The 116075-nt window shown below is 46.2% G+C and overlaps 3 protein-coding genes across 23 annotated transcripts in view; 1 reads left to right on the top strand and 2 right to left on the bottom strand.

Annotated features, from left to right (window-relative positions):
• The window catches only part of ADAM23 (ADAM metallopeptidase domain 23), a 78873-nt gene extending 76163 nt beyond the window's left edge, over positions 1–2710 (bottom strand). For 3 of the 10 annotated variants that reach the window (XM_028702333.2, XM_028702325.2, XM_077918350.1), the window contains exons 1-2: positions 2213–2709; positions 613–839 (exon numbers count right to left, since the gene is read on the bottom strand). In XM_028702333.2, the coding sequence (XP_028558166.2) occupies positions 613–839; positions 2213–2426 (441 nt within the window). In that variant the 5' untranslated portion in view covers positions 2427–2709. Of the gene's footprint in view, positions 1–612; positions 840–2212 lie in introns of all 10 variants that reach the window. The other 7 variants (XM_028702316.2, XM_028702363.2, XM_077918351.1 and 4 more) reach the window with 4 other exon arrangements.
• A 32600-nt stretch (positions 2711–35310) lies between these two features.
• Positions 35311–62032, bottom strand: ZDBF2 (zinc finger DBF-type containing 2). Of its 2 annotated transcripts, none has more exons than XM_028702269.2 (7): positions 61740–62032; positions 54171–54277; positions 53456–53507; positions 53239–53290; positions 49985–50084; positions 48256–48383; positions 35311–43007 (listed from the first exon to the last, which is right to left on the bottom strand). In XM_028702269.2, the coding sequence occupies exons 3-7, from the start codon at positions 53505–53507 to the stop codon at positions 40268–40270; spliced, it is 3072 nt and encodes a 1023-aa protein (XP_028558102.2). In that variant the 5' UTR covers positions 54171–54277; positions 61740–62032; the 3' UTR covers positions 35311–40267. The 2 variants fall into 2 exon arrangements, with proteins under 2 accessions (XP_028558102.2, XP_028558111.2); XM_028702278.2 differs by lacking the exon at positions 61740–62032 and adding an exon at positions 54367–54829.
• CMKLR2 (chemerin chemokine-like receptor 2) lies at positions 48793–114940 on the top strand. 11 transcript variants are annotated; one of them, XM_028702204.2, is made up of 6 exons: positions 48793–48876; positions 82789–82851; positions 83586–83669; positions 95573–95674; positions 110119–110206; positions 111826–114940. In XM_028702204.2, exon 6 carries the CDS (start codon positions 111857–111859, stop codon positions 112919–112921), a length of 1065 nt encoding a protein of 354 aa, XP_028558037.2. In that variant the 5' UTR covers positions 48793–48876; positions 82789–82851; positions 83586–83669; positions 95573–95674; positions 110119–110206; positions 111826–111856; the 3' UTR covers positions 112922–114940. The 11 variants fall into 11 exon arrangements, with proteins under 11 accessions (XP_028558037.2, XP_077774472.1, XP_028558086.2 ...); XM_077918346.1 differs by having other exon boundaries at positions 111823–114940; XM_028702253.2 differs by lacking the exon at positions 95573–95674.
• Positions 114941–116075: the final 1135 nt, after the last annotated feature.

Here is a 116075-nt window from a genome sequence, read left to right as displayed (position 1 = left end):
TTTCCTCATCTCCCCCTGCAGACCCCCATGCCTCCAAATCTGCTCCAGAAGGTTAAATGGAACTCCAGAGCAGACTGGGGGGCAGGCGCAGGGGGCTGCAGCGGAGAGGATAGGAAGTCCTGTCACAACCATTGGCATGACATTTGAATCTTGCCCTCTGTACTTTGCTTTAAAAATGGCTTCCTGATTAAGATAAAGAAATTAGATTTGTAATTCTCTGGGGTCCCCTGTGTCTGTGACACAGAAAGATTACATAGTCATTCTACCAACGTGATTCTATTTTTCTCAATCAGGTAAGCTGGATGGAGGGGAAAATATTTTAGGCCTCTAAAGAAACAAGTAAACCGTGGTTTGAACTTCAAGTTTTGTTCTGTGGTAGCAGTAATAATCCTAAATTTGACAAGGGTATTGTTACCTGCAAGGTCTCTTGGTATTTGAACCCTATTTTTGGACTGACGCATCTTTCAGACCCAAGAACTGTGCAGTGAATTCTGAAGCATTACAGTAATGCTGAATAAACATTCTTAAAGTAAGACAATCCCTCAAGAGACATGACTATTTTGAGTCGCAGTACTGTATTGCTTTTATTTATTTTTTTAAAAAACACCTTACCTTATTGTGTTTTTGCTGGTGCCTTGTCCTTGTATCCAAGACATGATAAGGACTTTCAGAGTCTCTATTGAGATAATATACAAGTCTTGAAGGCAATGTGATTTCTTTCTGGAATGCACTGCTTCGACTGTTATTTTTGTAGCTACTGCTGTTAGTCTGTTGAAATGCAGTATCTTCGTCTGCCTGGCTTTTTTCTAGTTCTTCTGCAGTTTCATTCCAATGCAGAGCTGGGGAAGACAGACAAACCTACCATGAATTCACAGAGGAACAGAACACTTTTTGTAATATGTTTTGTATCTTGCTAATTTGCTACAAAAAATATACAGTAACCCTAATGAAACCAATTTATTTGATTAGATTTTATACTTATTTGTACATATAATTCCTTATTTGATTTTATATAGTTTTGCATCATGAAATTCAAAATGCAGGGATCTGAACCCTTGAAACAAGTTCTTTTAAGGACAATCCAGCCATTCATGACCCTATTTCTGCCACTTTTCCACATAAATTTGGCTATGTACAAATCAGTGATTCTACTGCAAGCAACTCAAGCCATGAACCCATGTGTACTGAATGTTAATCAATTCCCTTTACATAAGGGCAACTTTTCACTATTCCTTTAACTTTAGCGATGGACTCCTAAGCACACTTACCAGAGAGAAAGTCTCAATAAGCTCCCGTATAAACATGCTTCATGGGATAAGTAACAACCACATATCTCTTTGCAGACAAAACCCCAGGGTTCTTGAAGAACACCGCAACCCCCCTTCTGTTTGCAAAAGGTAGGTTCCCTCGGATGAGCAGTGCAAGAACGGGCAGTATCCAAAACCCTCATTATCCTGCTTGTCTTGTTCTATTTTGCGTTAAGACCCTGCACAAAAACAGCACCCTTGAAAGCCTGCCAGCAGCGTTTTGCTGCATCAGAGGCTCCCGAAACCATTTCATGCCCATCCTTATAAACCAGTAAGCACCAGTCGCCCTAACACAGTAAATATGCAGGTCTGCCATGTAAATACAATTTCATATTCGCAAAGACAGACAGACACACACACATATATGTGATCTAGACGTGGGGGGGGGGGGGGGGGAGCTACCCGAGGAGGAATCCGGCTGCAGTCACGATCAATTATTCCTACCGAAGACCAGGCAGGATGCCATGGATGGAGGTAAGGAACTGCGTCAAGACCGAAACAAATCTGTGCGGACGGTGCCGAACAAGAACTTCTGGCCGGTTGTCACGAAGACTCAAGCGGGCTCCGCACGGCAAAAATGTGATTTTTCTCCCCCCCCCCCTTTTTTTTCTGGTTCCCCTCCCCAGGTCTGTTATTAACCAGCATTAAAAAGCCAGGGCGGTGGGAGATGCAGACTAAAACAGGCTCCGAGGTTCATTGGCACCACATGCCCACCCCCACCCCCAAAAAGAGAGCCCCCCACCCTCGTTTATTTCTTAGCGCATTGGCACCACACACGAGCGCGCAAAGGAGAGAGCAAACGAAGGGCTGCGCGTGTAACGGAGATCCAGGATCTGCCCAAGCTCCCGCGCACAATACAGGATCCCTCCAGGATCTCCCCCCCCCCCCTTAAAGCGGGCACTCACCGGCGTCCGCAGCGACCCCGCAGATCCTCGGGGACCCTGAGCAGAAAAGCAGGAGCGCCAGAAAGAGGAGGGGGATGGAGCTGGGCAGCCCAGCCGGGCAAAGCAAGGCGGCGGCGGCGGAGCTCGAGAGGCGGCGGCGGCGGCGGCCGGAGAAGGGCGGCTGCTGCTGCTGCTGCTTCTGCCGCCGGAGGGAAGTTCTGCCAGGCGGCTTCATGGCTCATAGCTTCCCCCGGGGTAGGACGGGCGGCGGCGGCGAGGGGGACGCCTCGTCTGGAGGACGGTGTGAGGAAGCGGCCGAGCAGCTCACGGCGGCGACGGCGGCGCCTCTTCCCTCATGGTGCAGGGAGCGAGGAAGAAGAGGAGGGCGGCGGCAGGAAGGCGCGCCAGGGCGCAGCGGCGGCTCTCCCCTCAGGTGGACGCGGCTGCCGCTGCCACTGCCACCGCCGGCACCTGCCACACGCAGGCGCGTCCACACGCAGGCGCGCTCCCTCTCGCCGGCGCGGCAGCCCGCCCGCTCGCCCGCCCGCCCTCAGGCCCCGCGCGCGCCGCCGCGCCGCGTGACGTCGAGAGCCGCCCACCCAGGCCACGTTCTCCTCAGCCCCGCGCGCGAGGCACCTGAGGCGAGGGAGAGAGAGGGCGCGCGCTCGCGCTCGAGGGAAATGGCGGGGCGGGGTTTTTTTGTGAGGGGTGGCGGTGGTGCTTCGGGATCCTTTTCCGTGCCTTGCTTCTGAGCGGCCGCCCAGTTGAGGGAGAGCACCTGAGGTGAACCTCAAAATGGGCCCGCCCTCCCTGTCAGGGAGGAAGGGGTGAATTACGTCAGTGACGAGGAAGGGGGGTCCTCCTGCTGCTGCTGTTCCTGTGGATCCTGCCGCCTGAGGCAGCAGCTTCAGATTGCCTCATGGGTGGGCTGGCGCTAAATAAAGAGCCACATCATTGGGGTCTGCTGCCCCAGTGGATCTTCCTGTCTGAGTGGGCTGCCTCACGAGGAGGGGGGTCCTCCTGCTGCTGCTGTTCCTGTGGATCCTGCCGCCTGAGGCAGCAGCTTCATATTGCCTCATGGGTGGGCAGGCACTAAAGAAAGAGGGCATCATCAGGGCCTGCTGCCCCAGTGGATCTTCCTGTCTGAGTGGGCTGCCTCACGAGGAGGGGGGTCCTCCTACTGCTGCTGTTCCTGTGGATCCTGCCGCCTGAGGCAGCAGCTTCATATTGCCTCATGGGTGGGCTGGCACTAAAGAAAGAGGGCATCATCAGGGCCTGCTGCCCCAGTGGATCTTCCTGTCTGAGTGGGCTGCCTCACGAGGAGGGGGGTCCTCCTGCTGCTGTTGTTCCTGTGGATCCTGCTGCCTGAGGCAGCAGCTTCAGATTGCCTCATGGGTGGGCCGGCCCTAAATAAAGAGCCGCATCATCAGGGTCTGCTGCCCTTGTGGATCCTGCCGCCTGAGTGGGCTGCCTCACCTTGCCTCATGGCTGGGCCGGCCCCAAATAAAGAGCCACATCATCGGGGTCTGCTGCCCCTGTGGATCCTGCTGCCTGAGTGGGCTGCCTCGCTTTGCCTCATGGCTGGGCTGGCCCCAAATAAAGAGCTACATCATCGGGGTCTGCTGCTCCTGTGGATGCTGGTACCCAAGGTGGTGGCCTCGCTTTGCCTCATGGATGGGCCAGCCCTGAATAAAGAGCTTCATCATGGGGACCTGCTGCTTCTGTGGATCCTGCTGCCCATGTGGGCTGCCTCACCTTGCCTCATGGGTGGGCCGGCCCCAAATAAAGAGCCACATCATTGGGGTCTGCTGCCCCTGTGGATCCTGCTGCCTGAGTGGGCTGCCTCACCTTGCCTCATGGCTGGGCTGGCCCCAAATAAAGAGCTACATCATCGGGGTCTGCTGCTCCTGTGGATGCTGGTACCCAAGGTGGTGGCCTCATTTTGCCTCATGGACGGGCCAGCCCTGAATAAAGAGCTACATCGGGATCTGCTGCCCCTGTGGATCCTGCCACCCGAGGCAGCCGCCTCACCTTGCCTCATGGGTGGGCCTCCCTGTGAGAGAGGGAGGAGGGGAAGAGAGAGAGAGATGCTGGTATGTACTGAACTCCAAAGCTACAGCAGCGCCCTGCAAAATACAGGCAAGCAGGGCGCATGAGCTTCCTCCCTTCCCAATAATGGAACAGAGGTAGCCAGCAGGTGCCGTGATGCAGCATCTAGGCCTCAGAGAGAGGCGGGGGAGCGCGAGAGCAATTGCAGAGGGGGGGGGGTTGTTAGGCACCAAAATCCTGCATGCGGGATTTCCCCCGCTCTCTCGTGCCTATGCAATTCCTGCCCTTCTCCCTTCCCCCTTGAGATTTGCTGCAGAGACAAGCAAATGAAGAAGAAAGGGAAGAGTATTAGCTGACATGTCCCCGGATCCCATGGAAAACACCACAGATTTCTTTGCTTACCAGCTCTTTTTATTTAAAGTTGGCTTCAAACCTCTAATTGTGTAGGTGTATGTATGTATACATATACACACAAAAATATTCGTATCTCTTTCCTCTCACCTTCCTTTCACCCAGTTTCTCTGGCACTGGTTTATAAATGCTGCTATGTAGAAATGATGAGAAAGTTGCACCAGCAGGAGGAATGGATATGTGCTGTTAGTAAAAAGAGAGGGAGTTGAACTGCAGGGAGGGACAGACACTTTCCTATGTATTAATTTGTATAATGCCCTCTATGCACATGGTGCTTTGCAAAAAACAGATATGAGAGGTACTATACCCCTCTTTGCTATCTGAAATAGACCCAGGGAAAAGAGAGAGAATGGGGGAAGGGGAAGAATGTGTGGCTATTTCAATTTGGCTTAGAGTAAATTATAGGGACTAGAGGGATTACCCAAAAGCTTTCCAGAAAAAGAATGACGCTGGTAAGACTGTAAAATATTGTGTAGGGAGTAGAAACAATTTATTCTAGAGTACTGGTCAACATACTGGTTCCACTCCCAGTGTAAAAGGTGCAGAAAAGTTCCCTGGGTGAAGCTGTAAGCCATGGGATCTTTTGGAGGACGAATGAGATACAAATCAATGAAAAATAAGAGTTAAGTTAGATGGAAAGGACTCTTGAACATCTTTTCTCATATTGCTGTTGCTGTAGGAGAAGCGGCATCTGCTGAAATTCTATGCAATTAGAAAAGATGAGGGAGCAAAGTGCTTTATAATACTTAGATCACTTCTAGACAACCTACTTATTAAGCATTCCATTCTGTTTTGTTTGCACAAAGTTTACAGGGACATTAGACCAAATCAGCTGTGTTCACACTCCTGCTTGCTGGTCACTTGCTTTGTTTCCAGTGCTGGGTTTTTAATCTGTGTTGACATGACATTAGGCAAAATGCATATGTATCCTGTACTTGGGAAAATCCCAGCTTGGAAGAAAGGCAGGATATAAATACAATAAATAAATAAATAACAATACTTTGTTTAGAAGATGCTACCATTTGATGTGTTGTTTCTCAAACCAGCTTCACACCAAATGGAGTCCTTATGCCATTCCTAATTTGGCTCTAGCCAAGGTATGAACACCTTGCATGGGGTAAAACTATCCCTTACCAGACAGTGCCCCCTGGTTGTGTACAAAGCTAGTGGAAAGAGCTATGAAATGTGGGGGGAACTCCTTTACTTCACTCTAATGTAGTAATCTCCTTCATGGATGGCAGAAAGTGAGGAGGAATTAAAGAACCTCTTAATGAGGGTGAAAGAGGAGAGCACAAAATATGGTCTCAACATCAAAAAAACTAAGATCATGGTGACCGGTCCCATCACCTCCTGGCAAATAGAAGGGGAAGAAATGGAGGCAGTGAGAGATTTTGCTTTCTTGGGCTTCATGATCACTGCAGATGGTGACAGCAGCCACGAAATTAAAAGACGCCTGCTTCTTGGGAGAAAAGCAATGACAAACCTAGACAACATCTTAAAAAGCAGAGACATCACCTTGCCGACAAAGGTCTGTATAGTTAAAGCTATGGTTTTCCCAGTAGTGATGAATGGAAGTGAGAGCTGGACCATAAAGAAGGCCGATCGCCAAAGAATTGATGCTTTTGAATTATGGTGCTGGAGAAGACTCTTGAGAGTCCCATGGATTGCAAGAAGATCAAACCAATCCATTCATAAGGAATTCATCTCTGAGTGCTCACTGGAAGGGCAGATCCTGAAGCTGAGGCTGCAATACTTTGGCCACCTCATGAGAAGAGAAGACTCCCTGGAAAAGACCCTAATGTTGGGAAAGATTGAGGACAGAAAGAGAAGGGGACGACAGAGGACAAGATGGTTGGACAGTGTTATCGAAGCTACCAGCATGAGTTTGACCAAACTGCGGGAGGCAGTGGAAGACAGAAGTGCCTGGCGTGCTCTAGTCCATGGGGTCACAAAGAGGCGGACACGACTAAACGACTAAACAACAACAAAGGTGGTAATGCGAACATAAGCTATGTATTGAGCCAGGGCCGTCTTAAGCATATCCGGCACCATGGTGCAAAGCTCCCTCTGGTGCCCCCCCCATTTTCCCAGAGTTTTTTAGGGAGGACAGTGCTGCCAGTGGGGCTGAAGGAGGCGGGCAGCAGCTGGAGGATGGCTCCCCCGGCGGGGAAGAGGCGGAGGCTGGACGCGGCGCCTCCCGGCTCAGCTGGTGGCTTCGTGCAGATGGGAGATGAAGGCTCCGGGTGCGACGCTGCTTTGGCATGGCAGAGGCGGGCAAGAGTGGCGAGCTGATGCCGGGAGGTCCAGCCTCCGCCTCTTCCCTAGCGCCCTCCAGAACTTGGTGCCCCACACCACTAGCCTCTATGGGTAAGATGCCCCTGTATTGAGCATTTGTTTGCAGGGAGGTTAGACAATATTACATCAAGCAAATGTTTCCTTGTCACAAAATGTCCAATGGGGGATTGTTGTGGAGCAACTCCAGATCACCCTGCATTTGCTGGTATGTGATTGAATCCCACCCCAAAATAGTAACAGCCTGGAAGTGCCCTTAGTGTTCATTCTTCCTACAAACTGCACAGGTAGGCGAGGATGCTCCCTGTTTACAGACAGGGAAACTGAAGAGCAGAATGTATACCTTGCCCAGCATTGCACAACGAATCTATGACAGGTGGATCTTGAACCCAAAGAGATCCAGGTTTCCCTCTTTCTGAAGACTGAACCACAGAACAGATGAAAGCTGTGGAATTCTTGTGCCTTTCATTCCCACACTAAACACCAGCCTTTACTGACACAATTAATGACTAGCACATTTCCAAAATTCCACACAGCTTGGTAATCTTGCATGAAATTAGTTTAAAGATTATATTAATCAGTATGTAACAGGAGGGGGTGGGAAAAAGAGAGAAGGTCATATGCAGGCATACAAAACCATGTGTCCCATCTTCACCCCTCACCCCACCTTTGTGTTAGACTTCCAATATACTCAATTGCAATTTCTTTCCACTTCTATTACTTTCTTTCGCACACCTTTAACCTAATTTCATGCTTCTTTTTCTATTACACATTGTTATTCATCTTATTTAGTATTTCAGTATTTAAAACTGAACTTGTTTATTCTAATAGTTCTGATTTTTCAATATGGTTTTGCAAGTATCCTTTAAACACCTTCCAGTCCCTGTCTATCTTCTCTTTTGAGATCCTTCCAATTTCTCCCATTGTTTTGGATATATTGTAATACTCCAATAATTTGGCAAGCCACTCTGTTTTTGTCGGTTTAATACCACTTTTCCAATTTTTCGCAATCAATAGCCTTGCGGCTACTGTTGCGTATAAATATAATGTCTTCTTTCTTTAGACTTCCTGGTACTATTCCCAATAAAAAAAACCTTCTGGTGTTTTCCTAAATAAATATCTGAACATTTTTTTCATTTCGTTATATATTGTTTCCCAAAATTGTTTGATGTTTAAACAATTCCACCATATATGCATCATATATGCATTCCAGTGTTGCATCGCCAGCAGACATCACTACAATTTTTATTCATTTTTGCTATTCTTTCAGGTGTTAAATACCATCTATGTTGTATTTTGAGGTAATTTTCTTTCAATATATAACACATAGAGAATTTCATATCTTCTTTCCACAATTTTTCCCATTGTTCAAACATAATATTCTTCCCAATATCTTGCACCCATTTAATCATGGATGCTTTAACCAGTTCATCCTTTGTTTCCCACTCTAAGATCGGATTATACAGTTTAAATATATTTTTTGATTTTTCTTGTATTAAGTATTTATCAAATTTTGATATTTCTTTTTCAAATCCTAACTTTTTGTCTTTCGCTAATCTATACTTAATTTGAATATATTGGAACCAGTCACTAATATGAGCTTTGATTTCTGTATAATCCTTTAATTCCAATTCTCCGTTTTCTTCCTTTAATACAATTTTATAAGTAGCCCAATTTTCTTTCATATTACATTTTTTCACTGCGACAATTTCTGCCGGCGATGGGAAAAGGAATTATCTGTGGGATTGAGTGTAGGTATATTTGAACATTTTTCAGGATTGTACGGAATGTATGTTTGTATGCTTGTATATTCGCAATATGTGTGTATTAATGCTGAATTATTTTAATAATAAAAACTTTTCAAAACAAAAAAACAAAGCCATGTGTCTACTGGTATATGTTACAGTATTCTACCTTTGGAGTTCCCTTCATACTTACTGGCATGAATTGCATCCAACTGCATTTCCAAGTGATACCTCCTTGTACAGTTTGCTCATGCTCGAGATCTGGGCTAATCACCTTGTTTTAAGTCAAGAATGACCAGTGGCCCTGGAGGCAAGGAGCCACGTGTCCTTGTAGCGTATGGCTTGGTTTGATTAGTGGAGTAACCATTAGCTGTGTGATCAGCTAGGTCCTACTTCCTGTACACACATAACATCCACATTTTACAGATGGAGCTGAAGGTGATCCTGCCTTTTGGGCAAAGAGTTGGACTAGATATCCCTTTGTTCTGCTTCTTCTTTGTGCTAGGAGGCCTTTGGGAGAATATTGCTGGACCGTGCTGGATTCAAGCTGTATGCAGCTATTCCAGTCGTCATTGCTATGCAGAAAATCTTCAAAGCATGTGGCACAAATATCTCCTAAAGGCTCACGAGCCAGAAATAAAAGCACCCCAAAACTTTGGTTATGGAAACAAGTATTTCATTAGTGTGTGTTTACATGTGAGATGAGTTATATGCCACAAATATGAATCTGCTCAGCAGACCTCAACAGGTATGGCTCCATCAAAGGAGCTAACTGAGCGCAGGAATGTTAACTGTCAGTTCCATATAGTTCCTTTGAAGTATTCCTCAGTCTTCGTACAGCAGCCCAGCTCATTCTCAGAAACAGCTACCAATGTAATGAATATTTTAAAAGATAAATTTAGCTTCAAAGAAACACTGCAAGCAACCTCTTTTTGTGCTCATTCTATTGCTACAGATATCAGGAAACATGTAGGTACCGCCTCCTTTGGAGAGAAAAAATAGAGTAAACACTTCTATAGCATCTGAAAATAGATATTCCTGGCTCGGGGTGGATTTCATTATATGGGTGGCATAATAATTCTCTACTATCCTCACAGGGCCATCCAGCAAAACTTTTTATAAGTAGTACATCGGCTTTCCCGGTTTGGCCAACAAGATAATACTGTAAGCCCCTTGAACGCCCAATATGGTTTGCTTGTAAAACATTTCAAGGATATATAGGGAAAAAATGCTTGCATCCATTATGATTTGGAGTCTGCTTTGTTGGTACATTTTAGTGACTGCATCCTGAGCATTGTCTAGTCCTGTGTTTGGGATGTTTGTTTATAATGAGGAATGTGGACAAGACGTTTAGACAAGTGTAGCCTACCACATGCCTGCTTGATCCCTGCCCCTCCTGGCTCATAAAATCAAACATCAAAGATATAATTGGCTGAGCCTGGGAAGTGATAATATCTCTCTGCAAAAAGGGATGGTGCCTGCCAACCATCTTAAAGGTAAAGGTACCCCTGCCCGTACGGGCCAGTCGTGTCCGACTCTAGGGTTGTGCGCTCATCTCACTTAAGAGGCCGGGGGCCAGCGCTGTCCGCAGACACTTCCGGGTCACGTGGCCAGCGTGACGAAGCTGCTCTGGCGAGCCAGCACCAGCGCAGCACACAGAAACGCCATTTACCTTCCCGCTATAAAGCGGTACCTATTTATCTACTTGCACTTAGGGGTGCTTTCGAACTGCTAGGTGGGCAGGAGCTGGGACTGAAAGACGGGAGCTCACCCTGCCGCGGGGATTCGAACCACTGACCATACGATCGGCAAGTCCTAGGCACTGAGGTTTTACCCACAGCACCACCCGCGTCCCTTAACCATCTTAAAAGAAGCAGTCAAAAAGCCATTCCCAGAGATTATGCCCTTTATAGATAACCATGCTTAAGCAGCTGGTTACTGGATAATTCCTGATTCTCTTGTATGCTCATTTTCTGAATTTATTCTGGTTTGGGGTCAGGATTTGGCAGTAAAACAGCTTTGGTTCCCCTGGCGGATGACTTACAATGGGAGAATGACGTTCTAGATAAGAGATAATGAGTTCTCAAGGTGCCAGACTGCTTTATTATGCCCACCATGTTTCAGAATGAAGAAATTCCTTCAACAAGGCCAACACTTCTCACCAGTAACTGGAAATATAAAATTCTGTAGCTTTGTCGTTTGCTGGATTCACTGGTAAGAAGTGTTGCCCCCGATGAGGGAACTTCTTAATTCTGAAATGCTTCAAGCACATTAATTTTGGGGGCACTTTGCAAACTTGTTCTCTGTTTGGCTTTTTCTGCATCCAGTGCAATCCCCCCTTTTTTGGTGGTGAGTAGGCTTTCAATACCATGTGACGCAGCTATCTGGGATGGGGATTAAGTGCATTTTATTCCTTTCCTGTCTCAGTGGCTTTTCCCAGAAGGTAGTGCTATCCAACTTCTACTGTGCCCTGACCGGTTAGCTATATGATATTCTGCATCTTTGTTTCTGTCCTCCATGCTGTTTAAAATCTATATGGCATTTTAGGTGTGATGACATTTGTTATGTACTGAGCTGAATAGGATCCAAAATGCAGCAGTCTGATTGGTCCTAGAACAATAGGATTCAGAATGCAGCTGTGCTGGTCCCGAGGGCTAACCGAGAGGCGAGGTCCGAGTCCAGTCCGAGGTCGAAGGTGCAGTATGGAGGCAGTCCATAAAAGTTGAAGCTGGATGCAGGGTGGGTATTCGGGTGGGGTCAGAAGCTCTGGCAGAAGAGCAGGACAGGGTGCAGGCAGGAACAGGCTAGCAACAACATTGCTCCCGCAACCTGGGACTGGGGCTGGCTGGCTTTTATCTGCCCCGAGGCACAGGGCGGCCCCAGTCCACAGGTGACTCGCCTCTCCTGGCCTGGAGGCGAGCACTCCTCCTGCGGGAACTTAGTTCCCTCCGCCTCTCTGCCCTGAGCCTCTGCAGCTCAGGAGAAGCTGGAGGGTTACTGGACCCAGAGGCAACCTCAGCTTCCCCTGACGGGGTTGAGAGTGGAGCACCTGCAGGCAATGGGTCCTCCACCCCCTCAGGAGCCAGAGCAGACTCAGCTGGTGTCTGCACCTGATGATCCAGAACAGGTGAGGACCCTTCAGGCTCATGCCCCAGCCCCGGCTCAGCTGGTTCTGGAGGCGGGGAATCCTGTGCAGGCTGGGATTCCTCAGGTTCAGCATCCGAATCCGAATCCCAGGCCATCACAGCAGCAGTCTGATTGGTCCTAGAACAATAGGATTCAGATTGCAGCAGTCTGATTGGTCCTAGAAAAATAGGATCCAGAATGCAGCAGTCTGATTGGTCCACAGGAGCCGCCCAATCCAGCTCCAGGTGGAAGTGAATCCGCAACCTGATTGGCCTACAGGAGAATCCCAGAATTAGCCAATCACGTGGGGCCCATTGTGTAAATAATGTATATAAAGCAGACATTCTGGGGGAACTTCCATTTCCCCCTCACCGCTATGAGCTGAATAAAGAGCATGAAATCCACTCTCGACTCCGAGTATATTTCATTAACACCCAAGACTACTGCTCTTTTTGTGTGTACTATGATTGGAATTGAACTAGATGGTTGACAGTGAGCTACAGCTCAATCCTGAGAAGGCAGAGATGCTGATGGCAGGTGCTTGGACTTTGTCTGTTTTGGTTGGAGCTGCAATCTCCCTGAGGGAGCAGCTTTACACTCTGGGGCTGCTATTCAATCCAGGCCTATATTTGGAAGCCCAAGTGACTTTGGTAGCACGTCACATCTCCCAGCTGCTAAAGCTGGTACACCAGCTGCATCCTCTCTTAGACAAAGATTGTTTGGCCAGAGTTAGGCATGCTGTAGTAATGTTTCCTTCCAGAAACATTACTGTGTGAGGGTGCCCTTCAAGAGCCCTTGTTTTGGAAACTTAGGTTAGTACAAAATCCAGCAGCAAAACTGCTTACTGGAACTGTAAGGCATCTTGTAAATCGTAAAAAACAACTTTACTGTCTTCTGGTCTGTTTCCAGATCTAGGTCAAGGTTCCACTTTTAATCTTTGAAGCCCCAAATAGCTTGGGACTAAAGTATCGCAAAGATAGTCACAAAGATAAAGTATCACGAAGATACATATTCTCCCACTTTAAGGTTGCCACGTGTCCTATTTTACACTGGATGGTGCAGTATTTGAAGCGTTGTCTGGGATGGTGACCAGCTTCTCTGTCCAGTTAAATCAGCCAGGATTACTTCCTTTGATGAAGATCCCAAAAAACATAACAAAAAACACTCCAGCTCTACCTAAGGCACATCTTTTGCATCTCCAGATAAGCAACAGTCAACCCATCTGTATCAGAGGACCAAGAAGAACTAATGGACAAGGTGTTTGGGATATCAAGGAGGCAATGGAACGGGAGATGGGGAATAAACCAAGCCTTCACAAAACAAATTGTTTGCTTGATCATCTCCAGGCTAACCCATCAATTCATGGTTTGTTAAACAAACCATGGGTTAGCAAGCATCGGAAATTCTTCTGGCAGAAGCATTTTGCATGAACTGTAGTTTCCAAACATCTTTAAAGTGCAGCCCCACATGCTCTGAATGTGAGCATATTATCGGTACTATATAATCTAACTTGGTATGACTAAGGCTGGTGTGACTGACCAGTTCCAGGAAAGGATGCAGCTGGCACACAGATGTAGCCTCAACAGCCCCCCGTTGAGTAAAGACAGATCCTGGAGCACTTCCAAATTGAAAACGTAGTCTTGAAAACTGAGTGCAGCCCCATCCAAAACAGGTTGTACTTCCAATCTCAGGTGAGCATTTCCACTAACCAATAGTTCTTCTGCCTTGTCTAGATTAAGCCACAGTTTGTTATCCTACATCCCAAATTCCTAAGGCAGGAGAGGTGTTGCAGTCTAGAAAGCAGGCCTTAAAAACTGGCATTGCATTAATCTGGGGAGTTTGCAGCTACTGTGGCAGTATCTGACAAAACCTCAGACATGTCACCGCCAGCACTTATCATATATAAACATTTGGAAGGCCACCAAGCGACATGCTTTATCCATTACTCAGAGGTTGTCCCCTAACATAAGTTTTTTGTGTGTTTTTGTAAACATATTTAGGAAGAATTTTCCTGGAAATGAGGCATATTGTGTTTATTTACCAATATATCTGATTTACCGACAAGTAAATTTATCCAGGCGAAGAAACTACTCTTAGCTGAACATGTACTGATTAGCCCAACGTGGACAGATCCAGACCTCAAGTTTAATTAGTGAAAGGTCAGATGGGATGTTTATCCGGATGTCCTCCCAAAGACAGGCACGAGGGGTTATATAACTTGTTTACCAGTGTCTAGGAAGATAACCAGAAAACCCATTCTCCAGAAATGTTGTTTATTAGAGAAGTGGACATAAACAAATACAGATGACTAGGCCTACGCTGGGTGAGCAAACCCTACCACACAACCAAGGACCCTTCTTCTTCTGCCCACTCACTGATCTTCTGGAGCAGCAGAGATTTAGTCTGCTCCATCTTTTCCATGACAGCCCTTCAGATGTTTGAAGACCACTGTCACATCTCCCAGTCTTTGTGAAGAGGGTTTCCGTCAAGACCGCTTTATATATTGGCTTTTAAAACCAGGAATAATTAAACAAAATTCCTTGGAGAAGCTCTTGGCATACAACAGACACACAGTGAGGGGTTTCTGCTTTTGGCAGTACAACACAAGTTACCATCCATGCACTGGCTGCTCTCCAGAGTATTCAAACCATGACCAGTATGAACATACTGGTCAGCTAGGCTACCTGGAATGCTCAGCACCATAATTCCCAGAGTAGAATGGGGACAGGAACTGGTGCAGTTTCTTCCTTAGCGACCATTGGTTGAATGGCTCTGAAGTCATACAGAAGCTGGGAAGGCTATAGCTGTTGAGGGTAGCTTTGGGTCAAAGAAAGAAGAGGCAAAGAGAGCAGAGGGCCTAGTGAAGGGAAAGAGACACAAAGTTGAAGGAAGTGGCCGCTAGAGTCTGTGGCCCAAGAACTTCCTGGAGCCTCTGGCCTAATTACATGCAGCTGGCAAGAAGAGAGAGCATGTGGAGGGGTGCCAGAGAGGGAAGGGGTACATGACCCACTTTGAGCTCTGCTTCCACCTACCACTTGACTGCAGTCCCACCCACCAGCAGCAGCCGGTAGCCCTTAACAGATTATTCCCAAGGGAATACAGCCCATGGTCACCCTGCCTGAATTCCTTTATCTACTTACCTGGGAGTAAGTCCCATTGAACTCAGTGGACTTACTTCCAAGTACACAGGTATTGGATTGCATTGTGAGTGACTTATCAGTACAGAGGTTTCACATCTCTGAACCTAACATTCTAGTTATCGCACCATATGGCCAGTATGTAGATAGTAAAACTCTGAATATGCTGCTTCAGTAATCTACAGATTCCACATAATCTTTCGCATAGGATCTCCCAAGAAATCTTATCTATATAAAAAAAACTTCCTGCCAATAGGTTGGAGTTTCTTTAAAGATCATATCCAAATTCTGACAGGCTGATTCATCGGTTCCAGTCAGGTGGGAAGAAAGAGGAATGCCCATTAAATATTTACACTCAACTGGGGCGAAATGGAAGTTCTCCATTTAATGGTAATGAGCTTTTGCGTCCTGCAGGAATTGGGATCAATAAGCTTTCCTGTTGCTTTAGAAGACAGAGGTCAAAATAAGCAGATAAAAGACCTGCTCTTTAAAAATTAAACAAAAAAACCCCCCTCCCATTTGTGACTATTCTGATCAAGAACCCCCTGTCACTTTTCTTGTTTTAAAGGTTTAATGCTTAACTTGTATCCTAAACGTAAAAGTTTGGGAAAGTGGGCAGCCTTAAAATTGTAGCCGCCACCTGCTGGTGGGAAACTGCCAGGAGAATGGACCGTATAGGATGGACTGAATCTGCAATGCTGGGTAGGGTTTGTTTTTATTTGCACGTTTAGAAGCAGAGCTGATGTTGTTAAATACGGGAAAAATACAAGAAATTGGATTGCAAGAATGATGCTTGTAATAGCTGCAGTTGTGCCTCAAATCTCAGTGGAAGATGCTGTATGTCCTTGCAGGCACTGCCTGTCTTAACCTTGAAGGGAATGTTCAAGGTGTCAAAGGCGGTTTATTTATTTAAAGAATTCAGACCCTCCATGTCTCAAAGTGGCTTATGGGGAATGCGACATCCATATGTGAGAGCTACAGAGGAATTGTGATCTGGGCAATGTCACACCAAAGACATGTTTTGGCCTACTATCTTGATTCAAAATGGCGGCCATCAATGTACTCCTCTCCCCCCCCCCCCCCCACTTCAGGAACCCTCATGCCAATTTGACAGTGGTATCTTAAGAGGCAGGTAGACCTATACCCCACCCCCAAAAAAAACAGACAAAGTCACACCAACGTGATATTTTGGCCTACTATCTTGATTCAAATGCTGGTGGTGGCACAATGACAATGAAAACTGCCATGCCACATTGGAAGCCCTCACACGAAGTCTGTTGATGATCTCTCAGGAGGCATCCAAACATATAACAGAACAAGCAAACAAACAGACAGACAAACCAATTCCCAAAATATATAGTAGATCTTGTTCTTATGTCTCAGTGTGTTACATCACATATACTGCCAATGTATTCATTGAGGTTCGAGGTTCCCAGAGCGAGGGGTCTTAAACCAGGAGATTTAGCACAGGCATAGGCAAACTTGGCCCTCCAGATGTTTTGGGACCAAAACTCCCATGATCCCTAGCTAACATGACCAGTGGCCAGGGATGATGGGAGTTGTAGTCCCAAAACATCTGGAGGGCCGAGTTTGCCTATGCCTGGTTTAGCAGAATAAATTGTAACCCATAGACCTAGGAACCTGATCAATGGTTCTAATATAATTGGTGTTATATAAATAGCCTCAGAAACGCTATCCTTACCTGCACTTGTCCATCGACCTTGTTTTGTGCTGCATAGTGCTTTCTTTTTTGCTTCCTTCCTGTGATAAATATACCCCATGGAAGTGGAAGAAGTTTCTGAGCTGCCGCTCCGTGCTCTATTAGTCTGACGACTTCAGCTGCAGCGGCAGCAATTTTCTTGTGCTACCTAAGACTTGCTCAGCTAGACGAGGAGAAGAGGCAATTTCTACTAACCTATAACTAAAGGAAGGATAATCTCTCTAAAGATGTAAGAATGTCACTGCGCAGCCCTCGCTGGGGGATTTGCAGCGCTTTATCACAATCCTGGATTTGCATGAAGTCAGGGTGGGGAGAGGGGAGCAAACTTGAAGGAGGCTTGTGCAACAGCAGTAGCCATGGAACAGAAACGGGAAGGGAGACACACAGAGAGGGGAAAAGGGGTGGTTTAAACTTTAAAGCAGTGGCAGAGGTTTGAGCAAAGTGGGGGTGGAGGTATGCTGAGTGGCAAAAAGTAGTGATTTAAAACAGTGGGTGGCGCTGTGGGTTAAACCACAGAGCCTAGGACTTGCCAATCAGAAGGTCTTGAATCCCCGCGACGGGGTGAGCTCCCATTGCTCGGTCCCTGCTCCTGCCAACCTAGCAGTTTGAAAGCACATCAAAGTGCAAGTAGATAAATAGGTACCGCTCTGGCGGGAAGGTAAACGGTGTTTCCGTGCGCTGCTCTGGTTCGCCAGAAGCGGCTTAGTCATGCTGGCCACATGACCCGGAAGCTGTACACCGGCTCCCTCGGCCAATAAAGCGAGATGAGCGCCGCAACCCCAGAGTCGGCCACAACTGGACCTAATGGTCAGGGATCCCTTTACCTTTACCTAAAACAGTGGCAGAAGTTTGCGTGCCAGTGGGGATTGCACAATAGAAGGGGGAGGCATGGACATTGGGGTGAAGTTGAAATGGGGGTGCAAAGCAGGGCTGCTGAATAGAAGAGAGGTGGCTTCAGAAATGGGTTTGGAACATGGGGTGGGAACAGAAAGCTCAGTCTATGGGGTTAATGTGCAGAAAATGGCGGGAGGCTGGAGAATGGAGTGAGCAGGAGTACAGACCCTAGTAATATTACATAAACCTGGTTTTTTTGGGGGGGGGGCTGTGGAATCTAGCTGTGGACACTTGCTCTTACACTGCTTCAGAAAAAGCTTAAAGTTTTCTGGCTACAGTCTGTAAACGGGCTCTAACAAAACCCTATGGGTGAGAAAGCAAAGCTAATTTCCCACCTCTCCTTTTCAACCCTGGCGTTGCAGAACAGTTACATGATCCTTGGCCACTTACACAGTTGTCTGAGATGTTCTGCTTTCGCTTTCGCTGAGAACAACACGCTCCCCTAGCATTTCTTGTTCAGCAGATCGCAAATTACTAACTCATCAGAAGATAAGATATGTGCGTGGCATTCGGTCAGATGCAGCCTGTCCCCTGCTGTTAACCATATCCTGTTGTCAAACTGGGCAGCTCCTAGCCTCATTTGTGTAGACCAGCCTTTGCCAACCTGGTGCCCTCCAGATGTTTGGGACTATCACTCCCATCAGATCCAGCCCAGCCCTTTTGGCTTCCCATTCTCCTTTCACCCACCTTGAAGAAAGGAACAGAGTCGTCTTCTCTTGTTCTTCTCCCTTGCTGAACGGGAGAAACTGTGAGTATAAGAACAGGGCACATGCTGTGCACAGGAGAGCAAGTAGTGTGCCAGAGTGAGCATCCATGTGTTCCCCGTGCACATATGTGTATGCGCATGGCCTATCTTGTTTGTTTATTTATTAAATTTATCTCCCATCCTTCCTCCCAATGAATTTGGTCTCCCAGTCAAACATCCCTCTCTGTGTTAGTGTATTCAGAATCTCAGGAGGAGACAAGGGCTAAACCTACACACATGAAAAAAACCCAAGCCATTAGATTGTTATAACAAAAGAAAAAAACCCTACGTAAAATTGCATAAAGTTTTTTTGCTCTACAGCACCATTAGGTGTCACATTTTTACAACGGAGTTACAAGGATATAACTGACTGAGTCCAAAAATTCCATAATTAAAAGATGACCAGAGTTATCAAAAGCTATTGTTTATCTGCATTCACTATGTTTCCAGATATGTGGTTTCCACTGCCCCATTTGGACAGATGCACTGAAAAAGGATCAGTGGCCACACTTGCCAACCTGCCCTTTTCCAACACACACACACACACACACACACACACACACACACCCTGACAATGATTTCTGCACAAAAGATACCATGTTTGCATAAGAGCCTACACATGTAGATCCTAACCCATACAGACCCCACATGAATTTTGGGGTGCCCATTCATTTAGTTCTGCACATGGAGGTGACACCTTGGCAACAGAGGCAGATTTAGTGGAACGTGACCAGCTCATAGCTGTCAACTTACAGATTTGAAAATAAGGGACCAGCAGCCTCGAAAATAAGGGATCAGCAGCCAAAATAAGGGATTTTAGTCAACCAGCAGCCAAATGAAGTCTCAAGCGGTGGTTCCCACAGCGCAGCAACCCGGCAAAGGGGATGCAGCAAGGAAAACCACCGTCATCTCTCCGCTGGGAAGCGCTGAGCAAAGGCGAGTCCCCAGGCAATGCAGCGGATTTGATCAGCACAGGGCATGCAAGCTCCACCCCCACCAGTCGTTCTTAGACTCCTTATTGGGTGAGCAACGCAGCCAAGCAACACAGTTGGAGCCTCCCTCCTCCCTGGCCGGCAGGGAGGGAGGGAGAGGAGCTGCTTCCTTTGAAACCTGGGAAATTTAAGGGACATCATCAATAAGGGACAGGAGCGGGACACGGCGCTGGGATAAGGAACTGTCCCGCCAAATAAGGGACGCTTGACAGCTATGGGCCAGTTTGCCTGCACTGGGCACCAAATCAAGGGGACACCGCAACAATGACTTAGAAGAGAAGGCAAGGGGCTGGAGCGCGCACCGATTTTCAGCATCACTGAAATTTGAAAGCCCAAAGCCCACCACTTTCACAACCATTACATCCAGCGCACAGGGCGAACCCACTGGAGTGTGCTGGAGAAGTGGGTTTACTCCCCAACGCCCCCGGCACAAAGATGACTTGGGACTTGGGAGCAGAACGAATGCCTTTCCAGCGTGCAGATATAACTCCTCTTTACCCAGATCCCTGCTTATGTGATTGCTTGGAGCAGTGCCATGTGAATTAATGCGTGACCTTATCCATTGGATAACTTCATCCTCCGTGTGTGCGAGGATGGATTTGCAAAAAGAGAAACCATGTGGTTTCAGAGCAGGGGTAGGGAGCCGGATGCCACCCGCGGACAGATTCATCTGGCTCTGTGCACCCTGCTCCCGTGCACCAGCTGTTTAGCGAGGAGCAGCTGGGTGAAGAAAGGGCTTTGCTCTTGTACAGGGTGTTCCAATTGCAGCACCTTCCTCTGCAAGAAGATCAAAGCCAAGGGAGATGTGTCAAAGCAGGCTTGTGTTCCACTCCTGGGCAATTCCAACCCCAAACTGCAAAAATATGGCCCTTTGTTGAATTCTCCAAACTCTTCATTGGGCACGATGTTACCCGGAGCAAGGGGTATAGTGGAGCAAAAGGAAAAGGAGAAACGCTCATCTGGATGTTGTAGATCCAGTGTGCACACTCAGTTCAAATATAGAGAGCTAGCTGAGTAAGCTCCTCCCAGGTGCTACAAAACCTGCAGGTTTTATTTGCTCAAACAATGGGGTAAGTCGCCACTGCTTCTTTATCTCAGAATCCTAAGCATGTAACCCAGTCTCTCTGGTACTGGGGAGAGGTTGACTCAACCTGCAATCCCCATTTAAGAACTTAGGTTTGCAAGCCGACCTCACTAGGATGTGGCCCCCTCCACTTGCAAACCTTCCTCGCCCCTCTTGCAGAGTATACTTGAAATATACTCAGAGTCGAGAGTGGATTTCATGCTCTTTATTCAGCTCATAGCGGTGAGGAGGAATGAAGTCCCCTCAAAGTATCTGCTTTATATACATTATTTACACAATGGGCTGCACGTGATTGGCTAATTCCGGAATTCTCCTGTAGGCCAATCAGGTTGTGGATTCACTTCCATCTGGCGGCGGATTGGGTGGCTCCTGCCAACCAATCATACTGCTGCATTGTTCTAGGACCAATCAGACTGCTGCATTTTGGATCCTATTGTTCTAGAACCAATCAGACTGCTGCATTTTGGATCCTATTGTTCTAGGACCAATCAGACTGCTGCATTTTGGATCCTATTCAACTCAGTACATAACAATACTTTACAGGCTCTTGCCCAGGTCTCATGCTCTGCTTTTCGTTGTTTGCCCTGCCCCTCAAATGGCATTGCCAGAGAGGCCCAAACAGGACCAATCAATAGATGACATTGAATATGCAGTTTGGAGCTATATATGCGGTTGTGGTTTTTTTAAAGGCTACATAGCAGCCACCTCAGGCCCCAGTCAGGATCAGGCCTTTTGCACTGCTATCCCTAAGGAAACCCCTTTCCCTCGGGCGAAAATAGTTTTAAGAAGTGAATCCGACAAAGTTGTCCTGCCTGCATAATGACTTCCAGTTCCACGGCAGACCTTCCCCTCCTCCCCAGATGCCGCTCAGATCTGCTCTCAGGGTTTCCTCAACCCTCCACAGTGGTTTGGGGGAGATGAGAGGGAAAGGAAGTTCCCCTGCACAAGCAGAAGTCCTTGCACAGGCATAACAACTTCGTTAGATACAATGCAGATTTATTAAAACAAACAAGCAAACAAACAGGTAAAACACAAGTATAAAAATAAGTGCAACGACCCCAACCAAAACAGAACGGTATACAGTGGTGCCCCGCAAGACGAATGCCTCGCAAGACGAAAAACACGCTAGACGAAAGGGGTTTCCGTTTTTGAGTTGCTTTGCAAGACGATTTTCCCTATGGGCTTGCTTCGCAAGACGAAAACGTCTTGCGAGTCTTGCGATTTTTTTCCGCTCCCCCCCCTTTTTCTAAGCCGCTAAGCCGCTAATAGCCTTTTAGCCGCTAAGCCGCTAAGCCTTTAATAGCCGCTAAGCCGCTAAACCACTAATAGCGCTAAGCCGCTAATAGGGTTGCTTCGCAAGACGAAAAAACCGCTAGACGAAGAGACTCGCGGAACGGATTATTTTCGTCTTGCGAGGCACCACTGTAAACTCAACAAAAGAGATGGGTTGCACAAAAGAAAGTACCTTAACTGCCGAAAGGTCCCGGAGGAATAGCACATAGGAAGTACTCACGTTGAAAACTACATTAAATAATTTTCTGCCTTCTCATGAAAAGAGTATGAGACTGGCTGAACATCCCACATAATGGACAGGGTATGAACAATAGCCAAGAGGAGTTCATTTATTAATCAGATCAGGGCAAACTGTTTAAAACTTCAGGTACATGGATTTGACTTCCAACCATGAAGCTACCAAGAATTAGTAGAACTTTTCCGGCTATGCCATTTGAGTTGACGAGAGACATCATTCTTGCATAATTTCCTGCGCGCTAATGTCTGCTGCCTCACTTGTGATTTTGGTTGGGGGAAGTCCATTGCCTCAGTGATCCCTTGTCTTCTTAGGTGGACACGGAGCACTTCTGCCTGCAATTGGGATGCGGGGAGCAGGCGAGGAATAGTTCTGCTTTTACAGCTTGTGTAACACGTGGGTTACCTTCTCCATTGAAATGAATAGGCATTTATCAGCAAAAAGTTATTGGCATGTTTCCTCTAACTTGGAACCACAACTTGAGCTGTGGCCAAAGTGAATACTGCTCAGTGTCAAAGCTTGGGTGCACAAGCTGTGTAGTTTTATTGCGACATCTTGCTTTTCCTTTGCAATTAGGCAAGCTCCTCCCATCAGACCACATTCATGGACAGCTTGAAACCTCGGTGCAGATTAAACCATAACGCAGCGGTCAGAAGCTCTGCGGTAATTAGGGAACCCTCATTTTAGTGGAAGCAATTTAAAAAGAGACAAACAAAATGATAGAGGCAGTAATTATAATACCATGACCTTGCGTATCATGAAAGTCTATTAAAAGCAACAAATTGGGTTGTTTGGAGATTTATGGACAGCCGTCACAGAGATCTGAATGAGGTGTCAAAGCACGCAAGGCATAGGTTTTTCAGGAAAATGCAGCTTTGCCCATTTGCCAAACAAAAGGTAACAGGAACTCGAAATATGCACTTATCTGAAATTTGCAATGCAGTTTCCCAGCCAAGTAATGTGTACAAAAATGCATATAGTGGGGTAAATTGTGCATACAACTGTGAAAATAAACCACAAAGATGCATACGCACTTTGCAAAAATGCATATATTGAGAATACTGCATGCAATTCTGCTTCCCTCCCCCTCTTTCTTTTTTCCTTTCTCCTCCTGTGATGAGGCTGCATTTTAATGTTTCAATGTTTTCATGTTGTATTTTAATCTTGTTTTTAAGTTGTATTCATTCAACTTGTTTTTATTATTGCTTGTTAGCCGCCCTGAGCCTGGCCTTGGCTGGGGAGGGCGGGGTATAAATAAATTATTATTATTATTATTATTATTATTATTATTATTATTATTATTATTATGAGTGAGAGTCTCCCTAAAATGTTGGTGAATTCTTATGAGGACCTGTTTTAAAAAAGGAATTGCAAACCGGAAATGTGGAGTACTGAATTTAAGCTAGGAGGGTCGGGGAGGAAACTAAGAGAAACCCAAATTGACATACTGGACCATTCCACACTGCTGGCTTCTGGCCTCAACTCTCACCTTTCCTCTTGGTCCGTTGTTATGACGTGAGAATCCTAGAGCTTGCAAGCAAGGGTACCAGAACGGTTGCAACTCCCCCTTCCCTGTTGTTTGATCAAGCACAAGGCCTCTGTAAGGCGCATTCCCTTTCACCACTGCCATTGTTTAAATACCATATTTTTCGCTCTATAAGACGCACCAGACCATAAGACACACCTAGTTTTTAGAGGAGGAAAACAAGAAAAAAAATATTCTGAATCTCAGAAGCCAGAACAACAAGAGGGATCGCTGTGCAGCGAAAGCAGCAATCCCTCTTGCTGTTCTGGCTTCTGGGATAGCTGCGCAGCCTGCATTCGCTCCATAAGACGCACACACATTTCCCCTTACTTTTTAGGGGGAAAGTGAGTCTTATAGAGCAAAAAATATGGTACTTACCGGTATATAGCAGCCAAAATGGTCATAGTGCTGTACAGGTGTAAAAAGAAAGAAAAAAGCAATCCCTGCATTGCGTGCAATCTAACCAATAACAATAGCAGAAGGAATGGCTTGCTCTGTTGTCCTTAACCACTGCATTAGTTTGATGGCGTATTCTAGTATATATTGTTGATTGTTTTGTGGTTTGGTGGGCTGAGCTTATTTTATGGATGGTTCCCTGCCCTGGTGTCTGTATTGATGAAGGGCAAGTTATAAATATTTTTCAATGACCTGATCAAAGCAGGAGAGAAGAGGTAAGCCAACCTTGGGGCAGTTGCACCTTCCCTGGCCCCAACAGAAGGGGATAGGCTTTCCGCGGTGTTCTTCCAGAGAGGCAGGCAAAGGGGGTCATTTTTAGAAGCTGGCATGTGCCTTCCACCATCACTGCCCAATCCCATCCCTGAATCAGCACTCCATCTCCATTGGTTGTGGACCGACCTCTTAAGAGATCCATTTCCGCACACCTTGGTGTTCTTTTGCCTGCGGAATCAATAGGATTTATTGTTAAGCAAAGGTCTTTAGGGGTTGACAGTCCTGGAAGGAGGCAGTTTGCATCAGGACTTCCTGCATAAGTAATGACAGCGAGATGGAACCTTAATCGATTATCTAAATGTCCCCTTCGTGATGTGCTCAAATTGGAGAAGACGCAGAGAGGGACTCCAGAAGGAGAGCATGCTCTGGCTTCTGTCATTGGCCGGTGGGGTGTGGAGTGGTCCTTAGGCAGCTGCCCTCCTTGTCTCACAGGACTGCAGAGCAGAAAGGGAACACACAATCTTCCTGGGGACACAGGGGAAAAACAAAGGATATGATTCCAACCTCTGTAGGGTAGGCTGCACTGAAGCCACACGAAAGCCAGAAATTTTCACACATTCCTCTGTAGGCAAGGGCAGGGCCAACCTGACACAGATCTGGGCCCTCGTCCCGGTTGGGCGGGAGAAGCATGCCACCTGAGGTGGGTTGCCTCAAATCGCCTCATTGGTATGGCAGCCATCTTAGGGCAGCAAGCTAGCTTAAGGGCTGCAGGGCAGAGCACATGGCACATCTTTCTAGTCACTTTCCACCCCTCAGAATTTGCCACCTGAGGCAGCTGCCTCACTTTGCCTCACTTCAGAGCTGGCCCTGGGCTCAAGCCAGGCATGGGGGGCGGGGAGAGAGAGAGAGAGCTGGGGAACATCCTGGGCAGAATGTGGAGGTTCAGAGAAAAAATAACCACCGTATTTTTTGCTCTATAAGACTCACTTTTTCCCTCCTAAAAAGTAAGGGGAAATGTGTGGAGCGAATGCAGGCTGCGCAGCTATCCCAGAAGCCAGAACAGCAAGAGGGATTGCTGCTTTCACTGCGCAGCGATCCTTCTTGCTGTTCTGGCTTCTGAGATTCAGAATATTTTCTTTCTTGTTTTCCTGCTCCAAAAACTAGGTGCGTCTTGTGGTCTGGTGGGTCTTATAGAGCGAATAATACGGTAGTTTTTCTTCTTTTGCCCTCACCCCAGGCAAATGCTCATTCAACGTGAAGAAAATGAAGATTTATCCCTATCCAGGAAATCCATTGCTCACCCACTGCTGCCATTCTTTGCTCTCCATTTCCCCCCACTTTCTGCCTGGGTTTCTAGGCTTCACGGATCAGGGTTCCTTTCCTCCACGTCATGAGAATCTTTTCTTATTACAAGAGAGTTCCAAGTCGGTCCAGCCCTGTGACGGATTTCAAAGATGTCTACCCAGGCGGTGATCTGAGACACACACTGGTAACAAGGAGGAACGCACAACACTGAGCGACGGCGTACAGAGGCGGTGACTGGAGTGCGGTTTCTTTTTAATTCCCACTTCTCATTTCCGAGACTCCGTTAAAAATCCAGAGTGCCGCTAGTTGCTCCGCCAGCCTTTGGTAGCCCTGTCAGGGGCAGAAATCCTTCAAACTGATACGTTTTATAAATAACCAGTGAATAAGAGATCCCGTTCCCTTTTCTATAAAAATTCGCCTGCAGATGATAAAAAGAGCGATAAATAATTGAACAAAGTGATCTGACAGTACTAAATGCAGTACAGTGGCATTTATTTTTAAAGAGCCTGCTTATTTATAGGGCGGATTAGTCTACCAGTCTGGGCTGTGTTTAATGAAGAAAACAGTTAAATTGCTGGCGTAGCCTATAGGCTCTCTAGAAAAGGAACTTGATTTACTTCATAGGTAAGGGGGGATTTGGGATTTGCACAACGGCAAAATAGGGGGCACATCTCTGTTTCTCTCCTTTTGTATACAGACCCAGCGGATCATTTCTGTTGAAAAAGAAATTAAAAGCCACAGGGACATCTTGCCTTTCACAATTGCCAGTGGTATACTGCTCAGAACAATATCAAAGGGGGAAGGGTAGCCACGGCAAGGAGAACAAAAGCTCGTGTGGCACCTTAAAGACAAACAAACACATTTGCTTGATGTAAGCTTTTGTGCGCTACAGTCTGCTATAGTCCACTTCATCAGATGAGCTTGGGTATAGAGTTGGCAGATGTGGGGGAAGTACCGTATTTTTCGCTCCATAAGGCACACCTGACAATAAGACGCACCTAGATTTTAGAGGAGGAAAACAAGAAAAAAAATATTCTGAACGAAACAGTGGGTGTATGATTTTTGTGGTTCATGCTGTGGCCAAAGACATGATATGTGATTTGACGGTGAGTTTTGGGTAGCCCAATGCAAAAATCCTGAGGATCCATGTGGATCCATGCTTTGTAACCACGTTTTTGCGCCATTGCGTCCCCATGAAACAGTGGGTGCGGTTTTTTCTGTGTGCAGGCTGTAGCCATGGACATGCTATGTGATCTGATGGTGAATTTGGGGTGACCCAATGCAAAAATCCCAAGGATCCATGTGCTTTTACCTCCACCCTCCCAACCGCTTGCCGATCAGCTGCTCAGTGGCTTCATTTCAACACCCCCTTTCCTCTTTATATATAAAAAAAGAGCACAATCTGCTTTTCGCCCCTGGGCAATTCGGCTCCAGGGACCACGCATTCGCTCCATAAGACGCACAGACTTTCCCCCTTACTTTTTAGGAGGAAAAAAGTGTGTCTTATGGAGCAAAAAATACATTAATTGTGACATTGGTAGGAAGGGAAATGCAGAAAATGGCAGATAATGATACAGTGGTGCCCCGCAAGACGAATGCCTCGCAAGACGGAAAACCCGCTAGACGAAAGGGTTTTCAGTTTTGGAGGTGCTTCGCAAAATGAATTTCCTATAGGCTTGCTTCGCAAGACGAAAATGTCTTGCGAGTTCCTGTAGGGTTTTTTTCCTCCCCCCCCCCTTTTCCCAAGCCGCTAAGCCGCTTATCAGCTGATCCGCTAAGCCGCTAAGCCGCTTAACAGCTGATCCGCTAAGCCGCTTAACAGCTGATCCGCTAAGCCGCTTAACAGCTGATCGCTAAGCCGCTTATCAGCTGATCCGCTAAGCCGCTTATCAGCTGCTCCGCTAAGCCGCTAATAGCGCTAATCCGCTAATGGGCTTGCTTCGCAAGACGAAAAAAACGCAAGACGAAGAGACTCGCGGAACGGATTCTTTTCGTCTTGCGAGGCACCACTGTAATTGCATTCAGTGGCTCTTCACAAAAACAGTTGTGTTGACCTTCCACCCTGCCAGCCTCAACCAGACACCACTGTGGGAAATCCACGGCCACTCAGTGGTGGGAAAAGAGGTCTCCCTACAACTCTCAATGCCCTTAACAAACAACAGTTCCCTGGATTCTTTGAGAAAGGCCATGACTGTTTAAAATGGGATGATCCAGCCCTATTATAAGGTGCGTCATTTTAGGGAGTGAAACTTAATTTTTCCATCTTTCTTTAAAAAAAGCTTTTCGGCACCCCTGATTTTTGGAATCTGGCCCCGGACTAGGTTCAGCTGCCGCCTGAGGCAAAGGATCTGGTGCGGACTGAGCCTCCTCTGGCTCTGAGTCCGAGCCCGAGTCCCAGGCCATCACACCTTCCCACTATCACACTCTTTAATTCTGATATGCATCCGAAGAAATCCTGGAGGCTTCTGGACTAACTGGGTAAATGGAAGACTGCTGGCGATCCTGCCACTATAATATCACAATATATTAACTAGCAAACTCTTCTGGGAGAATTATGAATCCTAGCAGGCCTAGCCAGCACTGCTGGCTATGGAAGATGAGCTCAGGTCATTCTGTTGCTAGCCAATGGCGCTCACAGTATTCATTCACTTGATGGCAGCCAACTGTGATGGCAGCTACAGAAGTTCGACGCCGTTGCAAATTCCTGTGCCAAGGTAGCATCTGATCTTTTAAAAAAATTGAACTAGTCAGCAGAGTAAGGAATGGAAAGCCTTCACTGCCATGGTGAGAAAGCAGCCAGATGAGATGATGGAGATGGAGGGGGAGACAGGAGGAGACAGGCCTACCCAACTCAAGAGGCAGCATGTCTTGGGGTGGCCTGGGAAGAGATGTAGGAGTCATCAAAACTCACATCTGTGTGCTTTTTTTTGGAAAGTTACAGTGGTGCCTCACAAGACGAAATTAATTCGTTCCGCAAGTTTTTTCTTCTTGCGAGTTTTTCGTCTTGCGAAGCACGGTTTCCCATAGGAATGCATTGAAAATCAATTAATGCGTTCCTAGGGAAACCGCCTTCAGACCAGGTCCGGGGACAGTCTTCTCAGACCTCTTCTGAAGGCTGGGGGGGGGGGGGAACAAGGGCTTCTGAAGGCTGGGGGGGGCTGGGGGGGGAACAAGGGCTTCGCTGCCGACCCCCAGCATTTTAAAATCTCACCGGGACACGGGGAGATTTTAAAATGCTGGGGGTCAGCAGCGAACGCTTCGCTGATCCCGGGACGGCAGGCAGATCTGCACCGCCATCCAGAGCGGGGCGGGACTTAGCCCCGCTCGGGATGGCAGTCCCGGGACGGCAGACAGCTCTGCGCCGGCATCCAGAGCGGGGCGGGACTTAGCGCCCCGCTCGGGATGGCGGCACACATCTGCCTGCAGTCCCGGGATGGCAGACAGCTCTGCGCCGGCATCCAGAGCGGGGCGGGACTTAGCGCCCCGCTCGGGATGGTGGCGCAGATCTGCCTGCAGTCCCGGGACTGCAGGCAGCTTTGCGCGGCCATCTGTAGCAGGGCGGGCTTCGCCCCCGGCTCCCGATGGCCGCGCAGAGCTGCGCTGATCCCGGGACGGCAGACAGCTCTGCGCCGCCATCCCGAGCGGGGCGGGACTTAGCGCCCCGCTCGGGATGGTGGCGCAGATCTGCCTGCAGTCCCGGGACGGCAGACAGCTCTGCGCTGGCATCCAGAGCGGGGCGGGACTTAGCGCCCCGCTCGGGATGGTGGCGCAGATCTGCCTGCAGTCCCGGGACTGCAGGCAGCTTTGCGCGGCCATCTGTAGCGGGGCGGGCTTCGCCCCCGGCTCCCGATGGCCGCGCAGAGCTGCGCTGATCCCGGCACGGCAGACAGCTCTGCGCCGCCATCCCGAGCGGGGCGGGACTTCTCTGCTGTCCCGGGGAGATTTTAAAATGCTGGGGGTCGGCAGCGAACGCTTCGCTCCCGCCCGCCAGCATTTTAAGATCGCCCGGGGCAGCGGAGAAGTCTCCGCTGTCCCGGGAAGGCAGGCAGGGGGGAGCAAAGACTTTTGCCCCCCGCCGGCCTTCAGAAGAGGTCCAGGACCTCTTCTGAAGGCCGGCTGTGGGCGAAAGTCTTTGCTCCCGACCGCCAGCAATTTAAAACAGGTCCCCGGAGATTTCCCTATGGGCTTTCGTCTTGCGAAGCAAGCCCATAGGGAAATTCGTCTTGCGAAGCGCCTCCGAAACAGAAAACCCTTTCGTCTTGCGGGTTTTCCGTCTTGCGAGGCATTCGTCTTGCGGGGTACCACTGTATTCCTAAAAACCCAAAGGCAACAATGATTTATTTCAAATATCTTTATTGTGGTCCATAGACCCACGAAACAGTTTCAAAACAAATAATAATAATAATAATAATAATAATAATAATAATAATAATAATAATAATAATTTATTATTTATACCCCGCCCATCTGGCTGGGTTTCCCCAGCCACTCTGGGTGGCTTCCAACAAAACACTCAAATATAATAACCTATTAAACATTAAAAGCTTCCCTGAACAGGGTTGCCTTCAGATGTCTTCTAAAGGTTTGGTAGTTATTTTTCTCTTTGACATCTGATGGGAGGGCGTTCCACAGGGTGGGTGCTGCTACCGAGAAGGCCCTCTGCCTGGTTCCCTGTAACTTGGCTTCTTATAGTGAGGGAACCACCAGAAGGCCCTCGGCGCTGGACCACAGTGTCCGGGCAGATACAGTTAAAACAACCAAATAACAGGCAAAAGAGACTGGGCATTCGTTTTGTTATGTCTAGAGCATGATGGTCTTTGTTTCTTCCGACCTCCGAAAGAAACTTTGCCACGGTCAGTGTAATCTCATTTGACCTATCCTCCAGAAGGTATTTAATATGGGAGGCTTCAGATGTTCCCGGCAGATTTGCTGGTAAGGGATTGATCAGTTGATCCCTTGCTTTCTTGTACTTCCCACAATGCAGTAGGATATGCTTCGTGCAATCGACGTCCTGGGAACATAAACAAAGCCTGTTATGATAGGGGATGCCTCTCAGTCTACCATTTAGAACTTCCAATGGAAAGACATTTAATCTAGCTTTGGTAAATAAACGCCCGTAGGTGGGTACGGACAAATTCCTAAGATATGAGGCTAACTGAAATTCGTGCCCGTATTGGATTAAAGTAAAGGTAAAGGTACCCCTGCCCATATGGGCCAGTCTTGCCAGACTCTAGGGTTGTGCGCTCATCTCACTCTAGAGGCTGGGAGCCAGCGCTGTCCGCAGACACTTCTGGGTCACGTGGCCAGCGTGACAAAGCTGCATCTGGCGAGCCAGCGCAGCACACGGAAACGCCGTTTACCTTCCCGCTGGTAAGCGGTCCCTATTTATCTACTTGCACCCGGAGGTGCTTTCGAACTGCTAGGTTGGCAGGCGCTGAGACCGAATGACGGGAGCGCACCCCGCCACGGGGATTCGAACCGCCGACCATGCGATCAGCAAGTCCTAGGCACTGAAGTTTTACCCACAGCGCCACCCGCGTCCCTCCATATTTGATTACATTATTTATTATTATTATTATTATTATTATTATTATTATTATTATTATTTTATATCCCGCCTTTTCCCCTGACAGGGTCTCAAGGCAGCTTACAGATAAAATAAGAACGGCGATGCTTTTGTCCTGCATTCCCTGTGGGATTTCTTGCCTTTTCTCTTTCGCAACAGTCTCTCCTTCACAGCTGCCTGTCTCTTTAAATTCCTCTGCTCACAGACTGGTCTCCCATTAGTCAGGGAGAAGACTCCTTAATGTCATCGCCCTCAGAAGAGCATTAGGCAGGGGCAGTTACTGTTTAGAAGAAGAAAATAAGGAGAGTACTGTTTTAAAGGTGGGGTGGGGGGCAGTAGCATTCAACGCACTCTATCAAAACTAGCAGGGAAGCCTTCTAAAAATAGCATGCTTCACTCCAGAGCTAGGCAGGATGTCAGAAATCACCTTCTGTGTCATCATTTATGTGCACAATACTAATAATATTGTGGTTTTAATTCTGGGGGTGATAAAGCAAACGAAGCGCGGAGGCGGTTTGAGAATCCCAACACTTCTCACTACTTAAAAAGTCCTTTATGTCCTCAAGGCGGCTGTGAACATTAACTAATTACAGCGGGGAGAGGGGTAAAATATGCTGACTTTGGCTGCAATGTTATCTGGACTGCAGACTTCATAAAACAAAACAAAAAAGCACTCGGTTCTGGCAGGAGCTCAGAAACAGCCGTGTTCTGGAATGAGATGATATGCAGCCTGCAGTTAACGAGACACACGTTGAAAAGGGGCAAGTTATACAAAAAGTGACTTTTTTATTAAAGAAAGAAGCTACGGAAAAGACACACAGTCTGATTATGGGGCTGCTTGAAACCCACTTACTCCCTGCTCGAAATATGCTCTGCCAAGTCTGACCATGGCTGGTGGGCGAATGCCTTCAGCTCAGACAGTTCCTTCCCTAATAACATATGGTGTAGCCTTATGAGGCTTTGCCCTCGGGTGGGAAAAATATTGCGCCTGGGAAAGGGAAGTGGGAGTCAACAGACACTCAAGGAATAGTTTCGGAGAAAAAGCTTTTATTTCTACCATCCATGAACTGGTAGAAGGAGCAACTCACAAAAGCATGCACGAGTTCACAGTCATGTGCACAGAGTATATATTCCCCTTCTAGTTCCCTCCCCTTTCTCCTCCCTCAGGAGTCCTGCCCCATGAGTTCCTGAGCATGTACAGAAAGCTCCTGTCTTGGGACTCTTCCCAGGAAAGGGGGGGGGGTGAGAAACCAAGGGGGTCGAGGAGTTTCGCGATTTAGCATGTCCAAAGATGTTGCAACTAGAATGAGATAAAAGTCAGTTCTCAGGCCTGCTCTGACAGAGTCTATTCATTAGCTTTTTGAAGCCTTCTCGTGCTGATAAAAGCAACGGCTTGTCCTTGCACAGCATCTTGTGAGAAAACAGAGGAAAGCTGTGGATTTTTAGAAGACAAAAGGAATTTTGGACAGTTTGAGGCCTGGTGGGGGGGGTGACTTCAGGCCTAGGTGGGGCACCTGTCCTCACCTGCCTTCAATGGGAGCCCCCAAAGTGCTCTAAGGTGCAAAAGAAGGAATGGTGCCTAAATCTTCCATCCTGCCATTTGAACTAATTGCCTTAACCTGCCAAGAGCTACAAAACTTGACCACACGAAGCATCGCTGCTCCCTCTACCATTTCTCTTTAGTGATGTGTTGTACCCATCCCTCATCCTTCAGTGCAAAAACCCAGTCTCTCCAAGACAAGTCCCTTCTGTTACTCATGTGGCCACCCCACATAGCTGTCAACTTTTCCCTTTTCTTGCGAGGAATCCTATTCGGAATAAGGGAATTTCCCTTAAAAAAAAGGAAAACGTTGACAGCTATGACCCCACAGCAGCAAGAATATTATTTGCCCAAAAATGGAAGCAAGAAGAATTACCAACATTAGAAGAATGGAGGATGAAGTTGATGGACTACGCAGAACTAGATAAGCTAACAGGAAGGATCTGAGACCGGCGAGACCAGAGGTTTACCAAAGACTGGACTAAATTTACTGAGTATCTGAAAAGTATTTGCAATGATCAAATTACGTTTGTAGGACTACAAAAAGTTGTGTGAGGAGTAATTTAAGAAATATTGTAAAAATGGAAAGGAAGAAATGATTTGTTAGAAAATGTAAAGGCAATATTAAGTTAAGAATTGCAGGAGAAATAATTAAGACGGAAGGCTATCAGAGTTGCTGAAGGAAGTTCAAATGATATATGTATAATAATTTGTGTGGTATGTCTTAAAATTTTTGTATGCTATAATTAATAAAAAAGATTACACACACACACACACACACACACACAAAAGGGAAACGTTGACAGCTATGACCCCACCCTTTCAGGATCTCACCAGGAGCTAGTCATCTCAGCTGAAGTGAGCATGAACAACAACTCAATCGTTTTTATGTTTTTTAGAATGAAAATCAGCTATGGGAAGCTGCAAGTTTAAGCAAAGGGTGGTGAAGGGGGCGGCTTAGCACCCTCCTCACAGCCTTGTTCTGCTCAAATAACCTTCCCCTGCTGATCTCTACAGGGTGGTGGGATGCATGTAGCCGTATTTGCCCCCGGTTGATGGAAAAGCAACCTGGCTACGATTTTTGGCTGGAAGAGAAAGGGTGAAGCAGTCCCCTCCCCATTCCATTTCTGCACTCAGACTGGGAGCTTCTTGCAGCTCGTTTTCATGGGAAAACACCATCATAACACAGTTAAAGGCATTTGGGCTTTATACGTCCCACGAATGCCTGAGGGCAAGGAAGAAACCAAAATGGTACCAAACCTTATCTCAGGTAATGCTCTCCTCACCCTTTAGAAGCCCATCAGATGCACTAGAAGAGGGCCACCTGCAACCATTTTGGAAGATTTACGCCAACCTGCTCATGATAACGACCCACATTTTCCCTGTTCCAAACAGCGTATTCTACCTTGATAAAGGTAAAGGGACCCTTGACCATTAGGTCCAGTGGCGGAGGACTCTGGGGTTGCGGCGCTCATCTCGCTTTATTGAGCCGAGGGAGCCGGCGTACAGCTTCTGCGTCATGTGGCCAGCAGGACTAAGCCGCTTCTGGCGAACCAGAGCAGCGCATGGAAACGCCGTTTACCTTCCCGCCAGAGCGGTACCTATTTATCTACTTGCACTGGCATGCTTTCAAACTGCTAGGTTGGCAGGAGCAGGGACTGAGCAACGGGAATGCACCCCGTCGTGGGGATTCAAACCGCCGACCTTCTGATCGGCAACCCTAGGCTCTGTGGTTTAACCCACAGCGCCACCCGTGTCCCTATTCTACCTTGAAACACAAGGCAATTGTTCTGTGGCAGGAAATTACTAGAGAGGTCTCTCATAGGGACATGTTTCTAGTTATAACAAAGCTGAGGGGAGGATGCGCAAATCAAGAAAGGCCTTGCAGTTCAGCTTGCAGAAATTTGTTAGTTGTTCAGTTCTATTTGACAGAACACAAGTCAAATAACGGGGTATCCAAGCATTTTGAAACTTCCCAGTTCATAATGTCAATCCTGCCCAAAGATTTATTATTTTTTTTGTTTACATTAGTAGCAGTCCCCTCCAAAGTGGTCCCTGATAGCTTAAGGCCTATTGTGAGTACTTACAGAAGTACTCACAATAGTACTTCCTAGCATCTAGCCCAATTGGGTGGGTGGGGATCATTTGAAAGAGCTAGAAATTTGTCTGTATTTCCCCATATTAAAGGTAAAGGTACCCCTGCCCGTACAGGCCAGTCTTGACAGACTCTAGGGTTGTGCGCCCATCTCACTCAAGAGGCCGGGGGCCAGCGCTGTCCGGAGACACTTTCCGGGTCACGTGGCCAGCGTGACATCGCTGCTCTGGCGAGCCAGAGCCACACACGGAAACACCGCTTACCTTCCCGCTAGTAAGCGGTCCCTATTTATCTACTTGCACCTGGGGGGTGCTTTCGAACTGCTAGGCTGGCAGGCGCTGGGACCGAGCAACGGGAGCGCACCCCGCCGCGGGGATTCGAACCGCCGACCTTTCGATCGGCAAGCCCTAAGCGCTGAGGCTTTTACCCACAGCGCCACCCGCGTCCCTGACGTATTTCCCCATATTAGCTTCTTACAATAACTGCTACCATTCCAAGGGTATTATGCAGTTGTAATGGGAGGGGAATTGACCTAATTATAGCAGTATGCTTCCCCGTGGAACAACTTGTTCTAAGGTAGGCACTGTTCTAAACAAAGCTTAAATAAATGGCATGGATTTCTGCCAAGCAGGTAGCAACGACAGCAAACATACAACACATTTCTGGGGTTTTAAAAATAAAACATAAAACCAACTACACAATACCAACTTTGATCTTTATTTTATTCAAAGAAAAATGATTTTTCTTCCAGATTTTGTGAAAGAAATGAACAAGAACAGTAAACTATTACAAGTAAAGGAGAAATAATAACCTTTGATTCTGCATATGCTTGCTTGCTTATCAGTGAGACAAATGTATGACTTGAAGCAAACCAACTTTTCATATAAAATGTGAAGTTCAGCTTACCCTACGAATCAGGTACTTTTAAATATCCAGCCTATCTTTTATCAATTAGCGTTCAAAAGTTAGCAATCATATTACAGTCTGGAACAATTAGTTGTTTAGACGGTCCTGTTTATTGGAGCAGTGGAATAAAAGGACTCCTAATGATCCCATAAAGTTGCTTTTAATTAAGTGTGAAATTGAAGATCCTGAAAGTAAGGTTTTATCCTTCTTCTCTGTCTCATTGTTATAGGTGATTGCAGTCAAAGACTGAATTCGGCAACCCCAATAATCTCTAGGAAGTACCCCATTGAGCACATGTTGAAATATGGGAAACTAAACAAGTTTCACAGCCCGGGACCCTCAACCCAAAATATATTTCGCTATCTTCATTTAAAAGTTTGGTACCAAAGTACCTGAGTTGGAAATGCTAAACATCTACATATATGTGCACAGGTGGGTTCTCTTGCAATAAACAGAAATCCCAAGCAGGAAAGAATTGAGCTCCAACTCCTGTGCTCAGTACAGTGAAATTTAGCTACAACTGGCAATACTGCGAATGTACTTTGTTCAAGAAATCTTCTGCACCAAAATTCAGAATAAAGGTTTAACCTACCCACACACACACAAAAAAAGTCTTAACACTTTTAATGGTGAACACGAGAAGCAAATTTGGACAAAAGAAATGAAAGGGGGGTAATAAAACAAGGAAGGTTAGTAGTACATTAAAACATCACTGGAGAGGAAGAGGGAACCTTTATTGTAAATGTTGGAGGAAGCAGGGATTTCTCAACTCTCATAAAGAACATTTGTTTTTCAACATGATTGTGGGTGCTGGGGTGGGGAGCTGGTTGTATCCAGAGATCTGCAGTAATTGCATATTAAATCTGCCCGAAAGATCTCTTGCTGCAACTCTGATAGCACAGCATGAGAATCATGACATTACTGCCACAAATATGGACTTTTACCTCTCTGGATCCGCCATCTACTGCACTTATTTTGGAAGTGTACCAGTATTTCTATTATCCCTGAAGGTTTTATTTTGCTCCCACATTTGTCTTGGTGGCAAGTGACCTGAAACATTCAAGGTTCTCTCTGCAGACTTGAGTACAAAGAGATCACCTGACAAGATTTTGCTACCGTAGCCTCTTCCCAACTAAATGACACATAGCATAGGGGAACGTTTACTGTCAAGACAGCGAAATCTGGAAAGCCATTACGGCCAGGGTGGGTCTTGGATCTAGTGGCAGTGCTTCGGGGAAGCGGGTTTTTCACGCATAATAATTCTGCCCAAACTTCCTAGGGATTCCTCTTAAAACCTTGATTCTGACATTTAACACAATTTCTCAGGAAGCGGTGATAAAATATTCATCACACACACGTTTCCTTAGCAGCTTCCCTCCCCGTTTCAAAAACGTTGCTCATTTAATTTTTATGGCCAATATACAAAGGGAAGCTTTTGCATGCCCACTAGGACTCCTGAGCCAGCTGTCCTCCATTTTCATCTCACAGCACTCGCTCCAAGGTCTCCAAAAGCTGCTGCCAGCGGAAAGACCTGCAGTCTCATGATACATTGCCTGATCTTCTGTGACTCAGGTCCAGAGATGTAGGGTCTGGCAGAATTGGCATTGGGTTGGGTTGGGAAAGGGAACGGCACCTGGGAAGGGAAGGGAAGTGTCTGGTGGACGAGCCAGGTGGACCTGTGACAGGTGTGGGATGGGGAGAGCGATGTCATAAGCCAAGAAGAAAACAGCTTGCGTTTTTTATCCAGAGCTTTCAACCTGAGATTTTTCTCCTGGCAAACCTAAGGAGCTGCGTAAAACTTTCACATCTCGAAACCTGAAACCTGGCAGTCCTCATCAGAACTTGAACTGAAAACTGGGCTCACCTTTAGAACTGAAAATAGGTATATCCAAGAGAAAATGCTTAGCCAGCATGTCTTTGGATTCTGAGCGATCTATTCAAATTGTTGAGTTTGCTCTACTCCATGTGCCTAGGCTGGAGAATAATAAGTTAAACACATACACATAAAATCCACTTAATGGATAAAATGAATCCATAACCAAAATGTCATGGTCACCCCAACTTTCATGTACATCAAGCATACATAGAGATATTTTAACAGACATGGGGGAGGCATATACACATGTAAGAACCATAGATGTTTTTAAACATTGAACAGCTTTCCCGAGACTTACACTCTAAGCCCTTTACCTTACAAAAAATAAGATGTTAATCTTCATTCTGTTTTTAAAGAAAAAATATATCGTTACTGGAAAAAATTCCTTAAATATAGCCATTTTCTTTTTTAAAAAAATTGCTCTGGTTGAAGACCCTATTTACAAAGGAAAGTCATGCAAATATTCAAAAGTTTTAGAAGTTAGATAAACTCTGCCCAGTGCATCTTGCTTGAGGTTGTGAGGAAAAATGAGTGTCGTAGAAGAGCACAACTTACGAATATGTGGAACTCTTCAGTGATAGTCAAAATCAACCCAATGCACTAAAAACAAAAAGTTAATAAAATGTTATGAACAAACAGAACTATGTATACCTGTATTCATACATCATTTTGTTTTTTTTAAAAAACCAAATTGGCACATTAGGTAGAAAGGACACTCTTATCAATAAAACTAGGCTAACTTGAAATTTGTAAGTGATAACCGTAAAACTTGGTTTAACACATAAACTTGACTTTGAAAAAGAAACCTTTGCATTATAAGCTTTTTTTATTTATAAAGTAACTTTGTTATAAAAATTATCAGTGAAAGAACTTCTGTTTTAAAAATTACTTTTCTGTTAGTCAGAATTATCAAATGACTGAGGCACTAATACTGAACAGGGTGCTGTACTTCACATGGAAACAATGTCCTAACAGCCAGGGGTGTCAAAGACAGCGTCAACATTCAGTCTCATGTCAATTCCCGCTTGGAAAGTCTCTTCCCAGAAAACAGACTTATCGACTAAAACAAATCCAGGTGGGTCATATGTAGAGAAGTGAAGCTAATCTAAAAAAATGTTTTGCATAACCACAATAGCCTAAGAGCAGCATTCAATGCCATGTGAGGCTTTGACTTCCTCTCCACCTCCCAAGCAACACACACACAAACACAACCCTGCTCTGGAATATCCACCAACCTTCTGGGACAAATTTCTGCAGCACACCTGAGCAGATCTGGGGGGAATCTGTTTCATCAATTCTGTCTGTCCCACAGGTGGAAGGACACTACTGGATTTAACTCTCTATCTCCAGGGATATGCACTTAAAAAAAAAAAAAAGAAAGATTTTAAATGAAATAAAAGCCAAACAGAAATCCCTGTCTATTATTTTCTTAGGCAAACCTACGTTTCTTCCTCAACCGATATCTGTAGATCTGTTTGGACTTAAAATGCGAAGTAGCATCTTTCAGAACTTTTGTCTGCGGCAGCTTTATTTTAATTCATTCCCAATATTTTCACAACTATGCTGTGGGGTGACAGAGAAACCAGGCATAAGGGATCTATTCCATGCTAAAATCCCTGTGTAGTTTTAATTTCAATGAGGGGACAGAAATATTGCTGGTGTGCAGCATTCTGGATGAACGGTTCTGTGTGGCCCTGGGAAGCCGTAGATTAATCTGCTTTCAAAGGGGTAGAGTTGGGGAGGGGGTGGGAACAGCACGAATGAGTGCACATCAGCAGAGATAAAACCAACACAATGGGGTGGGTGGGTTAGAGAGTAATTTCGCAAACCTTCTACTTAGTCTTATACTTCTTCCCATAATTTACAGTGTAATCCCATGCATGCTTACTCAGAAACAAGTCCCGTTGTGTTCAGTGGGAATTACCCCGAGGAAAGTGCGCTTAGTCCAGGACAGCAAATCCTATATGCATACTTACCTGAGAAGAAGCCCCACTGAAAACAACGGGAATTTACTTTGGAGTATGCAGGTCCTACTGTGACAGTCTCACTGATTTTTCCCCCTGTGTTATATGGCTTGTCACAGATTACACTGAAATACAATTCCGTTTAATTTTTTGATCATAGCTCTTGGGCTTGGATCCAAAGACCATGCATTACAAGCTGAAGGCACTTCTGCTAACGTCGTGAGGGTGTCCAATTTCCCAACTGCAGTTCCCCCCCCCCCCAAACTGACTCCAGATGTTTGGGGATCCTCCAGAGCAGCAGGATGCCTGTGTAGAGCTGTAGACAAGGAAGGGGGGAGGACCGGTGATCCTCGCGCACACATGCAAGGGATGTCTTCTGCTCAAGGGACGCAAGCCATTGTGGAGTAAAGTTTTGGTGGGTTTCTCGTCAGCTAGGCATGAAAAGCTGAGTCTTATGTACAAGGCAAATGTATTCACTTCCGAAACTTAGTGCACTACATTCCCTTCAGGTAGAATAATGTACAACTCAAGTTCAATATTTCTCTGCTGTGGCAAAGATGCAAGGGAGCCTATTAAACAGGGCCTTTTAGTGCTTTCAAACAAACAAATACACATTATTATTATTTTTTGTAACTTTTACATAATAGAACAGTGCAATGTGCAGCATGCCACCAGAGTAGCAACGTGAACAGTTTGTAGGTATGTTGGCTTGTTGTCGGACCTTGAACTTGTTCAGTTTCTAGCTCTGGCGCAGCAAAAGGTTTCTGAAAAGCCCTCCCACTTTCCACCTCTTCGGCCTGTTCTTGAGTGCCTCTTAGTAGGGAAAATCAACATCCATGTCGGTGTGGTTTGGGGAACACTTCACAGTGCAAAGCAGATTCTTGCCTCCAGTAACTTCCTTTATTTTTTACTTTGGAAGAAGCCCTTGAGTGGTTCCCTGCCTCTCTTCAGAAATGTCCACGCCCACAATGGCTGCGTCATTCAAAAGTGTCCCCTTGGGTTTGCTTGTCACCTTTAACTTTTTAGCATCAAGCTTTTCTTTCTTAAGGTGCTTTGCTACAGTAGCTTTCTTTGTTTGATGCCTGGAAATGGACAAGCCAGAGGATTTTGCAGCACAATAAATCTTTCTCATCCTCCCCTCCCTTGCCTGAGTTGTAGTCCTGGGTGGCTGCTTCCTGATCCCTCTCCGAATGAGGCAACGCCTTACAATGGCTAGTCCTGCAGCTTTTTTGGAAAACCCTGGCTCTCGACTACTGTCCTTCCTCCTCTGCCTATTGAAGGGAGTTAACCTAAAGTCACCGTCCCGCTGGGATCGGTGGGAGTTCAGTGGTGAAAGAACTAGGTGCTTATAGGATTTCTCTGAACTGCTACATACCAGACACTCAGACTTCTCCGGGGAAACAGAAGAGTCATCCGTCTTATGACTTGAATTCTTATCTTTCTCCTTAACTGGATCCAACGCGAGAGGTGTTGACGAACCATTGAAATCTGGCGAATTGAAGGACTTTGGTGCTATGCATTCATACTGCGCATCGGCTCGCTTCTTCCCGTTTGCATCAAGGCTGAGACTCCTGAATAGCTGCCGGACATGTGAAGCCTTCTTTGCCTTTCCCCCAGCGACACTTCTGGGAGGAGTTTTTAAAACTCGGTTCGTCAGTGGGTCATAATACTTAATAGAAGTCTGTTTGTATTTGTACCTTATGGAGTCCTTACTATCTGTGGAGTTGTAGCATCTTCTCCTTTTGGGAATGTCTTCAGCGTTGCTCCAAGACAATTTCATCTCTGGACAGGAAAGAACATAGACTGTGGTTTGGGGCTGTAAAGGGTTCAGAATTTTGGTGTAAGACTCAGGAAGCTTGAGGGCACAGAGTCTAGTTTTCATGGTGGGTGTCTTCTCATTTTCTGACCATACAAAGTAACCTTTCGGATCTGGCTGCTCATGGTCCCTTCTAATGGTTTTGTGTTTCACTATGGGATAGTTCAGCAAGCTAGTTTGTGTGCCACGGCTAACCTTGACTACTTGGCATCTTGAGGCAAGGCGCCAAGTCCTTTTTTGAGGCTTCTTTACTGTTTCTGGAATGTGTTGTGTTTCTGAGGCAGCAGGAGAGTTGTTGAAGTCAGAGTCAAATTCCGGAAGGCCTTTATCCGACACAGCCTCCAATTCCTCCGCTGCAATTGCACTGATTTTCCTTTCTTCTTCTTCCTTCTTCTTCCTTGTTGTTGCACCATTAGCCAAGGACTTGGAATTAAAGTGGCAGCGGAAGCGACCTTCCCTGAAATCCCGCACAAGGGCTTCAATTTTCATATCATCTTCGTACATGATCTGGGACCACGTCTTTCCTACAAAGGAAGGAGGCACATGGGGCAAAGCTGGGAGAACTGGTTCTTGATGATGAATGGACACATCTGGTTCTGCTTCTGGTTCTGTTGTCTGCTGCACAGAGTTATTTTGAAGAATGGAACTGAGCTGGGAGCCATACTTCTCATCTTGTAAATTTACTTGAACCTCTTTGAGCAATTCTAGATTTTTAACAGCTGCCTTAGGCAGGTGTCCTCCTGACTGAGCATTTGCATCACAATCAAAGCTTACATCGGATCCATGAACACTGTTGTGGTCCAGAAGCGACAGGATATTTACGCATGGGTCCGTCTCTTCGTCTATGAGAGGCGACTCTTTGGGAGAAGTTTCACAGCAGTGTCTCAGAATGACTTTGTCAATGATTTCATCTACAGAAGTTTCCGCGCTTCCGCTCAGCTGGTTTTCTTCCCCCCCTGAAAACTGGGGAACTGCTTGAAAACTCAGCGAGTTACCGGTACCCACAGGGTTGCTGGTGTCCCTGAGACAGAAGTCAGCGATCTGAGTTTCATCCTGAGCCTGTAAGCCACCTTGTTTTAAAAAAACCTGACCTGAGATTAAAGAGTTGCCTTGATTACACACAGGACTCTCTTGTGAATGGGAAACAGTTCTTGGGGGAGACTGCAAAACGGGGCTCAAATTTGGAATCGGTAATCCATCTTGTGAATGTGAAACAGTTCTTTGGGGAAACTGCAAAACGGGGCTCAAATTTGGAATCGATAATCCATCTTGTGAATGTGAAACAGTTCTTGGGGGAGACTGCAAAACGGGGCTCAAATTTGGAATCAGTAATCCATCTTGATCGCATATGCTCTGCTTGGTTTGCTCGCACCTGTTCTGTGAAGCCAAATCTGGTATTGCTGAATGCCTCACATTTTTTGCAAGTGTTGGAGGGGGTGGTGAGTGGCTAATGGATGATGGGCAGGGTAAGGGGTTCACTGCTGCAAGTGGGGTTTTATGGCTACTACTTTCAGTCGGAATTCCATCTGCTGCAACATGATTTCTTGTACTGCTAGAGATGTCTATAGTTTGCTGCGAAGTTCCTTGGCTGTGCACTTTCCCCCTTTCTTCTAGCGTATGGAGAAGTGTGACTGGCCCAGGAGCCTCCTTCAGTTCCTCGTGTGACCTCTGGGAAGTGAAGCAGCCTGACTCTGCAGTCAATGCACTGTTGGTGCTCGGTTCTTCTCCCTTGATAATGGCACTTTCCTTCTCCAGCACTTCCACCGGCAAAAGAGCCTCATTCCTGGGAAGAGGTTGGGAGCTGACGATAGGTATGTCGTCGTGAGTCGGTCTGGGGAAGGGAGAAGAAAACTCACGTAAACGTTGTAAATACACTTAACACAAAACTGGGGTTTGCAGCTATGGGATTAAGAGCCCCAAGAGTTAATAAAACAGGAACTACTCTTATAGTAGTCACCTCCAGGCTTGACTACTGTAATTCGCTCTACACGGGGCTGCCCTTGAAACTCCAGCGGGCGCAGAATGCAGCAGCGAGGCTCCTCACAGGGTCTCTGCCATGGGAGCATATTCACCCAGTGCTTTTCAAGCTGCACTGGCTCCCGGTGGAGTACAGGGTCAGATTTAAGGTGCTGGCTTTGACCTTTAAAGCCCTTCACGGCCTAGGACCCTCGTACCTACGGGACCGCCTCTCCTGGTATGCCCCACGGAGAGCCTCAAGGTCCATAAATAGCAACACCCTAGAGGTCCTGGGCCCTAAGGAAGTTAGATTAGCTTCAACCAGAGCCAGGGCCTTTTCAACTCTGGCTCCGGCGTTGTGGAATGCTCTGCCTCATGAGACCAGGGCCCTGCAGGATCTGATTTCTTTCCGCAGGGCCTGTAAGACAGAGTTGTTCCGCCTGGCCTTTGGCTTGGAGCCGATTTGATTCCCTCCCGCTCTTTCTTTTTTCTTTTCCTTTCTCCTCTTGCGATGAGGCTACATTTTAATATTTTAATGTTTCAATATTTTAATGTTGTATTTTAATTTTGTTTTTAAGTTGTATTCATTCAACTTGATTTTATTATTGCTTGTTAGCCACCCTGAGCCCGGCCTTGACTGGGGAGGGCGGGGGTATAAATAAAAACTATTATTAAAATTATTATTATTATTATCAGTACAATCAGAACTTCAGCTGCAAGTCAAATTGGGCCACCAACAAAAACACTCCTTAATAACTGCCCCATAACTTACAGGTTTGAACTCTGAATTTCATGGACGGTAATGTTTTATTTAAAGCCCATTAATGTTACTGTACTGTTAATGGTCAGGGGTACCTCTACCTTTTAATGTAACTGTATAATGGTGAGGGAAGGGAGGAAAGCGCTGAGATTCTGCTGCATAGGAAAAACTGCAGCACTGTTCCCAGAACTACTACTAGCGCCAAGACTCTCTGCCACAATGATTAACACTCTTCTGAGCTACTGGAGCGCTGGGGAAGGATTTGTTAGGACAATAAAAATAAAAGAAAGAATATGAGCCTTTGTTATAGCAGACACTCTTTGAGGCAGGAAAACTTAATGTAATAATGCAGCTAATGGCTGCCTATGAGGACCAGAGCACAGAAGCAATGCATACACATCTTTACATTGTAGAATTAGAAATGCTACTTTGATAGGTTTCAATTTAAAGAAAGACAGATTTTTTAAAGTGTATCAACAAGAATATAAATAAGCTATACCCAGTATCAGTTTATACACAGACATGAACTGCATTAGACACCTAAGACAGCACGAATTTCTATTCTGAATAATCTTCCTGTCACAAAAACATGAATATTCCTGTATTGTGTGTATCTTATTGTACAGCCACTGGTTAGGATCCTAATTCTCTTATTCCATGAACAAAAGGAGCTTCTGTTTACAGAATGAAAAATTAGGATCCAAGCCACTGTGTCTGTAAAACCCGCATAAACTTAATCCACAGCTGTGTAGGTGAATTCTTCTCACCCCTTGTCCTTGCCCTTTCTGTAAACTAACCCGGAGTGTTCTTGTCATTGCAGCCAATATTCGCAATGATATGGGCTAATTTTTTAAGGAGATTCTCAACTGATTACTAACCGTACCCCCATTCAGTGACTAGGTACACAGGTCCATGGTTGCATTCAAATGTCAAAAGATCTGAGAGGGGAAATCCTACTTAAACAAAGGGTTGATATTTTCCTTCATACCGAACAGTTTACCTGAATAAAGGCCAGATGTTTCTGACCACGGACGCAGGCAGTTAACCATCAGTGTTACTTTGCACTAATGGTTGAGCAAAGGTTCGTCTTTGCACTAATTATGCTCTCGTGTGCATTTTATATGTCTAAGTTTATATTCAGATTGCCCTGAAAGAAGCTTTTACAGCAGCTTCCTTGTCCCCATACTGTTCTAATACAGTGGTGCCCCGCAAGACGAATGCCTCGCAAGACGGAAAACCCGCTAGACGAAAGGGTTTTCCGTTTTTGAGTTGCTTCGCAAGACGATTTTCCCTATGGGCTTGCTTCGCAAGACGAAACGTCTTGCTAGTCTTGCAATTTTTTTCTCGCTCCCCCCCCCCTTTTTCTAACCCGCTAATAGCCTTTTAGCAGCTAAGCTGCTAAGCCTTTAATAGCACTAATCCGCTAAGCCGCTAATAGGGTTGCTTCGCAAGATGACAAAACCGCTAGACGAAGAGAATCGCGGAACGGATTCGTTTCGTCTTGCGAGGCACCACTGTACTAGCTAGAATCAAAATAGCTTTGCAAGATGCTGAAATTCCATTAAAATCAACACAGCAAAGGGGAGATGTGTTAACAATTCAAACGCCTCTCAAGCAGAAAAATGAACAAAGGCAAAACAAAACGCATTCCTACGAGTGTGTGGGAGCACTCATAGCAGCCACTAACCATCTAAGTGGAATGAAAGGTTTCGATGCATGGCAGCTGCTCAGAATTGCGTTCTGGCAGAAAAGCTGGTTTTGTCCTGGACTTTTTGACGCTTTGTATCTTTTAATTTCAAGTCTTTGATAAACCATATCAGTGAATGAAATACTAGCTTCTCAACAGACACCAAAGAACACTCCTTATGTTCTGGTAGCATCCTGCAGTCTAAGAACTGATGCGCTGTCTTTTCAGAAAGGAAACAGCAGCAGCATGAAACAGCAGTCTTCAGAAATATCCTCCCTGCCATCAACACGGCACATAACATAAAAGTATGATGGATGAAACACCAAGGAATAGAACCTTCTACGCTAACTTTTATAAATAATATATCAGGTACCAGAGCAAAATACTATTTTGGTCTGCACTCATTAGAACGACCTATTCCCTGGCTCGTGGCTGCCACATGTGAGTGATGTGATTATAGCTAACCCAGAATAGTCAGGTGTTTATTTCACTCCAGGAGTTTATTATTAAGAAGTTCCAATGGTGACCTCACAGCTGATGCCCAGATGGGATTTTGCTCTTGACATACTTTGAAAATCAAACGGAAAGAAGGAAAACGAAAGCACCAGATCCCAGGGCTGGGTCCATTACTGTAGCTCTGCTGGGGCAAGAGACTTCACTGTGCACAACAGAAATTCCTCTTCCTTTCCTGCACCCTACATGCTGCCCCCCCCTTCCTGCCCCCTTCCTGCTGCATCCTGCCCCATCAGAACCAGCTCTGATGGGGTTGGAAGACCCTCACTGGATATAGCCCGCTGTTTTCAATACAGCATCCCTCAAAAAGATGGGATAGCTTTGTTTGGGCTCATAGCTGTCAACTTACAGATTTGAAAATAAGGGACCAGCAGCTTCTAAAATAAGGGTTCAGCAGCCAAAATAAGGGATTTTGCTATTGTAAAGTCACATACATTGGTAGGATTGACAGATGCTGTCAATCCGGCATGAGGCGGTTGCAGCGCCGCTGCGGCCGCTGAAGCGCCGCCCTTCTGCATCCCTCCCCATCCCCTCTTCTTCCTCCTCCCTCAGGCCAGCTCCTCAGCTGCCACCACTGCTGCCGCCTCCGGGCTCGCGGGCGAGAGTCTCTCTCCCTCCCCCCCCTCAGGCGGGGAAGGGCCGATGGAACTCCTCGCGCCAGGACGACGGCGCCAGCGCGCGGTCTCTCTTGTGGCGGACCCCGAGCCGCTGCTTCCCTCCCGAGACGGGCGAGCATGAAACGCGGGAAATTTAAGGGACATCATCAATAAGGGACAGCAGCGGGACACAGCGCTGGGATAAGGGAGTTTCCCGCCAAATAAGGGACGGTTGACAGCTATGTTTGGGCTCCGCTTCAGGGCCTGCACAGCTGGTTCCCTACTGTGCTAAACGCTGCCCACGAGGCACATTTTGTGCCAGCTGCTTGACGGGGAATCCTGATAGGACTCAGCAGAGAACCTGGGTTTGGGGCTCAGGATCCCCACTCAGGCCCCAGGCAGAAAAGACAGATACAAATAAGACAGAGAGACCTATGCATTTCCTTCACTTTTCTGGATGTCTGTTGCAGCTCCATTTATACTGGTGAAATTACACGAACAAACGGGGACGAGCTGCAGTGAGCCTCAGGTTTGTGCAGTTCCCCCACCCAGTTAAGTAAATGCCTTCGTAATTATGGTTCCAAGCCAGTTTGTTTCAAACAAATCACAGGTAACATGAAAAAAAATGTGGTTAATCAAAAGCAGGTGCCAATGCTTCCAGACTTCTTCTCCTTAACCACACAGGAGGAGGAGATGGGAGACCAAGGCTCACCGCAGCTTGTTCCAGCTTGTATTACACTCAACTATGGTTTAGTGTGATGCCAAACTGCAGCCATTGTGCACTTCCCTCACACACCCATAATTCATTTTTGCATTCTCATCAATTCATCAAAAATGGCAGAGCCTAGTCCACAGCAGACAGAATAAATTTTCACAATTCAGTTTTCCAAAACAGAATCAGGATTAATATTCGGTCCCTCGTCACTTCTCACAGCAAAATTCCTACATTATACCTTTGCTGGCCTTGATCTGGACATTCAGCTCTCTCTGCCAAGATATTCCTTCCAGGTATCATTTGAAATAACACCATCCAGAGAAACTGAAAGACCCCAGAAAATATATGCGGGGATCTGGAGCCAAATTTGCACAAAACATCTCTTTGAGTAGAATTCAATCTCATGCTATTACAACCATTCTGTCTGTGCAAACATTGCACCCTACCAGACAGAATGTTCCCCCTGCCCTGTGCTGTTCTGAAGGGTTCTTCTGACTCCCCCTAAGTCAAATTGGGGGGTAGGGTGGAGGGAGGAGAGGGGAAAGCCCTTTTGCACAAATGCTTCCGTGGATGTGGTTTGTTGCATGACTGTATCATGCGACGATTGCAAAACCATAGAATCGTGCTGATTTATTCTACCAATTAAATTTAAAAGCTCTGTAATTAGTGCAGATATATGAAACAACCCATTAAGCCAAATACATGTTTTGTATGAAGCGAGGGTCTCCAGGTAAAGTTCCCTCTCCAGAGGGCCAAACCTGCTGCAAATTCCATAATTTAAGAAGTTTAACACACTACCTTGCATATATATTATAAAAGTTAGACAAGCCAACAAAAACCTGGGTATTTTACCTGTTATCATGGTATCTATAGGGATGGTGCCGCAAAACATCTTGCAGGAAACGCTCCATCAGGCTAGTTGTGCCCGTACGATTCCTGCAGTAAGTGGCAAAGTGCCTGTGCTGGGTACTGTACACGTGCTGAACGAGGGAAGAAGACGACGCTTTATATTAATCGGCTATCAAAACTTAACAACTGTTTTCATTACAATACACAAGATCAAGGGTAACTCCCAAAAAGATGGACAGAAAAAGAATGCCAGTTGAACACGTGTGATAAAGATGCCAGAGAGATACCCACCTCTCCTTTCCTCCTCCCAACCAAATACTAGAACATGGGTTGGCAAACTAAGGCCCACAGGCCAGATCAGACCCAATTGCCTTCTGGATCCGGCCCATGGACAGTCCGGGAATCGCCGTGTGGATCCCCCTCTCTCTCACACGGCAGTGGCGCCGCCTCCTGGCTTCTCCCTGCCCTGCCTAGAGGAGGAAGGGGGTTGGGCTTTGTTGGTGCCACAGCAGCAGCAGCGCTCGAGCGGCCGCCATTTTAAGCAGCCCCTCTCCAGAGCCCTTTCGTAGGCCGCTCATCGTCCTTCCACCGCCGCCACCAGCCCCTGCCGCTCGCAAGACACAGGTAAGCAGCCACCGGGGCTCGTGATGCTCTTGTATAATCCCCCCCCCCAATATAGTCCGCCCCCCCCACAAGGTCTGAGGGACAGTGGACCGGCCCCCTGCTGAAAAAGTTTGCTGACCCCTGCACTAGAAGCAAAGAACCTGGGTGGGAAAGGCAGCTGCAGCAGAGGATGGGGGACAAAAGAAAGAGACTGCACATAACTGGGGGAAACAAGGGTGAGGTGTGGGAGTGGTCAAAATTAAGGAGTAAGAAATGGTAATAGAAAGACAGTTGAATGGGCAGTGGAGAAGCAGCAGGAGGGGGTTCTGCATCTCTGCCCTTTAGGCCAATGGAATTTCCCTCCTAAGGTTTAAGGAAGTTAAGACATTGTATTTAACCTCTCTACCCCCAGCTTCCAAGGCACAGGTTTTCCTTGCCTAAATGTTCTACTAGCCACATGAGCATCTTCTTCCATGGTATCCTGTACAGTGGAATGCAACTTCTCTCAACAGCTCAAGCCCAGCCCAAGAATTGTAATGATAGCAGTGAGAAATACAGTGGTACCTCGGGTTACATATGCTTCAGGTTACAGACTCTGCTAACCCTGAAATAGTACCTCAGGTTAAGAACTTTGCTTCAGGATGAGAACAGAAATCATGTGGCGGCGGCGTGGCGGCAGCCCCCATTAGCTAAATTGATGCTTCAGGTTAAGAACAGTTTCAGGTTAAGAACGGACCTCCGGAACGAATTAAGTACGTAACCAGAGGTACCATTGTAGGCGATAGCGCTAAGGAAGATGAAGAAAAGTGAGACTTGATGGACAGAGGGGCTGTTCTCTACACCTAATGCACATATTGAACTCTACTCTTATTCACAAACACGCTTTTCTTAAGTTGCAGTGAATGTGGGAGTGAGCCACCGTTTACAGATCTATTACCTAAAAAAATATTTTAGTGCAAACCCCTTCAAGCTGAAGATTAAAAATGAAACTGGCTGTGTCAAACAATGTTCCCATCCTTTATTTTTAAACTTTTAGATCCAATCGAGTAAAACTAACAGCTGATCAAGCCCTTTGACAGATAATGGAAAACTAAGGTTCCCATAATGGCAATTGGAGTTAAGTCCTTACCTGTTCAAGATTACTGTAGTGTACATGGCAACAGTTGCAATAGCCTTGCCTGTTCTGTACGACAGGTACTCCAGGCCCAGCCAGCTCTGGTGCTTGCGAGCTTAAAATGAGAAATAGAAATTTTCATATAACCAGCTGTTTTCAGAGGGAGAGAGAAGTTATCGACTCCTACCCTGATGAGGGCTGCTATTAAAACAACGTTCATGTTACTTTTTCCACACTCAGTCAAAATGAACCACACATAAGTAAAATTCAGTATGGCCTCACCTCTACGTATATAAAATTTTCTGACCCAAGAAATATTCATCCCTATATTAAAGGTAAAGGTACCCCTGCCCGTACGGGCCAGTCTTGCCAGACTCTGGGGTTGTGCGCCCATCTCACTCAAGAGGCCGGGGGCCAGCGCTGTCCGGAGACACTTCCGGGTCACGTGGCCAGCGTGACATCGCTGCTCTGGCGAGCCAGAGCCGCACACGGAAACGCCGTTTACCTTCCCGCTAGTAAGCGGTCCCTATTTATCTACTTGCACTTAAGGGTGCTTTCGAACTGCTAGGTTGGCAGGCGCTGGGACCGAGCAACGGGAGCGCACCCCGCCGCGGGGATTCGAACCGCCAACCTTTCGATCGGCAAGCCCTAGGCACTGAGGCTTTTACCCACAGCGCCACCCGCGTCCCATATCCCTATATTAGATGAGTGAAAAAGTAATGGTTCAGAATCATTACACTTTTGAAATGGTTAAAAGATGTTATTGGATTGAACAAGCATTCCTAAACCTCATTTCGACCACGGGGGGAGGTAGAAAGCACTTAGCATTTTTTACCAACGACTCTGTAGAACGTACACATTTTTCAGATTGTTATGAACCGGTAACATATCGAGATGCATTACAGCTACGCTACATTATTCATATACAGCACTTGTCAAGGATTTCAGAGACCCAAAGAGATGGGCTCTTAAAATTAATTCACAAAAATCATTTATCAATGCTGATCAACATCACAGGCCATTAAGACGCTTCCAGCTAAGAAGATTGTTAATGAAAGTAGCTTAAGCTAATCCTGCATTATTTCCTAGGATAGAAGTGTCAAGAAAGTAGATTTGAATCAGAACTGTAACAAATGCAGAACAGCGAAATTTCAGTCAGGGAGCGGGGAAGCTTCCAAGCACTGCGAGCAAGTCAACCGGAATGGGAGAAAGGCTTCAAGAACAATTCACTGTTGACTGCATACATCATCCATTTTTTTGCGGGCTGCAAAAGCAGTCATGGAATATGCAAAAGCAGTCATGGAATATGCAAAAGCAGTCATGGAATATGCATGCAAACAAAAATAATTCTATCAAATACAGTATTTTTCGCTCTATAAGACGCACATTTTCCCCTCCAAAAATTAAGGGGAAATGTGTGTGCGTCTTATGGAACGAATGCAGGCTCCTTGGCTTCAGCGATAGCAACGCGAAGCCTCCGAAGCGCAGTAGGAGCGCTCCCGCCACGCTCCGGAGGCTTTGGGTTGCCTTCAGTGAAGCCTGGAGAGCGAGAGGGGTCAGTGCGCACCAACCCCTCTCGCTCTCCAGGCTTCAAAGATAGCCGCCTGAAGCCTCTGGAGCGTGGCAGGAGTTCCAGTTGCGCTCCGGAGGCTTCGGGTTCCTTTGGCTGAAGGGTAGTTGCCCCTTCAGCTAAGCGGGAGGAGAAATGGAAGGGGCTCCGTTTCTCCTGCCGCTTCGCTGAAGGGGCGCTGCGCAGAGAGGGGGAGATTTTTTTTTCTTGTTCTCCCCCTCTAAAACAAGGTGCGTCCTATGGTTGGGTGCGTCCTATAGAGCGAAAAATACGGTAATTTTTTTCCATTCTGCTCCCTATTTCCACTGCTATATTTTAAACAGTGCTGTCTCCCTCAGTCTCCCCATACTCCAAATGCATTACTATAAAATACAGACAGAACCTGCAACAAAATATTGCAGTGTGGAGTGCTCCTGTACAGTATTCCAGCGAGGCAGCCAGACATACCTTCTTCCATGACACTCCATCCCATTCCCCTCTCCCACCCAGTTTTCTGCTTTTATTTCTCCCCCCCCCCATAACAGTCAGTCACCATTCCATGGCCTCTGAGCATCCAAGTCAAATGGGGCTGTTTCAAGGATTACCGTATTTTTCGCTCTATGAGACGCACCAGACCACAAGACACACCTAGTTTTTGGAGGAGGAAAACAAGGGGAAAAAATATTCTGAATCTCAGAAGCCAGAACAGCAAGAGGGATCGCTGTGCAGTGAAAGCAGCAATCCCTCTCGCTGTTCTGGCTTCTGGGATAGCTGCGCAGCCTGCATTCGCTTCATAAGACGCACACACATTTCCCCTTACTTTTTAGGAGGGGGAAAAGTGAGTCTTATAGAGCAAAAAATACGGTAATTACAGTGGTACCTCTGGATACGAACGGGATCCGTTCCAGAGCTCCGTTCACATCCTGAAGTAAGCGTAAGATGAGTCTCCGCATGTTGCGTTTCACCGCTTCCACGCATGCACGTGATATCATTTTGAGCGTCTGCACATGCGGCAAACCCCGGAAGTAACACACTCCATTACTTCTGGGTCGCCGTGGAGCGCAACCCAAAAATATTCGTCCCGAAGCTACTTCAACCCGAGGTATGACTGTTCAGTCATACCTCAGGTTAAATATGCTTCAGGTTGAGCGTTTTCAGGTTACGCTCTACGGCGACCCGGAAGTAACGGAACGCATTACTTTTGGATTTTGCTGCTCGCGCACACGCTCAAAATGACGTCATGCGCATGTGCAGCGAATCGCGACCCATGCACACGCAGACCCAGGTTGTGTTCGCTTCAGGATGCGAAAGGGGCTCCGGAATGGATCCCGTTCGCATCCAGAGGTACCACTGTCTTTTTTCTTATCAGATCCTGGATAAGAAATCTGAGCATTAACTCAATAGAACAGAGTGTAAGAAGAGTGCTGGATCAGGCCAGTGACCCACCTAGTCCAGCATCCTCAGAGTGGTCAACCATATGTCGGTGGGTGACACTGACCACAAATGGGAAGTTCTAGTTAATGTATATAGCAGGCATAGGCAAACTCAGCCCCCCAGATGTTTTGGGACTACAACTCCCACCATCCCTAGCTAACGGGACTAGTGGTCAGGGATGATGGGAGTTGTAGTCCCAAAACATCTGGAGGGCCAAGTTTGCCTATGCCTGGTATAAAGTATAAAGAATACAGCTTCAATGTAATTCCACGTTCATCTTACTCACCTGCTACCTCTCTCCGGTTGCAAGGAGCCTTCATTACCTCTTCTTTCTATATCTGTAAGAAGGAGGGTGGGGAAAAGATAATCTATAGAAAGGGAAATCGGCCAACAAATATCCCTCCTCCCCAAGTTTCATTAACTGTCAATGCAGTAAAGATACATTTCAAGCAGATGCTAATGATTTGATTATGTGGGTTTCCCCCATTAAATAAGAGTCTTACCTTGTGCTGAAGCAGCAGAGGCTTCATCGGCTTGTTTATTTCGATCAAACATCTGTAAAATAAAATCGATGCAGAGAAAAGCTGAGCACGCACAAAGGCACTTCCAAGATGTTTGCTCAGTAAAACATTGCCATATCAAGAACACTGCTGCAGATTAACTTTAAAATTGCCTCCAACGTTATTTTAAAAAATTAAAATGAATTGCATTTTTAAGTTAGAAAATGAGCTTACTCTCTTCCTCACTCTATTTTTGTTAAGACTCTTAAGACCTTTGCTGCCATGACATATTACTGCTTTCATAAGGATTAGATCTTGGAAGGCAAGGAAACCAAACAGTAAACCGATAGGCCATGCACACATCTAAATAAGGTATTTATAGGCTTAACTAAATTACAAACTGAGACATGAGTTGAGATTATAGCCTGTCAAAGATGGTTATGGGATCACTATAGGACTGAATCTATCATTGGTTCTTATTTTAAAATGGCAGCAAACCCTATTAAAAGGCACTAAGATTGTCTCTAGTGGGAATGGCCAAAAATCCATTCTTGATCGCCTTTGCAGGCACTACCCCCAAATCAGTACTGGGCCTAGACTATCCTAGAGTCTAGATGGAAGGTAATACCAAATTTCAGTTATACAAGGATGACCTGAAGTATTCCAATCTTTCTGTGATAAACGTAACTAAAATCACCATGCACTTGTGAATATTTACCCTTCTTGCTGTCCTTCACATCCACTTGAAGAGCAGGATTCAAACACTATCTCTCACGTAAAAAGTTGTTTGCTGAGTAGGATTCGTCTTTCATTGTCATTGACAGCCTGTAAAAAAAAAACAACAACATTTTTTTTAAAAAAAAATGAAGCTGAAGATAGTTCATAAAGTTATAAAGCTGTTGAGAAATCGCTACCTTCCCTGTTGTCGTCAGAGGGTAAAGAGCATCAAGATTAAGTTGCAACAAGGAGCATCAAAACAAAACATTTGGATACAATGCAACTTTTATAATGTAAAAACTGCAATGACTTTGCTAGAACAGTTTTAACAGGAAAAATCCCAGTGGAAGAGACTGTTGGGTGGGAGTTAGGAAGTGAGGAATGTAAACATAAACTCGTTTTTGTCTGGTTGAATGAGAAATGCAAAATGGAATCTGACCCGGAAGGACTGTGGCTGGACTTACGGATCTGATCTACCAAAATTAAGAGAAAGCCAAGCAGTTTTATAGAGAAGAATGTTGGGGATGACTGGAATGTAAGGACTTGCTGTGGATTCGGGTGGAATGTCGGGGGCAGTGATGCTAAGTTAGAAAGTAATAAGGAAGATTCCCAACATGCTAACAACCGTTGAGAGGGAGGTTCCAAAGGGGATGCAATAACTTGCAACTAGATCTTTGCACCCGGAACGAAGGGGGAGGAAAAAGAGTTTTGATTAAAGATGGCTTTTAAAAGTAAAATTATATGAAAACAGTAAAGTAAAAGATTGAGACGAACTTTTTTAAGAGTGCAGCTCTTTTTTTGAGGTTTAATCAACGGAAGAAAGATTATAATAATGATTATCAGGTTGTGTAATAGAGAAGATCTCTTTGTAGGAAAGGGCGGGCATTAAAAACACCATGGAACGACCGGTGGGAATTCAACCTCTAAGGATATATTAAATTGGAAATTAATCTGTATTTTTTAAAATTGTTAATCTGAGATTTGTTAAATTTGTTGATATGTTTTTTTTTAAGACTTAATAAAAATTTATTGACAAAAAAATGAAGGAGCACATGTATTCTGTAAGGGAAATCACAACTTTAAAACTAAATGAATTTGAAAGCATCAACTTTTAACTTCTCAAAACATATCAAAGACTGGATTTATTGATATATATTCTGTATCCCAGAATTAATGTAACAGTTTATCATCTTGCCACTTGAACCACTGAAGTTTTTTTTAATGGGTCAAAGTCAAAGCAGTTTAAGTGCTAACAGTATCTCAGAAAAGTAAGATAAATACCATCATTTCTACTGTACAGCAAACAGAGGTTACAGAGTAATGAGCCCAACTGGAAAGGAAGGTTTTGATCTATAAAGCCTTAAATGGCTCACGACCGCAACACCTCAACAACCACCTCTCCTCATATGAACCAAATTGAACCCTGTGATCATCATCTGAGGGCCTTCTTTGTGTGCCTCCTCCATGAGAGGTCTGGAGGGAGGCAACATGAGAACGGGCCTTCTCTGCAGTGGCTCCATGTTTGTGGAATGCTCTCCCCAAGGAGACTCGCCTGGCACCACCATCATTATATATCTTTGGGCGCCAGGCAAAAACTTTCCTCTAGAACCAGGTATTTGACCTTTAAGTATCTGTGGCCTTTTAGAAGCGGGTGGAATGCTTTTAATGTATTTATTTTCCCTCTTGGTTTTCATGTATCACTGTGGGGGGTGTCTGGCTGGCTGTTTGGGTTGCCCTTGGCAATATAACGCAACTAACAAATTAATTAATTAATTGAATCCGGGTCCCTTTTGACAACCATCAGATTATAAGACTTTTCTTTTAGTTGTCTAAAGCATATTCAATGCTCAGCGTTGCTATGGATGTAGTCAGATTCCACAATTCTAAGGTCTTCATCCCTCTCACCCTGTTTATTTTTTTTGCTTACGCTGTGAAGAAACATAAACATAGACTGCATGGTGTCTACCATCTGGACGCTACCTATCAATCCTGTGCTTCAATCCTATGCACACTCCCTTGGAAAGTAATCCCCACTGAATTCAGCAAGGCCCACTTCCAAGTAAATATTAATAGGCTTGGGCTGCAAATGAGACAAGTATCGTTAATTGCATGGTCTCATGTGGTCAATAAAAAACAAACCCAAAAAACCTGATGATGCTAGAGCACGAGGCACCCTTCCAGCTAAATTCCAGCTCATATTGAATGTGAGATAAATCACACCACAGGTATTATGGGGTACAAAATATTGGCAGACAAGAAACACACTCACCAAAACATGGCAAAATTATTCATGTTTATATCAAATTGTAATTAATTGGATGAGGTTCAGTTTACACTCCCACAAAAAAGGGGAAAAGTCACCAGTTAAGCTACAGAAAAAAGAATGACTCAATTAGACTATCATTTGCTTTCTTTATTAGTCTCACTGTATCATTCTTTGTACGAGCAAAACAAAAACTCGGGGGCAACTTTCCAGACAGTTACTCCTTCAACAATAAACTGACCTGTGAACTTAATTCTAAAAGCTATAAACTGTTGCTCAAACGGTCAAACCAATTACTTCTGCTCTCAGCCAGCGTTAGAAACTCAGATATACAAGCTAAGCACCAAAATGCTCCTTAAACCAGGGTTACAGTCACCAAAACAATGCCTAGTTGCCATTTTTGGAGCAGATGCTTCAAAAGTGGTATTTTTCAAGACGTTTTAGTTCTTGAAATTCATTCTCCTTGTGCAGATAAAATACAGTCAAACCTCTTCTTATGTCCACCTCGGCTCGCATCCATTTCGCCTCACGTCTGCGGCAAACCCGGAAGTAACCGGCGGGTTTGCATGCGCAGGAGCGGCGATTGCCATTGCGCATGTGCAGAAGCGGGTGATAGCCGCTCGCGCACAACGGCGCCTCTCCCAGCGACCCGTTTCGACTTCCAGACAGGCCTCCGGAACTGATTGTGGTCGTGAGTAGAGTATCCACTGTATAATGGATAGAATTCTACAGGATGTGTTGCTAGTGCGTGCACACAATCAAGATCCAAGGATTCCCAGGCATGCACCTCCAGATGGTGGAGATGTCAGGTGCCACCCTGGCATCTTCATTTGGTTGCAAGTGGCTGAAAGCCAGGTGCAAAATGTGCCTGGTGAATTTCAAACACAGCTCTCAGCATGTATAAAATTGGAAAGCGGGGGCTGAACATTACAAGCAAAAGGGACCTACCTCCCCAAGCTAATACCTGAACTCCCACCTCCAGATTCTGAAACCCAGTTCACCGGAAAGAAATATGCCTAGAAGGGGAGAATAGTGGGGGCAAGTCACAGGAGCACAGACAGTTCAGCTCCTCTTACCCATATCCCCCTTTTGCTTTCAAAAACAATCCACACTCTTTCTGTATACATTATTGGGGCAGCCTTGAATTTAAGCAAACAGGCCTGCTACAGTCACTCATTGTTCCTTACCCACTGCCAGCAACATAATCTGGTTTCACAGTATGAAGATGATAGCTGCCAGAAAGCATATTGGTGATATTCCTATATCACTCAAATCAGCCAAGTGCTTCTGCAACACCAGTCCAACCATGAGGTTTGATAACAGTTGAAAACACATACATCTTAATAGAGTAGGTCAGAGTGTTGCTTTCACAAAATACATATTGGATGCCTACATCCATTGCAGCAGCTGGGCATTTTTTTCCAGGGAACAAGAGGTTTCAGACAGGAGTAATAATAATAATAATAATAATAATAATAATAATAATAATAATAATAATATTTTATTTATATCCCGCCCTCCCCAGCCGAAGCCAGGCTCAGAGTGGCTAACAACAGTAAAAATAACAGTTTACATAAAATCATAATCAATTAACTGGAATACATTCTAAAATCAATTCATTCTAAAATCAGTTCAGAGTCAAATTAATGGCAACTATTGGGCTAGAGTTTTATGAGGATTACTGAAGGAGGGGGTCAGACTGTGCCCTGGCCAAAGGCCTGCTGGAACAGCTCTGTCTTGCAGGCCCTGCGGAAAGATGTCAAGTCCCGCAGGGCTCTAGTCTCTTGTGACAGAACGTTCCACCAGATCGGGGCCACAGCCGAAAAAGCCCTGGCTCTGGTTGAGGCCAGCCTAGCCTCCCTTTGGCCAGGGATCTCCAAGATGTTTTTATTAGAAGACCGTAAGGTCCTCCCCGGGACATACTGTACCAGGAGAGGTGGTCCCGTAGGTACGAGGGTCTTAGGCCGTATAAGGCTTTAAAGGTCAAAACCAGCACCTTAAACCTGACCCTGTACTCCACCGGGAGCCAGTGCAGCTGGTAAAGCACTGGATGAATGTGATCCTGCGGCAAGGACCCCGTAAGGAGCCTTGCCGCGGCATTCTGCACCCACTGGAGTTTCTGGATCAGTCTCAAGGGCAGCTCCACGTAGATTTGAGTTACAATAATCAAGTCAGGAGGTGACCGTCACATGGATCACAGTGGCTAGGTCAGGGCAAGAGAGGTAAGGAGCCAACTGCTTGATTTGGCGGAGATGAAAAAATGCCGCCTTTGTTATAGCTGCAATCTGTGCCTCCATGGAAAGGGAGGCGTTGAAGATTACACCCAAACTCTTAACAGACGGTGCTGGCACTAATTGCGCCCCCGCAAGAGATGGGAGTTGCCCTCCCAATCGCATATCGTCCCGACCCAGCCAAAGGACCTCTGTCTTTGAAGGATTTAATTTCAACTGGCTCCCACATAACCATCCCTCCACAGCTTCCAGACATCTGATCTGTGTGTCTGGGGCCAAGTCAGGATGGCCGTCCATCAACAGATAGAGTTGGGTGTCATCAGCATATTGATGGCAGCCCAAACCAAAACTCCGGACAAGCTGGGTGAGGGGGCGCATAAAGATGTTGAAAAGCATTGGGGAGAGTATCGCACCCTGCGGCACTCCACACACCAAGGAGTGGCGCAACGACAGTTCCCCCCCAAGCGCCACCCTCTGTCCCTGACCAGAACAGACCCATACAACTTGTTGACTCACTACGCCAAATGCATCTCAGTCGTATCCGTATTGTAATCATTCCTTCCAACTCTTCCCTCCAATATCAATCTCGGATGGTCAAGTGCCTGACAGCTAGAAAGTCAAAATGGGACACCTGACATAAAGGATGGTTCCTACAGATCCAGGGCGCTCCTCAGATGTGTGTTAGTATATTATTTAAACCCCACAAAAAGGACCAGAGAAGGACCTTACAAAATACAGTATTGAGGGCTTCAGTTTGTCTGCTTTTTTTAATAAGGAAAATGGTGGAGAAAAAGGATCAGCTTCTGTGTTCTCAAAGGTGGGATTAAGATGGGGAAGATTTAATGCCATGAGGTTAAAAAACTCCCTTCGCCAGGTTTCATGAAAAAATACTTCCCATTGTGCTTTTACCAGAAACTGCCCCTCCCCATGTAGCAGTATAGCTTTCTGCTCATATGGCTTGGGGCTCACAGCCAGTAGCTAAGCCTGGAATCTGCAACATGGCATACAGTGGTCATGCCTATCCCAATTTAAAGGGGGGGGGGGAATCAGGGGGTCCTTTTTTACTTCAGGTGGTGCCCTTGACTGTTTCTCAATTTTCCTTATGTCTGAAAAGAATGGGAGCCCCTGACTTAACTGTATACTCTTAAGACAGGCAGGGAAGTAAAAAAGTTACTCAAAGATCACGTCTAAAAACTGGAGACACATTGAAGAATTTTGTTGCAGAATCCCCACTTGTATATGTAATACAGTATATTTTTGAGTTGCCTTCCTTTTCTGCACTAGAATATGCCACACAGAGACTCTTTGCTACTGAGCAAAACCTGTGAAATATATTTCATAAAAACAAAAAATATATTTTTCTAGCACCAGGCTGAGATGCATCTTTCTTCACTGTCCTCCTGCCCATATTAGTCTCTTATGCTAAAAGCTGTATCAACTTCTACACAAACTTCACAACTGAACAATGAAAAAGAACAGCTAGTTTGGGCAAACTATGGTGACAGCTAGAGATAGTGTCTGGGTGCTTCACGCAAGCTGTTTCTCCACACAAAACACACAGTCCCACAGGCTTCCTTCCCTTTGGAGGGTTGTGCATAACATTTGCAACACACTAATGCACAAGGGAGAATGTGGTATTGTTTTCTTTAGGCCTCCCAGGGCACTCAGCCTGTGTGTCCCACTTCACCCTGAAGGCTGGAGCTCAGTAACAGAATGACCCTACCATGGAAAGACAGACAGACAAAATGATCCTCCAGTGGAAGGAAGGAATGATCCTCCAGTGCAGTGGTTCCAAACTGTCAACTGTCCGGGACATTCCATTTTGCACCTCGTGCTCTCACACAGAAGCGCAGCCATGCATCATGGTTTTGTGCTGTGACATGGAGGGTATGGTGGCATCTTTCACATAACAAAAACTACCACAGATATCACAACATTTTCAAAATACCCATAGCTTGGCTTTTGAAAAACAGAGGGTCTGCAGTACTTAGCTAACTGGGAACCACTGTTCCAGTGGAAGGATAGAATGATCTTCTAGTGAAAGGAAGAAAGGAAAAGAATGATCCTCCAGTGAAAGGATAGAAGGAACTCCAGCCTTCAGTTGAGGGAAGGATAGAATGAGCTGCAGAAGGAAAGGAGCAACTTCCATTGTAAGGAAGGAAGGAAGGAAATAACCGACGATTTTCCAGTGGAAAGAAAGAAATACAGCGGTACCTCTGGTTACGTACTTAATTCGTTCTGGAGGTCCGTTCTTAACCTGAAACTGTTCTTAACCTGAAGCCCCACTTTAGCTAATGGGGCCTCCTGCTGCCGCCGCGCCGCCAGACCATGATTTCTGTTCTCATCCTGAAGCAAAGTTCTTAACCCGAGGTACTATTTCTGGGTTAGCGGAGTCTGTAACCTGAAGCATATGTAACCTGAAGCGTATGTAACCTGAGGTACCACTGTACTCCAGTGGAAGTTAAGAATGATCCTCCAGTAGAATTAAGGCTAGGGAAGGAAGACCATATTTCCTACAACATGGGACACTAGCCAGTCAGGGCCAAGGCTGGTTAGCCCGATTGCTTTATGTGCTTTATATATATATAGAAATCATTTTATTTTGAGCTGGGTGGCGGGGAGCACATGGCCACGTGAGCCTCCCCCTCCACTCGCGGCATGAAGCAGGGCAGCCTCGCCACTTCTGGGCCGGATCCAGGCCCGTCGCGCAAAAGCCTCGCGCGGCTTCTCCTCCTCCGCAGCAGCGGGACCCCTCCTCAGAGGGGAGGCGCACCCAAGCGGGGTGCCGCGACTCCCGCGCAGCTGTTAAGAGGACGCCCGGCGGGTTTCCCCCCCACCCCACCCCCGGTTGGTCTCTTGAAAGAACCATGAAGGGGGGAATTTTTGAAGAATAAAAGTTAAAAAAGAGCAAACGGGGGTTCGGTTGAAGGCGCGCTCCGGAAGCAGCCAGGAGGCCCCGCCTCCCCCTGCGCGCGCGCGCGCGGGGATTAAAACCGCGGCCTGCGCGTAATCTGCGCGCCCTTCCTTCCACGCCGCCTTCGGCTCCCTCCCCTTCCCCGCCGCCTCATCTGCCCACCTTCTTTCCGGGGTTCCTTCCTCGCCTCCGTCGCGACTTTCCTTTTTTCCCCTCCCCCTCCCCCACTCCGCTAAGAACTGGGTCAAAGGGCGCGGCCGCCGCTTCCTCTTCCGGGTTACCACAGAAAGTGAGGGAGGGGAGGCCCTGGCTTAGGGTGTTTCCTAGAGAGGCCTGGCGGAGGCTGAGGGAAGCGTGAAGGGAGGGAAACGCGTTCCACGTCCCCGGCTGGTGATGGGGCGGCCGGGAGCGCGCATTGCAGAGTCGGCCGGGGCCGGCGCAAACGGTAGGGCGGGAGTGCGCGTGCGCGCCAGTTCCCTCCGTCAGACCAGGATGACGACGTCGGTGACGTCCACGACGCACGACCACGCCTCCTGAGCCTTTGGCGCGATTGGTCGTCCGGCCAGAAAGGCGGGAATTAGCGGCCAGAGGCGTCGCGCGAGGTCTTCGCTGAGGGAGGGGCAAAGGACCGTTTTTACCTCAGGCCTCGGAGAAGCCGTTAATGGCGGGCGCCTGGGGAGCAGTTGCTCTACCCCTGTGTGAACCATAAACCTCAGATCCCCACCTTTCATTAAAAAAACACAAGTTTTTCACATTTGTAGACCCTGAAGGGCAAAAAGGTTTCAGCATTTGTCAAACATGAGAGAGGGAGTTTTTAGCCTTTGCAGAACATGAGAGGAAATCTAACAAGGACTATATTACTGGGTGTTTCGTGAGCGTGAGGAATTAGTCCCGCTCCCGCCTTTTTTCTTTGCCTCTCCTACCATCATCAATAAACTCGTTTTATTTGTGTGCTAGCTTTCCTTGGTGGCTTAACAACGTGAGGTTTACTGTAGTAGCCTGTAAGGAAAGGGTTATCTCTGGCCTCTTGACCATGCATTATTCCCTGTTCTTAAGGAAGGAGTTGGTCAGCACATTTCTGCAATCCCAAATAGCCACCGCAAATTATATACCCCTGTCGCCATAATACTCTCCTTTTAAGATGCCAAATCCTGGACTAAAGTGGAGTGGGTTTTTTCTTTTGCACAAGGCTGTCTCAGGCATGATTTCCCTCATTGCCAGTGTCTGTGAATGAGGTGCTAGCAAAGTTTGTGACCCCTGTCATCCCAAAGAGCTGTAAAATTCAGCTATAAATCAGAATTGAAACATAAGGCAACCACCATGATTCGTGTTTCCGCTCTTACAAGTCCTAATTATCGAATGGAATTTTGACCAAGTGAGGTTTATCTTATTTGTGTAGGCAAACAGCAGATTCAAAACCTGCTTTTTCTATAACACCCCCCGACATATCTTAACATTCCTTTAAGAAACCTTCAAATGCTTTAAAAATAACATTCCATGTTCTTGAGAACACAAGCAGATAGTGGCGACAAGAGATTTAAGTTCTAGGCCTAATAGACAAAATAAAAACTGACAAATTGCAAGGTCTGGACTGCATCCGCCCAAGAGTCCTTGAATAACTCAAATGTGAAGTTGCTAATCTAACAAAAATATGTAACTTGCCCCTCAAATCAACCTCCATACCCGAGGAACTGGAATGTAAGCAATTTAACAACAGTTTTTAAAAGGGAATCCAGGAAACTGCAGACTGGTTAGCTTAACATCTGTCCTGGGGAAACTGGTGGAGAGTATTGTTAAAAATAAAATAATCAAGCATATAAAAGAACAAGCCTTACTGAAGCAGAGCCAGCATGGCTGCTGTCTTCTTATATTATATTATATTATATTATATTATATTATAATTACTATTAGAGGTCTTTGAGAGTGTCAACAAGCATGTACGGTTGATGAAGTATATTTGGATTTACAGAAAGCTTTCAAGCACCTCACCAAAGACTCCTGAGTAAGCTTAGCACTTGAGGAATAAAAGGAGAGATCATGAATTGGTTAAGTTGCTGGAAGCAAAGAGTAGGAATAAATGGATCGTTCTCTGAATGGAGCTATCTGGAAAGTGGAGTCCCCCAAGGATTGGTATTGGGATCTGTGCTTCCTAACTTGTTCATAAATGATCTAGTGAGCAGGTCTGCTGATGATACTAAATTGTGTTAAAACAAAAGGAGATTGTGAAGAGCTCTAAAAGGACCTCTCCAAACTGAGTGAATGGGCAGTAAAATGGAATGTGCAATTAAGTGTAAGCAATTGTAAAGTGATGCATGTCGGGGCAAAAAAGGACTTAATTTCACATATACACTCATGGGGTCTGAACTGGCTCCGAACTGAACTAGGAACGAGACCTTGGGGTCATAGCAGATAGCTCCATGAAGATGGTGACCCACTGGGCGGCAGCTGTGGAATAGGAAAATTTCATGCTAGGATCATTAGGAAAGGAACTGAAAATAAAACTGCTGATATCATAATGCTGTTATATGCCTCTATGGCGCAACTGCATTTGGAATACTGTGTGCAGTTCCGGTTGCCTCACCTAAAGGATTCTGCAGCATTGGAAAGGTTTCAGGGAAAGGCCATAAAAATGATCACGGGATGGCGTGACTCCTATGAATAAAGTATTCTGGCCTAACATCCTGATTCTAGCCATTTGTGCAAGCATATTTGCCTTGCAACAACTGAGACATTTTTCTGTGATGTCAGCATTAGGTTGCTGGCCCAGCGTGTCTGATTCCTCAACTAAATCAAGGGTGCGTGCAATTTGCATCCACCAGGGGGCCACGAGCTGTAATTGAGAGAGACAAGCCCTGTATTTGAAGGGCTGCCCAGCCCTAGTCTGATTTAAAGAGTTAGAACCATTATTTTATTTTATTTTATTCCATTTATGGATTGCTTCCCATAACTTGCCTCAAAACAATTTTGCAAAATATATATATATATATATATATATATATATATATATATATATATATGCAGGTTTTGGTGTCCTCGGGTATCTTCCCGTGTAAAAGTTGGGGTGTCTAGGCGACGTTTCGACGAGGTCTCACTCGTCATCTTCAGGCTGGTGCTTTCGGCTTCTTGTTACTGGAACAGAGCAGGATCTCAGTGTTTGAGTTCCTATAAATACTGTTGAGGAGGTGTGGCCTCCAATGTTCTGGGCAGAGAGGAGGTTCCCAGGCTAGTGTGCCTTTTCTTCTTTTGTTCCTTAATTGCTTGAGGGATATCTTGAGTGATTTCTTGAGTGATATCCTGAGTACCACTTAGGTGGGTCATTAGGTGTGGATTAGTTGCTAGAGCCTTTGTGTCTTGACCTCTTGAACTTTGTGAAGAGTTTTTCTGAGAAGATGGGTGTACTACATTTAGTTGTGCTCTGGCTTGGCTTCGTGTATAGGGGCGAGCTGTGGTTTTGTGGCCTGTGCCAGCCAGATCTGTGTAGGGATTGCAGGGGGGTGCAGCATCCGGAGGTGCCACCATGGTTTGGCTACTGGATGGTGTCTGTAATTTATCTGTGGAGAGGGTCTGGGTTTGGGTCTGGTGTGGTTGATTGGTGATGGCGTTCTGTGTGCCTCTGGATCTGGTGTCAGTTTTTGTGGGGAGGGCTAATTTCCAGATGTCTGGCAAGCGGGATGTGTCGTCACGCTTGTTCATGTTGTGAGGGTGTTTCTCTATCTCGATGGCTTCCATGATTATTCTCTTGTGGTGATGTTCCATGTTAGAGAGCAATTTGGAATCTGCAAAATTAATTTCGTGTCCTGTTTCTTTCATGTACATGAAAGAAACAGGACACGAAATTAATTTTGCAGATTCCAAATTGCTCTCTAACATGGAACATCACCACAAGAGAATAATCATGGAAGCCATCGAGATAGAGAAACACCCTCACAACATGAACAAGCGTGACGACACATCCCGCTTGCCAGACATCTGGCACAGGCCACAAAACCACAGCTCGCCCCTATACACGAAGCCAAGCCAGAGCACAACTAAATGTAGTACACCCATCTTCTCAGAAAAACTCTTCACAAAGTTCAAGAGGTCAAGACACAAAGGCTTTAGCAACTAATCCACACCTAATGACCCACCTAAGTGGTACTCAGGATATCACTCAAGAAATCACTCAAGATATCCCTCAAGCAATTAAGGAACAAAAGAAGAAAAGGCACACTAGCCTGGGAACCTCCTCTCTGCCCAGAACATTGGAGGCCACACCTCCTCAACAGTATTTATAGGAACTCAAACACTGAGATCCTGCTCTGTTCCAGTAACAAGAAGCCGAAAGCACCAGCCTGAAGATGACGAGTGAGACCTCGTCGAAACGTCGCCTAGACACCCCAACTTTTACACGGGAAGATACCCGAGGACACCAAAACCTGCATTCCTGTACCCGTGAAAATCTACGAAAGCATATATATATATATATATATAAAGGTAAAGGTACCCCTGCCCGAACGGGCCAGTCTTGACAGACTCTAGGGTTGTGCGCCCATCTCACTCAAGAGGCCGGGGGCCAGCGCTGTCCGGAGACACTTCCGGGTCACGTGGCCAGCGTGACAAGCTGCATCTGGCAAGCCAGCGCAGCACACGGAAATGCCGTTTACCTTCCCGCCAGTAAGCGGTCCCTATTTATCTACTTGCACCCAGGGGTGCTTTCGAACTGCTAGGTTGGCAGGCGCTGGGACCGAGCAGCGGGAGCGCACCCCGCCACAGGGATTCGTACCGCCGACCTTTCGATCGGCAAGCCCTAGACGCTGAGGCTTTTACCCACAGCGCCACCCGCGTCCCCATATGTTTCATTGTTTTTTGTAGGTGGAATCTTTTTACCTATGGAATAGTTATATATATATATATATATATATATATATATATATATATATATTTGCTTTCGTATATATATATATAGTTGGAATATATGGAATAAAACTATTCCATAGGTAAAAAGATTCCACCTACAAAAAACAATGAAACAACTTTAAATTGCACCTGGATGAAGATACCAACTTAAAAAGTTTGTTGGAAAAGAAAGGTCTTCAGCTGGTGCTGAAAATACAATAAAGACAATAACCTGCCTGATATGTACTGGGGTGAGATTCCAAAGGATAGGTGACACTGAAGGGACAAGATACCCAAATCCTGTCTGAAATCACCCCAGGCTTCAATAATCACCCCAGGCCTCAAAACTGTCGAAAACTCCTTTTGCCTTCTAAAAATCCAAAACAGCTTTTCTCTGCTCTTCTCTGCTTTTCTCACAAGATGCTGTGGCAAAAGGCAAAATGTTACTTTTAAAGGCTAATGAATAGGCTCTGTTCATAGCAGGCCTGGGAAATGAATCTTATCTCATTCAGTTGCAGCTTCTTGGACATGCCGAACTGTTCTCATTCCCCTTTCCTGCCAAGAGTCCCAATAGTCCCAAGACAGCTTTCTGTTCATGCTCAGAGGAACTCATGGGCAGGACTCTGGAAGAAGGAGGAGAAAGGGGGAGGGAACTGGAAGGGGTATATATATGCTTGTGCACATGAACTTCGTGCATGCTTTTTGTGACTTATCACACTTGCTCCTTCTACCAGTTCATGGATGGTAGAAATAAAAGCCTTTTCTCCGAAACTATTCCTTGAGTGTCTGTTGACTCCCACTTCCCTTTCCCAGGCGCAATATTTTTCCCACCCGAGGGCAAAGCCTCATAAGGCTACAACACAACACTAAAGGCCCAATTCGTATACTGTGCAGTCCTAATGATATGGTATCTGTAGGAGGACCTCTCCTGCAGAGCACAGTGATCAAATGGGTATATAAGGGATGAAGAGGGTTTTTAGGTAAGAAGGGAGAGAAGGAGGGATGCTGGATTTGCCAACCCACAGTTAGCACCTGTAACAGAACAACTAATAACATACATTTCCCCTAGCATATTAGCAGGTTGGAATAAAGTTCATAGTCACCAGTCCAAGGGAGTAGGGCAGGATCTTGTGGCCATCAGGTGGGCAAAAGCATACAAGGAAGAGCTGGGCAGGAAAAGAAGAAGAAACCCCCACCTGCCTCCAGTAAAATCGTTTTCATAACACCTTCCATGTTGATCTGGAATTCTAGCAGAAGGATAGACTTGTCCAACTTCTGCATTACTTTCATTATTTACACAGGCAGACCCACTAAAGATATAGACAATGAATTCCATAATCTATCTGGGAAGGGGATGGGTGTAACTGGGCAATTCTTTTTTAAAAAAAATTATATTTATTAATTTTCAACAATTTAAACACAACACTACAAAAAACCAAAGAAAAACAATACAACAATACAATACCGTACAAAAAAGACTACACAACACTAACACAAACAATTGACAAAACAAAACAAAAAACCATTTAAAACACAATCCAATTTCAATATCTTATCTTTCATTCACTTGTTTCCACGACCTCCTCACACCTCCCTTTTTGTCTTTCACTTCTATTAATTGTTTCAGCAATTCCTCTCCATCTTCCTCTGTTTTCTATCCTATAATTATCTTAACACATTCTAACCTTATTTTTACCTTTAATACCCTATTAATCTATCTATACCTAATTCCTTATAATAGATTGTTCAAAAGAAGAGGAGGGAGTATAGGGAGATGGGAAAGGTTTCTCTCAATATTTTCTGTGTTTTGTACTCTGTACCTAAGAAATCTGCACCTATGTTCTCTACCTTGTACCTAAGATATTCCCTGTACCTTGGATCTAAGTAAATTTCTGAGCTAATTTGATTTTTGCAAAAGAGGGCCCCTCGCTTTCTTATTTTAGGAATGCAAGGTCAGCTAGCAGCTAGCAAGAGATAGCCAGACCTGCAAAAGAGGCCCCTAGGAATGCAAGATAAGAAACACACATACAAAGAAGACTGTAAGCCAGAGGCCTCTCGCTTTCTATTTTAGGAATGCAAGATAGCAAAGGAGACAATGCAGGACGCTTAGCTAAAATAGGGAGGGCTGCTTAGAGGGCTAGCAATAATAGACTTACTGTTTTATATGTTGGTAGTCTGGAGGGCGTTTGGGGGAGGAGGGAGGGAGTTTTCTCAAGGTATAAGAAACTCTGCAGAGGCGTATTTCGGGGCAGCCAGATTTTTCAGAATCTATTCTGCTGGCTGTCTCTCTGTGCACAAAGAATAAACTGCTTTCCTCCAAAGAAAAATCTTTCCTGGTGCTTTCTTTTGCTCTCTCTCTGGATCTGGGGACGCGGGCTAACGATTCCCTGGCATGGACTAGGCTCAGCCTACATCTTGGTTCCCTGACCGGGAATCTGCCCCACCTCAGAGGGCTGGGGAGAGCCAGGCTCGACCTCGGTGGACAGCTCGGATCGGCGATTGCAGGCTCCACGCGCACCCTGCCAATTTGTGGGGGGAGCCAGCCACACCGCTCCGGAGCAAGGACCCAGGTCGAGGGAGGAAAGAGGACGGCGCCAAGGGGAAGGGAATCCGCAGCGGAAAAGGTAAGCCCGACGGAAAGGGCAGCCCGACGGAAAGGGCGAGGCCTGATCAGCCTCACCTGGTTATGCAGTAGAGTGCAGCCAGGAAGGGGAAAAAGGGCGTGGCAGAGGTGTGCCACCAGGAATAAAGGGGATTGGTTGCGCAGTAGAGTGCCAGCCACCAGGAATAATAAAGGGGACTGGTTGTGCAGGAGAGTGCCACCAGCAAAAATTTGGAACAGAAGAAGGAGGGAAAATTATTTTGGTGTGTTTTGTGTATTGCATGCTGAGGTTATTTTGGTGTGTTTTGTGTATTGCATGCTGAAGTTATTTTGGTGTGTTTAGTGTGTTACATGTTGAAATTATATTGATGTGATTTGTATGTTGTATGTTGCTATGTTGCATGTCAGATACTCCAGTGACTGAACTGTTGTTAAGTGTGAAGGTTGGGGCTTAGCGTTCCCCTTGGGTGATTGCAGGGTTGTGCATTTTCTGGCAGGTCTGTTGTGCGTGGAGTGTGAAAGAATTTATTTAGGAGCAGAGTATCTGAAAATGGGGTCTGGGGCAAGCCAATGTAGTCCTCTGGAATGCTTTTTAATCAACTGGAAAGCAGCCACAAAGCATGATGATTGGGGAATCAGAAGAGGAAGAAGAGGATGATGAGGAATTTGTAAAGGGATTGGTTGAGTTAGCAAGGAAGGTGAAGAGAAAGGTGTTGATGTTTTGTTGATGATGATGATGATGAAGACTTCAGAAAAACTCTAGATAAAGAGATAAGATGGACTAGTAAGCAGTTTGACAGAGTGTTCCAGTATGTAGAACTGTTTAAAACAGAGCTGGATGTGGCTTCTTGGTTCTAGAAGCAGCACAATGCAAGGATGTGAACTGGCAGAAAGAAACAGAAGGGAAGGCTTTGAGAGCCGCATAGGACAGAACTGTTAAAAAAGAGACAATTAAAACCCAAGGGATTTAAAACCCTAGAATTACAATTACTGACCATTGAGGAAATCCGCAAGAAAAATGCCCTTAGGGCAGCGGACAATACTGATGTTGCAATTGAGGCAGCTAATAGTTGCAATTGAGGCAGCTAAAACTCCACTTTGATGGCCCCACTCCACTGAGTGTACGACCCCCTGGAGTCATCCGATGCCCAGGACCACAGACCTCCAAGCACCTTAAATCAGAATCCTTCTTTCGAAGAGGACCTGGCCAAAATAATTAGGGGTTTGTCTTCAAACAGCCAGCAGCCAGAAAGCCAAAAACGCAATCCTGGAGCAAGCGAGGGTGTCCACGGGAGGGTCAGAAGACGCCTAGGGAAGAAGCCAGTGCGCCATCTGCAGGCAAGGGAGTCATTGGGAAGTGGAATGCCCACAGGCCCCACTCCCCACAGGCTGGGAACAACAAGATTTCTCAAAAATTATTTCTTTTCATCTCTGTTCTTGCTCAAAAAAAGCATTGCAGCAAGCACCAGCGCTGGGCATCCCAAATCCTGAGAAGCCTTTCTCCCTATTTGTGGATGAAGACCAGGGAACAGCAAAGGGAGTGCTATGCCAAAAATTGGGAAGCTGGCAGCAGCCCGTGGCATACCTATCTGAGCGCCTGACGCCTACAGAACAAGGTTTACCGCCATGCATAAGAGCAGTAGTGGCAGTAGCCACCCTACTGCACAAAGCAGACAAATTTATTTTTGGCCAAGACACTGTTTGTGTGACCCCGCATGCAGTCCCAGCTCTGCTTGACATGAAGGGTACCTATTTCCTCTCCCAAGCAAAAATGAGAAAGTGCCAGATGCTATTGTTGCACCCGCGTTTGAAGTTCCAGGTTACCACCGCCCTCAACCCAGCTACCTTGTTGCCGGTAGGAGAAGGTGAGGAGCAGATGCACGATTGCATTGAAGTGATGGATGAAGTATATTCCAGCAGACCTGACCTAAAAGATGAGGCAAACCCCCACTGGCCTTCATGGTTTGTAGATGGAAGCAGCTTTGTTGAGACTGGACAGCGGAAAGCAGGCTATGCAGTGGTAGCCCTGGAAGACCAGGTGATCGAAGCAAAGTCACTCCCACCTGGAACATCGGCCCAGCTGGCAGAGCTAACTGCGCTTACCAGAGCCCTGAGCCTGGCAAAGGGACAGAAGATAAACATTTATACAGATTCTAAGTATGCATTCCTGACTTTACATGCCCTATGGAAAGAAAGAGGTTTGCTTACCTCCAGAGGAAACCAGGTGGCCCACTCACAAGCCTTATTGAACCTTCTGGATGCTGTATGGGAGCCTGAGGCAGTGGCAGTTATCCATTGTTATGGACACAAGACTGGACCAGGGGAAGTGGCCAGAGGAAATCGATTGGCAGACAAAGTGGCCAAAGAAGCAGCCCGGGAACTGGCCCCCGCCTTGGTTATTGGAGCACTGGTCCCAGAAGAGATTTTAAGCACTACTGACAAGCCAGCTTATACGAAGCAGGAAAGGGACACTGCAGACGCTCAGGAGTTGACGTTGTCCAACGAAGGATGGTACCTTACCCCTGATGACAGGATATGGATTCCAGAGTCCCTTTCTCGGCAGGCTACTCAGAGATACCATGATTCAACCCACATAGGACCAGATGCTACAACCAAGCAGCTGGAAAAATGCTTCTATATAGCCCACCTCTACCAACTGGCAGCCCAGATCTCCAGGAAATGCCTGCTGTGTCAAAAAGAATAACCCCAGAGCCGGACCACTGGCTCCTCCAGGGATTCAGCACAGTGGAACTGCACCTATGGAAGATCTTGTCGTGGACTTTACTGAATTACCCCGTTGTGGACTGCACCGCTACCTGCTGGTGGCAGTGTGCACCTACACCGGATGGGCCGAAGCATGGCCCACAAAGACTGAAAAGGCATTTGAAGTAACCAGGTGCCTGCTTAGGGAAATCATCCCTCGCTATGGACTGCCAAGGTCCATAGGATCTGACAATGGACCAGCATTTGTTCATGCAGTCCTACAGGGACTGGCAAAAGCGCTCCAGATCAACTGGAAGCTGCATATTGCTTATAGACCCCAGAGTTCTGGAAAAGTAGAGAGAATAAACAGAACTCTAAAGAATCAGCTGTCCAAGCTGACACAGGAGACCGGGTCTAATTGGGTGACCATGTTGCCCTTGGCGTTATTCAGGGTCCGCAGTCTCCCGTCAAAACGGACCCATCTGTCACCCTTTGAAATTGTATTTAGGAGACCGGTCCCATATGTCAGAATATGCAATTGAATAATTAAGTCCAGATATTTTTCCGAGTTTTCTTTTGTCTCGACAGGTGGACCCAGGCTCGCAACCCCTGTGTGTTGGCTGCATCAGTTCGAGCCAGGTGACGAAGCGTAGGTGAAAGACTGGCAGCAAGCCCCCCTACAGCCTTGCTGGAGGGGACCATACACTGTGCTACTTTCTACACCTACTGCTGTGGAGGTTGCTGGCATCACCCCGTGGGTCCACCCTACTCAGTAAAGAAAGCCATTTCAAACTGGACAGTTACACCAGATCCTGAGAACTCCCTTCGGCTGATTATCTCCAGATGCCTGGCAGACGACCGCTCTACTGATATCACACCGAAAGCTGATATCTCAACGCACAGCTGAAGAATTGGATGGGAGGGGGCGCCCGCGGGCAGCGTCCCCAACGTGGAAGCCCGTGCCGGGACTAATCTAGGAAGTCCACCAGGACATTTAATATTTTCATAAGGACTCTTTCTTTTTTATTATCTGCTCTATGTCCCACAGCCCTGACCCCACTGAGCCATACCGCCCTTACTGGCCTGCTGGCCTCTGCTACGACTGGTTCGTCTTGCCGGTGGTAAGAGATGACGTGCTCATTGGCTATTGGAAACTAGGGTTTGATGAGGTTACCATATTAAGACATCCCACTACCCCGTTGTGGCTCCTCTTCCACACCACTGTCCAGCACGCGTGGATAGTGCTCATGCGGGAAGTTGCAGAGACGGTCGAAATCTATCGAGTTCTGGACCGCTCTTGCTGTTGTGGGAGGGTAATCAACTGTTATCCGGGGGGTAGAGCACTGTACCAACCTCATCTGGCGGACCAGGTTCTAATCTTAATCCAGGCGATAGATGGGACGGAACCTATCTTAATGCAAGTACTGCAGGGGTGGGAGCCTTAACCAGGTGTGCGTTGAAATTGCTAAACAAGTACCAGTACGAATTGCCACCCCAGGATTTCAGCTTCCATATGCCCTGGTCAGTAGGGAGGCAGCTCGAGAGTTCAATCTACCCAATAGGGTTAGTAGGAAAGTTGACCCACATAGTGGGAGCATCAGCTCACCGGTAGGCTCTCACCCTTGAGGAAGTTCACCACAATGTTAAATCTTTCCAATTGTTGGCTGTGTATGCACATACCACCTTATGCTAAACGGCCAGGTTTGATGCTACATGGAATTCCCATTGGTAACATCTTCAACATAGAGAGGAGTTTGTGTGCTAGTTCATTTTTATTGCTGCATGTTTATCCCAGATAATAATGTCAGCATTTCGGCCACAATTGACCACATGGAAACAATGATAGCTGAAAACCCGCTAAAAACTACAGAAGGTGATCCGTGGAATTGGTTATATTCTTGGTTGCCCGATGGTGAATGGATGGGGAGAATATTTACCATGATGATAGGCCCAATAATGCTTCTATTGCTTCTTTGCTTTTGTATTCCCTGCTTGATGCAATGCTTGCAAAATATGATGGAGAAGATGATGTCTCGCATGATGGGACCTCGCGTGATTGCTTTCATGAGAGATTATAGACCCCTTCCCCAGAACGAATCTAAGTAATAGATTGTTCAAAAGAAGAGGAGGGAGTATAGGGAGATGGGAAAGGTTTCTCTCAATATTTTCTGTGTTTTGTACTCTGTACCTAAGAAATCTGCACCTATGTTCTCTACCTTGTACCTAAGATATTCCCTGTACCTTGGATCTAAGTAAATTTCTGAGCTAATTTGATTTTTGCAAAAGAGGGCCCCTCGCTTTCTTATTTTAGGAATGCAAGGTCAGCTAGCAGCTAGCAAGAGATAGCCAGACCTGCAAAAGAGGCCCCTAGGAATGCAAGATAAGAAACACACATACAAAGTTACAGATGGGTAGCCGTGTTGGTCTGCCATAGTCAAAAAAAAAAAAAAAAAATTCCTTCCAGTAGCACCTTAAAGACCAACTAAGTTAGTTCTTGGTATGAGCTTTCGTGTGCATGCACACTTCTTCAGATACCATGTATCTGAAGGTATCTGAAGAAGTGTGCATGCACACGAAAGCTCATACCAAGAACTAACTTAGTTGGTCTTTAAGGTGCTACTGGAAGGAATTTTTTTTTTTTTACTGGAAGGAATTTTTTTTTTTGTTTTGACACATACAAAGAAGACTGTAAGCCAGAGGCCTCTCGCTTTCTATTTTAGGAATGCAAGATAGCAAAGGAGACAATGCAGGACGCTTAGCTAAAATAGGGAGGGCTGCTTAGAGGGCTAGCAATAATAGACTTACTGTTTTATATGTTGGTAGTCTGGAGGGCGTTTGGGGGAGGAGGGAGGGAGTTTTCTCAAGGTATAAGAAACTCTGCAGAGGCGTATTTCGGGGCAGCCAGATTTTTCAGAATCTATTCTGCTGGCTGTCTCTCTGTGCACAAAGAATAAACTGCTTTCCTCCAAAGAAAAATCTTTCCTGGTGCTTTCTTTTGCTCTCTCTCTGGATCTGGGGACGCGGGCTAACGATTCCCTGGCATGGACTAGGCTCAGCCTACAATAACATTTCTACTAAAGCCATATAACTTCATTCCAACATTTTTCTAACATTCATTAATTTTACAGTATTTCTGTAAGTAATCCTTAAACTTTTTCCAATCTTCTTCCACCGATTCTTCTCCCTGGTCTCGGATTCTGCCAGTCATTTCCGCCAATTCCATGTAGTCCATCAACTTCATCTGCCATTCTTCCTGTGTTGGTAAATCTTGTGTCTTCCAATACTGTAACTGGGCAATTCTTGAACCAGCAATTCTTCATGCAGGTCACTTCAACATGTTCCACCAGACTTTCTAAAATATGTTATGGTTTCACCTTCGTTTTGGCTTCATGTTTATTGCCTTTATCCCATAGGCAACATCTCATCTGTGCGAGGTTTCTTTCTAATCTTATCATTCCTTCAGAATGCCAAGGTCTCATACATCAGGGAGCGAAGTCGAGCACGATATGTTCCATGCATTTCTTGCACAGAAATGACACAGAGTTGTACATCTCACCCATTTTGATCCTTCATGGGTGCTCCACACAGTGTGCTTGGAGTTTGCTGCAGTTGCTGGTTCTGCAGGCCTAGCAAAGTCCAGATTAGCAAAGGGGTGCGGACATATGTTTCTCCCCCACCCCCATTTTATTCTAACAACCTTGTCAGGCTGAGAGGCAGCGTGACAAGGAGCTTTGAAGCTGAACAGAGATTTGAGTCTGGGTCTCCCCAATGCTGCCCCAGTACTCTTAAAAACTACAGCAAATCCTTCTTTAAAGCACTGGCAGGCCCAATCTGCCAGGTGCCCTTCTAACCTTGCCTGTGGCACCCCTAAACCGTGCCCCAGTGAAGGGGCCATTAGAATATTGTTCTCTATACGATCCCCAAAACTCTTTTAGCCATTTTCTCCTCTCTCAGAATGACTGGCTTAGGCGGGTAAAAGATAAGAGCAAAGTTGAATGGATGTTATTGTACCCCAGACAGGGGGCACAAGAAACAAAGCCCCATCTTATTGCTATTAGTGTAAATCGCATGTTTTACATGTGAACGCGTGTCGAGGTCCATCAGGAGAACAAGGCTGGCATTGATGGAACAGTCTCAAATGTTTATTATTCAAGGTTGTAAAGAGATAAGCAAACTCAGGAACGCATATTGCCATGGCGTGGAGAGGCTGGTGAGGCCATTGCAGGAAAGGGGGGGGGGTGCAAGCCCATATAAGGACATAGGAAGTTGCCATAACTTTCGGTTTACAAGAAATCAGGTGGTATTGTATTCTGCAAATCTATAAAAAGGGGGCGCACCCTGACTGGGTGTGCAGATTGTGAGCTTATCGCCCTGTACCTTTGTTCTGCATATATGCACTTCAAATAAAATCCTGTTAATAACCTGCAAGGACGTTTTGCCGCTTTGTGTGAGTCTGTGCTCCGGGGACCCAATAGCAGATGTGGTTGGTCCTTCACCATCATGGACGAGGGGCCTCTCAATGGCTCCTAGCTATGATGGCAGCAATGCTTCTGAGTACCAGTGGCTGGAAAGCGCAGGAGTGAAGAGTGTTCTTGCGCACAGATCCCGCCTTCTGGTTTCTTACAGGCGTTTGGTTGGCTACTGTGACAACTGGATCCTGGATTAGATGGGTCACTGGCCTGATCCAGCAGGCTTTTCTTATAGTCTGATTTCATTTCAGGGTCGGAGGCTGCTTACACACCAGACTGCTTGAATCTTGAGATCCAGCAAATGTTAAAATCTAACCAAGCCTTCTAATTCCAGGAGGTACAGTCATACCTCAGGTTAAATACGCTTCGGGATGAATATTTTTGGGTTGCGCTCCGTGGCGACCCGGAAGTAATGGAGCACGTTACTTCCGGGTTGCGCCACTCGCGCATGCGCACACGCTCAAAATGATGTCACAATCATGCGCAGAAGCGACGAATCGCGGGTTGTGTTCACTTCAGGATGTGAACGGGGCTCCGAAATGGATCCCGCTCGCATCCAGAGGTACCACTGTAGTTTCCTGGTGAGGTGAAGGGGGGTTAAGGGGCGTGGTGGTAGACGGCAAATGGGTGGGGGTTGCCTCCGCCAACAGAGAAAGCCAGAGTTGAGAGCAGAATTTGGCAGTGACCTAGAAGGGCTCTATGAACTAGAAGGGAAGCAGCAAGGTGGAGAGAGTCAGTGCAACGTTTGATTTCTGTTTGAATCCATGTCTGTGCTTACGGGAGAAACAAGGCGCTTCTTGGGTGTTCATGCTGTGAATCCCTCTAGTGCAGACTCAGGTTGTAAATATGTATAAATCAACCATATACAGTGGTACCTCAGGTTAAGAACTTAATTCATTCTGGAGGTCTGTTCTTAACCTGAAACTGTTCTTAACCTGAAGCACCACTTTAGCTAATGGGGCCTCCCGCTGCAGCCGCTGCTCGATTTCTGTTCTCATCCTGAAGCAAAGTTCTTAACCCGAGGTACTATTTCTGGGTTAGCGGAGTCTGTAACCTGAAGCGTCTGTAACCTGAAGCGTCTGTAACCTGAGGTACCACTGTATTGTAAAGACGCCACAGTCTGAGCTGGGCCTCATTCCAAAGTGGAAACATGATATAGAAAAATAGGGGTGTTTGGCTTTTTCTGCCCAACTCCCCAAGGGACTGAGTCCCCTAAGTCCATGAACAGATGGAGGCAGGATGCAATGAAAGCAAAACAGATCTTTATTTTTCTGTTGCCACAGAATTCCCTCCACTCCTATCAAAGAGGCGAGAGAGACCCCAAACCAAGAAGAAACATCTCTTTTCAGGGTTTTGATTTTGGCGTGGAGAAGAAGGACACCCCCTCTACAAACAGTCAGAAATTACATCACACACAAGGTGGGGTTACTGTGGCTCAGGCAGGCCAAGGTGTGATATTCCTGAGGATTTAGCAAGTTTCCCATAGTTCCAGACACAGTTTACACAAAACATTAGCATTTGATAAGACCATCAGGATGCCCGTCGGACATCCCTCAATGCAGAGCATCTGGGCAAACCATGACAATTAATACAAAGGAGGTTCATAGATATAGGAGAGGAATTCCTTCAGGAACTTCCCCTGATTGCTGTCTGCCTACCTGTTCTCAGGTAAGGGGGATTAAGAAGGCAGAGGAAACATTGAGTCTTTAGAAGAGCCAAGATGGTTTTTTGATTGCTCTCCTGTACTATTTTAGACATGTGGCTTATACACTTATGTATGTGTGTTGTTGTTTAGTCGTGTCTGACTCTTTGTAACCCCATGGACCAGAGCATGCCCGGCACTCTTGTCTTCCGCTGCCTCCCACAGTTTGGTCAAACTCATGTTCATAGCTTCGAGAACACTATCCAACCATCTCGTCCTCTGTCGTCCCCTTCTCCTTGTGCCTTCCATCTTTCCCAGCATCAGGGTCTTTTCCAGGGAGTCTTCTCTTCTCATCAGGTGGCCAAAGTATTGGAGCCTCAGCTTCAGGATCTGTCCTTCCAGTGAGCACTCAGGGCTGATTTCCTTCAGAATGGAGAGGTTTGATCTTCTTGCAGTCCATGGGGCTCTCAAGAGTCTCCTCCAGCACCAGAATTCAAAAGCATCAATTCTTCGGCGATCAGCCTTCTTTATGATCCAGCTCTCACTTCCATACATCACTACTGGGATGTATGGAAGTGAGAGAATCCTCACTTCCTGGGAACTGTATCCCTAACAGAGAGCCAGTGTGGTGTAGTGGTTAAGAGCGGTAGTCTCATAATCTGGGGAACCGGGTTCGCATCTCCGCTCCTCCACATGCAGCTGCTGGGTGACCTTGGGCCAGTCCCACTTCTCTGAAGTCTCTCAGCCCCACTCACCTCACAGAGTGTTTGTTGTGGGGGAGGAAGGGAAAGGAGAATGTTAGCAGCTTTTAGACTCCTTAAAGGGAGTGAAAGGCGGGATATCAAATCCAAACTCTTCTTCTAACAATCCCAAGCACCTAGCAATCTCAAGCACCCTTAGCAAGCCATGGTTCCCAGGTTCTGTAAATGGGTGGTGTGCATGCAGCGTGAGTCTCAGGAGGCCTGGTATGTGTTCAGTGATTGCATCATGGACATAAAGAGCTGCTTCTTACATACGCCACAAGGTAAAGCTCTCTTTTCATGGAAGATCTGCCCGCGTAGCCAGCGTGTTGATATGGCTTATAACACTGGAGCAGCATAGCAGCTGGCGTACCTCATCAACTTAAGTCTTAGTATCAGTTCACAAATCAATGTTACATAGCTGTCAACTTACAGATTTGAAAATAAGGGACTAGCAGCCTTGAAAATAAGGGACCAGCAGCCAAAATAAGGGACCTGCAGCCTCACCTGTTCCAGGCACTCCAGTCTTCCTGTCCTCCTGCAGTCTGGTCAAACTCATGCTGGTAGCTTTGAGAACACTGTCCAACCAACTTTGTAACCAGAGGCTCAACTGAGTAGAATCTGAATCACATGCCCCACAAGGCCTATGCAGCCTCAACTTAAGATGGCTCCCCGGCCTGGCTTTTCACTGCAAAGTTTGCAGCAGCACGTGCAACAAAATGGCATCCAGCATTCAAAAAAACCCTCAGCTTGCATTAACTAGCCACACACAAGGCATGCAAGCTCCACCCCCCAGTCGTTCTTAGACTTCTTATTGGGTGAGCAACACAACCAAGCAACACAGTTGGAGCCTCCCTCCTCCCTGGCCGGCAGGGAGGGAGGCAGAGGAGCTGCTTCCTTTGAAATTTAAGGGACATCATTTAAGGGACATCTATCAATAAGGGACAGCAGCGGGACATAGCGCTGGAATAAGGGACTGTCCCTTCAAATAAGGGATACTTGACAGCTATGATGTTCCCAACTGATTTATGGAGCTTCTCCCTACTACCTCCCTTAATTTTCAAACTGGCATGCTTTCCCCCCCTGTCAATGTACAATTCCTAAGATGCTGGAAAGTGGCTCATTTTTACACTGATGTAAAAATGGAACTGGGCCAAAACACACCAGCTGAAGATCCTAGCTTATGTGGTAATTTCCCCAAGTCACAGTTTGTGCTACAGCTGGCCTTCTGAAACATAGAAGATTAAAAACAAAAACTACAAAAACACACCAAGAAACCACCACCCCCCCACACACAATTTCCCAACTTGGTTCCTCTGCTGTATCTTAAAAACAGCTTACGGATGCCAAAAATGCTTCGCTTGACCTATAAAAATAAATAAATAGCAATGATGTGAATAAAGTTTTGGAACATCCACAAGGTGTGGTTTCTTCAATAAAGGACAGCTGGCAGAAAGGAGGAGGGTTAGATAACGAAAAATAAGCAACAGCAGTTGGAGTACAGACCAATATATTCCCAGATGTTACAAAAGCATACATCTTCTTTGATTTCATTTCTGCTGCCATAGATCTGATCTAAGGTAAAGGATGTTCCAGGAGTTAAGGTGTTAGGAATGGCTCTCCCTTTCACTCTTTCCCTTCCTTCCTACTTCGACAGAAGATGCTGTTATTTGTATATCTGAGGTCCAGGATTCTAGCCCCTGCATCACCAAGGAAAGAATCACAAATGGGGAAACTGGGGGAAGATTATTCTTGCAACCCTGAGGAGCTGGATTTCTACTAAGCCTACACCTTGTCTTGGACCTCCTGCTAGCTGATATGTTAAACTTGATATGTTAAACCACCTCAGACTGCAAGTGATGTTTCATTTCAATTATGGAAGGGCAGGGAGCCTCCTGTGGCCCTCCAGAACTTTTTGGACTCTATCTCCCATCATTCATGACCCTTGGCTATGCTAGCTGGGGTTGATGGGAGTTGGAGCCCAACGTCAACGGAGGGGTCGCAGGTTCCTCATTCCTGATGTAATGGAATGTTCCACATTATTAAAAAATGTCCCATACAGAGAGAAGTAAGGTAAAGGGACCCCTGACCATTAGGTCCACTCGTGGCCGACTCTGGGGTTGCGGCGCTCATCTCGTTTTATCGGCTGAGGGAGCCGGCGTACAGCTTCCGGGTCATGTGGCCAGCATGACTAAGCCGCTTCTGGCGAACCAGAGCAGCGCACGGAAACGCCGTTTACCTTCCTGCCAGAGCAGTACCTATTTATCTACTTGCACTTTGATGTGCTTTCGAACTGCTAGGTTGGCAGGAGCAGGGACCGAGCACCAGGAGCTCACCCCGTCACGGGGATTCGAACCGCCGACCTTCTGATCAGCAAGTCCTAGGCTCTGTGGTTTAATCCACAGCACCACCTGCGTCCCCTACAGAGAGAAGTAGCATACCATTTAAGGGTTCATCTTGCTAACCCTTGCCCCTTGAAAGCTGCGTTCTATATAGAAAGAAAGAAAGAAAGAAAGAAAGAAAGAAAGAAAGAAAGAAAGAAAGAAAGAAAGAAAGAAAGAAAGAAAGAAAGCTGCTTTTTAGGTGCAACTGCATTTTTAATTTTTTTTTTATGGAGGAGTACACTGTTATGTGAAGCAGTGCCCCAGGTACAGATTTTACTATACTGGTAAGACAAGCCATGTACTTCAGGGTTTGTGACACAAAGGAACTGAAATTTGGGCCTGGGAGTGAAGGTTGGGGGGACCTTTTGAAACTGATTGTGCTACTTGTTGCTTAGAAGAGAAAGCTGCCGTGACTGAGATGCTCCTTTGTTGAAAGCCGTGCCATGCCAGCTAAGTCGAGCCCATTCTTTGTCTCCAACTGTACATTGCCCACTCAAATACTACACAGGGACAGAACTGTAACAAGCCTCCTGCGGATACTAATGAAAGGGACATTGGCAGTCATTACATATACCAATGGCACACTCATCAATTATCTGTGTGGATCTTTATGTAACCAGAACAGCATCCTACGCACAAGAGGGAGGTAGCAGCGGGCTCAGGAGAACCCTGAGGTTTGCAGAAGTACAAAATATACTATATCTTTGGGGAACCGAAGTCCCTGAGGAGCCCCAACCCTTCCCCCCGAAAAAGCACAATGAAGACAGAGCGTTTTCAGTGACCCACTGACTGCTGAACAGGGGAAGCAGAAAACTGGGAAGGAAGGGAAAGGAGTATCCAGAACAGGAGCAATCCACCCTGCAACAATTTGTTGCAGCAGGTCCCACTTTATTCTGTAGCAAAACTCCAAGCTTCTGAACTGTGTACGCTGCTTACAGTGTAGGGTGTAAACTGAAGATGCAGGTGGAACTGCTTAAATCATGGGTAGGCAAACTAAGGCCCGGGGGTCGGATCCGGCCCCAATCGCCTTCTAAATTCAGCCCGCAGACGGTCCGGGAATCAGCGTGTTTTTACATGAGTAGAATGTGTGCTTTTATTTAAAATGCATCTCTGGGTTATTTATGGGGCATAGGAATTTGTTCATCTTTCCCCCAAAATCTAGTCCGGCCCCCCACAAGGTCTGAGGGACAGTGGACTGGCCCCCTGCTGAAAAAGTTTGCTGATCCCTGGCTTAAATGTTCTCTTTAAAGGCGAGTCCCACTGGCTGAATTCCTGGTAGTGAAAGTGGGTTTAACAACCATCTTCCCTACAGTTGCTAGAGTGCAATTATCATCATTATTATTACATGAATTACTTCCCACGAGGCATCGCAAAGCCATTTACATTCTAATCTAAGCCATTAATAACAATATAAAAGAACATCAGCACATACATACATAAAAGCAATTGAAATTCAAGTCAGATGCTTGCTAAAGCCTCACTTTCTCTGGGACAGGCGTGGGGAGCCATTTGCCCTCCAGATGTTGCTGTGAGCTGTGCTTTCTACTAGGGCTCACTGGCGTGTCATGTTGTATTCAAACATGACTAGCGAGCTTAGGGCTAATTAATGCATGAAGAGGTCATGAACACAGAATTGTATTCCTAGACTCAGCTAGGTCATGTCCCTCACCTGGAATGAAGAAAATTAAGTTTCCTCCTTTGTTCATTCTCTTTCATTATGTGAACTCACTGAGTGCCTGAATTAGCTTGCTACAAGCTCAGGCTGTGTGCTTTTCCACTATATTTTGTCTCCCAAGCTTTCTGCCTGTGTTCTTCTGGCTGCTGCATGGAATCACACATGAATCTGACCTTTGGCATTTGTAAGCAAAGCATTTAAACTTACTAATGGTGTGGTATGCTCATTGTGAGACGGGAAGCACTGTAAGCGGACTAGAATGGGGTCGTTAAAGGGTCTAACAGCCTATATTCCTCACACTTCACTGTGTTGCATGATTTTGTGTCTTTGAACTCTGCTAGGGGTTCTCTCTTTCTGGAGAGTGTATTTACCCCATGCTAGGGAGCCAGCCAATTCTTTTATTAACTACAGATACAGGTCTAGATTTACTATTTCCCCCAGCAACTGATTAGGCTGTCAACAACCTGGTTAATTTTAAGGCAAGATCCGTAGGCCAGTATCTGAAGGGCTTTCAAAATCTCAACCTAACATTAACTAAAAAGTTCACTTACGCTTCTATGTTGATCAAAAGTGACAATTTATTTACTTGGATCTTCTTCAGCGTTGGTCATAGATTAGTCAGTTTATCAGGCTTGAAAAGATTGAGTTGCATTAGTGGGATCAGACTTTGGGAGTGGACCCACAGCTTACTGACCCAAATTGCCTTTGTCAGCTGTTTTAGATTACTTGCCATTAGTCAGAGCCAAGGATGGTGTCACCTCGTTTATCCATGAATCAACTATTTAATGGGTACTTCAGCTGCTAATGCAAATACAATTCTTTTAAAACTCAGAATGTACTAGCACCAGTTTTCCTGGTGAAGCTAGAAATTAATCATTTCTTAGCTGCAAGTGCATTAGTACTGTGTTTATTTTACAGCTTTTGGATCGATGCTGAGTTGTCAGAGCAGCAGGTCAGATTAATTTTCAGCTACAGACACCAAGAAGTCACCTGCTCTCCCAGGTAAGTGTTGGCTCGATTCCTTGTTCGATGAAACAGACTCTCAAACAAAAGTGTGTTAGTAAGGCTACAATCCTCTAAATAATGACTTGGGAGGAAATCTTATTAAACTCTGAGTAAACTTGGATAGAAGCTATGCTTTAGTCCAGGGGTCCGCAATTTTTTTAGCCACGGGCTGCCGGTCCACTGTCCCTCAGATCTTGTGGCAGGCAAGAGAAGTGGCACCGGGAGGGGGGGAGCTGGAAGAGGCGGCGAGGGGGGCAAATAGTCCTCCTTCCCGCCCCTCAGCCCCAGCCCCAGCTGCTGTGCTTACTTTCCCAGGGGCGGCTGCTGGCGCTGCTGCCACTGTTTCTCGTGGGTAAGCAGAGTGAGCTCGTCCGCTCCGCTCTCTGGCCCACAGGAGCACCAGGGCAGCGGTGGTGGGAAGATGAGCAGCGCGAAAGGGCTGGCTCCGGAGAGGGGCTGCTTAAAATGGCGCTCAGCCAGCTCAGCCCAGCCCCATTCCTCCTCTAGGCAGGGCAGGGAGAAGCCGGGAGGAGGGAGGGAGGAGACGCCGCTGTGGTGTGTGTGTGTGTGTGTGTGTGTGTGTGTTTGGAGAAATGGAATGGCGCCGGGGGAAAATGGCGCAGCCTGAATGAATCCCCATGCCGATCCATGGACAGTCCGCGGGCAGGATTCTGAAGGCAATTGGGCCTGATCCGGCCCCCGGGCCTTAGTTTGCCGACCCCTGCTTTAGTCACTCCCAACTGAAATGTCGCCTCCCACTGCTATTCTATATCTGTCAACCTGTAAATAAGCCCAAGGTAAATGGAGCTGGACATGGGTGGCGCTGTGGTCTAAACCACTTAGCCTAGGGCTTGCCGATCAGAAGGTCGGTGGTTCGTATCCCCGCGACGGGGTGAGCTCCCGTTGCTCGGTCCCTGCTCCTGCCAACCTAGCAGTTCGAAAGCACCTCAAAGTGCAAGTAGATAAATAGGTACCGCTCCAGCGGGAAGGTAAACGGCGTTTCCGTGCGCTGCTCTGGTTTGCCAGAAGCGGCTTAGTCATGCTGGCCACATGACCCGGATGCTGTACGCCGGCTCCCTCGGCTAATAAAGCGAGATGAGCGCCGCAACCCCAGAATCGGCCACAACTGGACCTAATGGTCAGGGGTCCCTTTACCTAAATAGAGCTAGGATTGCAGCTTAAGTATGTCACTGTGTTTGCACCATTCCTTCTCCCTCGTCTCTGTTGTGTCCTCCACTTTTAGCAGATTCAAGTTCTTCCAAGGCATGGACTTGGGTTTTTTGTGCCTATATTGTCCTGTAAAATACTTTCTGTACTTATTGTATAAGGATAATGATGATAACAGAGTTCTGGTTGGTAAAATACAACTTTGGTTAGGATTTTGAATGCATTATTCCTCGGATTACTTCGTCACTTTTTCATTGCCCTTGCTGTTTTGTTCAAAATTGGCAGCTCAGGAGTTATGCCAGTTGCAAACGGAGAGCTAGGGCTTAAGCGCAGCGGTAGAGCATCTGTTTCGTATGCAGAATATCTCTCATTCAATCTCTTGGTATCTCAAGGTAGGTCTGACCTTCCTGTGTTCCTGTGAATCGAAGGCGCATTATTTGAAGTTACAAGGTCATATAGCTAAAAAGGGCACCCCTTTTCCTTGGAAGGCTGTTACCCCATCTGTGTTCTCTCTCTCTCTCATTTTACTTCAGGATATTGTGAGGAAAATAACCTAACAACTGACGCCTCCAAAGTAATTTGCTTTTCAATAGACCTCACTACCCAGCTGTCCCGGGTCTATCATTTGCATGGAAATATACTTTTTCATTTCCTTGCCACCTGCTATTTTCTTTCTATTGTATTTTCTTATTTTTTTAAAGACTTCTTCAATGTGGTTCAGGAATACAATGTATTTTTGGCACCCAAGACACCCGTTTTTTGCATCGGAGGGTCAGAGGTGCCATGGCAAAACCCTTAAGTCTAAAAGTCGAAGGCTGTGTACACACCATACCTTTGAGCATTACGGTGGTATCTCAGGTTACATATGCTTCAGGTTACATACGCTTCAGGTTACAGACTCCGCTAACCCAGAAATAGTACCTCGGGTTGAGAACTTTGCTTCAGGGTGAGAACAGAAATCGTGCTCCAGCGGCACGGCAGCAGCGGGAGGCCCCATTAGCTAAAGTGGTGCTTCAGGTTAAGAACAGTTTCAGGTTAAGAACGGACCTCCAGAACGTATTAAGTACGTAACCAGAGGTACCACTGTATTCACAGCTCATTCCTTCCCTCAAATGATTATGGGCCCTGTACTTTGCGAGAAGTAAACTTTAAAGGTATAGCATGTACACATGACATTTTATTCTGGAATCAATGGAAACTGCGTGATTATTTTATTCTACACACTGCACACACAGTGGTATAGTGGTTAAGAGCGGTGGACTCGTAATCTGGGGAACTGGGTTTGCGTCTCTGCTCCTCCACATGCAGCTCCTGGGTGACCTTGGGCCAGTCACACTTCTCTGAAGTCTCTCAGCCTCACTCACCTCACAGAGTGTTTGTTGTGGGGGAGGAAGGGAAAGGAGATTGTTGGCCGCTTTGAGACTCCTTAGGGTAGTGATAAAGCGGGATATCAAATCCAAACCCTTCTTCTTCTTCTCTTGCATCATTTTTGCCCCAGAAAAGCACTTACTGACTTGAGAAAAGTTCGTTGCAGATGGATTCTGCATTACTTTGCAGTCTGTCCAATGGAAATTGCTTATAGGCAGTCCCAGCAACAGATGGGGTGTAGCCACACCTGCCAATAACCTTGTAGGTAGGCACACACCAAGCTCGCAAATCACAACCACGACTTCTTTCATATTATCTGGGGCGTGTGAAGGGGCGAAACGGTGCAGATAGGATGTGTATCAAGTAACCACACAGGTCCTTGTGGACAGCAAGACCTAGACTGAAAGCAGCATGCTGAGGACGGGTATGAATGGTTCCAGATTGAGAATAAACGACATTTTTGTGCTACAAATGAGTCAGGGAGAGATCAGGTAGGATTACTGTTGTTGTTCTTTAGGGTGGATGCTGTTTGCTGGGCAAAGAACCATTCTGTTGTAAGAACACACAGACTCTCAAGCTACACCGGAAGTAGACTTGAGCATGGGGGAAATACTGATCTCAGCTCGTTCTGCGGGATGCTTTCATGGAGCGAAATGCCAGATAAGAGCTTTGATTACTGGGTGCTATAATCCCCTTTGTTTCCAATGTTCAGGCTGTGAGTTTTGCTCCACATATAAGCAAAATGGCACCACCCATGAAGGAGAGGGAAGTATCAGGTAGGCTTGGGGAGACTTGGAAGTCTGCAAAAATCTCTCTTTTTTTGCGGTGGGGGGTGGGGGCAAAACAGCAAAGGACTGAGCATGCTCAGTGGCCAGGGAATCCCAACCAACCGTTGACTGAAGGGGAGAAAATAGGGTAATGGAAAAGGAGTGGCTGGAATCCATGTTGCAGCATTTTGTCTTGGGACTCCTGCAGATCTTTGCATTGCGGTTGCTGCCCTGGCCTTTTGTGTGAGGAGGCAAGGCAGAACTGGACAGCTTCTGCTTTGCTTTGCCTCGGAGGATGCCTGCAGGCGATAATCTTCTAGCAAATGTGCAGTTTTATTTACCGTATTTTTCGCACACCATAAGACGCACCTAGTTTTTAGAGGGGGAATGCAAGAAAAAAAAATTCCTTAAAGGGAGCGCTGAGCAGAGTCTGTATGCATCCCAGGCTTTGCTCAGCGCTCCCTTTCACGAGCCGCGTGGAGCATGTATGCGGCTCTTGGGGGCTTTTCCCCAAGAAGGGAGAAGGGCAGCCTGTCACTGATGAGCTGCCCTTCTCCCTCCTCGGGGAAAAGCCCCCAAGACCCGCACACACGCTCCACGCGGCTCTTTAAAGGGAGCGCAGATCTTGGGGGCTTTTCCAGGAGGTGGGGGAAGGGACGGAGGGGCTAAGCCAGAAGCTAGAACAGCAAGAGGGAGTGCTGCGCAGCGATCCCTCTCGCTGTTCTGGCTTCTGGGATAGCTGTGCGAAGCCTCCTCAGGGCAGCAGGATGAAGGCTCCCCGTGCCCTGAAGAGGCTTCGCATGACGAAGCTAAAACAACAAGAGCAAGCTCTGCACAGCGATCCCTCTTGCTGTTCTGGCTTCTGGGATAGCCACGCTGCCTGCATTCGCTCCATAAGATGCACACACATTTCCCCTTACTTTTTAGGAGGGAAAAAGTGTGTCTTATAGAGCGAAAAATACAGTACAGTGGTGCCTCGCAAGACGGAAAACCCGCTAGACGAAAGGGTTTTCCGTTTTGGAGGCGCTTCGCAAAACGAATTTCCCTATGGGGTTGCTTCACAAGACGAAAAAATCTTGCGAGTCCCCGCGGGTTTTTTCCGCTCCCCCCCCCTTTTCCTAAGGCGCTAAGCCGCTTATCAGCTGATCCGCTGATAAGCCGCTTAACAGCTGATCGCTGAAAGCCGCTAGACCGCTGTAGCGCTAATCCGCTAAGCTGTCAATGGGCTTGCTTCGCAAGACGAAAAAAACGCTAGACGAAGAGAATCGCGGAACGGATTCTTTTCGTCTTGCGAGGCACCACTGTACATATCAATGAGCATCCTGCCATTCTTCCATGAAACTCAAGGTGTTTGTGGACAGGGATCCTCAGATCTGACCAGACCTGCTTAGTGTTACCAAGATTGCTTCGTCCTGTGGCTTCGGGCAACAAAGAGTCCAACTGTTCTTTCCTCAAACTAGTCATTTATTTGTTCCAGAATATTTTTAGCCTGCCCTGCATTCAAAATCTCAGAGTGGGTTACAGTATGTAAAACAACAACAATACTCCCAACAAAATAAATAAGAGCAGGTGAAAATTATAATTTTAAAATTACAGCACAAAACCTAGGAGTTTGACTTGCATCCCAGAAGAACGCAGGGCAAAATCATAGGTCTTATCTTAGCCTGGTACTGAAATGTCACAGGGGCGAGGGCCTGGTGTATTTCCAAGGAGAGGATGTTCTGGGGGGCACATTTCAAATTGTGAGTGAGCGCTGAGGGCACCAGCCACAAAATTACTGCCCAGGGGTGGGGGTGGCATGACATAACACAGGAAGAATATAGTCATTGCTGATTTTCCACTTTCTGCCCCTGGACAACCTCACACTTGCCAAGAGACCCAGGTGGAATCTTCACACACATAAAAAAATGCTGTGAAAATGCTTAAAAAGAAAAAAGTTTTGAAAAATACACTGAAATTTCCATAGCTCACTGTCACCATCTAGTGTCAGATTTGTATATTGCACTTTACAACACACCTAAAACATTTTATTTGCAGCTGTATAGCTGAGTCCCCAGTGTGGTATAGCGGTTAGAGTGCTGGGCTAGGACCTGGGAGACCAGGGTTCAAATCTTCACTCAGCCACAAACCTTGCTGGATGACCAATGGACCAGTCATTGCCACTCAGCTTAACTTACCTGACAGGGATGTTGTGAAGAGAGGGAGACCCATGTAGAACTCCTTGGAGCAAAAGGTGAGATATAAAGACAATGACTAAATAAATAAATAGGAAGGCAGCAGTGTCTTGCTGGTCCCGATGGCAAAGATAAATCTGTTAAAGGCACAAGAGTCTTGTTTTCCCCAGTGCCACTCCTAAACCAAAGTGCCTGCTTACCTGGGAGTGAGCCCCATTAAGCACACAGAGACTTACTTCTGAAATAGATAAGTATAAGTTATCTATACCGCATAGCTGTCAACTTTTCCCTTTTCTTGCAAGGAATCCTATTCAGAATAAGGGAATTTCCCTTTAAAAAAGGGAAATGTTGACAGCTATGCTATACAGTGAGTACTTGATGAGGGCCTGGGCATCAGCTCCTGCACAACACGGGACATAACTAAGACTTTTTGCAAATGTTCCCCATTTCCCCATCAGGAGAGGGGAATCTTAAACATCAACCTGCAACTACTGTACAGTAGTATTTGCAGAAAATACAGTGGTACCTCGGGTTAAGTACTTAATTCGTTTTGGAGGTCCGTTCTTAACCTGAAACTGTTCTTAACCTGAAGCACCACTTTAGCTAATGGGGCCTCCTGCTGCCGTCGCACAGCCGGAGCACAATTTCTGTTCTCATCCTGAAGCAAAGTTCTTAAGCTGAAGCACTATTTCTGGGTTAGCAGAGTCTGTAACCTGAAGCGTATGTAACCCAGGGTACCACTGTAACTTCTAGGGAGTATCTAGTCACAGATGAATCTACCATAGGGGAGATGGAGCCCAGTTGCTAGGAAGAAACAGAAGGGCAAACTATGGAGACTAGCAGGAAAAGTCAGGGGGTAAGAGAAGAGTTTTGGGACCCCTGGGATCCCTATTGCATGCTGTCCAAACAACTCACTTGTCAATCATAACTCTGATTTCACTCACTGGCTAAACACCCCAACAAGTGTGAACAGCCAGGGCTGGCTCATTTCTCTTAGATTGCTTCGAAGGGTGCCTGCACAGTTTGCTTTGTAACTTTCTTCCTAGGCAGCCAAGAGCCTCACATTTTATTTTAAATGAACGTTTAGACCCCGGGACACCTGCAAAGGCCTTCACAGGTGCCATGACACCCACAGTACCAGGTTGACAACCCCTGAATTAAGAGAGTAAGCCGTCCAAATGCAGCCTGGCTCTGGGCGCAGGTTTAGGAACAGCTGCGATGCTATAATAATTTACACCATCTGAACAAGTCTCTTGGGAGCTATTTTGGCCTGTCCATAATGGATGGTGTTCTATAGCATTCCAGCACCCACCCTAACCCCACCCACATGCCTCCTATGCCACAGCAGAAAGAAGAGCTTCCTCCAGAAAGACCAATCTTGGTGGACTAGAAACAGCTGTTCCTTTGCTGTTCAAGCAGCTAATTCAGGACCTGCCGAAGACCTATAAAAATTTGCCCTGCCGTGACCTCAGCGCTGCAAGCAGGTATGTTTGCACTACTTTGCTGGTGCTGCATGCCTTAGCTGAAACCCAGGAAAGAGCATCGGGGCTGCCTTTTAAAACTGAGATTGTTTTTTGTGCATAGACCCTTCAAACACAGGGCAAGACAAATGACTGTGAGTTTGCCATACGGAAATAGCGCAGACGCCAACAGAGCCAGTACTGGGTAGTCCTAAAAGTATTCCTGTGGTTCTCTAACTGGGATCCTACCAGCTATGACGGGGTGCCTCTGTGGGTCCTTAATGGCTAGTGAGAGTTAGGAGAGTGTCTAAGCCAGGCGCTATTTCCTCCAGGAGCAAAACTTCAGGCAAGTCCAAAGTCTGTTTTGGGGGCCCAATCCCTCAAATTCCTGGGATTGCTAAATTGTAAAAAAAGCTGAACAACTTTGGGGTAAAATCCTAAAAAAACCTCAACAGCTTTGGTCGGCCCTCACACATGTTTACTTCATCTTTGAAAAAAGTTTGGGCACCCCTGCTTTATATCGTTCATTGAAAGATGTTACTTGATAACAGGACTGAAAGCCTAATGTGTTTCCTCAAGTCTATTTCAGTGCCTTTAAGCAGGCAGTGGGACGCGGGTGGCGCTGTGGGTTAAACCACAGAGCCTAGGGCTTGCCGATCAGAAGGTCGGCGGTTTGAATCCCCGCGACGGGGTGAGCTCCCGTTGCTCGGTCCCTGCTCCTGCCAACCTAGCAGTTCGAAAGCACGTCAAAGTGCAAGTAGATAAATAGGTACTGCTCTGGCGGGAAGGTAAACGGTGTTTCCGTGCACTGCTCTGGTTTGCCAGAAGCGGCTTAGTCATGCTGGCTACATGACCTGGAAGCTGTACGCCGGATCCCTCAGCCAATAAAGCAAGATGAGCACCGCAACCCCAGAGTCGTCCGCGACTGGACCTAATGGTCAGGGGTCCCTTTACCTTTAAGCAGGCAGTAGACAAAGTATAATTTCAAAGCAGACCTAAATATGTCTTTCTATAGCCTGGTTTCAAGCTATCTGTTCATAGAACATTTATCCCGATTAATTTTTTCAGCGACTTAGGGGCCAACTCCAGGGGGCTGTGGATGCTTGGGCACCCAGAATAATATAATTGTGGGGACGGGGGCACCCACAAAGTCAATGAGCGCAGCCGGTTGGCAGAGGCAGGCAGGCAGCCAGCCAGCCTCTGCGATGCTGCCTCCGAGAAAGTTCAGCTCTGTCCTCCGCAGCCAGCCAGCGAGGCAGCCTTTTTGGGGGGACGGGGGGACCTCAGACGTGGAGGCAGAATCTCTCTGCCTCCAAGTCTGAGCCCCTCCCTGTGGAAAAGGGTGCCTCGCTGCCTGCAGAGTTGGGGAAGAAGAGGAGCTACCGCAGCAATGCAGGCATTCAACATCACATGCACACACCTTTTTTTTTTGACAATAATATTTATTAATTTTCAATAGACATAACAAAAAAGAAAATATGCAACAACACAATAGACAACTGAAAAAGAAGAAAAAAGAATAACAAACTTAAAATACCTAAACAGAAAAAAAGAAACTCGATTAATTAACTAAAATCCATTTTCATAAACATTTTAGTTGACTTCCTCTAATCTCCTCCATCTGAATTTCCTCTTAATTTGAATGTAGCAGTTTCCAATATCATTATTTCATAAAACAATACTGTATTACAGTCGTATTCCAATTTCTTTACCTTTCTTATAGTACATTTTCTTATTTATATATTTAAGTCTAATTTAATCCTAGGCCTGATTGGTTCTTTCTAGTGGTTACAATTCTTTAATATTAGAATATTTATTCAAATAGTCTTTAAATTTCTTCCAGTCTTCTTGGTAGTCCTCTTCTTTCTGGTCGCAGATTCTCCTGGTGAGATCAGCCAGCTCCATAAATTCCATCATCTTCATCTGCCTCACATGCGCACACCTGCACATCGAGTATGTGACACCACACTCACTACGTGCAAGCGTGTGCATGTGATGTTGCACATCTGTATTATGGTGACAGGCACCCACAATCCTGAGATGGCACCCCTGTTTTGGGAGATTCAACAACTTTGGCTAATTATTCATTCTGAATTACTTGTGAGGAGGTGCATCAAGCAAATGCTATTTCACACTTGGCCATGGCAAAAGGTCTGTATTATTTGGGGACGGAGGAGCAGGTTTGTCACACAAATGTTCCAAGTCTACTTTAGTTGTGCAACCTGAATTTGCTGGCCTGTGATTGCATCACACCCGAAAACAGTGACCTTCTGGAAATGCTCCTCTTCTGTTTATGTGAAGCGATGTGTGGGCAGCTTCCTGATAACATTTGGTGAAACACAACCTTGGCTATGAAAGCTATCGGAACGGAAGTATTTCGTTAGGAGAGCACAGATCCGTCTTCCGTTTCAAGGCTGCCCTCTGGTTTCAGGAAAAACCATCAAGGAGCGCTCCTTTCATTTAGAAGAACGGCATATGTAGGTGAGCAAGTTGTGGAGGATATTCTTCATCATTTGTGAAGAGGTGAATATTTTGGAAGACCCAGAGGCCAACAACATCTGGAGAGCCATGACTACAGTCAAGTATGCCAAGGCAGGTGCTCCTGGGCAGGAAGGAGACGAACTCTGAGTTAGCAACTCCCCTTGAAGAACTGGATTCTTCTGCTCCTGGGCTTGGTTTTGCCCTTGGATGACTGGGTGGCAGCAGTGGCCAGGAGCCCAATGCAACTGCAAGGATGTGTTGGTGGCTACCTCCCTGTTTGCTTCTGGGTAAATGGATGATCTCTTTGAAAACTGTTATGTACTGAGTTGAATAGGATCCAAAATGCAGCAGTCTGATTGGCCCTAGAACAATAGGATCCAGAATGCAGCAGTCTGATTGGTCCACAGGAGCCACCCAATCCAGCTCCAGATGGAAGTGAATCCACAACCTGATTGGCCTACAGGAGAATTCCAGAATTAGCCAATCACGTGCAGCCCATTGTGGAAATAATGTATATAAAGCAGACATTCTGGGGGAACTTCCATTCCTCCTCACCACTGTGAGCTGAATAAAGAGCATGAAATCCACTCTCGACTCTGAGTATATTTCACTTCTATAAAGTGTTGATGACTACCTTTCAGACTCTAAATGGCTCAAGTCCAGGATAGCTTGGTGATTGCCTCCTCCGATACTATGCTGTCCATTCCTTAAGATCAGAATGAGAAGTCCTCTGTGTCCCATCAAGGGTTGAAGCATTCTTGGGTTGGAAGACAGAAGTTGCCCCAGATTACAGGACACTTTACACTGTGAAGCTGGGTTGGCTCTCTTTCTCCTTGATTATTATTTTTTGCCCGTGGATGAAGCCTGTTTTGTTTTTGCAAGTGGGCAACAATATTTTTATTTTTGGCTTTAATCGCTGATCCTCTTTCTTGGGTTGGTAAATGACAATGGTTTTTAATGTTTGAGGGTTTTTTTTGTGTTTTAGTATTTTGTTGGAAGCTGTCCGGCGTGGCTGGGGAAATCCAGTCAGATGGGCAGCCTATAAATAATAAAATTATTATTATTGTGCAAAAAAAGAGTGATCACGTTGGGCTAAAGCAGTCACAGTGGTACCTCTGGTTACGTACTTAATTCGTTCTGGAGGTCCATTCTTAACCTGAAACTGTTCTTAACCTGAAGCACCACTTTAGCTAATGGGGACTCCCGCTGCCGCCATGCCGCCACCACGTGATTTCTGTTCTCATCCTGAAGCAAAGTACCCAGAGATACTATTTCTGGGTTAGCGGAGTCTGTAACTTGAAGCGTATGTAACCTTGAAGCGTATGTAACCTGAGGTACCACTGTACTTTGGGAGCAGGGCTGGGCATAATAGCCCTCACAAATGGAAGATGATCTAGGGCATGGGTAGGCCCGGAGGCCAGATCCAGCCCAATCGCCTTCTAAATCTGGCCTGTGGACGGTCTTGGAATCAGCATGTTTTTATATGAGTAGAATGTGTCCTTTTATTTAAAATGCATCTCTGGGTTATTTGTGGGGCTTGCCTGGTGTTTTGACATGAGTAGAATGTGTGCTTTTATTTAAAGTGCATCTCTGGGTTATTTGTGGGGCATAGAAATTTGTATAATTCCCCCCCCCCCAAAAAAAATAGTCTGGCCCCCCACAAGGTCTGAGGGACAGTGGGCTGGCCCCCTGCTGAAAAAGTTTGCTGACCCCTGATCTAGGGGCATACATGTCGGATTGCAAATACAGTGGTACCTCGGGTCACATACGCTTCAGATTACAAACTCCACTAACCCAGAAATAGTGCTTCAGGTTAAGAACTTTGCTTCAGGATGAGAACAGAAATTGTGCTTCAGTGGCGCAGCAGCAGCAGGAGGCCCCATTAGCTAAAGTGGTGCTTCAGGTTAAGAACAGTTTCAGGTTAAGAACGGACCTCCGGAACGAATTAAGTACTTAACCCAAGGTACCACTGTAGAGGCTCATACGATGAAATGTTATTCCACTGCATGTAGAAAAGAGGCTTATTAACAGAAAGCTGTGCTTGATTCTTTCTCCCTGGCTTTCGGTGTTCAGACGGTTGCTCACATCTGCAACGTGAAGGGACACATCTGTTGACAGAAGCAAGCCTTAGTGCTTATTACCTTTGGACAGCAATAGGGGGCACAGCCACTGAACCTTACTGAATGTCATGTTTTGTTAGGCTTCTATATTGCTGGACGGGGGGGTGGGAGGGGACAAACTTCTCTGGTTCCTTCCCATACCTCTTGGGAGACCTCTACCTCCCAGCCCTTATTATGTAAAAGGATGCAACGTCGAATAGTCTGCCTCCCTCGCGGTTTCCTCTTCCACACCAGCGCTGACCCACACTCATCCTTTGGGCTGCGATGTGCTTGCACAGCTTTGCAAATTGCTAAGCAAGTGTTTCCATCCATCTTCCCTGCCGCTGCAGATTAACACGGTGGTTATTTCCCTTCTGTCTCCAGTATCCTCTGAAAGAAGAAAGTGGTGGAAAGCGCTCCTGCTGAGCCGAATCCAAAATTTCCATTTCCTTTTGGACTCGGGGGGGGGTGACCTCCAGGTGTAAGGTAGGGCTTTGGCTCAACACAATTAAACTGCTCTATGTGTGCTCTCTCGTCCCCCTTCTTCCTGCTCCTTTTCACCCTATTGCTTTGTCTTCTGTTCTCACACTCACACATTCTTCTCTTTCGGGCAAGAGTGCTTTGTAAGGTCCAGTCAACACATGCTATAATAATTTTAATAATAATAAATTTTTATTTATACCCCGCCCTTCCCGGCTCAGAAGGGACGCGGGTGGTGCTGTGGGTTAAACCACAGAGCCTAGGACTTGCTGATCAGAAGGTCAGTGGTTCGAATCCCCGCGACGGGGTGAGCTCCCGTTGCTCGGTCCCTGCTCCTGCCAACCTAGCAGTTTGAAAGCACGTCAAAGTGCAAGTAGATAAATAGGCACCGCTCTGGCGGGAAGGTAAACGGCGTTTCCGTGTGCTGCTCTGGTTCGCCAGAAGCAGCTTAGTCATGCTGGCCACATGACCTGGAAGCTGTACGCCGGCTCCCTCGGCCAATAAAGCGAGATGAGTGCTGCAACCCCAGAGTCGGTCACGACTGGACCTAATGGTCATTCCCGACTCAGGGCGGATAACAGCAAATATAAAACATTGATTAAAATGCAACTTAAAAACCGCATAAAACAGCATAAAATACAATATAAAATGCAGCATCAATATCAATAAAATTCAAAAATTCAGGGGTCATTTGGGGCTGGGGGGAAGGAAAAAAACCCACCCCAGTCAGCAGACAAGTTAGTCCTACTAGGGCCAGCAAGGAGACCAGGGAAGAATTTAAATGTGGGGCCCCAGAAATGGTTTCTTCATAGAAGAGGAACGGGAAAAGGGAATAGAGGATCAGGCTAATTAAAGGCCAGGCAGAATAGCTCTGTCTTACAGGCCCTGCGGAAGGAGATCAAGTCCTGCAGGGCCCTAGTCTTGTGGGACAGAACATTCCACCAGGTCGGAGCCATCACTGAAAAGGCCCTGGCCCTGGTGGAGGATAGTCTGGCTTCCTTAGGGCCCGGGACCTTTAAGCTATTATTATTCGTGGACCTTAGGGTCCTCTGCAGGGCATACCAGGAGAGGCGGTCCCGTAAGTACAAGGGTCCTAGGCTGCATATGCTAGAGAATGAGGTGACATTCTGAGGGCTGCAGGTGGGGGTGCCTTTTGTCAATGCACACCCCAATATTCTCTGTAGATCAGAGATTTGCATGAACCATGTCGTTTTAGACTGTACCCAGAGGTTCACCTGTTTAAAGGCTTCCCTACATTAAAAGTTCCCTGCAGGTAGAATGCTAGCACATGTGGCACAGAGCTGATGTGCTAGTTTTCTCTTGCAAAGAGATTTCTTTTTCTTTGTTTTCATTGGACAAAAGGGGAAATTCACCTGTAGACTGAAGTCGTGCAGTCTGTTCTGCCACATCCTCACCCTCCTCAACCAAAAATAGTAAAAATAAATAAATAAATCCTAGGTTGCTCCTATGAGAAAATATCAAGGGTGCCAGATATCGCCAACTTTATACAGTGGTCCCTTGGTTCTCAAACGCCTTGGGACTCAAACAACTTGGAACCCAAACACTGCAAATTCGGAAGTAAGTGTTCCGGTTTGCGAACTTTTTTCGGAAGCCGAACGTGCTCCGTTTTGAGTGTTACACTTCCAGTTTGAGTGGCACACTTCTGTTTTGAGTGTTACGCTGCGGTCTGTCTGTCTTTGCTATTTATTTTGCGTTTTTTGTTTTTCCGGCTGTTTTTGTTTTGATTTTGTGACTGTGTGGAACCCAGTTCAGCTACTGATTGATTGATTATGTGACTGCAGTACATTGTTTATTGCTTTCATTTTATGGATTACTGGTCTCATTAGAGAGTAAAATTCATGTTAAATTGCTGTTTTAGGGGTTGTTTTTAAAAGTCTGGAACGAATTTACCCATTTTGCATCCATTTTGCATAGGAAAGCGCACCTTGGTTTTGGAACGGACTTCCGGAACAGATTAAGTTTGAGAACCAAGGTACCACTGTACAGTGGTACCTCGGGTTACAGACGCCTCAGGCTACAGACTCCGCTAACCCAGAAATAGTACCTCGGGTTAAGAACTTTGCTTCAAGATGAGAACAGAAATTGTGCGGTGGCGGTGTGGCAGCAGTGGGAGGCCCCATTAGCTAAAGTGGTGCTTCAGGTTAAGAACAGTTTCAGGTTAAGAACGGACCTCCAAAACGAATTAAGTACTTAACCCGAGGTACCACTGTAATGCTGGACGTTTAATAAGCAGTCATTCTGAAAAATTTGAGGGAGGTTAGATGACGTTGCATCAAAGCAAATCCTATTTCCACTGAATATTCCCTGTCCCTTTATTGCAAAAGCTCTGATCTTTTGGGGGCAGCTTTCTTGTGCAAGAGCTCCAAATCCACTTTAAAATAGGGGAAGCCTGGATGTGCTGTGAATCAGGAAGCAAGGCAACACAGCCGTTCTCCTCTCCCTCCCCATCTTCATTTTGCCTATTGTCCTTGTTTGCCTGTCATAACAAACAAGAATTCAAGTGTGCTGCAGGTCAGGTAGCCGAGGTGACAAGGAGGAAACAGGAAACAGAAGCCTCAGCTGCCTTGTTTGCAATTTTAGCGTTGGGTAAAGCTATGGTTTTCCCAGTAGTGATGTATGAAAGTGAGAACTGGACCATAAAGAAAGCTGATTGCCAAAGAATTGATGCTTTTGAATTATGGTGCTGGAGGAGACTCTTGAGAGTCCCATGGACCGCAAGAAGATCAAACCTCTCCATTCTGAAGGAAATCAGCCCTGAGTGCTCACTGGAAGGACAGATCCTGAAGCTGAGGCTCCAATACTTTGGCCACCTCATGAGAAGAGAAGACTCCCTGGAAAAGATCCTGATGTTGGGAAAGATGGAGGGCACAAGGAGAAGGGACGACAGAGGACGAGATGGTTGGACGGTGTTTTTGAAGCTACAAACATGAGTCTGACCAAACTGTGGGAGGTAGTGGAAGACAGGAGTGCCTGGCGTGCTGTGGTCCATGTGGTCACGAAGAGTCGGATACAACTAAACAACTAAACAACTAAACAACTAAACAACTAAACAACTAAACAACTAAACAACTAAACAACTAAACAACTAAACAACTAAACAACTAAACTAAACAACAACAACATCAAAGAGGGTGGGATTTCTGGAAATCAGATTGCAGAACTTTGGCGATAATCACACTGACTCTAATCCTTGCACGTCACCCATTGGTGGATCAGGCAGCCAAAGGCCCATCTGCTCCACTGACCAATCAGACCAAGTGGACAACTCAGTTGGTTAGAGCAGGGTTCCTCAACCTTGGCCCTTTCTGGCCTACAACTCCCATGATCCCTAGCTACCAGGACCAGTGGTCAGGGATGCTGGGAATTGTAGTCTCAAAACACCTGGAGGGCAGAGGTTGAGGAAGCCTGGGTTAGAGTGTGGTGCTGACAACACCAAGGTTGCAGGTTGGATCCCCGTAAGGGCCAGCTGCATATTCCTGCATTGCAGAGGGGTTGGACTTGATGATCCTCAAGGTCCCTTCCAAATCTTTGATTCTAAGAGACTTCTATGGGAAGGGCCACACAAGCAGGACATGAGGGCAATCACACTCTTCCAAGCAACTGGTGTCCTGAAGCATTCTACCCGATATGGGAAGCCATCTTCACTAGTAGCCATTGAAAGCTATCTTCTGCTATGGAACTGTGGAATGAAGGTATGAAGTTTACAGCGTGCTCTACCTTAAAAGAAAATTTAAAGAAAATGATGTACCGGTGGTTTGTTGTTGTTGTTGTTGTTGTTGTTGTTGTTGTTGTTTAGTCGTGTCCGACTCTTCGTGACCCCCTGGACCAGAGCATGCCAGGCACTCCTGTCTTCCACTGCATCCCGCAGTTTGGTCAGACTCATGCTGTCCCACCAGAACACTGTCCAACCATCTCATCCTCTGTCGTCCCCTTCTCCTTGTGCCCTCCATCTTTCCCAACATCAGGGTCTTTTCCAGAGAGTCTTCTCTTCTCATGAGGTGGCCAAAGTATTGGAGCCTCAGCTTCAGGATCTGTCCTTCCAGTGAGCACTCAGGGCTGATTTCCTTCAGAATGGAGAGGTTTGATCTTCTTGCAGTCCATGGGACTCTCAAGAGTCTCCTCCAGCACCATAATTCAAAAGCATCAATTCTTCGGCGATCAGCCTTCTTTATGGTCCAGCTCTCACTTCCATACATGACTACTGGGAAAACCATGGCTTTAACTATACAGACCTTTGTTGGCAAGGTGATGTCTCTGCTTTTTAAGATGCTGTCTAGGTTTGTCATTGCTTTTCTCCCAAGAAGCAGGCGTCTTTTAATTTCGTGGCTGCTGTCACTATCTGCAGTGATCATAGAGCCCAAGAAAGTAAAATCTCTCACTGCCTCCATTTCTTCCCTTTCTATTTGCCAGGAGGTGATGGGACCATGGTGGTATATTACCCTGGTTAAATTAGCAAAAATGTATAGAGTGAGCAACAAAGCCTGCTGGAAATGTAAATTAAAAGATGGTGAACTTTTCCACATGTGGTGGACATGCGAAAAAATGAAAAAAAATTGGGACATGATATATAACGAAATGAAAAAACTGTTTAAATATGCATTCCCAAAGAAACCAGAGGCTTTCTTGCTAGGGATAATAAAAGATGAAGTAAGAAAAGAGGATTCTAAGTTATTTATGTATGCTACGAATGCCGCTAGGATTCTTGTGGCCCAGAAATGGAAAACCCAGGAGATCCTAACGTTAATGGAGTGGCAGATGAAAATGTTTGAATATGTTGAGTTGGTGAAAATGACTTATAAGATTAGTTACCAAAAAGTAACAAAGTTTGAAGAGGAGTGGAGTAAATTTGTTGTGTATATACGGAATAATTGTAGAAGCTTAAAAACTGTAGCAGGGTTAACCTAAATCTTTTGATGTGGATGGAGTGTAAATAAGAATCTGTAAGAGTGGATGTTAATTTGTGAAAGGCGAAGCAGGGAAGGAAGAAAGTCCAAGAGCGAGAAAGCGCAGGGTAAATAAGAAAACATTAAGATGCTGGATGTAAGAGTTTATGTTTTATTTGACTTTGTTTTTGAAAATTTAATAAAAAGTATTTAAAAAAGAAAGAAAGCTATCTTCCACGAATTTGCCTAACCCCCTTGGGGTTCACCATTACGTGAGTTCACCATTACAACTAATGGTGCCAAATCCCATTGTTCATTTAAAAACAAACAAATGCAATACTTGACTTGGTTTCATTGTTGTTGGTTTTTATATAAGGAAGGAATGTTTGTTTCCTTAAAAAAAATAAAATTCCTTAGAAAGCATCCCTTTCAGAGGGGTCCAAACTTTTTTCAAAGAGGGCCAGATTTCATGAAGCGAACATGCGTGAGGGCCGACTAAAGGGCCGGCCAAAGTTGAGCTTTTTATTGGATTGAAGTTGTTGAGCTTTTTTTCGGATTTTACCCCAGGAAATAAACTGTCTGGCGGGCCGGATTAGGCCTCCGAAATGGACTTTGGACATGCCTGCCTTCACCGGAGCTTTGGTTTTTGTAGCCTAAAGTAAAAGGATTTGCAAGGGAATTGTACTCATGTCGAAGAACCAAAAACCCTTGGCTTCAATATTCTGAATATTTCCCTTCCCACAGAGACCGTTCTGCTGTCCCTGAACTCACCCTGGCTTCCCCACCCAACCTCTGGCTGCCAGCCAAGAACCTTCTTCCAACTCCTGGCCTCTCCCACTGCCAGGACATTTTTTGGCGCCATCATCAATGGCATAATGCTGGCTTCGGTAACCTCTTCCCTTCCCTCTGTCACTTAAATCAAGACACCCAATTGGCATGCCTTACCCCACATGACGCACGTGCTCCACTGTGGGCCCGATCCACTGGGAAGCTCACGCGGGCAAGCAAATAGGATATCCTTGCCCAGCTTCTCTGGACTGCGGATGGGGCTGCACACACCTCGGACATTTCAAGCTTATGCCGAAAGAATCCCGGAAACTGTAGTTTAAGGGTGCTGGGAACAGAAGCTCTGTGAAGGGTGAACTACAGCTCCCAGAATTATTGGGGGGAAGCCACGTGCATTAAATATACAGCGTGGATATGACCAAAATCAGTGTGAAGGGTCAGTGCATTTAAGTACTGTATTTTTTGCTCTATAAGACTCACTTTTTCCCTCCTAAAAAGTAAGGGGAAATGTGTGTGCGTCTTATGGAGCGAATGCAGGCTGCGCAGCTATCCCAGAAGCCAGAACAGCAAGAGGGATCGCTGCTTTCGTTGCGCAGCGATCCCTCTTGTTGTTCTGGCTTCTGAGATTCAGAATTTTTTTTTCTTGTTTTCCTCCTCCAAAAACTAGGTGCGTCTTGTGGTCTGGTGTGTCTTATAGAGCGAAAAATACGCTACCGTATTTTTCGCCCCATAGGACGCACCGGCCCATAGGACGCATCAAGTTTTTTGGGGGGGAAATAAAGGGAAAAAAATTTATTTCCCCCCCCAGGCACTTGTGGGGCCGGCAGCGGGGAGAAGCGCTCTTCTCCCCGCAGTCCGCCTTCAGATCAGGTCCGGGGACAGCAGGAAGACGCGCTGCGTCTCCCAGCTGTCCCCGGAGCTTGCGGGGCAGGCAGCGGGGAGAAGCGCTCTTCTCCCCACCGCCCGCCTTCAGATCAGGTCTGGGGACAGCAGGAAGACGCGCTGCGTCTCCCAGCTGTCCCCGGAGCTTGTGGGGCTGCCGGCGGAGTCTCCCCGCCGTCAGCCTCCAAACCACTTCGGGAGACAGCGGGATGGCGGCGTTCCGCCTCCCTCTGTCCCCCGACCTTGTGGGGCTGGCGCTGGGGCTCTCCTGAAGCCTGGAGAGCGAGAGGGGTCGGTGCACACCGACCCCTCTCGCTCTCCTGGCTTCAGTGAAAGCCTGCATTTGCCCCATAAGACGCACACACATTTCCCCTTCATTTTTGGAGGGGAAAAAGTGCGTCCTATAGGGCGAAAAATACGGTATATGGTGTGTACACAGCCGAGGTTTGTGGAGAACATCCTCACATTTGCAGCTATTTACCCTGGGAGACCTAGATTCTACCTCCACGGTTGGAGGCAATAAGTCCCTGAATGCTAGCTGCTGGGGACTGCAGGGAGATGGGGGGTGGTGTGGCAGCTGGCCCACCCCAAATCAAGTCAATAAATAAAAATACTTAACTACCAGTAGAAATAATCATAATATTTGAAACTGAAATGTGCTATGCTTATAGAGTGTGCACAGAAAAACTGCATTGGAGGAAAAGGAGGGATATGAGAAGGAATGGCTGAAAGGGTTTTCAGCAAATTGTGCACTTGGGAAAGGGAGCGAGCAAAATTATTGCACACACCCCCTCCCCATTTATTGCAATCATTTAAAACCCCACCTTTTTTCACTCAAGGCAGTTCACAACGAATAGCAAAAAAATAATAGCAGATCCATAAAAATTAGAAAGCAATGTCATAAAAGAGGCTAACCTGTAACACTTACTTTGACAGTAGAGCAGGAATGTGCAAAGTCTGTTTGGGGGGCCCAATCTGGCCCGGCGGTCGATTTAATCCGGACCCTGTGGCTCAACAACTTTGGTTGGCCCTCATGTGTGTTCACTTCATCAAATCTGGCCCCCTTTGAAAAAAGTTGGGGCACCCCTGCAGTAGAGGAGAGCACCCAGAGCGGAACAGATTTCACAAGCCAAAAAATGCCATTCCAAATATATTCTGGTTTTGGGCTTTCCTCTTGCAAAGTCAGCACCCCAGTTCAGCCCAGAAAAAAATGGTTAGCTAGCTCTGTTATTAAGGATCAGAGCAATATAGTCTGATCTCCAAGCCTGTGCCAAATCCCTGGCAGCTGGAACAATCCTAGTTTCTGAACTGTCCTTACGGCCAGCCTCACCTAGAGCTCATTGCGCTTTGTAGTTAGTCTTAACCTTGACTTCTCATACAGCAGGTTTCCTCTCCTGTCCTTTTACCTGCCGCAGGACCAGTTCCTGTGCAGGAGTGCATATCGAGGTCATAATGGCACTGAAAATCCACGGAGACATTTCCATGAGCAAGGGCAAGTGTCATCCAATTCCTCTTCTGTTCTGGAAGTTTCCAGAAAAATACAGAACACAAGGGGCCTTGTTTTGTTTTGTGTTTTGTTTTGTTTAATGCTTTCTGAATATTTATTTATTGGTGCGTGCTTTTCTTTTTGTAAATCTACCAAAGAATAAAATAAAACCAGGGATTGAATTTAATTCTAAATTATATGCCGGAAACATGGGAGATTACAAGGGGTAAAAGAAAATAATGGATATACCGTGCCATATTAGAAGCAAAAATACTTGTTTTGATGAATTGGAAGAGCCGCAAAAAGATTCCATTGAGCACGTGGATTGATAATATGGACAGACTCGCTACATACGAACGAATTGTGTGTCGACGCAAATTAAGAATGGATAAATATGAAGAAATCTGGAAGGAATATTTAAGCGATAAGGCGGACAGTGGTGGAAAGTAGGGGGAGGAGAGGTGGGGAAATATTGTTAAAAAGGTGTAGTCATAGGTATATCAGTATTCAAATTTGAATTGTCAAATTGTGTTTTGTTGTTGTTGTTTAGTCGTTTAGTCGTGTCCGACTCTTTGTGACTCCATGGACCAGAGCACGCCAGGCACTCCTGTCTTCCACTGCCTCCCACAGTTTGGTCAAACTCATGTTGGTAGCTTCGAGAACACTGTCCAACCATCTCGCCCTCCGTCGTCCCCTTCTCCTTGTGCCATCCATCTTTCCCAACACCAGGGTCTTTTCCAGGGAGTCTTCTCTTCTCATGAGGTGGCCCAAGTATTGGAGCCTCAGCTTCAGGATCTGTCCTTCCAGTGAGCACTCAGGGCTGATTTCCTTCAGAATGGAGAGGTTTGATCTTCTTGCAGTCCATGGGACTCTCAAGAGTCTCCTCCAGCACCATAATTCAAAAGCATCAATTCTTCGGCGATCAGCCTTCTTTATGGTCCAGCTCTCACTTCCATACATCACTACTGGGAAAACCATAGCTTTTACTATACGGACCTTTGTTGGCAAGGTGATGTCTCTGCTTTTTAAGATGCTGTCTAGGTTATTGTGTAATTGTGTTAGTAGTGTTATTATGGTTATTGTTGTATGTGCCTTGTGCAGTTGTTGTTTGTAGTGAAAAAATGATTAAATAAATTTAAAAAACACACACCAGGGATAAGGTTTTTTCCCAAGATGGTGGAGGGTCTATTTGCTGCACCCCGTTAGTGTTGTAGTGGTGACACTTGCCCTTCTTCTGATAGAAAATGCTGTGCAGGGGAGGACCAAGAAGAGAAATGTCCCTATTTTCATCTGAAGAGCGTTGAAGGATATGCAACAAGCTAGGAAAAACAGAATTTGGACGTTCATTTCAGGAGTGCAGCTCTGTCAAAATGCCTCACGTTTCCCCTTCCACGTTCTGTGTGGCAGGCCTTATGTTGCGCAAGACAGAGTTTTGAAAAGTAGCCCAGAACTGATTGTTTCTCTCTTGGCTGCAGCATTAGAGATGGGATCATGTCTTGCTGCCTTTACACATTTTCCTTTCGCTCTCTTTTGGGCCTTAAAACATGATGAACCCAGAGACCCTTGGGATACAGAAAGAAGGTTCTGTCTTCACTCTTCAGTCAAGGCAAGAGAGACTCTCGCTGTTCCTGTAGACTCACCAACTCTTGAACCTCTTCCAAGGTCCACAAGTCCTTTCTATCTGTGATGATCTTTAGTACCTGGAATGGTGTGACTGATAGACCAGGAATCTTAGGGGAAGCTTTGGCAGTGCGGTTCAAGTCAGGAAGAAGACTAAGTTGTGCCAATGGAAATTATCTCTAAGAGAGTGCATGTTTAGAATGGAAGCTGTGTACAGTGGTACCTCTGGTTACGTACTTAATTCGTTCCGGAGGTCTGTTCTTGTTGCAGTTTAGTCGTTTAATCGTGTCCGACTCTTCGTGACCCCATGGACCAGAGTCGTCTGCGACTGGACCTAATGGTCAGGGGTCCCCTTTACCTTTACCTAAGTCTAAGACAGCAGCAGCAGCAGCCTGTGTAAAGGGCCATGCCTATATCTTTATTTAAGCTAGCTCTAAATTAAGTGGGCAAAAAGTCTATTTCCCAGATATATAATATTTTGAAGTCCACAGACAAATATAGTTATTTCCCCTCACTTTCCCTTTATATTCACCAAAAACTTCCCTTTATGCTCAAAATTGCTTTTTAACTGCAGCTGTTTAGAAGACTTCTTCATGTTTACAATATTTTTTAAAAAATGACTCATCTGGGTGGTGCTGTTATTTTGAGCAGAATTCACGCCCCCAAGGGAGAGATGATGACTTGCGTGTATCTCAATTAAATCTGGAACAGAAATATTTTGCAAATGTTGAATTTATCCAGAGCAGGGAGGGACCCAAACAAAATTATTTTAGCCAGGGCTTATTTTCAGCCGGAACTTCTGCCACCTCTCCGGTGGGCGCCATTGCCATTTATGAGAGAACAAGGGAGGCGTTTGTGGTGAGTTGTGGCACCTCTTTTTCTAGAAAAGGAAAGTGTCTTCTTCAATATGGATGAGAAAGGCCAAATGCAGCTCAATCATTCTTGATGCGTGTGTTTAGAGATGAATGGATTGGGGTGGGAGAACAGCTAGATGGAAGGACAGACAAATATGCATGGGTAAAGTGGGATGCGGGTGGCGCTGTGGTCTAAATCACAGAGCCCAGGGCTTGCCGATCAGAAGGTCAGCAGTTCGAATCCCCGCGACGGGGTGAGCTCCCGTTGCTCGGTCCCTGCTCCTGCCAACCTAGCAGCTCGAAAGCACGTCCAAGTGCAAGTAGATAAATAGGTACCACTCTGGCGGGAAGGTAAACTGTGTTTCCGTGCGCTGCTCTGGTTTGCCAGAAGTGGCTTAGTCATGCTGGCCACATGACCCGGAAGCTGTCTGCGGACAAACGCCGGCTCCCTCGGCCACCCTTACATAAAATACCATGCCCATATATAAATATAAGTATATAGTTGATAGGTCATTTTAGGCTTGATCAAGGGGAAATCTAGAAGGTTCAAGATTATTGGGGCATGGAATCATGAGTCCAACAGCATCTCGTAGCTAAAAGCAGACAGGAACTTACAAGAGAAGCAAAGCAAGGCACACCAAGCATGCTCTGGCAATAGGTCTAAATAGAAAGCTGATGAATGCAAGGATTTGGGTAAGGGCAGCATGTGACAAATGTCTAAACGAGGAACCAGATTTGCTGATCGAGCTGGAACAACAAGATGAGGAACTAGGTGAGAGATTATCACCAAGGCAAGGAGCAGGCAAAACTCTGGAGAGCTATTCAGAAAGAGGCACCCCAAATTGGATGGAGATAGAGAAAAGTGATGAAAAATGCTATGGTCCAATAGATGCAAGCAACAGAGAGATGGGTAAAATCTGGAATGGCGGGACTAAATAACGAAGAGCAGGAAAGAAGCAAGGCACGCGAGAAATCTTGGTATGTGTTGTTTGTCTTCTGTTGCTTCTTATTCATTCTTTATTCCGACAAAGTTATTAAAGCACAATCAGTCTTTGAAATAATTTGAACTTGTCTGATCTATCACAGCTTGGGTCAGAAGGTGAGGAGACTTCAGCGAACTTCAGATTTGCTGGGTAGTAAGATGGGACGCGGGTGGCGCTGTGGTCTAAACTACTGAGCCTAGGGCTTGCTGATCAGAAGGTCGGTGGTTCGAATCCCTGCTACGGGGTGAGCTCCCGTTGCTCGGTCTCTGCTCCTGCCAACCTAGCAGTTCGAAAGCACGTCAAAGTGCAAGTAGATAAATAGGTACTGCTCTGGTGGGAAGGTAAACGGCGTTTCCGTGCGCTGCTTTGGTTCGCCAGAAGCGGCTTAGTCCTGCTGGCCACATGACCCGGAAGCTGTACGCCGGCTCCCTTGGCCAGTGAAGCGAGATGAGTGCCGCAACCCCAGAGTCGGTCACAACTGGACCTAATGGTCAGGGGTCCCTTTACCTTTTAAGATCCCTATGGGTGGTATTGGGTCACATTATAAAATACCTCATAAAATAAAAGTCCCATCCAACATCGTTGATGGATGACTTTGAAATCTCCCTCCTGGCTCTCTCCCTTCTTAGGATTCTTAATCTCAAAACTGGATTTCAACTGGGTAGCCATGCAAGCAGAGAAGCAGAAGGCTGCCTTCTGTAAAGTTCAGCACATGGAGGCCACCCTGATAAAACTCCTACAGTGTCTGTGGCTTAGATACTTTTCTCAGGAGGGTGGCAGAGATCAGTGGCGTAGCGTGGGTTGTCAGCACCCGGGGCAAGGCAAGTAATTTGCGCCCCCTAACCCGTGGAGCCAGGTAGGGGCAGAGAGCTGCGAGTGCGAGCGAGCACCCCCCAGATGTTGCGCCCGGTGCGGCCGGCCCCCCCTGCACCCCCCACGCTACGCCACTTGCAGAGATTCTCATTCCTAATACATGCTCTGCACAAGCTGTTTAACACAGGCTTCATTCAGAGGTTTCCGTCACTGCAGAGACTAGTGTAAATACTAAACACCTAGGAATGAAACCTTCCCCGCTGTGAACAGTTATCTCAAGCTGGGTTTGATCATCAACATTTTTTCACATTAATTTGCAGAATGGCCCCATCAATTGCTCCTATATGCATAATCCAACATGCCGCTCTTGCACATGCTGTTCAAAGAACATTTGCACGGCGTGTTTTGATTTCATTAGAAAATGAAGTTAATTAAAGTTAATGATGTTGAGTGGCACGTGGAAAATCTCCGTAGAGTGAATCTAGATGCTTGAATGGGATGCGCGAAATCTCTAAAGTTGTGTTTTATTTTGTTTGGGCCTGATCTTTGGGCCACACTTAATGTGTTTTGGGTAATGTCTCTGGTGCTTACCTTTTACACTCCAGTCCTAAGCATATTTAATTCCAGTGGGTGCAGAATGCTGCGGCGAGGCTCCTTACGGGGTCCTCGCTGCGAGATCACATTCACCCGGTGCTATGCCAGCTGCACTGGCTCCCGGTGGAGTACAGGATCAGGTTTAAGGTGCTGCTTTTGACCTTTAAAGCCCTATACGGCCTAGGACCCTCGTACCTACGGGACCGCCTCTCCTGGTTTGTCCCACAGAGGACCTTACGGTCTTCAAACAAAAACATCTTGGAGGTCCCAGGCCACAGAGAGGTTAGGCTGGCCTCAACCAGAGCCAGGGCTTTTTCGGCTGTGGCTCCGATCTGGTGGAACGCTCTGTCACAAGAGACTAGGGCCCTGCGGGACTTGACATCTTTCCGCAGGGCCTGCAAGACAGAGCTGTTCCCCCAGGCCTTTGGCCAGGGCACAGCCTGACTCCCTCCTTTGGCAATCTTCACAGAACTCTAGCCCAATGGTTGCCATCAATTTGATTTGAATTAATTTTAGAATGAAATGAGTTTAGAATGTTGTATTATTTTATTGTTGTTAGCCGCCCTGAGCCTGGCTTGGCTGGAGAGGGCGGGATATAAATAAAATTTATTATTATTATTACTAAAAATCCCTTTTCTTTGAATCCAGTATACTTCCAAATGGGCATGCTTGAGAAACAATTTATTGACTAAAAGGGGAGGTGGTAGTACCTGCCTGTGTTTGCATGCAGGTGTTGAACAGAGCTGTCTTTTACCTCTACAGGTAAAGTGGGAGACTGTCAAAGGCTGATACTCACAATATACAGTGGTACCTCAAGTTACAAACTTAATTCGTTCCGGAGGTCTGTTCTTAACTCAAAACCGTTCTTAACCTGAGGTGCGCTTTCGCTAATGGGGCCTCCCGTTGCTGCCAGCACACGATTTCCATTCTCATCCTGGGGCAAAGTAGCCAGTGTGGTGTAGTGGTTAAATCTGTAATCTGGTGAACCGGGTTCGCATCTCCGCTCCTCCACATGCAGCTGCTGGGTGACCTTGGGCCGGTCCCACTTCTTTGAAGTCTCTCAGCCTCACTCACCTCACAAAGTGTTTGTTGTGGGGGAGGAAGGGAAAAGGAGATTGTTTGCCGCTTTGAGACTTCTTCGGGTAGTGATAAAGCGGGATATCAAATCCAAACTCCTCCTCCTCCTCCTCTTCTTCTTCAACCTGAGGTACTACTTCCAGGTTAGTGGAGTTTGTAACCCGAGGTGTTTGTAACCCGTGTTACCACCGTATTACACTTACAGTCAAATCCCAGTCATGACCTATTTCCTCCCCAATTATGCCTTTTTAATGGGGCTACATTGAGTTTCCCAGAACAATTCTGTCGCACAAACCATTCATACCCAGCTTCCAGGGAGACTCCAATTCTTAATTTGATGATGATTGATGGTGATGTGTTTTCACATGCTGTTGCTTTCTGACATTCCAGTTACGTTTTCCATCCTGCATTCAGGCTATTTTCTTTTCTTTGTCTCTGATTTCTCTTTTAGACTTCATTAGCACAGTGCCCAGCCAGAGCGGCTGACTCAAAACTTTGGACGGACAATAAGTAGCAAAGCTTCTCAGCCGTTCTGAAAGGTAGGAAGGTCTTGCCCTTTCCATATTGCCATTTTTACTGAATTACATTTATTTTTTGAAACGTTTTTACTTTTCCAGAGGAGATAACATATAAGAAAAGAAAGAGGTGATTAATTTGATCATTCTAGGCCAGGGGTCAGCAACCTTTTTCAGCCGTGAGCCGGTCCGCCGTCCCTCAGACCTTGTGGTGGGCAGGACTATATTTTGGAGGGGGGGGGGGATGAACGAATTCCTATGCCCCACAAATAACCCAGAGATGCATTTTAAATAAAAGCACACATTCTACTCATGTAAAAACACACTGATTCCCGGACCGTCCGCGGGCCGGATTGAGAAGGCGATTGGACCGCATCCGGCTCCCGGGTTTAGGTTGTTCTAGGCAGTAAGGGAAGGAACGTTAGGGAGGTACAGGGCCTTTCCCCATCCAACCCCAAATCTCCATATCCCACAAATCAATTTGAACTCTCTTCCCTTCCCTGGGCAAAGCACCAGTTATTTCTGAACTTGTTGGAGGACACATCTTGCACAACCATAGATCTCCAATAACCCATCCCGACACTGGCCATTTGCACAGATTTGAGTCACATCCACACAATACATTTAAACCACCTGGCTTCGCCCAAAGATTCATGGGAATTGTAGTTTACCCCTCACAGAGCTACAATGCCCAGCACCCTTAGTAAACTACAGTTCCCATAATACTTTGAGGGAACCCAAAGTGCTTTAAATGTATGGTGTGGGTGAAACTAAAACACCTCAGTTTGGTCTCAGTTTGGAAAGCAACATTTTGATGGCTAAAATACTGTATTTTTTGCTCTATAAGACACACCAGACCACAAGACGCACCTAGTTTTTGGAGGAGGAAAACAAGAAAAAATATATTCTGAATCTCAGAAGCCAGAACAACAAGAGGGATCGCTACACAGTGAAAGCAGCAATCCCTCTTGCTGTTCTGGCTTCTGGGATAGCTGCGCAGCCTGCATTCGCTCCATAAGACGCACACACATTTCCCCTTACTTTTTAGGAGGGAAAAAGTGAGTCTTATAGAGCAAAAAATACGATAGTTTATGAATTGCTGGGTCTTTGATAGGGACCTATGGCAGATCGATGCTGGCAGGTTGCTATAAAAGGCCATTGCTATGCGCATTCAAGAAGGGACGCAGGTGGCGCTGTGGGTAAAAGCCTCAGTGCCTAGGGCTTGCCGATCGAAAGGTCGGCGGTTCGAATCCCCGCGGCGGGGTGCGCTCCCGTTGCTCGGTCCCAGCGCCTGCCAACCTAGCAGTTCGAAAGCACCCCCGGGTGCAAGTAGATAAATAGGGACCGCTTACTAGCGGGAAGGTAAATGGCGTTTCCGTGTGCGGATCTGGCTCGCCAGAGCAGCGATGTCACGCTGGCCACGTGACCTGGAAGTGTCTCCGGACAGCGCTGGCCCCCGGCCTCTTGAGTGAGATGGGCACACAACCCTAGAGTCTGTCAAGACTGGCCCGTACGGGCAGGGGTACCTTTACCTTTATGCGCATTCAAGGAGAAATTATTTATTTTGATGAGCACTACTTTTTCCCTCTTTCTTCCCCCTGCCCACTCCACCCCTTTTTTTCCACTCCCCTTCCTTTCAGCAGATAGTCAGCAACCGTGGCATCTGCAGATCTCATGGAGTACGAGGACAACTTCACGGAATACTTTGGGGCTTACGAAGAGGACGAGCCCCCCGTGTCCCACCTCACTCACGCACAGGTGGCGTCGCTTGTGTTCCACGGCGTGGCTTTTCTCCTAGGAGTGCCTGGCAATGCGATCGTCATCTGGATTATGGGCTTTAAATGGGACAAGACCGTCACTTCCCTCTGGTTCCTCAACCTGGCTATTGCGGACTTCATCTTCGTCCTTTTCCTCCCTCTCTACATCACCTACGTGGCCACGGGCTTCCACTGGCCCTTTGGGAAGTGGCTGTGCAAAGCCAACTCCTTCATTGCTCTCTTCAACATGTTTGCCAGCGTCTTCTTCCTGACAGCCATCAGCCTGGACCGTTACGTCCATCTGATCCACCCTGTCTTCTCCTACCGGCATCGGACTCTCAAGAACACCTTCTTGATGATTGCTTTCATCTGGGTTTTGGCCACGCTCATTGGAAGCCCGGCGCTGTACTTTAGAGATACCCTTACACTACACAACAATGTCACCATTTGCTACAATAACTTCCATCCCACGGACGTCGATCTTATTATCCTCAGACACCATGTTCTGACCTGGGTAAGGTTCATTTGCGGCTACCTCTTTCCTCTGCTGACCATGATTGTTTGCTACTCTCTTCTGATATGCCAGGTGAAGAAAACTGCCACACTGACCTCCAGCAGGCTCTTCTGGACTGTTCTGGCTGTGGTGGTGGTATTTTTCGTTTGCTGGACCCCATACCAAATATTCAGCATTCTTGAGCTCTCTGCTCACCACGATAACTACTGGCACGACTTGCTCCGCGACGCCATTCCTCTTTCCGTCAGCTTTGCTTTCATCAACAGCTGCCTTAACCCCATTCTTTACGTCCTCCTCAGCAAGAAACTCCAGTCCTGTTTCAGTGTGACGTTTTCAGAACTGGTGAAGCACACCCTCTGGGAAGTCAGCCGGTCTGGGACAGTCAGCGAACAAGTCTGGAATTCTTTGAGTCTACAGCAGGGCGAAGCCTCTGAGCTGGAGACTACTCTGGGTGAAATCTCTCCCTGACGGGCACTCCCTCTGCAATATGCCCACCTTATTAAGATCTAGACATCAGAGGTGTTTGTAACCCAAGGGTCACTACACAAGAGTAGCCAAGGTGGCGCTCTCCAGGTGGAACTCCCTTTGCTTTGACCCCATTCAGCTGCCATGAGCTGCATATTTTTTCTGGTAAAACTTCTTTAGTAAAAGGACACATGTTTAGTAGCCACTGCGATGTCATCCCCATGTTGCGTACAGGCACTCTCCTCATCCTTGACCATTGGCCACAAATGATAGAAGTTGGAAGTCTGAATGAGGTCAAAACAACAGAAGTTCATAAGCAACTTCAATTGTTTGTAGGGTTGCCAAACTTTTAGGCATCCAAAACTCCCATGCTTCTGAGGAGCCATCATTAAAATGTGGTGATCTTTATCCCAATGCCATTTAAAGCTTATCTGCCAATTTCTGCACATCAAGCGACTGTTAAAAGACACAATAGAAGGCCTGATAATCTCCCCCACCCCCCCAATTCAAGCTACTGAGGGAGGAAAGATGTTTGCGCAGGGACTTAGGATCATGGAAGACAGTGTGTGTCACGGAGGGTTCTTATTTTATAGTTCTTCAGTATTAAAACATTGTCCTTCAAGCACTCTAAACAAAGACATTGATTCCCCCTTGAAGTAACTGCATAGGGAAATGTCACACAAAACAACACGCAAATGCACTTTTTGATGTGCTTTTAAAAACATAGTACCTTTGCAATCTTTTAAAGTAGTCAAGTATACTCTATTATATATTTTTTGGCACAGAGCCTTGCTGAACAAAACTGACAATTTCTCTTCCCCTTTGCTTATGGTTTTTTTGCTTAGTTTCTGCTGAAGATGTCTAAGATTATATATATTAAATGCAAAGATTGCACTGCTTCCAATGAGCCAGGTTAATCTGTAAGCCTGCTAGGAAGCTTTATCAACATTTTCAGTAAACCTGGCTCCTTAATCCTATAGGTCGTATCCAACAATAATCCTCCTCAGGGTCAACACATTGGAATTAAGAGGCAGAACTAATTAAACCCATTAATTTCAGTAGGCCTACTCCGAGTAGGACCAGTCCCAGTTATAGAATTTAGCAGAGCAGGACATTTGCACGTGAGGTTTCTGGTCCACTGAAACGATTTGCACAGAGACACATTGATCTGGGTATTTTGCACTTCCAGAGGGTTTAGGGAAACAGTTTTGTTCTACAAAAGAAGCAAAGCAATACATTCACTAAGAATGGCTTTCAGAGTTCAAGCTGCTTTACCAGTGCTGATTTCACTTAATCTCAGTCAGATACTGACCTAGCTGCATGATATTTAGTGGTAGCACCACTGTGTTCCTTTCAAATTATCTTATACTGCCTGTTCTGACCTTAAATATGGTGGTTTCTTCAGCACTGCCACCCCAGTCAATTGATCCCTTCTTCCCTTTGCTTTATTACTGCGCAAGTCTTTTTTCACACACCTTTTTCTCGGGTTTTTGTTTTGCTTCGTGTGCCCCATCCTGTCTTCCTCTGAGCTCCCTGTCCCTTGCCTTGTCCCCTGAAAGGTCTTCCCAGTCTTTCGCATCACCAGAAAGCTCCCCTTGCAATGTTTTCATCTACGAAACCCCTCTAGATTAACGTTTCACCTCGAAATCCCAACTTCCCCTCCTCTCACAAACTCTGGACGGAAAACATGCTGACAGCTTTCTCCCCTGAGCAGGGAGGGACGTTTGTGGATATCATAGCAGCTCGGAAACGTGTGAGTGGCCTCGCCACTGCAGTAGCGATCCATTAAAGGAGGACAGAATGTATAATTCCAGTGGGACTTGTCTGTAAAAAGCATGCCTGGATCCTGTTTATAGAAAACAATTTACATGTAATTGACTGTGCATTACATTTCTTTGCGACGTATGGTAGAAATTATTTACATCGATGTAGGCTGCAAATGTGTTGCAGCCATATTTTTAAAAATCATAATATTGCCAAAGCAAGGAAACAGCATTTGAAATAATAAATACTTCAGATTAATTTTGTTTGGTTTGGCTTTGACTCATAATGCCATTACAAATGTGGTGAGCTGGGAAGATTTGCCAGCTGTGTCTGTTTCAGGAAGAGAAGGGAGAAGACTGTCTTTTCTGAATCTCTCTGGGTAGGAAATAATGGTGTTTGTATGTATGGCGAAGAATGTGAAATGAGCAAAAGCTTTCTAGACGCTTAATTCCTTGGCACATTATACTAAACTGCTTTGCTTTCTCGAGCAATCAGCTCTGTACATGTTTTGTGTTCCTTGCCTCTGTAATAAACGAAAATCTGCCCTTATTTCCTTATGGGGGACACAAGAGCCCTTACAGAGTCCTTTGTAGGTTCTCCATCGGTCAGAGAAAATAACAGAGGCCAACCAGAGAATATTGAGAAGCAAAGCAGCTAGTAAGCCTGATCTTTATTGAACTGTTGCAACAGGGTGCTCCCCTCACACGCAGAAGGAGGACCCAGAACCAAGGTGTGTCTGCCCTTATATAGACATTTAAAATTGCCAGCCCTGGAGTCCAAGACCACCCCCCAGATACATCATACCTACATCACAGAAAGGGCGGTCTACAACAGAAATCTGAGTGCTTTGTTTATCTCCTGTCTGGCAGGTTATTTGATTGGATTACCTGGGGAGCCTGGCCAGTCTTTTGTAATGATAAACACTTAGTTCCTGAGCCAAGTCACAGGCTCACCCTATTCATACACAGACATACCCTTAAGACAAGATTTGTGAAGGAAAAGACAATGGGGAGGCTTTTCCATTTGACTTTGCAGAGAAAACACCTGGTCAGTTTGGGAGTCAAAACAACATCATGGCTGTTCTTCTGTACTGCTTCAGACATGTGGTTTAAATATGTGTGTGTTTGCTTGGTACATTTATGAACATTTATTATATAGATAAGACCTTATTTTATTATTTCACCGTGCATTCTCATGTGGCTTAGCTCATTTCTTCATGGGTTCTGTATTGGTTGGGACAGATGACTTTACTCCATAAATTCAATGAATTTGTTGTAGTCATGGTGCGGGTTGCTTTGTGTTTTGAATTAATTGTCCTAGATTTAGTGATCTCTTCTCTTGATCGGAGTTTCTAGCTCTCAGTTGTTTCCCATCTGTAAAATGGGTTTCAAGA

The sequence above is a fragment of the Podarcis muralis genome, chromosome 1 (assembly GCF_964188315.1).
Source record: "Podarcis muralis chromosome 1, rPodMur119.hap1.1, whole genome shotgun sequence".
Classification (NCBI taxonomy): Eukaryota; Metazoa; Chordata; class Lepidosauria; order Squamata; family Lacertidae; genus Podarcis; species Podarcis muralis.
The sequence above is the reverse complement of the archived record's forward strand: the minus strand, read 5'-3'. Positions and strand labels throughout refer to the sequence as shown.

Bases quoted from the DNA above. Each gene is read 5' to 3' on its own strand.
- CMKLR2 (XM_028702253.2), top strand. From the start codon at position 111,857: ATGGAGTACGAGGACAACTTCACGGAATACTTTGGGGCTTACGAAGAG.
- ZDBF2 (XM_028702269.2), bottom strand. From the start codon at position 53,507: ATGTTTGATCGAAATAAACAAGCCGATGAAGCCTCTGCTGCTTCAGCA. The intron at 50,085-53,238 runs GTGAGTAAGATG...TCTCATTTTAAG, and splicing joins CAACCGGAGAGAGGTAGCAG to CTCGCAAGCACCAGAGCTGG. The intron at 43,008-48,255 runs GTAAAATACCCA...TCCCTTCCCCAG, and splicing joins TATAGATACCATGATAACAG to ACCGACTCACGACGACATAC.